This window comes from Quercus robur, chromosome 11 (assembly GCF_932294415.1).
Source record: "Quercus robur chromosome 11, dhQueRobu3.1, whole genome shotgun sequence".
NCBI lineage: Eukaryota > Viridiplantae > Streptophyta > Magnoliopsida > Fagales > Fagaceae > Quercus > Quercus robur.
In genome coordinates, this window is record NC_065544.1 from 17,835,866 (window position 1) to 17,976,624 (window position 140,759).

The 140,759-nt window shown below is 35.0% G+C and overlaps 6 protein-coding genes across 7 annotated transcripts; 2 read left to right on the forward strand and 4 right to left on the reverse strand.

Annotated features, from left to right (window-relative positions):
- Positions 1-2,886: 2,886 nt before the first annotated feature.
- On the reverse strand, positions 2,887-64,679 carry LOC126706286 (AAA-ATPase At2g18193-like). Its single transcript, XM_050405687.1, has 3 exons — positions 64,601-64,679; positions 63,244-64,209; positions 2,887-3,271 (listed from the first exon to the last, which is right to left on the reverse strand). The coding sequence occupies exons 2-3, from the start codon at positions 64,165-64,167 to the stop codon at positions 2,912-2,914; spliced, it is 1,284 nt and encodes a 427-aa protein (XP_050261644.1). The 5' UTR covers positions 64,168-64,209; positions 64,601-64,679; the 3' UTR covers positions 2,887-2,911.
- On the reverse strand, positions 35,212-38,583 carry LOC126706285 (AAA-ATPase At3g50940-like). Its single transcript, XM_050405686.1, has 3 exons — positions 38,298-38,583; positions 36,751-37,764; positions 35,212-36,191 (listed from the first exon to the last, which is right to left on the reverse strand). Exons 2-3 carry the CDS (start codon positions 37,720-37,722, stop codon positions 35,526-35,528), a joined length of 1,638 nt encoding a protein of 545 aa, XP_050261643.1. The 5' UTR covers positions 37,723-37,764; positions 38,298-38,583; the 3' UTR covers positions 35,212-35,525.
- A 27,584-nt stretch (positions 64,680-92,263) lies between the features above and the next one.
- Positions 92,264-93,607, reverse strand: LOC126704783 (uncharacterized). The gene is made up of 2 exons (XM_050403789.1): positions 92,891-93,607; positions 92,264-92,821 (listed from the first exon to the last, which is right to left on the reverse strand). Exons 1-2 carry the CDS (start codon positions 93,284-93,286, stop codon positions 92,264-92,266), a joined length of 954 nt encoding a protein of 317 aa, XP_050259746.1. The 5' UTR covers positions 93,287-93,607.
- Positions 93,608-98,712: 5,105 nt separating this feature from the next.
- LOC126705906 (AAA-ATPase At2g18193-like) lies at positions 98,713-101,751 on the forward strand. The gene is made up of 3 exons (XM_050405128.1): positions 98,713-98,832; positions 99,226-100,200; positions 101,178-101,751. The coding sequence occupies exons 2-3, from the start codon at positions 99,265-99,267 to the stop codon at positions 101,532-101,534; spliced, it is 1,293 nt and encodes a 430-aa protein (XP_050261085.1). The 5' UTR covers positions 98,713-98,832; positions 99,226-99,264; the 3' UTR covers positions 101,535-101,751.
- Positions 101,752-109,334: 7,583 nt separating this feature from the next.
- Positions 109,335-111,324, reverse strand: LOC126705905 (AAA-ATPase At2g18193-like). Its single transcript, XM_050405127.1, has 2 exons — positions 110,299-111,324; positions 109,335-109,815 (listed from the first exon to the last, which is right to left on the reverse strand). Exons 1-2 carry the CDS (start codon positions 111,259-111,261, stop codon positions 109,420-109,422), a joined length of 1,359 nt encoding a protein of 452 aa, XP_050261084.1. The 5' UTR covers positions 111,262-111,324; the 3' UTR covers positions 109,335-109,419.
- Positions 111,325-128,251: 16,927 nt separating this feature from the next.
- LOC126706026 (phosphoglycerate kinase, cytosolic-like) lies at positions 128,252-132,660 on the forward strand. 2 transcript variants are annotated; one of them, XM_050405289.1, is made up of 6 exons: positions 128,252-128,679; positions 129,744-129,821; positions 129,943-130,203; positions 130,657-130,974; positions 131,571-131,729; positions 132,287-132,660. In XM_050405289.1, the coding sequence occupies exons 1-6, from the start codon at positions 128,485-128,487 to the stop codon at positions 132,362-132,364; spliced, it is 1,089 nt and encodes a 362-aa protein (XP_050261246.1). In that variant the 5' UTR covers positions 128,252-128,484; the 3' UTR covers positions 132,365-132,660. The 2 variants fall into 2 exon arrangements, with proteins under 2 accessions (XP_050261246.1, XP_050261245.1); XM_050405288.1 differs by having other exon boundaries at positions 128,260-128,679; positions 132,300-132,660.
- Positions 132,661-140,759: the final 8,099 nt, after the last annotated feature.

Below are 140,759 nucleotides of genomic sequence, written 5' to 3' on the forward strand. Positions count from 1 at the left end.
AGCAACTTCTTCAAGAGAAAGAGATTAACTAGGGCAAGAACTTCGTCTCCGGTCACAATTTGCTTAAACATAGTTTGCTTAATGCTTATACAACTTGTGAACTATTTGACGACCCTTAAAACAATCATTTTATATGTCTAGGGTTAGGAGAAAAAAAAAAAAGCCCAAAAACATATTCACGGATTCCAAGAAAATCATATTTGAATTCTGAAATTCTTAAACCTCAACAGATAGGAGGTGTCAAGTAGGTGTCGAGCACACCAGTCTTTGAACAGCTTTCTTAAGCTCGATAGATGTAGCTGTCGAGCCAATTGTCGAGTTTTAATGAATTTGCACTATCAACTTGTTTTCTTAGACAGACTTGAAGGCTTCAACACTTGATCTTGAAACATGATTTCTTAAAGTATTTAAACACATCCTAAATCTACCCAAATACAAGTAAAGTGCGTTTTGTTAAAGAATAAGCCATTTATATAAAGTAGTGACATATGTTTCTAACAAGTGAAACACATATGTCCCAACATATTGAAAAGGGGAAATTCCATGGTTATTTTGAGAAAGAGAAGTTTATTTTGAAGAAGGAAATTTATTTCAAAAAGTTGAAAAGTTCAAAAGATTTTGAAAAGTAATTTTATTTTAAAAGGACAAAAAAGTTCCATAGATTTTTGTAAATGCTTTCTTATGAGATAAAGTCTTGGAAAAGGGTTTTTACGAGAAAAATCTCATGAATTTTTAGAAAAGTGCTTTTCATGGAAAAATTCTTGGGCTTTAATTTGAAAAATGTGTAAGGAAAATCTCATGATTTTTGGGAAAAAATTTGAAGGAAAATACCATGGATTTTTGGAAAATTGTTCAAAGAAAAATCTTGTTTTATTTTGTAAATTTATTTTCCACATGAAAAGTCCCCCATGGTTTTTTTGGGAAATGGTTTATCAAATACAAACATTTGGTATTTGGACTTTTAGAAAAGGTTTATTTTGAAAGTATGTATACTTCAATCACATTTATTTTTGGATAAAATAAGTCGCATATTTGAATTATATACAGCTAACATCTCTCTTTTTTTTTCTTTTTTTTTTTTTACAAATTATTTTATTATTAATTTGATCGAGTTTTTACATGAGAAATTTTTTATCCCGAATTTTTTAAAGTTGTTAGTTGGATTCTAATGATATTCTTCTAACAGATGTAAACAGAAGACTTGAATTGAATATACTTGAAACTTGAAGAGTTAATTGAATGGAAGTAAAAATAAATAAACTAATAAACTAATTTTGATCAAAGTTAGAATGTGCATTTTGTAATTTAGCCAATGTTTTTCAATGGAAAAGTTTCATGATGTTTTGAAATTGAAGTCCCATGGGTTTTTAGAAGGAAATAATGGGTTTCATGTCAAGGGCGGCGCTACACTATACTCAAGGGGTTCAAATGAACCCTAAATTCCCCAAAAAAAAAAATTTATATATATAAAATATATATTTTTTTGGTTTGTTTAATACTATAATTTTTTTCTTAAAAATATTTTTGCACACCCTGACTTAAATTTTGCGCACTCTTATTACAAGTATTTGCAACTCTAAGAATGAAGAATAAGTGTTTGTGAATTGTAAGTGTCACTATTTTTTATAAATTTATATTATTTGTGTGAGTGTATCTAATATTAATTGTGTGCAATACTTTTTGTTAATATGCTATTTGTGTGAATTATGATGTGTGTGGATGTTTGTGTGTATAATATAAATATAATATAAATTATTATAATTTAATAATTAGGAAATAGAGATAGTTTTTTACATGTTTGTGTATTGTTATCATGTTATAATAACTTTCTGTTATAAAGTTAGTAAAATTCAAGAAAAAAATTGAAAATCAGTGATTGTCCAAGAATTTGATTGGTTAAGTAGACACTAGTGTATAATTTTATATATGAATGAGTGTGGTCTTGTGCGTCAATAATTAATACAAAACCAATGAGTTTAGTTTAATCATTTAGTTTAAAATATTTTTATAAAAATAATAATAAATAGATAATAAAAACTACATAAAAATAAAAATGTTAGATAAACTTAACAAAATAAAATGATTATAGGCTCATAACTACCCACATTGGTAATAGATACTCATAATGAACTATCATATAACAATTCAAAATTTGAATATTTGTAGAAGAAAATTGTGAAACTTCATGCATTAATTTTTTTTTATTGATAATTCGATATATTCAAGTTCTTTTTTTATTAAAATTTTTTAATGACCTCCCCTAAACAAAATTCTTGGAGCCGCCATTGTTTCATGTGTCTTTTTAAAAGCAACTCACTCTTTGAGGGTATTTTCATAAAGCAAGTTTTGAAAGCTTGGATAACTTGAAACAAGTTGAAAATTATTTTGGAAATGCTTTCAAATCAAGCTTTGTTCTTTTGTATATAATGGAATTTTACACTATAACCTGAAAGTTAGCATGTAAAGTAAACCCATACGTACATGGTGAAAAATCACAAAGAAAATAAACTCATGCTAAGTAAATAATTAATGGTAGTGAATTAAAATTAAGTTCACATGTATCAGATATAATAAATCTCGACATCCAAACATACCCATCCAATATATCATGCACGTTCATCATACGCTCTTAAGCATATTCATCCAATTTTGAACATACATGCATGTATATATTCATCTCAAAGAGATTTTTATTTTTATTTTTTTATTTATTTTAAAAAACCAGACCCAAAGGTCAATTTATTAGTAAATGAAAAGAGACTACATAGAGTCACGGGTTACAAACTTACAATAGTAGCTAACAGAGAGCGATTAACAACATATATATAAAGAGAAGCAAAATAATTCATACATAGCTATACCCACCCAGACATGATATCCTCCACAAACCCATCACATGCTTATTGCATTCTCAAGTCTTTTTTTCCTCGAGAAATTCGACAATTCCTCTAAGACTAAGAGAAACATCAGGATCATCTTTCTTCAAAAGTTCCTCTGCAATTTCAGCTGGGATAACCTCTACATTCTTCAATAATCCTTCAATCTCTCTATAGAGTTGGTGGTCACCTTCGATATTAAGAAGATTAGAAGCCAACAGCTTGAACCCATCCATGGTGCAATATGACATGTGCATGTGCACGTCCATGTGGCCTGGGCGCAACAAAGCTGGATCAAGCTTGTCTTTATGATTGGTGGTGAACACAATAATTCGCTCATCTACACAGCTCGACCATAATCCATCTATGATGTTCAATAAACCCGAAAGTGTGAACTAAAAAAAAAAAAAAAAAAACATGAAAGTAAATATTGTTAGATGAAAGCATAAGAGTATGTCATTTGCATTAGCTAGTGTGATAGTGGTATTAGTTGTTGACATAGTTCATAACATATGTATTTAGTAAAAGTTGTACATACACAACTTTTCCATGGGATTTAAGAGAGATGATTAGTAGGTAACCTTATTCCCTTTTTTTTTTTTCAAAAATTCTAATTCTCAGATTCAAAACTAACACAGTACTATCCAATGGTAGGGAAATTTTCCAACAGAAATTAATTAGACTCATTGAGCTAAATATCTCATACAAATTATAGCCAAATCTAAAAAAAAAACAGCTCACATACTTGAGTCATTGAAAAATGAATAATATTTCATAAACTGATTCAGTGACACTTAAATCAACAAAGTAAAATGAGTGGCAATCAATTATATAGCAAGAGGAAAGTGTTATAATTGAAATTTCTTATAATCATTTGACTTGACTTTTATTTATTTTTTGTTTGTTGTATACTACAAATATGAGTAAGTGTTACTCATATTTGTGTTATACAACAAACAATAAATAAATAAAACTCAAGTCAAATGATTATAAGAAATTTCAATTATAACACTTTTTTCCTAAAAAAGAGTTATAATTGAAGCTTATTGTAAAAATTTATTGTCCATTTCAATAGGATAAACATACAATCTTCTCATTAAAAAAAATCCGATTTTCGACTCAATTTAGATCCGCACAACACACATTTATCAAATTAAATCCACGTAAGAATCACTTGAAAACTGTCTGAAAGTGTATAACAATCTAATTTCCACCATACTTGACTACTAGTAAACTACATATTGGAGTAATTGTTAATTCTCAATATATATATATATATATATATATATATATAGTGGAGTAATTGCAACTAGTTTTTATGTGAATAAAGAAAGGTAACCTTTGTGAAAGAAGTATTTAGAGATCTTTTCTTGCTCTCGATCTTCCAACTCTGCACCGCAATCTATATCCTCAATTACCAGTATTGAACGATTAGATGTTGAAAGCATTGCCTTTCTCAAGTCTGAATCCGAGTACCTTCCGCCGGAAAGATTCAAATCACAGATATCAAACTTGAGGAAACTAGCCATGGCAGCAATCAAGCTTGATTTACCGGTATCCGGAGGGCCGTAAACCTGTCCAAATCATCCTTGACCATCTTCTTCAGCTTTGGGTCCATTGCCAACTTCTCAAATGTAACTGGATGTTCTAGATTAATAGAGCCCCATTCACCACCAGGTATACCTAATACCTTCACGGCCACAATCACGGCTATAAAGCTTTATCGTACGCATCTTTTCTTTTTCTTCTTCTTGAATTTCCTCAAAACGAGTTATTACATAAGGTAAATAAGACTCTAGCACATCCTTTTCGTATATCTTATCAAAGACAAGCGTAAAAAAAATGAGGATGAGCAGCTTTCTCTTCTTTTACCGAATTTAACCTCCACTTGAGCTTAATGTTTTCAAAGTGATCAATAACCTCTTCACCCTCTACAATATCAATGGATAGTTTCTCTTGCCTGTTGGTTTTGCTTACTTTGATACATTTTGATTTTGATGAATAACTAATCTTGGTACGTAGGTAGATTGTGGCAGCTTCATAGATTTGATTGTTGCTGAGACCAGCATTCTGTTCAATGATGAGAGTGAATTGAGGCGTAAAGAAAAAATGTACAACGATGGAGAAGAGAGAGCGGACTGCAGGAGGTATGAATTTATTTCCTAGAATCACAAAAGCAGCTGAGAAATTTTTTATCAATGATGTAAGCATCGCTTTTAGAGAAACCATGGTTTGGGGTACCCTGCAAAAATGAAAATAATGTGGTCAATGACTCAGCTTTTATATGGCTTGAGGGCTGCAATATAGGAGCTTGGATACCAAGTATTTCTTGGTTTTGTTTTATGCAATCTGGTTAAAATTATAAAAGTTTTGAGTCACTTCACAAAGAGGACACCTGCCATAAATTTGGTGGGATAAATAATAAAAGTTTTGAGTCACTTCACAAAGAGGACACCTGCCATAAATTTGTTGGGATAAATAAATCTCCATAAAGAAAATTTAAAGCAAACAAAATTCACACAAAGCACCGTCAAAATCAATAACACATGAACACACAAAATTACAAGAAAAGCCATAGAGGGAAAAATCTTGAAACCAAATTAGACCAATCTGCCAAAATAAAATAAAGATTTCAATGACCATGTTTATGTCCAAAACTTGAATTCACAATAAATTTGAAAAATATAATAATACCTCTCTAGAAACCTAATGAAAGCAAGAACATAACAGGATCTCCTCTGTTGTGGTCTGAATAGTTCAAATCTTTGTATTAGTTGTGGTAGTTGCACTTAAATAACCATGCTAAAGAAAATCGCAACTTTTCTTGTTGTAAGTGTCTTGAATAAACAAAAAAAAAAAAAACCACTTTTTTTTTTCTCTCTAACCTGGAGAGTGTTCTTAATTCACTCTATCCAGGAGGATAAGAACTGAAAAGTGAAAGGTAATTGAGAAACTTTAAGTAGTTGAGTGAGATTCAAATGTAGCATTATCATGGCTTCTTTAAAAATACATTCATCACCAAAAACCACTTAATATATTTATATTATCTCTTCAACAACACACTTTACATCAAATTTTTATTTTACATTTAATCATATTAAAATAATTTATCTTTTTTAATTTATATAGACCAGCAACAGCAATCCAAAGATCCCATCGCTAGGGCTGTCCATCAACCCATTAAACTCGACCCACCTGTCCAACCTAATTCAACTAGAAGGCCCATGGGTGGATTCGAATGCCCAAACAGGTCGAGTGTGGGTCTGTTTGTATTAAAAGTATGGGTTTTCTATTTCGGGTTTGGGTTCCATATTTACTAACCCATAGAAACCAACCTAACCCGTAATAAATTTAAAGAAAGAAAAAGAATGGGTTTCACATTTAGTTTTAGATTCACGTTCCTCTCTCTCTCTCTCTCTCTCTCTCTCTCTCTCTCATCCTAATTCTAGCCCCCTTCTTACCATAGCCATTGTCTAAAACATCCTCAAGTTAAAGTCTACTTAGTTGGAACCTATTCTGGTCTTGATCTTCAAGTTTTAAGCTTATTAACCTTCTGGTTTTGTCTTAATTAGATTGATTAAGGGGAACGGTCAAATTAAAGCTCATAGGAGCTCTTGTGTTTGAGGTAATGGTCCAACCTTATCTCTCTCAAATTTTTTTTTTGTTTATTGTTTGTTTATCACCTTAATTACTGTTTTAATATCTTTTTTGTTAGTTTAGGTTTACAACTTTCGTATTAGAAACATGCTAGGTTGTGTTTAAATTGTTGTTTTGGTTATTGCTTTAAAAATGTGTTTTTGGGTGTGTATGTGTGCGCCTGCTTTGAGCATGCGTACGCATACTTCATGTATAAAAACATATACTCGTGCCCAGAAACCCAAATTTAGGGTTCTTACTGCTTTAACTGTTTTGCTTTGTGTTTAATCACATGTTTAGTTTATGTTAGCTTAGTTTTCACATGTTTAGGTCTAAAATAAGTAGAATAACATGTTTTATATGTCTGGATTGTTAGATTAATGATTAGGGTTTATGCTTTGTATGAACGATATGAACATGCATAAAATCATAAGATGCATTAATGCATAGGTACTATGATGCAGTGAGGTAAATAAGGTAGGTCATGCATAATTACATGAACATGAATTTAATTGAGATAATGAGTATGATATGATTGATGAACATGATGAATATGCTTGATTGATGCCATGATGCTATGCTTGAACAATTAAATATGTTTGATTGGATGCTTTGTTGATGCTACTACCTTATTAATAATGTTGTCATGTGATGCTTATCGCCCTTGGATATAAAGCATGAATTGTTAGATGAATGTTAGGATGTATGTCATGCTATGATTGAGATGCCATGTTGTGTGTTAGATGAATATTAGGATAGGCTTAGTGTGAGTGTATGAATAAAATAATCTATTAAAAGACCATTTGATGGGATTAGGATTTGGAATACAATGAGTTGAGGCTGACCTACGAGTCGAGTGAGGTTGGGTGCGTAACACCTTTACATCCCTATACCTAAACTCCGAACACGTGCTCTGGTAATATCAGTCATTCACATATGAGTACTATACACATGGTTCCTAGACCTAACCTAGTTGGTGACTTCATTTACTCCCTCCCCCTAGTCCACTCTAGACTGAGGTGTACTTTTTACAAGAAAACCACTTGTCACGGGCGCTTATACTCACAACAGCCCTACCCATCAACCCCAGCCACCATAACCAACAGAGATGGCATGATCCACACCGAGACCATGCCTACCCACATTGTCAAATTTATCAAACAACCAAATCACCACCACGTCATAGCAAAACCCACGCAACAACACCAAATCATTTAATCAAAATCAACCAACAAAACCCACTGTCACCACTTTAGAAAAGCTCAAACAAGGGTTTTATAGGTTTGGATGAACTAAGTTAAGGAGAGGGTTTGAGAGGGAGAAAAAGAATTAGAGAAAAGGGAGAAGTCTAATTCTGTCTAAAGAGGTTGAAAAGAATCCACCATTGCAATGGCGGTGATGAGTGATGGTGAAGCTCAAGTTTAGTCCTAGCTATGGAGGTTTGAGTCTAGAGAGAGAAAAGAGAGGTTTGACTTGAGACCATGACAAAATTTGTGTATTTTGTTGTGGCAGAATGTTAGTAAAAAAAAAAAAAAGTGATGTTGAGAGTACAGATAAAAACTAGTAAAAGCTGGTTCGCAACATGTGTGAAAAAAAATGTTACATTGTTTGTATATGTAACACTACTAGTATAAAATAATAAATGAAATGAATATATTTTAGCATTCTTTTTATCTTTAAATATTTTTATAGTAACATGTATTGTTTATTACAGGTAATTCTTACATGTTTCGGGAGCAATGTTCCCTTTCTCACATGAGGGGTGAGCTCCATGGTGTGAGAGAAGGAACATTGCTCCCAAGCACCCAAGTTTTTTCCATTTACTACATTGATATAGATGAGCTGCTGGTAGGTGTCTTTTAGTGTTTTGTTTGCTGCAAATTGCACAACGGGAATGCTAAGATACACAAAAATAGCAGAGTTTGAAAGAAAATACTACTCTTGTCCATATGCAACGTTCTTGGTTTTTCTATATATATATATAAATAAAAATAAACCGTTCTTGGTTTTTTTTTCTATGGCCTTTTGTCTCTATCATTTTTTTTTTCTTCTATTTCTTCAAGATTGTCCCCTATGCAACCTCATATGACTTTTGTCTCTTTTATTTTGGACAAATTTGTCACTATGCAATTTTTTTTTTCTTTCTTTCTTTTGCCCTTTGATGCAAATCACGTTATGAAGAACAAAGAGTTTTTATTGTTTTCCTTTTCCTATTTGAATTAGGATTTATTTACTCTAGTACTTTGAATTAAAATCCTTTTCCTAGTTGAATTGGGATTTTAATTGTTTTTCTTTTACTAGTTAAATTGTTTTTCCTTTCTCAAGTAGAAATAGGTTTATTATTTCTTTTCCTAAAAGGAGTAGGAGAAATTCTATTCCTATAAATACTCTTTATAGAGATGTTATTTATGTTATGTGTTTTTGAATAAAAGTTTGCTAGAGAGGTTTTCTCTATTATTTTGCCTATTAGCCTAGTGTTCTTGTAGAACTTAGGTATAGTGGAAGAGTTGTAGTATTTGTGTGTTATAGATTCTACTTCTACACGCCTACGCTGCATTAGTTGGTATCAGAGTACGGTTAGGTTCCTACCATGGCACGAGGATCACATGGGGGAAGGCACACTACTGTAGATGGTGAGTATGAATGCGATGAGATTGCACGCAATACACAACTAAAAGCACACTTTCAGCGGATGGAAGAGCAGTTTGAAGCGCTGCCTTAGCCATTGTTAACCAGCCTCGAAACTGTAGTCAAAACTCTACGTTTTGTGGAGGAAGATGAGGTAGACTATAATGTTGAGGATGAGATGGAAAATCCGTTTGCTGGACATAGAAGGAGGAGGGAGAAACCCTTGGTTTCATACAATTCAAATAAATGGGAATTTGGGTTCAAATTAGATATTCTAGAGTTCAAAGGTTATTTACAACCTGAAGAATTCCTAGATTGGGTTGCTGCGGTTGAAGAAATTTTGGAGTTTATGGAGGTGCCACAAGACAAAAGAGTTTCTTTGGTGGCGACCAAATTCAGAGGACGTGTTGCTGCATGGTGGCAACAATTAAAGCAAAGCCGTATTCACCAAGGTAAATCTAAAATCAATACTTGGGAAAAATTTTGAAACATATGCGTGCTGCATTCTTACCCCATAATTTTATGCGTACATTATATCAACAACTACACAATCTTAGGCAAGGTACACAATCTATAGATGAGTATACTCGAGAGTTTTATCAACTTGTAGCTAGAGTTGACCTTGCAGATTCGAAAGATCAATTAGTTTTGTAAGGTTGAATTTATTCAACCATCTAATTGGCTTTATTCCGTGCCAAATATGCTTGTAATTCAGCATTTAGTAACCCTGTATTTAGGTGGGTTTGTTGTAAGGGTAGTGAGTGAGATAGAGTGAAGTTTGCTCAAGAGTGTGCAAGAAAACAGAGACTCGCGGCTGGGACTCGCGGCTGCAAGCCGTCAGAAGCAGCACACGTGCCAAGCATGCTGGAAGATGAACAGTCATGCAAGCTGGAGCACTACAGGACAAAACAGGATAACTGGCCATACGGTTAACTCGCGACTGGATCTCGCGACTTAGTCAAGCCGTGAGGTCAAGCCGCGAGCCACCCCTGTTTTGTAAAACCTGACGTTTCACATTCCTCTCCCACTCCAGTATAAATACCCCTTTTACCCACGATTGAAAGAGAGCTTCCAGAGAGAATTTTGAGAGAGAAACCCTAAAGAAAAACAAGATTGTTTCACCCACAATCTATACCTTCGAGTCTCTTCAAATTCCTCTACTCTCTTCCTCTCCATTGTCAAATCCTTGAGAGGCATTATACCAAACCTGGTTCTCACCATCATCATCACTGTGAGACAGTTGTTTGGACTTCTGGGAAGCAGTTAGGAAGGAACCAATCTTCATTGGTTGATGCTACGGTCTAGTAGCGGAATCCGGGAAGCTAGAAAAGAAAAAGGTTCGGCGCAACCTCGTTGGAGCAAGAAGCTTGGAGGGCTTAGGTGCATTGGGTAGATTAGGCTTGGAGGGTCTATTGCTGTCCTTGTATCCCAACTACATTTTCTAGTGGATTATTGACCGCTTGGAGGGCGGCGGAGAGGTTTTACGCCGAGGGCTTCGGTTTCCTCTTCGATAACACATCGCGTGTTGTCTTTGTGTTTGCATCTTCCTTCCTCTCTATCTTTGCCTTTTTATTATCTGCTGTGGTTTTATTTTGTTATGGCTTAGATAGTTTTTAGCCAATTTCGTATTATAGCATGTGTTAAGTTTCCGCACACTAGTTGTTTGACATATTTCTTGTATTGGTTAAGTTGTAATTTGGGGGTCTAAACGTTCAAATGTGTTTTGTACACGTTTTTGAAATTTCAATTGGTATCAGAGCGGGTACACTGCTATTGGTTTCATTACCATTGTGTGATCCTTGACTCCCTTTTGAGATGGATAGGTCTCAATCCCTAAATGCACCTCTATATTTTGATGGTAGTAATTATGCTTTTTGGAAGGTTCGCATGAGAGCTTTTCTGTGTTCTATTGATGAATCCGTTTGGGATGCTGTTGAGATTGGTTGGACCAAACCTGAGGCAGCCAAATCCACATGGGATAAGGCAGCACTTGCTGCATCTAATGCTAACAGTAAAGCACTCAATGCTATTTTCTGTGGTGTGTCTCCAGATGAATTTCACAGGATTTCTCATATTACCGTTGCCAAAGAAGCATGGGAGATTTTGGAAACCGCCTATGAAGGCACGAAGAAAGTGAAAGACACCAAGTTGCAAATGCTGACCACTCGGTTTGAGGAGCTCAAAATGAGTGAGGATGAGTCTTTTGACTCTTTCTATGGGAAGCTAAATGAGGTGGTGGTCAGTAAGTTCAACTTGGGGGAGAAAACGGAGGACTCAAAGATTGTAAGGAAGATCCTTCGATCATTGCCGGAAAGTTTTCGTGCTAAAGTGACAGCAATTGAAGAGAGCAAGGACCTTGATGACATCAAAGTACAGGAGCTGGTTGGTTCTCTGCAAACTTATGAGATGTCGCTGCCCAAACAACGGAAGAGTAAATCTCTTGCTCTAAAGACCATTAATGAGAAGGTGGAAGATCAAGACTCATCGGGAGAAGATGTGGTTGACAAAGATGTTGCATACCTTGTCAAAAATTTCAAAAAGTTCTTGAAATTCAAAAATAATGGCAAATTTGATGATAAATGAAAATTCCAAAGTTCTGGAAGGGAGAAGAGGGAATTCAAAAGGAAAGATGGAAAAGAATCCCAACCCACACAAGGTGTCACTTGTTTCGAATGTAACGGGCATGGACACTTTAAGAAGGAATGTCCGAATTATCTGAAATCGAAAGGTAAAGTGTATGCCACGACCTTGAGTGACTCGGATTCGTCTGACTCAGAATCTAAAGAGAGCTGTGATGGAGAGGGGAACTATTCGGCTTTTATGACTATTGCTCATGTTGAGTCTTCAAATGAGTTGAATCTGCTTGTACGAGACCTTGGAGAACATAGTGATGATGAATCACTAGGAATTGTTGAAGAATCAGATGCTGAAGAAGATGAAAGCACAGCAAATCTTCAAGAGAATTGTAACTCACTCTTGGAGAAGTCGGGTCAGTACACAAGGGTGGCCAAGGCTGCTGTGAGAAAAATGAAGAAGGCTGAGGAGGACTACAAAAGTCTCCTAATTCGATATAGGGAGGCCAAATGTGAGATAGAAACACTGAATGGTGAGTTGTCCGAAACTTACACAAAAGTGAGATTTCTTGAGAATGAGGTTGTGCAAGCAAATGCTAAAATAGAGAGGGTCACCACCAAGAAGCTAGATGATGTTATATCATCTCAAAAGAGCTTTTCAGACAAATCCGGATTGGGATATACCGGAGGAAGTAGTTCATCTGGAAATGTCACTAAAGAAGTGAAGTTTGTAAAGGCTAAAGATCCAGTTGTAGCTGACCTTACTGGTGAGAAGCTCGAGGTGGAGGAGAAGAAGAATGTGGTGAACCAACGGATGCTGAATCCCCGTAATCAGTCTGTGGGCAGGTCTGAATCTCGTGCCAAGTCACGTCCACGACCAAAAAGAGGTCCTAGAGGAACTTGTGTGTGCCATTATTGCGGACTTCAAGGGCATACTCGACCAAATTGCCAAAAGCTGAGAGCAAAGAACAGTGCAACTCCTCAAAGGTCAGGAGGACCCAGAAATGATAGGAGAATTTGGGCAGGTGATCAATCTAGAGATCAAAATGGAGATCCCGGAATGATGAACGTGATGAAGATGATTGGTGCATTCACCAACTGCTTGGAAAGCTTCTCACGAAGGTTTGAAAACCCTAACTCTCGTACCCAATCCTATAAGGAAATCACCCCAAATGCAAGTGACGTGTGGGTGAAAAAGGGTACTCATGCATAAGCATTACAACATATCCATGCATTAATACTTCCTATGCTTTGTGACAATGTTTGTTTGGTTTGCTTGCTGTTTTTGATGTTGGTTGTTTGCTTGTCTACTTGTGAATATTTTTAATTTTGTTTTATCAATCTTTTTGTTTCTTGTGTCAAAAATCCAAAAATCACATAAAATATTAGAAAATCAAAAAGCTTGATTGACTTTGTTGAGTTTTGTCTCAAAACTTGTTTTGTCTTGTACCTTTGTGCTAATGGCTTTGTGCATTTTCGAGCATTGCTTGTTTTCATGCACTTATATCACTGTGGGAAAAATCTTGAAATCTATGTGATTGTTGTAAATAGATCTTCAAACTTGTCATGAATGATTCGTGAATGGTTATGTTGATCTTGAGACATGCATAGACTTGTGTCTATATATCTTCCCACTCTTTATTTTTGTTTTGCTAAAAAGAGCTCACCAAATGTAAATCTCCAAATGAAAAGAGATATTGAGCTGCAAAAGCCTGTCGCACATTCTAGTATTCGACTAGGAAAAAGGGTAAGCGACCTTATATTAAAATGAATGTTTATTCAAAAAGCCAAAGGCTTGTTCATTAAAGTGAAATGTCAAATATCACTCTCACAATGAGAGGTGATTGCCTCAAAAGATCAAAAAGATCAAATGTTATGATTAATAGTGGAGTAAAATGTAAAGCTCCAAGTCATGTTATCAAGTTTTGTGGGAGGTCATATATACATATTTCTATAATTGAGATAGGTCACATGATCTAGTGCTAATTGTGTATGCCTTGGTTGAATCGATCATTGAAGCTTCACATTAGACGAAGGACTATCTCATTGTTGATATCCACACACAACACACAAGTTTATGTTCAATAAATGCCATATTCATTTGTGTGATTGTACTTGATGAAATGTGTTTTCACATGCTCAATCTTTGTTAATTCAAGCACAAAAAGATTTTTGAGTGTTTTAGGTGTTTTTGGAAAGTATTTTGTTTGAAAAATCTGAAAATTTCAAAAATCCTGTTTTGCCCTGCTTTGGCGGCTCAGTCGCGGGTATGTCAAGTCGCGAGCCTCAGTCGCCTCTTCGCTGGTCATTTTTGGCGACTTGTTCGCGAGTGGAAGGTCTAGTCGCGAGGCTCACTTAGAGATTTTCGCGGCTCAGCTCGCGACTCACTCGCGGGTAAACCTTCCAGTCGCGAAAAACACTTAGAAAAATTTTCAAATTTTTGTTCTTGAGTGCTTTGGCGGCTTGAGCTGGCGACTGTGTGGCGACTTAATCAAGTCGCGAAAATCACGTGTTTGGCAGAAACAGGAGCAGTTTTTAAACCTCTTTTCAGTTTTCCCTCGATCTTTTGTGACTGTTCATCTTCTCTCTAAACTATCTTCCTTCCAAACACTTCGTGAATCCATTTTCAAACCTCATTGGTGCTTCATTTCTTATCCAAATCATCAAGAAAAGGTATGGGTTTTGCTTTCTCAATCTCGTTTTCCGTTTTCCTGCATATTTTTTGTTACCGTTTGGACTGATATTGTGTTCGAAATACTTCTCTCTTTGTGTAATGGGTATGGCGTGTCTTATTTGATATTGTTCTCACTTGTTTTCATGCTGAGCAGTCACAATGTGTTTTTCATTGTTCTGATATTTGCCTATTATTGAGTCTGAAAATCTTTTCTTAAATGGGTTTGGTGTCTATTTGACTTACTCATTACACTTGCTTAAGTATTGATGTTGGTGTTCGGTATTGGTTACTGAGTTTTTATGATAACATAATGTATGTCTCTCAACCATGTGCTCTAGTGTGGATGATTGGTTTCTTCATGTTGAAATATTTTCCCCTTGTTCATATCTCTAGTAGAGTGATTTATGTTATCTGCTCTAAATGTTCGAATGCTGTATCTGTTTGCATATCATGGTCATGTTAACCTGTCTCATTGACAGTTTTGTCAGTTATGTTGTCTATCTATGTCTTGGTGCACTATCACCATTTTGCTACACCTGTTATTTTGTGCTTCTTTGTATTGTTGGAAGTTTGTGTTTATATATTGAAATTTGTGTCTATTTATGTTGTAGTCATGCTTGAGAAGTTGAAATCATGATATAGAGTGTTCTACTTATTACCTAAAGAACACTAATTTATTAGGTTTTAATCTTCTAAACCTATATTTTTGTTTAACAGACACTCAAAATGCACATATGCATTTTCTTATATTGCTTATTTATTTATTTATTTTCTTGCATAAAATGGTGTTTAGTAAAAACCAAGTAAGCTAAGCATCTTAACTAGACACATAAAATGTAAGATAAGGATATTCATTTATTATTCTCAAAAGTTTTTAGTAAATAGATATTGCCTTTAAAAAATAGGATCTAAGAAATTATTATAGAAAATTTGATATTTCATATGTTTTTTTTTTTTGAAACAGAAGCATATCATTCATTTACTCAACAAAATTAGCATCTTGGTACAAAGCTTCTCTAGCTATTGGAGGAACATCTTCCATCCAATACATATCCTCAGTAATATTCCTAGCAAATTGGGCTAATACATGAGCAACCCGATTTCCCCCTCTTCTAAAACAATCAATCCTTACCCACAGCAAATTACGACTCATATGTTGAATATCCCCAACCACATTCCCTAACAAGGACTGATCAATCTTCAGCGTTGAAATAGCTGTCATGGCTGAGTTGTTATCTCCCTCAGTAACTAATTCTGAGAAACCCACATCCACTGCAAACTCAATCACTTTCCTACAGGCAAGTAGTTCAGCTTCCTCATTGCAAAACACTTCCGAACTCTTAGCTGTCATGGCTGCCATAACTTCTCCTTTCTCATTGCATATAATAGCACCAAAACCAGATTTGTTGAGGCCTGAAAACACTGCTACATCAAAGTTAAGCTTGAAGACCAACTGAGGATAGCTACTATAAATTTGTGTGTAATTAAAATTCTTATATGAATGAAATTTGCATTAAATGACATATTTTTTAGCATATAGTTTCGTAATTCATTAAGTAAAAACTATTTTAATTTTCGCAATGAAGGACTTAAGGATATTATAAAAAAATTCTACCCACATGTTGCTACCGTACATGGGTCTGCCACTGTGATTGAAAGTATGTGAGATTAAAAAAGAATTGGCATTTCTTAAACAGCTTTCGACTTTCGAGGCGCCGTATGATAAGAGAGACCGGGAAAGTGAGAGGAAAAAGCAAAGAAATTTCTTGTGGTTGAATCTTTTATTTTATTTTATTTAGGAACTTTATGTAGTTGAGTCAAATTCAAATGTGTGGCCCGGAGCAGAGCAAAAGACTGCGAAAAATATAATCTGACGACATGTTCGGAATGTATTTATTTTGTTGGAATTGAAAACGTTTTACTGGAATACAGTAAATAAATATAAAATTTAGCTGAAATAGTATAATGAGACCCATGAATAGTACCAAAAAGTTCAGCAGAGCCCATAAATATTAGCAAAATAAGCTGAATAGTAAAATATGGGACAAAATGGGCTTCTGCCCTTTTTGGGAAAATTAATTAGCCTTTTGCCCTTCTTCCCAAACTAAATAGGGAAATGCCCCTCTTTTGAAAATCGAGTTTCTCAAAATTGAGTTAAAAAAAAAAAAAATTTATGGAGCCCTATAGTGACGTTTTTAAGGACCTATGGTGACGTTTTAAGAACCTATAGTGACGTTTTATAACTTGATATCCATGAAATCGAGTTATAGGCAATAAAATTGCCTATAGCTCGATTTCATGAATATCGAGTTACAAAACACCACTATAGGTCCTTAAAAACGTCACTATAGGTCCTTGAAAACGTCACTATAGGACTTAACTCGATTTTGAGAAACTCGATTTTCAAAAGAGGGGCATTTCCCTATTTAGTTTGGGAAGAAGGGAAAAAGACTAATTAATTTTCCTGAAAAGGGCAAAAGCCCATTTTGTTCGTAAAATAAGCTGGCTTTTTAATTTGAAACCAAACACACACTACATGTGCAACAAAAGATACTTGACCAACAACTTTTGTCATGTCACAACTTGCTTATGTGACAAGTTGTAAGTGATAGAGTAAAAGTAGTGGATTTAAAACTTTATCACTCATGACATACCACGTAAGCATGTTTTGACAAAAATTGTAGCAAAAACTTATGGTCTTAACATCACTCCATGTGCAAGATGCTCGTGAATATAAACACAAATCCATTGTGGGTTGGACTTAGGGCATCCATTCACTCACAACAAAATTTGTAGGATGGCAAATATTACTTAGATCATTCTTATCAAGATTTTTAAAAATTTTAGCATTTAACATCTCAAAAGGTCACTTTATAGCATTTAACACCTCACTTTACAATACACCAAATGTTGCTCAAAAAAAAAAATATATCAAAGCTTCTTTTTTTTCCCACTTCATTAAATATTCTTTTTTATGTGTCTCTCTCCTCCTAAAGCAATCCAAACTCATATCTCATCTTTCTTCTCATCCCTCAACCCAGCAAACCCACAGCCACACCCACCATCAGCCACCACCACCTAAAACAAAAAAAAAATAAAAAAACCAGCCACCCTAACCCACTAGCCATAAAATCCACTCAACCACCACCAAAAAAAAAAAAAAACCCACCACCCACCACAACCCACTAGCTACAAAACTCACTCAACCACCACTATAGCCATAACAACTACCATAAACCCGATCAGAGAACCCACACCATAAATCCAATCAAAACCTAACAAAAACAACCGCCATAAACAAAAAAATCAACAACACAACAAACCCACATCGTAAGTCCAATCAAAACCCACATCCACTGCCACCAACCCCTGCAATCGGCCACCACCATTGGAGGGGAAAAAAAAAAAAAAAAAAAGGGGAACCACCAAAAACCCACAAATTGGAACTTCCGCCAACCACCAACCACGTTTACCACCACTAGCACCATCATGGAAGACACAACCCACTGCAAAAAACCCAAAACAACCACCATTAGCCCCCACCACCACCATTGTGGCAGCCACAACCCACGGCAAAAAAAACCCAAAACAAAACTACCACCACAACAACCACCATCTTCAATAACCCACCACAAAATCCATTAAAATAAACCAACACCACCAGCCAAAACAAACACCATCAAAATCACAAGTTACAGCCAAAAATAAATAAATAAATAAAACTTCAACACCACAATAGCACCACCACTACCACCGTAATTTTTCAGTTGTTGGTGTCGGTGAAAGAAGAAAAGAGAGAAGAAGTAAGACCGGCGAGAGAAAAAGAAAGAAGAGAATAGTGAGAGAGATTAGAGAAGGAATAAAAAATAAAAAAATAAATAAAAAATAAAAAAAATTGTTTACAATCTAGCTACAATGAGCTGTTATCAATAACAGCTCACTATAGTTGAATGCTAAAATATTTAGTATTTAGCATCTTTATTGTAGGTAAGTTTTTATGATTTGAGGTGTTAAAAATGCTAAAAAATAGCATTTAGCATTTTTAACCTCATTGATATCGGTAATTCTTCCACCTAAAAAAGAAATATATTAAAAGATTCTTAGGTTTTTTTTTTTTTCCTCAAAATAAAAATTAGGGTAAATTTCACTAATATACCCTAAGATTTGGGCTAATGCCAACTAGATCCAAAACATTCAAAATTGACCAATTTGGTCCCTAAAGAAAATTTAATCCCTAATACCATTAAGTCCTCTGTTAGTTTCTCTCTCTTCAGTGTGACTCTCTCCTACTCCATCTAGAAAGCAAGCAAAAAAATTCTTATCTTCTCATAACACAACCAAAGTTGACCAATGACAAAAGATTATAAGTTTCTGAGGAAAATCTCCGAGTCGAAGCTCGCGGCCACTGTAAATTCCCAAACCCCAAATGAAGTTTCATCCCTCTCTGTTACCCTTCTCCCTTCATTTGTCTTTATCCCTTTCTAAATTCAGATCTACCACCACCACAAACCATAAAACTCAGTCAAACCTAAATCCAAAAAACCTGTAATGTTAGGTTCTAAGGAATTAGGAATTACCGTATTAGAACTTTAATGTGTAATGTTGGCAAACCATAATCAAAACATTTAGTCTAGATTTAGGCTACTCAAAGTGTGTTTTGTGTAAAGTTGGAATCGAGTGTATTGCAGGATTTATTGTGTAAATCTGCAAAGCTCGATCGATCGAAAATTAGACTCAATCGATCAAAGCTCGTGCAAATTGTTTTTCTGCAGAATTTTCCAACTCAAACCTAAGCCCATATGAGGTGTAGGGTTTAATGTTTTGTTTTAAGTATAAAAGGAAAAACCCTAACCACGTTTTACTGTTGTTGTCTATGTTGTATATGTGAATCTCTTGTGAGATCTAGAGATGTTTGCCTTCATACATACTTTGGATTATCAAGATCAAGATTGATGTCGAGATCCTGGTGATCGTTTCAGTTGCTGCACAAAGAGCTTAAAGAGAAACACAAGTGGGAGTACTTGTGGTTGCTGTGAATCCAAGAAAGAAGTAGTCCGTGGACTCGGAGTTGTCACGTGGTCGTGGTAGTAAGTTTTCTACTCGAGGTAGCAATAGGATGTTGGTGGTCTAAGTCGCTATTGTAAAACTTCAATTCTTTCGTAGTGGATCTATTTTACCTTGAGGATAGCTAGGTTAAATCCTCCCCAAGTTTTTTTACCTGTTTGGTTTTCCTAAGTTATCATATCGTTGTGTTTTTTATTTTCTGCACTGTTTCAATAATATGATTTATCTGTGTTAACCTAGATCTGCATAATTTACCTAAGTTAATCACTTGGCTAAATAACTAGGTTAATCTATTTGCGTTTAAGGAGTCTAAAAAGGTACATATAGCATTCCACTATCGCATCAAAAACCCACTACTAGGTGTGTGCATAGGTTGGGTTGAAGGGTTTTTTCAACCCAACCCACCATGGTGGGTTCAAAAAAAATCCAACCCAACCCATCCCACAAGGATTGGGATGGACAAGTTATTTTTAACTACTATTATTAATAGTAAATTAAGAATTAGAACAACATCACCACAAATAATAACAAATTTATAACCAAATAATTATGAACATAACACCAAACCAATATAAACTATATGAGGATAGCTTAGGGTTTAGGACCTTTAGGTTTTATTTTGGAAGAGGGGTAAAAACATAAATAAAAAAATTGTATAATATATTTTAAATATATTTTTTAAAATTTAAATACATATTAAATTAGGTGAGTTGGGTCCAATTAGGTAGATTTGTGAATCTTATGACCCGAACCCAACCTGACTCACTGTAAAAATAATTTTCACAACCTAACCTGACCCATTGTAAAAACAAATTTCATGACTCAACCCAAACCACCAACCCCTAAAAATTGGTCTAACCCGACAAGTTGGGTTAAATCAGGTCAATCTGGTGGGCTGGCTACACAACCCTACCCACAACCACCCCACTACAAATCCACCCAATATCGAAACCCTCCATCACCGGACACAAAACCCAAACAAATAAAAACCTAACACAAATCGGAGCCCACCACCACCAAAAAACCCATAACAAACCGACACCTACTGCCAGAAACACACCACCACCACAATACAACCACCCAAACCATAACCCACAACCACCAAACCCATACACCATTGAGAAGAAGAAAGGCATGGATGAGAGAGAGAAATAGAGGGAGAAGAGGGGGGGAGAGTGGGTTAGGTTGGCAAGAGAGAGAGAGAGAGAGAGAGAGAGAGAGAGAGAGAGAATGAGCAACATAGGTTAACGGTGTTAGGGATTAAATTGTTTAAGAACCAAATTGATCAATTTTGAAATGTCTTAAACCTGATTCACATTTGCTTAAACCTCAAGATATTATTAATGGAATTTACCAAAAAAATTAATATTAAGAATCTTAACTAATATCATTTTGAAATATTCTAAAGGAGGCTAATTGGGTATATATATATATATATATATATATTAGCCATAAATAAACATGGTTGGCTTGGGCTAATCCTTTTATACTTTTAGACCTAGTATGTAATTTGGTTAGTGCAGTTTTTTTTTCTTTCTTTTATACACTCTTCAACATATTCATCAAATTTTAAACATATATGTAATATGTATATATTCATCACAAAGAGATTAAGTGATTAGCTACATACCCACCCAAACATGATATCCATTGCCCCATCACAAGCTTAATTCAAGAACAATATAAATTGCAAAATATATATATATATATATATATCAAGTAATTTTTTTAAAAAGGGGGTACCCATTTATAGATGCATGGATGTGTTCATTTAATTATGAAAATTAACATACTTACATACCAACATAAACTTGAAAATAATCATAGCCTAATTATGCATGTCTATAAATATACAAAATCACCCAAACATGATTAAATGGCAATCACACAAGCATGCTATTCATTATAGCGACTAGAAGCATAAAAACAATGAAATAAAAAGGGATTTAGAAATTAAAACTAAAGGGAAGCTTTGGAATTGATGAAGGATTATTTATTTGGAAATTTTCTGAATTGATTGGGAGAGAATTTAGGTGTTTTAAGGTGTTTTTGTTTCATATTTTCAAGTGAAAAGGGTGATGAATTTATAGAATAGGAATAACAAATTTTCTCTTACATACCATGAGCATCAGCGCCAAAGCACAAGGTATTTGTGAGCATGTGCTTTGGTCCTAATTTTGTTCATCTTATTTTGAGTTTTTGTCCTTTTTTTTTTTTCTTTTTAGTTTTGAGGTACAATTTATGCATACTTGGTTATGTTGGGCTTTGTAGAGTCTAGTTATGTTTGATCCGATTGACGACCCGACCTGACTCAAATAATGTTGCGTGGTTTTTAATGAGAAATTTTCTTAGGCTTAGTCCATGGAGCAGAGGCTAGGGCCGACAGGCCCAAACTGTAGCCCATTGTGAATCTTGTGCGCAGGATGTAGAAAACGTGTTTTGGTGATTAGGGTTTTGTTGTTGTAGTTTTTTAGAGAAAGAGAAAAACTGTACTACCGTACTTTGTATTTTTTCCTGATAATAGTGAAATCCCTGCAACTCCGTGGACGTAAGCAAATTGCCAAACCACGTAAATACTATCTTGTGCATGTGATTATTTTTTCTTTGGCGTGTGTCTTCTCTATTTTTGTTTTCTCACAGGTTGGGAATTTCAAGTTAATTCCCTACAATTGGTATCAAAGCCTAGGGTTAGGTTTGAATGGGGGCAATGGCAGAGGAAGTAGGAAAGGCATCTGGAATAGTAGCATAACATCTAAACGAATTTAACACTATCACAAATCAGTTGTCATCTGTAGAAATTGATTTTGATGATGAGATTTGTGCACTGATCGTTTTGGCTTCTTTGCCAAACAGTTGGGAGGCAATGAGGATGGCAGTAAGCAATTCTATAGGAAAGAAAAAGCTAAAGTACAATGACATACGGGATTTAATTCTGGCTGAGGAGATTCGCAGAAGAGATACAGGTGAAACCTCAGGATCTGATTCTGCCCTAAACCTTGAGATAAGAGGCAGAGGTAATGACAGAAATTCAAATCAGGGCAGATCAAAATCCAAAAATTCTAATCAGAACAGAAACAAATCTAGATCAGGCCAACAAGTACAATGATAGAACTATGGGAAAATAGGCCACTTTAGGAGGCAATGTAAAAGTCCTAAGAAGAAGAATGAAGATGATTCTGCTAATGTTGTAACAGAAGAGGTACAAGATGCATTACTCCTTGCAGTAGACAGTCCACTTGATAATTGGGTTTTGGGCTCAGGAGCTTCGTTTCATACCACTCCATACCGAGAAATCATACAGAACTATGCTGCAGGTGATTTTGGTAAGGTATATTTGGCTGATGGTATAGCCATGGATATTGTGGGTATGGGAGACGTCCGTATATTGTTGCCCAATGGGTCTGTTTGGTTACTAAAAAATGTTCGACATATTCCTGACCTGAGGAGGAATCTAATTTCTATTGGACAACTTGATGATGAAGGGCATGCAATATTATTTGTTGGTGGTACTTGAAAGGTTACAAAGGGAGCCAGAGTATTGGCTCGTGGAAAGAAGACTGGTACTCTATATATGACCTTAAGTCCAAAAGACACAATTACAGTTGTTGAAGCAAATACTGATACAAGCCTATGGCACCGCAGACTTGGTCACATGAGTGAGAAAGAGATGAAGATACTGCTGTGAAGAGGAAAACTACCAGAATTGAAGTCTATTGATTTTGACATGTGTGAAAGCTGCATCTTAGGAAAGCAGAAAAATGTGAGCTTCTTGAAAACTAGCAGGACACCGAAAGCTGAAAAATTGGAGTTAGTATACACTGATTTGTGGGGGCCTTCTCTGGTTGCATCCCTTGGAGGTTCAAGGTACTACATCACTTTCATTGATGACTCAAGTAGAAAGGTATGGGTTTATTTTTTGAAAAATAAATATGATATATTTGAAACTTTTAAGAGGTGGAAGACCATGGTTGAGACAGAAACAGGTTTGAATGTAAAATGTTTGAAGTCAGATAATGGAGGAGAGTACATAGATAGAGGGTTTAGTGAGTATTGTGCTGTACAAGGAATTAGGATGGAGAAGACCATTCTTGGGACACCACAACAAAATGGTGTGACTGAACGTATGAACAGAACTCTCAATTAGTGTGCTAGGAGTATGAGGTTGCATGCTGGACTACCAAAAACTTTCTAGGCTGATGCTGTTAGCACTACAGCTTACCTGATAAACCGAGGACCATCAGTTCCCATGGAGTTCAGACTTCCTGAGGAGGTTTGGAGCGATAAAGAGGTAAAATTTTCATATTTTAAAATTTTTGGTTGTGTTTCTTATGTTCATATTGATTCAGATACTCGTAGTAAACTTGATGCAAAGTCTAAAATATGTTTTTTCATTGGCTATGGTGATGAGAAATTTGGCTATAGGTTTTGGGATGAACAAAACAGGAAAATCATCAAAAGTATAAATGTGATATTTAATGAACAGGTTATGTACAAGGACAGGTCAACTGTAGTGTCAGATGTTACAGAGATAAATCAAAAGAAATCTAAGTTTGTCAACTTAGATGAATTGACTGAAAGTACTATCCAGAAAAGGAGTGAAGAAGATAAGGAGAATGTAGATTCACAGGTAGATCAGAGTACACTTGTAGCTAAAGTCCGTAGATCTTCCAAGACCATTAGACCTCCACAGCGTTATTTACCCACTCTAAATTATCTCTTGTTGACTAATGGTGGTGAGCTAGAGTGTTATGAAAAAGCCTTACAGGATGAAAATTCAAGCAAGTAGGAGTTAGCCATGAAGGATGAGATGAATTCCTTGTTAGGGAATCAGACATGGGAATTGACTAAATTACCAGTAAGAAAGAAGGTTTTGCACAACAAGTGGGTATATAGAATAAAGAATGAGCATGATGGCAGCAAGCGTTACAAGGCCAGATTAGTTGTCAAAAGGTACCAGCAAAAGAATGGCATTGACTACTCAGAGATATTTTCTCTAGTTGTGAAGATGTCAACCATTAGACTGGTACTGGGAATGGTGGTTGCAGAAAACTTACATCTTAAGCAGTTAGATGTGAAGACGACATTCCTTCATGGTGACTTGGAGGAAGATATTTACATGATTCAGCCAAAAAGGTTCATTGTTCAGGGACAAAAGAATCTAGTCTGCAAATTGAGAAAAAGCTTGTATGGCCTAAAACAAGCTCCAATACAATAGTACAAGAAATTTGACAGTTTTATGCATAGAATTGGGTTCAAGAGATGTGAAACTGATCACTGTTGCTATGTTAAGTTCTTTGACAATTCTTATATCATTTTACTATTGTATGTGGATGATATGCTCATTGCAGGGTTTAACATTGAGGAGATTAATGATCTAAAGAAGCAATTGTCAAAACAGTTTGCAATGAAGGATTTGGGAGCTGCAAAACAAATCCTTGGTATGAGAATCATTAGAGACAAGGCTAATGGTACATTGAAGCTTTCACGGTCAGAGTATGTGAAGAAAGATCTCAACAGGTTCAACATGAATGAAGCTAAACCAGTGAGCACACCCTTGGGTAGTCATTTCAAACTAAGCAAGGAACATTCATCAAAGATAGAAGAAGAAAGGGACTATATGAGCAAGGTGCCCTATGCCTCAGCTATTGGCAGCTTGATGTATGTTATGGTGTGTACAAGGCCAGACATTACACATGCAATGGGAGTTGTGAGCAGATTCATGAGTAGGCCTGGAAAGCAGCATTAGGAGGCAGTCAAGTGGATTCTGAGATATTCGAAGGGTTCATCAGATACATGTCTTTGCTTCACAGGTGCAAGTTTGAAATTGCAAGGTTATGTAGATGCTAATTTTGCTGGTGATATTGATAGTAAAAAGAGTATTACTGGGTTTGTATTTACTTTTAGTGGTATAGCTATATCATGGGCCTCAAATTTACAAAAGATTGTTACTTTGTCTATTACAGAAGCTGAGTATGTTGCAGCAACTAAAGCTGGAAAGAAGATGATTTGGCTACATGGCTTTTGAGATGAATTAGGTAAGAAGCAGGAGATGGACACTCTACACAGTGACAGTCAAAGTGTAATTTTTCTGGCTAAGAATTCAGCTTTTCATTCAAAGTCGAAGCATATACAGACAAAATACCACGTTATCCGTTACCTTGTTGAAGATAAGCTGGTAATACTTAAGAAGATTTGTGGATCTAAGAACCCGGTAGACATATTGACTAAGGGTGTCACTATTGAGAAGCTGAAGCTGTGTGTAGCTTTAGTTGGTCTTCTAGCTTGAGGATAGGAGGATGAGTGGCAGGGATGAGTGATTGTGTTTGGAGGATTGCGGTTGATGTTGATGATTGAACTAGTCTCCAAGTGGAAGATTTGTTGGGCTTTGTAGAGCCTAGTTATGTTTGATCCAATTGACGACCCAACCCGACCCGAATAATATTGCATGGTTTTTAATGGAAGATTTTCTTAGGCTTAGTCCATGGTGTCGGCCCAAGCTGTAGCCCATTGTGAATCCTGTGCGCAAGATGTAGAAAACGTGTTTTAGTGATCAGGGTTTTGTTGTTGTAGTTTTTCAAAGAGAGAGAAAAACTGTACTGCCGTACTTAGTATTTTTTTCCCTAATAATAATGAAATCTGCAACTCAGTGGACATAGGCAAATTGCCGAACCATGTAAATACTGTTTTATGCGTGTGATTATTTTTTTCTTTGGCATGTGTTTTCTCTATTTTTGTTTTCTCACAAGTTGGGAATTTCGGGATAATTCCCTACAGGTTAGAACTGTGTTCACGAACACTATTTTGCTTGTTCTTGATACCATTGGAAAGTTTGTGTAACATACTTTCTAAATGTACCAACTTTGGGTCATTTTGTGCTATAATAAAAAAAAATTAAAAAAAAAAGTTATTCAATTGAGAAATGGGGTGATTTAAATGGGAAGTTTTCAATGTTTATGTTTTGTCATCCTTGGTGCACATATTTTCAAGCAATCTGGTGAACATCCAACATAACTTTTTGTTGCAAAGCATAGAGAAACATGCCTAGTTTACTAAGTCCCAACATTTTAGATCACCTATGGGTAATCTATGACAAATTTGTGTGCAAAGTGGGCATCTCAATCTTATCTTGAGCCATTTTCTATGGGTTTTGCATGATTCTTTCCATTTATATACTTACATTTTGGCCTTTTGGATCTCTGTTTAACTCAAATAAAGTCTCATTCTAGAAAGCTTACAATGCCTATTTTCTAACTCCCTATGTCATTTTTTAGAAGCCCGAAAATGTAGTACCAAACTCGAGTCTTTGTTTGAAATTTTATGTATCTCTATGGATTCTCTTTGTTTGTGTGGAATTTTTGTGGTCCAAACCTATCAAATTGAAGCTTCTCATAAGATATTTCCAAAAACACCTCATTTGCATCAAACCGGTGCCAATATAAGCAACATAAAGAAATTAGGGAAGAGGAAGGAAAATTATTTGTTTCCTTTCAAAAGTGAGATAAAAATTATTAATTAATTAATTAAAAAACCTAATAAGACCTCACATTATTTATGTAATAATTTATTCACCTTCATAATTGTGTATAAGCAATCAAATAGTGTATACTTACATAATAATAATATAAATTTACATAAGTTATACTTGGTGTCTAGCTATCCAACTATTAAAAATCCTTTCATTCATAAGTGAAATTTTGATTAAAAAATAAATAAATGTGGCTTATTCTTTAAAAAAAAAATCAACAAATAAACAATATATAGCAAATCTTACATGAATTTATCACTCATAAATATTTTTATATTTCATATTGGCGCAAAATACATTTTATATATGTACAAAGTTTGGCTAACTACAAATTTGATTGTAGCCTTAAGCTTCTTCGCTAGTTTAGTTTCCAATGGTAGAGCATTGTGGCAAACAAGCTACCAATAAATAAGAATAACAAAAAGTATACGAAGTATATATATATATATTTTAAAGAACCACATACTAAGTAGAATCTTTCTATGGTTTTAAAAAGGGGACTGGACCAGCTAGTTTGACTGGTTCAACTGAGAACCAGGTACCAGTTCGATCCAATAAAAATGCCCAAAACCGGTCAAAAACCAGCCAAAACTGGTTAAAAATCGGGTTAAACTAGGAATGGAGGCAAATGGTTTTGCCTTCGGTCTGGTTTTTTAAACCATTGTATTTTCCACCTAATAAGCATGTTTATCAATGAGGTCAACAACTTTTTAAACACCCAACATATGTAAATTTAGACCTTTTTGCTTACCAAGATACCAAGCAGGGTGATCTCGTACTTTGCTGTCTCCTGTGCCAACTCTTTAAGCATAAGAGGAAGAGATTTATATTATGTAATTCTCTTCCATACCCAAACGTTACCAGGGTGAGCTCTACTAAATAAAAATTCATTTTAGAGAAAATATTTTGTGCTAATTTCTATTGTTTCAACTTGAGCCATCATGGTTTTATTCATCCATGCAATCTTTCTAAAACTAAAACTAAAACTATCTCTAGACATCGGTAAGCAAAGAACATCCCAATTAATTGTGTAACTTCTTTTTCTCCACCCAAAATTTTTGCTTTCTACGCCCAAAATCACGGCCCTTAATCAAACCCAACCCAAAATCATCATCTATAATAAAAGTATAAAACCCAAATTATAAAAGAAGAAGAGGAAAGAAAAAGATTCTCAAAAAACAAAAAAAAAAAAAAAAAAAAGGAGAAGAAAGAGAGGCGGAGATAGAGATAAGGACAAGAAGATGAAGAAAGGAGTGTATTCAAAAAATAAAGAAGTAAGTGTTAGGTGAGGGTAGGTGAGAAATATTAAAAAAAAGTGAGGAAAAATATTATTTTAATAATAATAAAAAATGTATATAATAAATAAACTGATGTGTATGTTTCTGTAAAGTGTTTGTGTAAAATAGAAAAAGTGAGTTTTTATACTAAAATAGATGAAAAATTTTAGACGGATTGATGCGTTTTCTCTAAGAGCATTAGCATGGAGCTAAAATTTTTAACTTTTAGCATCTCAAAATTCACTTTATCCATTTTAATACACCAATTTATAATACACTCAATATTAATTGTTCTATATTAGTTGTTATAAATAGTTCTGAGCTAATCTGCCATAGCTCAGTTGAAAAAAAAAAAAAGGCTACATCAATATAGCTCTTTCGTTGTGAGTTGGTGGTTAAAATCAGCAATTTGACTTTTTAGCACTATCAATGCTAATGCTCTTAAAAATCTATTTTGTTGCAGGCGGTTTTAACACACTGAAGCAAGAAATGACCTAAAGGAGGAATAACTAAAACACCAATTTTACTCATAATTAAAACCATCTTAGCGCTTCCCCCTCGATATTCCCTTCACCTCTATAGCCTCGATAAATACCATCCTTAGGGTTCTATGTAACACATACTTAAGAATACAATAAAGATATAGTCACTAGAGGTGTTGCTCATTCTCTCTTTCTTGATTTTGTTCCCTCTGCAATATTCTTATTATTTTGTATTATTTAATAGACATTATCCTTCAAGCCAACTTTATTGGAACAACATTGAGTTTGGTCTGTAAGAGTACGAATCTAGACAAAGATAGGGACTTGGAAAAAATGTTTGCTAATTGATCCCAACTGAGCCCAAGAAAAGAAGAAAAAAAAATGATTAGAGATTTTGGCAATCATATCTCAAACTAAAGTGAAAATCAATTTGAGCATGGAAACAGGAGAGGTATATTGGCCCTGTTAAGAATATAAAGTGTGAGAAAGACTGAATAGTCTGTATATTGATATGTATGAAACAATGTACAATAGAGAGCCTTATATAGGCTAGATATGTGTGCAGTACAAGTAAAAGGAGTAAACTACAAGTACAGTATACTGGGCTAAAGCCCAATGGGCTAAACTAGTCTAAGCTATACACTAACATCCCCCCTCAAACTCGAGGTGGCAAGGAGGAAGCCAACTGGAGTTTGGATATAAGATCTCGAAGGCGACCAGGCGAGTGAGTCTTGGTAAAGATATCAGCAGGTTGGTCAGTAGAGGAGATGGAGAATAACTGGAGATTTCCTTTCTTAAGATGCTGGCGAGTGATGTGGCAGTCGATCTCAATATGCTTAGTGCGTTCATGGAAGACATCATTATGAGCAATGTAGATAGCACTACGATTGTCACAATAAATAGGAGTGGCAGTGGGCTGTGGAGCATCCATGTCAGCCAAGAGCCAGCGAAGCCAAACAAGCTCACAAGTGGTGTCGGCAAGGGCACGATACTCAGCCTCAGTACTAGAACGGGAAACCACATCCTGCTTCTTGCTGCGCCACGAGACCAGAGAAGTACCTAACAGGAAACAGAAACCTGTGATAGAGCATCGATCAGTCGGATCACTTGCCCAGTCAGCATCTGAATAAGCATGAAGCTCGAGAGAAGATCGAGAGGAGTAATGCAGACCATGATAAAGTGTGCCTTTGACATATCGGAGAATCCGAAGAACAGCAGCATAGTGGACAGAACGAGGTGCATCCATGAACTTACTAACCATACCCACGGCATGTGAAATATCTGGACGAGTAACAGTGAGATAGATCAAACTGCCAACCAACTGACGATAGCGAGTAGCATCGGATATAGGTTCACCGTCCAAGGGTGTGAGCTTTGCATTGTATTCCAAAGGAGTGGAAACAGTCTTGTTATCAGTGACACCGGCTTTGGAGAGAAGATCAGAAGCATATTTAGCCTGGGAAAGATAGTATCCATCAGAGGATGAGGTAACCTCAAGCCCAAGAAAATAGCTGAGAGTGCCCAAATCTTTCATCTCAAAATGCTGACTAAGGAAGTTCTGAAGAGAGCGGATACCTGCAGAATCATCTCCAGTAATAATCATATCATCAACATAAAGAAGAATAAGAGTGATACCAGCAGAGGATCTTCGAACAAAGAGAGCAGTGTCATGAGGACTCGAAGTGAAACCCTGCTGAGCAACAACTGAGCTAAACTTTTCAAACCAAGCTCGAGGAGCCTACTTGAGGCCATAAAGAGCACGGCGAAGGCGGAAAACTTGATTGCCTGAGTGTGGATAGCCAGGGGGTGGTTGCATGTACACTTCTTCATGGAGGTCTCCATTAAGGAAAGCATTCTTCACATCCATTTGATAAAGAGGCCAATGGCGAACAGCAGCCACAGCAATGAGACATCTAACAGATGTAAGACGAGCAACAGGAGCAAATGTTTCCTCATAGTCAATACCATACTCCTGAGTAAAGCCTTTGGCAACTAGGCGAGCCTTGTATCGTTCAACAGATCCATCAGCCTTGGTCTTGATCTTGTAAACCCACCTACAACCTACTACAGACTGACCAGGAGGCAAATCAACCATATCCCACGTGTGATTCTTATGAAGGGCATCTAGTTCTTCATTCATAGCTTGCTGCCAAAGAGGGTCAGTATGAGCCTCACGATAGGTGTGAGGTTCATAGAGAGTGGCAAGAGCAAAAGAGCAATGATAATCAGTGAGATAAGGGGGAGGAATGCTTACCCGAGTGGAACGGTGAAGTTCAGGACCAATAGGAGACTCAGGAGAGGGTGGTGCCACAGGATCCAAGACAGGCGGGTCATATGCCGGAGACAGAACCGGAGATGAGTCGTCTGGAGAGGCAGTCGATGCTGAAGAATCCTCCACAAGTTCAGGATAGAGAGGGAGGAAAAGATCAGTAAAAATGGGAGACTTTGAGGAAGAAGATGTAGGAAACTGCTGAAGACTCGTGAAAGGACGATGTTCCCAAAACTCAACATGACGGGAGACACGAAGGCGATGAGAAATGGGATCATAGCAGCGAAACCCTTTTTGAGACACACCATAACCAAGGAAACAACAGAGACGAGTACGAGGTTGGAGCTTTGTTCGTTCATGAGGAGGAAGAGAGACAAAGCAAGCACAACCAAAAACCCGAAGAGAGGAGTAGTCAGGAGTTTGACCATAGAGAAGCTCAAATGGTGATTTGTTGTGTGTAGTTGGTGAAGGAATACGATTAATAGTGTGTACAGCAGTGAGTGCGGCCTCACCCCAAAATCACTCAGGAAGAGAGGCAGAAATGAGAAGGGTGCGGACAACATCAAGAATGTGACGATGTTTTCGTTCTGCACGACCATTTTGTTGAGAGGTGTAAGGACAAGACCGCTGAGGAAGAGTACCATGCCTGTCTAAAAAGGATAGGAAAGATTTATCATTATATTCTTGAGCATTATCCGATCGAAAGACTTTAACGGTGCGATTGAACTGTGTTTCAATCATTTTATGAAATGTTTGATAAATAGACACAAGTTCAGACCTATGGTGAAGCAGATAAATCCAAGTATACCGAGAAAAATCATCCACAAATATGACAAAATATTTAGATCCCCCCTCAGTGGGAACAGGTGCAGGACCCCAAATATCAGAATGTATAAGATCAAAAAGGAGCAGAAGAAAATGAGTCACTTTTATTAAATGGCAATTTTGTTTGTTTGCCAAAATGACAGGAAGTACAATCAAATTTTGAAAACTGAACTGAACCTAAATGACCTTGAGAAGCTAACAATTGAAGACGAGATAAGGATGGATGACCAAGACGAGCATGCCATAGATCAGGTGAGGAGGTGGCAGTGGTAGTAGCTGCAGAAACAACTTGTGAAGGAATCTTCAAGTCATGAACCTCAAACATGCGACCAACCTTACGGTCTGTCCCAAGCACTTGACCCGTCCGGGGATCCTGCACATCCACACCATGATTAGTAAATAGAAGATCTACGCCTAATTCGCAAAGTTGACCAACAGAAAGCAAATTGAGGGATAACTTAGGAATATGAAAAGTGTCACTAAGGGATAAACAAGGAGAAGAGATTGTTCCTTTATGACTAACAGGCATAGGAGTTCCATCAGCAGTGTAAATGGTGATTGGATGTTCTAAGGATGCCTTATCAGAAAATTGGGATTCATCAGGAGTCATATGGTTACAACATGCAGTATCAAAAAACCAAGGTTGTTTACCTGAGGTGATAGAAAGGGCAGTGGAAGTGCAGGATAAAACCTGTTGAACAACTGCCTCAATATCAGCCGTAGTAAGTGAGGAAGCCAAAGATGGACCTGTAGGAACCGATGGATCTGAAGGACATACAGCAGCTACCTGAGGAAGAGAAGCTTTATTCTGCTCTTGCACAAATTTCTGTAACTTACGACAAACAGAGATGTCATGGCCTTTGGCACGGCAAAACTTGCAGTGAGCACCTTTGGAAGACTGAGAGGTGGGACGCCCGGAGTTTATTCGCGGAGGAGCAGTGAATGCAACAATGAGAGGCTGTGGTGAGGGTGTAGCCAAGACATGATCAGATGATGTCATGTGATAAGTGGGCCGACAATTCTCCTCAGAAATGAGCTCCTTTACTGCAGCATCAAGAGAAGGAGTAGGAGACCGGCTAAGTAGAGAAGCCCTAGTAGGCTCAAAATCCTCACGTAAACCCATCATGAAGTGCATAAATCTACGGCGATCCCGATATTTGACAAAGAGCTCAATGTCCTTAGAACACACCAGTGGAGGATCTGCAGCAGAGAGTTGTTCCCACATAGTAGAAGTCTGAGAATAAAAATCAGAAATAGACTGACCTGTCTCTTGGCGCATTTGATAAAGCTTTGATTCAATGTGAAACTCCAAGCTTGAATCATTAGTGCAATTATAACGATCGGCCAAAAATTTCCAAGCAGCCTCAGCAGTTTCAAGACGAGGAAGAAGATTATGAATGGAGGGAATAGAGGTATTGATAAACCAAGATAAGATCTTACTCTGAATACTCTCTCATTCTTCTAGACGTTCTTCATAATCATCTGTTGTAACAGCAGTCTTGGAAGACTCTTCAGCAGCTGTGGCTTTGGATTTAGGGTTTGGTACTGGCTTAGGAATTGAACCAGTCACATATCTCCACAGTTTACGACCCTTGAGAAAGACGGTCATATTCTGAGACCATGCATGATAGCTAGTAGGACCATCCAACATGATGGTGATAGGACGTATGATATCTCGTTCACTTTGTTGAGCCATAATGAAGAAAATGACCAAAAAGTGATATTTAGATACCTCAAATGCAGAAACGGAGCCCAAAATCAGAATCTACGCGAAAAACTGAGCAAGACAGGTCCTGTTGAAAATTTTGACTTGGTCAACGGCCAAAGTCAACGGTCAAGTCAAAGTCAACGGTCAAGTCTGGTCTAGTCAACGGCTGACGTGTGCTGACGTGGCAGGGTGACGTCACACTAGGGCTGACGTGGCAGTTCGCGAAATGGAGCTGGCGCGTGTAAGCGCGTGTGGCGCGTGGAGGAAGTCTGGTCTGGTGCGTGGGGCGCGTGAGTACTAGTGGCGGCGCATGGCGGCGCGTGGAGCGCGTGCTCGTGAGGCAGAAACTTCAGGCGGCGCGTGGAGGCGCGTGTGAAGTGTTTTCTGGCCGTTCTTGGTTGGGTTTTGCTCGGGATTGTCTGTTCTGTCACTCAATGCCTTTGCTTTGACAGTTGGATGAGTAGAACAATGAGATTTGAGATTTGCTGGGACTGTGGGCGTGACGGCGGTGACTCGCTTCTGACAGTGGCTACTGGATGAAGGCGAGGGCAGCGGAAGAATGCCGGAGATGTCCACAGGAACCAGAAAGTCAGAGGATTGGCTCTGATACCATGTTAAGAATATAAAGTGTGAGAAAGACTGAATAGTCTGTATATTGATATGTATGAAACAATGTACAATAGAGAGCCTTATATAGGCTAGATATGTGTGCAGTACAAGTAAAAGGAGTAAACTACAAGTACAGTATACTGGGCTAAAGCCCAATGGGCTAAACTAGTCTAAGCTATACACTAACAGGCCCCAATGTTACCCTTCATCCATTGCCTTGTTTTCAGTAAACCAGAATGAACTTTACGCGTTTGTGTATGAATTTTACGCATACGTGTAAAATTCATATTGTGCTATCAATTTTTATTCCTTATTCCCAGAAAATCTAATCATACATATTCGCATTTGATTGTCTCCCTCCCCTTTTTCCCAATATGAGCTCTACTCTAGAGTGCGGTCCATATTGAATTTGAGTAACCCATTAGCATCAGTAGTTAAAAAGGTACACATTTCATTAGTGAAGTGCACTTCCAAAAAGTATAATCCAAATGGAACATGGAAAAAAACGTGGCATTTTGACGTGACATCCATTGATACTGTAAAGTCTACAGGCAAAATGAATTGGATTTCTAATCTTACTTTACATTTGAGTAATGCTAGTGTAAACATGAAAGCAATTAAGTTATTATTATATATTAAAAAAAAAAAGTAAAAAACCACCCATTTGTTTTTTTTTAAACTTCAGGATCATCAAACTAATAAAAGACAAAAGAAGGGAGAAGTGAAAGAGTGAGACTCATATCACTACATATTATGCGATCAGTTCCTATTCTCTCACAGTACTGTTATCAAATAAGTAACACGGATATACATCTTTGACTTGCATATTGTTTTTTTCAAAGAACAGAAAATAACCTCCAAAAACTTTTATATGCTTTCTCACCAAAGCATTAAATGATTAAATACTAATTAAATATGAACATTCAATGCTGGTAGGGCTGTAACTAAATGAGAGAGGGGAGGGCTGTTACACATAAAAAGAGTTAGTTAACATTACCAGCAATAAAAGTAAAGCGGTCAGAGGCAAATAGCAGCACGCATAAAAAGCGTAATGCAAAATATCCATTCAACAAACATGTAATTCTTTTCTAAATCACCAACATCTCACACACATGGTCACACAATTTGCACTAGTACATTATCAGATTCACAGCAGTGCACAACCGCACATTGATACTGTGTGGACCGAGAAGAGGGAACGGACCACCACAGATACGATACATATTATTTCACAAAGAGAACAAAAACTCAGAAATGAGGAGAGGAACAAATAAAGATCACCACCAGCAGGGAGAAAAACTTAAATGGGATTTGACAAGTGCTAGAATGGCATGGGAACATTACTAATTCCTTGAGAACACGAACCATCTCTTTTGAAACTACCCATCACTCCATGTCTCCATCAGTTCGTATGGATTTATATACTTTGCACCTGCAGACTTTGCATCCGCAGCCTTTGCATCCGCAGCCTTTGCATCCGCAAGTTTTTTTTGCTTGAAAAGTTTAACAAGTCCTTCAACATCAACATCAACATCAACATCAGTATGATCGCTCTTCAAAAGTTGCTCTGCCTCTTCAGCCTTTGCATTCTGAAGTTTTTCCTCCTTGAGAAATTTCACAAATCCTTCGACATCAACATCTGTATCATGATCACTCTTCAAAAGTTCCTTCAACTCGGCAGCCTTGGCTTTCTTAAGTATTTTTTGCTCGAGAAATTTGACAAGTCCTCCGAGAACAACATCAGTACCACCACTCTTTAAAAGTTCCTCTGCAATTTCAGCTGGGGTAACCTCTACATTGTTCAACAATCCTTCAATCTCTCCATAGAGTTGGTGGTCACCTTCGATATTAAGATAATTAGAAGCCAAAAGCTTGAACCCATCCATGGTGCAATATGACATGTGCACGTGCAGATCCATGCGGCCTGGGCGCAACAAAGCAGGATCAAGTCGGTCCTTATCATTGGTGGTGAACACAATAATTCGCTCATCTCCACAACTTGACCATAATCCATCTATCATGTTCAATAAACCCGATAGTGTGAACTGAAAAAATAACATGAAAGCAAATATTGTTAGATGAAATAATTAGATAATGTCATTTGCATCAGCGCGTGTGATAATGGTAATGGTTGTTGGCATAGTGCATAGCATACTCAATAAAAGTTATAATCAATACACAATACTCTAACTTCCAAGGGTTTAAGAGATATGATTGGTATGCAATTTTATTCCCATTTCTATTCTAATTTTCTGTTGAAATACACTAATTCGATTCTCAGTCTCAAAACCCAACAACACATGCATCCAATAGTGGGAAAAATCTTCTAGCAGGAAAAAAACTAATTAGACTCATTGAACTAAATATCTCATTAAAATTATAGCCAAGTCTAACAAAAAGAGGCTTACACACTTAGAATCATTATAACAATTTTTTCGTACAATTTTTTCGTATTGAAAAAATAGTTTATACTGAAACTCATTATACTAATTTATATATAGTTGACCATATATATATAGTTGACTAATTTATGATAGTTGACTATTGTATATATATATATTGGAGTAATTGCAACTAAATTTTATGAGAATAAAGAATGCTAACCGTGTCAATTTTCTTTCTCCTTTCATCATTGAACTTTATACCGCGATCTATATCCTCGATTACCAGTATTGAGCGATTAGTTGTTGAGAGCAATATACCTCTCAAGTCGTCATCTGAATAGCGTACGGAAAGGTTCAAATCATAGATATTAAAGTGGAGGTAATTAGCCATGGCAGCAATCAAGCTTGTTTTACCGGTACCCGGAGGGCCATAAAGCAAATACCCTCGCTTCCATGCCTTGCCAACTTTCTTATAATAGTCCTTCCTTCCAAGAAATATGTCCAAATCATCCTTGAGTATCTTCTTCTGCTCTGGGTTCATTGCCAACTTCTCAAACGTAGCTGGATGTTCAAGACTAACATAACGCCATTCTTTATCACCTTCATCATAATAGGCAGAACCATGAAAAGGGCCATAATTACCATGGACCCTATTACGGGTATAAAGCTTTGAACCCGTTTCTTCGTATTGATTTCTCTCATAATGATCTACTATATTTCTTAAATAAGAATCTAGCACTTCCTTTTCAGATCCCCTATCAAAGGAAAGATGTAATTTCTTTGAATTACTACCGCTTATTTCGTCTCTTTCAACACATAACATCCATTTGAGTCTAATTTTTCCAAAGTAATCAATAATCTGTAAATCCTTTACGATATCAAAGATTGATTCCTTTTGCCTAACTGTTTTGCTTACCTTGAAACGTTCTGGTTTTGTTGAATCACAAATCAGGGTACGTAGTTTGGCTGTGGCAGCTTCATAGATTCGGTTGCTACGGTGATCAACTCTCTCTTCAATGACGATAGTGACTTGAGGCGTAGAGATTCTAGCGAGCCACTTTTTAAAGGTTGAGACCAGGTAATTGCTGACTTCAACAGGTATGTGTTCTTTTACAAAGGGACTTAGTAGAATCACAACAGCAGTTGTGAAAAATGGTGCCAATGTTGTAAGCATCTCCCTGAAAGTAAACATGGATTGAGGGTATAATCGTCTACCAATCACCTTTTTCAAATCCTGTAAAATTGAGAACAATGTGGTCAATGATACAACTATTTTATGGCTTGAGCCATGAGGAAACCAAGTATTTCTTGGTTTTGTTTATGCAATCTGTTTAATATTGTGAAAGTTTTAAGTCACTTCATAAAAAGGACACCTGCCATAAATTTGTTGGGATAATTCCCCATCTATTTGTTAATAAAATTTAAATACAACCTGTAGCAAAAAAATAAAATAAAAAATCACATAAGTGGCAACCACCAAGAAAATTAGGGCCATTTGATGAGTAAGTTTAAACTCACATTTTCACATTTTAAATATCATTACACATATTTCTATATATTTTTTCACCTATACATATTTCAAAAAACACCGAACAACAATTTTCAAACTACTTTATCAAACACTTCCTTAATCACACAAGATCATGTACATACAGGAAAACCCTATAATATAAATGGAACAATTTACTATAATAAAATAGAGAATGCAATGCTCAAATTTATGTCCAAAACTTAAGTTCACAATAAATTTGAAAAATAAAATAATACCTTTTTAGAAACCCAGTGAAACCAAGATCACCACAAGATCTCCGCTATGAACAAAGCACAGTTTTTTTTTTTTTTCACTAGATCTTCGCACAGCTTAATTTCACTCTCTGCACATTTCTCTCCATTACATCCCTGCTTTTTATAGACCCAGCTGCGTAGCTATTCCTGAGCTTGTCTTACAAGGCTAAGGCAATTGATGAGAAGCATCGTATAGTTGAGTAAGATTCAGATGTGCGGCTGAGAGCAAAAGAGAGGTATACAATAATATCTAACCTGAATTACGAAGTTTCGTAAAAGATTGTTCCGGCTGCAAAGCAAAAGCCAAAAGCTCAGGTTTTTTTTTTTTTTTTTCCATGTAATGGCAATTTCATTGAAAGAACCAGGAAAGAACGAGCTCATTATTTGAACCTTTTTTTTTTTTTTGATTGGCTGGGACAGGAGAATATTCTTTGCTGAGTGACACTGAGAAGAGGGAGAAGATAAAGGCGTTTAAGCTTGTCTTTTCTCGGTGACATATAGGGAAAGTTTTCACTTCTTTTAACGGGCACTGCAAGGTATCATATAATTTTTGTCAGATTTTTGACAATTTTATAAGGGTATTGCACGGTGTGCAATTGAACAAATCTCAGCCATCCATTTAATCCAATGATTCCTTATTTTGACACCTCACCAGGACGCGCTAGCAATCCGTGTGCTCCCTCAACTTTTCATTTTAGCTTCACTTCTCAGTAAAACACTCTCTCCTTTCTCTCTCTCTCTCTGTGTCTCTCTCGCCTCCACCACTCTCTTGATCTAATGCCTTAGCGGAGAGTGCCACTGTTCGTGCTCTCCTTCTCTCTACCAATATTCCTTCTCCTTTTTGGGACGAAGTTGCTCTTCATGTTGTTCATGCCATTAATCACATTTCAAGTCCTGTTATTCAAAATCAAACTCCATATGAGCGCCTTTTTGGGTCATCTCCAGACTATCACCACCTTCACTCCTTCGGTTCTACTTGTTTCATTCTTCTTCAACCACATGAGCATAACAAACTTGAGCCTTAGTCAAGACTTTGTTGTTTTCTTGGCAATGGCGAAACTCAAAAGGGCTATCGGTGTTATGATCCAGTCTCTCATTGTCTTCGTATCTCTCACAATGTTGTCTTTTAAGAACATCGCTCCTCTGTTGAGCTCTCTCACTTCCATGCCTCCCTATCTTCCTCCTCTATCTTAGATCTTTTTCCAGATGAGGCACATATTCCTTCTTTAGTTGCTTCTAATCCTCCTGTAGCTGCTTCTGATTCTTCTATAGACTTCTCTGTCCAACCACCAGATATCCTCGATCCCTTTCCTAGTTTACCCTTTAATGAATAGGTGGAAGATGAATGGGTCAAAGATGAGCTACCCAACCTTGAGCTTGGGTCCCCTGCTCCTGCTTCACCTGAAGATCTTGTACAAGACATTCCATCTCATCACTCAACTCGAGTAAGATCTATTCCTACACATTTACTTGACTATTATGGTTACACTGTCCTTGCTACACTGCACGAGCCTCACACCTATCGTGAGACTTCCACTAACCATTTATGGCAGATTGCAATGAAAGAAGAACTTGATGCATTATTTAAAAACCATACTTGGGACTTGGTGACTCTCCCCTCGGGAAATCTGTGGTTGGTTGTAAATGGATCTACAAGATTAAGACTCACTCTGATGGGTCCATTGAGCGCTACAAAGCTTGTCTTGTTGCAAAAGGTTTTACACAGGAGTATGGGATTGATTATGAAGAGACATTTGCTCCGGTTGCTTGTATCTCATCTATTCGTGCCCTTTTAGCTATTGCTGCTACCAGCAAATGAGACATTTTTCAGATGGATGTCAAAAATGCATTCCTTAATGAGGATTTAAATGAAGAAGTTTATATGCAACTTTCTACTAGTCTCTCTGTTGAATCAACAAGGATTGTCACCTTTGACGTGCACTTTATGGCCTTAAACAAGCTCCACGAGTTTGGTTTGCCAAATTCAGCTCTACCATCTCTTACTTGGGTTACATGGCCAGTCATTATGATTCTGCCTTATTTCTTCGTCGCACTGACAAATGCATTATTTTACTTCTCCTGTAAGTGGATGATATGATCATAACTGGTGATGACCTTAGTGGCATTCAAGAACTCAAGGATTTTCTTAGTCAGCAGTTTGAGATGAAAGATCTTGGATATCTCAGATACTTCTTGGGTCTTGAAATCACTCATTCTACATATGGACTTTATATTACTCAAACCAAGTATGCCTCTGAACTCTTGTCTCGAGCTGGACTTCCTAATAGCAAGATTGTTAACACTCCAATTGAACTTAATGTGCATTTGACTCCCTTAGGAGGGAAACCATTGTCTAATCCCTCTCTTTACAAACGCTTGGTTGGTAGTCTAGTTTATCTCACTGTCACTCGTTCAAACATTTCCTATGCTATTCACCAGGTGAGCTAGTATTTGTCTGCTTCACGATCGACTCACTATGCTGCTATCCTGCACATTCTTCAATACCTAAAGGATACTCTCTTCCATGGTCTTTTCTATTTTGCTCAGTCTCCTTTTGTTCTCCATGCATTTTCTGATGCTGATTGGGCAAGAGATCCCATTAATCGCAGGTCCACCACTGGTTATTGCTTTCTTCTTGGTTTTTCTCTAATTTCTTGGCAACGCAAGAAATAAACTCATGTGGCCCGCTCTAGTACTGAAACAGAATGTCATGCCCTTGCTGATACCACATCTGAGTTCTTTTGGCTACGATGGCTTCTCAAAGACTTAGGTGTGTCCACATCCTCTGCTACTCCTCTGCTACTCCTCTTTATTGTGACAACCAGAGTGTCATTCATATTACTCACAATGATGTCTTCCATGAACGGACTAACCACATCGAGATCGATTGTCATTTTATCCATTGTCATCTTGTCTATGGTGCTTTTAAGCTCTTCTCAGTCTCTTCCAAATATCAACTTACAGATATCTTCACTAAGTCACATCCTAAGGGACGCCTTCATGATTTAATTGACAACCTCAAGTTGGTCTCATATCCACCTTGAGTTTGAGGGGGGGCTGTTAACGTGTATAGTGTTGTGGGCTTTAGACCCACCTAGATTACTTGTATAGCACATATGCTTGTACAATATTCTTACTTGTATTACACACATATGCCTCCTATATAAAAGCTCTCATGTACATTCTTTAACTATGAAATATAATACTACAGATTTCAGTATTTCTAACAACTATTTTTAGTTCTTTCGTTAATTTATACCAATATTTTATTAAAAAAACTCTATGGCACACCTTAGAGTGCCTGCTAACCTTTTCCTTCTTTTAAAATGAATAAATATTGATTTAAAGGTTTTTTTTTTTTTTTTTTTTTTTTTTTTTTTTAAAGCATGAAGTAAGTGGACGACTTTGACTCCATAGCACTTTCCGTCTTTCCCTTCACCTAGCTACTAGCTTTATTGCTTTTACATCACTTTTCTTGACATATTTGTGGTGTTAATAGAACACAAGAAAACAGGGGCGGCTTGATGTATTTGGGGACCTAAAGTGAAAATTGATTATCTTGTTTTAGATGCAAAATTACTACTAATTAACATAAACTACGTAGAATTTTTTCTTTTTTTAAAAAATTTTATAAACAAAAAAAAAATTGACAAAATTTGTCATACTTGTTGATATGGTAAATTGATAATAGTAAGTAAAAGAGTGGTGTTAGTAGTGGACTTAGACGAGAACTAGTAAAAGTTTGCTAACTAAACTCTTATTATTGTTCTTATTTTTTTTTTTTAGAAGTACAACATTCACAATATTGTTTTACAATAAATCCTAGGTTCTAAGTTGTTTTTTTTTCTCTATGAAAATATCACTATAATTATTTTTTTGCCATCAATAACAGGTTATAACAACCTGGTACTTAGCATAATTGTAAAAGTGTTATAAAAAATATTGTAGACGTTGCGTTTTTTTCTATTTTTTATTTGTTTTTCATCTGGTAAAAAAAATATTATTTTATTTATTGATTATAAATAACCCTATTGATTAAAATTTGGGGGCCTTTTTTTTTACTTTGGGCCTTAGGCGACCGCCTCTCTTGCTCCACTGTTCAGCCGGCACTGCAAGAAAACTAAACATGCTCTTTTTTTTCTTTTTTAGAAAATCAACATGTTCAGCCAACACAAGAAAGTTATTATTACTTTATATATATATATATATAGAGAGAGAGAGAGAGAGAGAGAGAGAGAGAGAGAGAGAGAGAGAGAGAGAGAGAAATAAATTTTGGACAAAAAACAAAAATAGTTATCTAACATATCCTAAGGTTTTTCACTTTTAAAATTTCAAAACTTGATTAAAATTATTTTTAGAAATATTCTACCGGAGGCTAAACATGGCTGTCTTGGGCTAAATTGTTTATACAATTATGCTTTTAGGCCCATTATGTGATTTGGTGGGTGCGTTTTCATTTATTTATTTTGTTTTTCTTTTTGGTTTTATATATACGATGCATAATTTAATAAAAAATTATATGTAAATTATATATAGTAAAAGCAAATTTAATACTTTGAGTGAGTAATTATATGCTAATAATATTTGTTTTTTCTTATGAAATACAAAAAATTAAAATAGAATAACTAATCATATGTGGATAACTAATAATCATTATAATAATTAATACATAGAGTGACTTAGTCGACAATTTTCATGTTTTATTGGTTCCTAAAACGTGCATGAATGAAAATATTATCATATTTGAGCTGGAATATTAAATGCATAAAATTGAATTTTATTTGACAAACGTGAGAAATGTTTATTAGAATTCTATCCTATAAATATTGCAATCAATAAAAGAAAAATTGTAATCATAAATGTAGTAACACTTTAATTATAACTAAAAAATGCTAAAGATATTATTAAATTTTACAAATTGACGTGGTATCACAAATTAACAAATTAACATGAAAAGAAATAAACTAAACAAATTTGATTACGTATTAAATGTTAACTAGAGTGTCAAATGAGTGGGTTTGGGGTAGGCATAATTGGGTTGGGTAAACAAAACTCATTTATCCATTTATTGCCCATTTAACTAATTATTTCTAACCCAAACCCAACCCAGTTATTATGGGTAAACCCCAACCCACCCAATAATCAAAATTACAAAAATTCCACTAAAACTTGAAAATGAACAAAGTACTTATAAAATCCTTTAAATTTACCAAAATAGCCCCTAAACCTAAAAAAGATCAAATATGCTAAAAAAATCTCTGAAAATTACCAAAATATCCCTGAAGCCTAAAAAATGATCAAAATATTCCTGAAGCCTAAAAAGTGACCAAAATATCCCCAAAACCTAAAAAAATGACCAAATATCCCTGAAACCTAAAAATTGATCAAAATACTTCTGAAACCTAAATATGACCAAAATACCCCCTAAACCTAAAAAAATGACAAAAATACCTCTGAAACCTAAAAATTAACCAAAATACCACCTAAATCTAAAAAATGACCGAAATATACGTAAAACTAAAAAAACCAAAATAACTTCAAAACCTAGAAATTGACTAAAATAACCCTGAAACTTAAAAATGACCAAAATACACCCTAAAACCTAAAAAATGACCAAAATACCCTTAAACCACCGAAAATACCCCTAAACCTTTTAAAATGACCAAAATAAACCCAAAACCTCAAAAATGACCACAAATAATCCAAAACCTCTAAAATTACCAAAATTAGCTTGAAACCTCTAAAACGACCAAAATAGTTCTAAACCTTTAAAATGACCAAAATATCCCCTCAAAATATCTAACTTGACCAAAATACCACTAATTGTATAAGATGAACAAAATACACCCAAAGCCTCTAAAATTACCAAAATAGGGGTTTGGGGAATTTTGGATGTTTTGAGTATATTTTCGTCAAATTAAAGGTTCTAAGAGTATTTCAGTCATTTTGTAGGTTTCTAGGGAATGTCACTAATTTTTTAGGTTATAGGAGTGTTTTGTTAATTTTTAGATTTTGGAGTTATTTCGGTAATTTTCAAGGTTTTCGAGGTCTTTTAGTCATTTTTTTTTTTAGTTTTGGGGATATTTCGGTCATTCTTTAGGTTTTGGAGGTATTTTAGTCATTTCTTAGGTTTTGGGGGGTTTTTTGGTCATTTTGTTTTATGTTTAGGGAGTATTTTGGTCATTTTTTAGTTTCAGGGGGGATTTTGGTCATTTTTTTAGGTTTAGGCAGTATTTTTATCGTCTTATAGGTTTAAGGGGCATTTTTTTCATTTTATAGGTTTTAGGATATTTTGGTTATTTTTTAGATTTCGGGGATCTTTTGGTCATTTTTTAGGTTTAAGGGTTATTTTGGTCATATTTAGGTTTCGGGGGTATTTCCATCATTTTTTAGGTTTTAGGGTATTTCGGTTAATTTTTAGGTTTCGAGGATATTTCAATCTTTTTTTGGCTTTTGGGGGTATTTTGGTCAATTTTTAGGTTTAGGGCATAATTTGGTGATTTTAGGTTTATGGAGTATTTTAGTCATTTTTTAAGTTTAGGGGGGTATTTTGGTAATTTTTAGGTTTAAGGGGTATTGGTGTGCTATCGCAGGCAACCAAAAATAAAACCTATACTCCTAAAAATATATGTAGTAGTGCGAGTAAGGATCGTTCCCACGAAAAGTATCTAGCCTAGTTTTATGCTACGTGAACAAGGAGGGGGAAGGGGGTTTGAGTATAATGAAAAAAATTTTAAGAAAAACAATTAAGGAACAATTCAAATTAAAATATCAAAATCAATCAAGAGAACAAACCTTGGTCCAAGTCAACATCCACCATCGAAATTTTACAACTGATCATCACTGCAAGTATATATCAATTCACACTTTCAATATTCACCGTTGGAACTATTTTCCTATCTCTCCTTAGTCGTAGTTAATTAGAAAACAAGTGATCTAATAAGTCCTAACTACTAAACAACCCAAGACAAACGCTAAAGGTTTAATCTAGTAGCAGCCTTAAGAACTAGAGAGATCGATGAAGCTAAACAACACAAACACAAGCGGTTGCATTTAATTTAGTGGAGCATTCTTCCTAAGATCTAATAATTTCTGACGCAGCAAATCATTAAATCTTGGTTGCTTCACAAGTTAGAGAGATCAAATAATTACGGATTTGATATCTAACCTAGCAGTAGATTGCAACGAATAACAAACTAGTAGGCCTCCTAGTAATTAAACAAGACAATCATGAAAATAAGTACAGAAGAACATCCGATATTCAAAGCATAAATTGAACAATAAAAACAAATTAGATCTCACAGTTTTATTGATTCCGAGGTTTCAGTTTCCTTTGACCAAGTATAAAAGTTTAGCCACGCAAGGCCATGATGAAAACTCAAAGGAAAAAAAATCAGAGAAGAGGGGAGAGAGAGGCGTGTGTGTGTAATTTTGATTTCTCCTCCCCTTTTTACACGTTAAGTCCCCCTTTCCCAAGCTTACAAAATCTCCTAAAAATATTCTCAATAATAATATCCAAATCTAACTAATTAAGGAAAAATATTAAAAATAAAACAAAGTCCTAATACAACTAGGAAAGTAGTGTTTTTCAGCTGGAAATTTCGTGCACCAGATCTGGAGGCTTCCAAAAATAAACCACATCAGATTTGTGTATTAGAATTCTAGGCAAAGGAACATTCCAGAACGTCAGCAGTGCAGGTGCAGCAACTTCAAGCCCAATTTCGACCTTGATGCAGCCCGTATCTCTCAAAAATCAAAACAGGAAAGTTGTAGAGCTTTGTCTTGGCGTTCCATAGCATCTTGAATCATCACAATCGGAGCTAGGATGAGAGAGTTATGCCCAGATTACGACGCGATATCAAAGCTGTCCAGAATCGCCCAATTAGCTACGTTTTGCACTTAATGCCTCCATTTGAATCCTAAATCAAAATATAAGAATAATGAGTACATTTAGGCACCAAAGAAATATAAAAGACTAAACATTAAGGGAGAAAAATATGACAATTTGCATTCTCATCAGGTATTTTGGTCATTTTTAGGTTTTGGGGGGTATTTAATTCTTTTTTCTTTTTTCTTTTTTTAAAGTTTAGGTGGTATTTCGGTCACTTTTTGGTTTAGGGGGTATTTTGGTAATTTTTAGGTTTCAGGGGTATTTTGGTCATTTTTTAGGTTTAGGGGGTATTTTGGTGATTTTAAAGTTTCAGGGGTATTTCTGTCATTTTTAGGTTTGAGGGTATTTTGGTCATTTTTTAGATTTCGAAGGTATTTTTGTCAATTTTTAGGTTTAAAAGTATTTTGGTTAATTTTTAAATTTTTAGGTATTTCGGTCATTTTTTTAATTTTCAGAGAGTATTTTTGTAATTTTTACGTTTAGGAGGGTATTCGGTCATTTTTATCCTCAAAAAATGAATAATAGGTCCTAAAACTGATACCTAAATCAACAAAGTAAAATGAGTGGCAATGAACTATATAGCTAGATAGAGAAATTGTCAAAAGTAAAGTGCTACTTATATTTGCACTATACTCCTAGTCAATTGATTTGGAGAAATTTCGACTATAACACTTTTTCTTATTAAAAAAAGAATATTATAATTGAAACTCATTGGAATCATTTACATTCTATTTCAATCTAATAAATATCCAATGTAAAACTTTTTTTTTTAAATTTTTTTTTACACATCTGCACGACACACACTTAATATTCAATTAAATTCACGTAAGAATCACACAAAAACTGTGTAAAGTGTATAATTAGCAGCCAATGTGCATGATTCTTATATGAATTTAAATGAATTAGTGTGTATTGTGAGAATATGTATGGAGCCAATAAATATATTGGAGTAATTGTAAACTAGTTTTTTTGAGAATAAAAATTAATGTTAACCGACTCATCACGTTGCTTTCGATCATTCAACTCTGCACCGCGATCTATATCCTCAATTACCAGTATTGAACGATTAGAAGTCGAAAGCAAAATTTTTCTCAACTGCAAATCTGACACCTTACCGGAAAGGTTCAAATCATAGATTTTAAACTTGAGATAATTAGTCATAGCAGCAATCAAGCTTGATTTACCCTCGCTTCCACGCCTTGCCAACTTTCTTATACAACTCCTTCCTTCTAATGAAACTGTCCAAATCATCCTTGACCATCTTCTTCAGCTCTGAGTCCATTGCCAACTTCTCAAATGTAGGTGGAAGTTCAAGATTAACAGAACCCCATTCTCGACCATCAAGACGGCCACTTTCACGGCTATAAAGCTTTACCATCTTTTCTTCTTTTTTATATAGCCACAGAACGTCTTATTATATCAGGTAAATAAGATTCTCGCACAACCTCTACGAATTATTTCTCAAAGGAAAGCTCAAAAAATTTCTGACGATTTTGTTTAATGATGTCTCCTTCTCCTTCTTCCATAAGCTTCCATTTGAGCTCAATGTGTCGAAAGCGATCAAGTACCTCTTCACCCTTTGCAATATCAAAGGTCGTTTTCTTTTGCCTAAAGGTTTTGCTTGCTTCGAGACATTTTGTCGAATCACTTCTATCGAGATCACATTTCTCTTTAATAATGAAAGTGAATCGACGCCTAAAGATGGCGAAGAGATAATCGCGGATTACAGGAGGTATGAGTTCTTTTACTACGGGACTAGTAGCATCACAAAAGCAGCTGAGAGCAATGTTGTCAATGATGGAAGCAACTTTTTGAGAGAAAACATGGTTTGAAGGTGTAGGTATCTAACAATCACCTTCCAAATCCTGTAAAAATGAGAACAATGTGGTTAATGAATATGATACAACCTTTTTATTGCTTGAGGGCCGCAATGTAGGGAGTTCGGACACCAAGTATTTCTTGGTTTTGTTAATTTGTTTATGCAATATGGTTACAATTATGAAATTTTTTAGTCACTTCACAAAAGGATATCGGTCATAAATTTGTTAGGATAAATCTCAATCTATGTGTGAATAAAATTTAAACATAACCTGAAGCAAAAAAAAAAAAACGCAAGCACCAAGCACCAATTAAGTTAATCACACAAGAATACATTACGTGGAAAACCTTATAATATAGAGGGACCAATCTACCATATTAAAATAGAGAATGTAATGCCCTAAATTTATGTTCAAAACTTTTCACAGTAAATATGAAAATATAATAATACCTCTCTAGAAAACTCAGTGAAACCAAAATCGCAACAAGATCTCCACTCTGAACAAGGCACTATTTGTTTGTTTGTTTGTTTTTTTTTTTTTTTTTTTTTCTTCACACAGCTTAGGTCTCATTTGGTAATATTGTTCTAGTAACGTTATTTAAATGTCGTAAAAATACGTATTGATGAAAAAATATTGTGAAAATACATATTGTGTTATTTAAACAACGAAAACTATTGTTTAAACAATATAACTAAACATGCCTTTAATTTCACTCTCTGCATGTTTCGCTTTATTACATTGACAACCCTTTTTATAGACCATCTACATGCGTCACTACTAGTCCTGACTCCCGAGCTTGTCTCGCAAGGCTAAGGCAATTGATAAGAAACTTCTCGTAGTTAAGTACGATTCAAATGTGGCGCTGGGAGCAAAAAAGAGGTATAAAATAATAAAAAATCTAACATGAATGACGCGGTTTCGTAACTCATCCTATTTAGTTTTACATAGTTAAGGAAATAAGACATAGCTCTTGATTATAGTTAGATTTTAGTCCAAACTTTCATTCATTGTTGGTGATTACTCCACCTCCTGTGTTGTTAAATGGTTCTTGAGCAACTATATGGTAATATATAGAGTGACTTCATTAACAATTTTCCTGTTTTATTTGTTCCTAAGTCCTAACCCGTGCGTGCATGAAAATAATTAACTGAATTTGAAGAAAATATCATTATATTTGATCTGGATAGTAAATGTATAAAATAGATTTCTATCTAATTAATTAACATGGCAATCATTGAACGAAAAATTATAATCATAATATTAGTTACACTTTTTAACTAAAAAATCTCAAAATATAATGAAGGAATGGAATAATATGAGCAATATTATAGGCCGGTTTGGTATAAGAGATTTTTAATAACGTTATTTATATTTTTAGAAATAATGTATGAGCGAAAAAATATATAAAAATGTATATAATATTATTATTAAAAACTGTTGTTTAAATAAAATAACAAAACCTGGTCATTAACCAAAAAAAAAAAAAAAACAAAACCTGGTCACCGAAAAAAGACACACTTAAAACACCATTACCAGTCTTCGTCTTCTCCCACTCAGTCTCTCACTCGGAAAAGAATAATTTCCTCTCCCAGCCAGTTAAAAAGGGACACGCTTAACACCAATTTTCAAAAGCAAAAGACTGTTCTGGCAGGCAGCAACTGAGCAAAGCAAAAGCTCATTGTTTGAGCTTCAAACAAAACTGGGTGCTCTGGATTACAATTTTTTTTTTTTTTCTTTTCCTCTGTAATGGCAGTTTCATTGAAAGAACTAGGAAAGAACATGCTCATTTTTTCCCATGTAATGAAGTTTCTCAGTTTTTTTTCTCTCGATTTTGTCAAAAGTTCAATTATGAGCTAGTCATTTCCACCGACAAAAGTCTTTTGCTTTTGGAAAATTGTTGTACAACAAACGCGCAGAAGGTAAAAAGGGAGAGAAAATGTTCTGTCCGGAGCTGGCAAAAAAGGGGTTATTTACGTCACCAATTAGGAGCTGCCACGTCATATATTCAATGAGGTCTCAATACACTCTATCATACAGGATTGTAGCTCAAATAAAACCAAAATCATCAAACACATTCTGCTCAAAAGCCCTTACTTGGAGAAACAGCACCCGCACCAATGCCTCCTTTTCTCTTACCAATGGAGCCCCTCCCTGCCACTGGAGCCGCCGCGGCATCGTTCTGAGCCGGCGCCCACGCACCCAAATACTGCGTGGACAACCAGGCGACGTTCCTGTTCAACGGTTGGACAACCAGTTCCTGGATCATCAACATTTTTCTAGATAGTCCTTAGTCTGAACGGATATGTGGACATCAACAATTATGTCTGGTTTATGATGTTACCTTGTCTCTGTTCTTGAATGATTTTTTTTTTTTAATTATTATTACTGATTCTGCTAGCCTGTTACTGCCATAAAATCTCTTTGTTTAACAATAAATAAATAAATAAATGATACATAGCATATTTACTTGATTGCTTCAATTAAATTTCACCAAGAGACTTCTAATATTAATGAGAATTTCTATTGATATAAAAGAAGATTTACAAAGAGACAATATAACTAACTGCACTTTTGAAAGAATTGAATCCACCAGCATTGTAGCTGCTAACAAAGCTTTCTAATGAGTTATGATGTCTTTTTTTTTTCCTTGTCCAAAGAAACTTAAAAATAAAAATCAGGTAGCACAACAATCAGCTCCCTTCAGTTAGCTGGTTGGCTCCAGGAGGTTGATAGCAGCCCCTATTTGAAATTCATTGAGAACTTTTCTCAAGCACTTGGCGTACATTCTTTTTAAACCCAAAACAGAGCCACCCATTGAAAGAGCAAACCACCGCCATTACAAACAACCAAAGAAATATCATACAAAATCACAAAAATGCAACAAGACTATCCCATATTTTGGTTCTCAATGCAACAAGACTATCAACATTGTTCTGCCATGCATCACAAACTACCCGTTGAATCCCAACCACCCAATAAGCAATCTATCCACTCGTGCCACCACCAGCACTACCAAAATCTAAGAACCAGATTCGGGTCAAGTAGTGCCCTGTATCTGCACCGCTGCCCACTTAAAAATGGTCGGAGAAGTCCATGCCCAAAACCCAACTCCGGATACTTGAAGACCACGAGGATTTTGAAATTTTAATGAGGTTATGAGTTTCTATAAAATCTGGGTTTTCAAGTTGAAAGGAGAACCATGATTTTGAGAAGGAATAGAGAAATCAATTTGAAAGTCTCTGATTGTGAAATATGGAGGGAAAAAGAACGAAAACCAACTCTGGCTCTGGGTTTTTGCTTTATATTTGGGTTTGTGGTTAAATTTTTTTTTTTTTTTTTTTTTTTTTATGCTCCGTTGGTAAGAGGAGAGGAGGCATTGGTGCTGGTGTTGTTTATCCAGGTAAGGGCTTTTGAACAGATCGTGTTGGATGATTTTGGTTTTATTTGAGCTACAATCTTGTGTGATAGAGTGCATTAAATTCTCATTGAATATATGACGTCACAGCTCTTGATTGATGGCGTAAATAACCCATTTTCTACCGGTCCGGACAGAACGTTTCTCAAAAAAAAAAAAAAAAAAAAAAAAAAAAAAGGAAAAGACTGAAAAAAAATAAAGAGAGTCAAACAGAGTTTTTTGACATTTCGGAACAGCTTTCCAGGCGCGACGACTCCGAACAATTTTGTTGACCACAATGTTCTTTTTGAGTGAGTAGAGGAAAATTTTCTTTTGCGAGTGAGTGTGAGAAGAGGGAAGTTTAAAGGAAATAACTGAGAAACTTTTAATCTTGTTTAAGTCATAGTAGTTGTTAACGTATAATACAAAATCGATGCTTAATGTATTGAGTACAAAAATTTTCATGTCGCGTATTAAAATTGTTCATAAATCGTCCAATAAATGGGTGTCCATCATATAAATCATACCTATTACATGATACATAGAGATATAGGTAAAAAATTATATTTTTTATTAAAATTTGTAGTTTTATTTTATTTACAAAGATGGTTTCAAGTGTTAATTAGGGTGGTCACATGACTACCCTAGGAAAAAAAAAAACTTGACTACCCTAAAAAATATAGAACACTTAAATAAAAATTTGAGGGATGCCCTTAGGGAAATTCTTAATAAATTACAATAGAAAAGTTTTGACACCACTTTAATAGAGAATATAAAAAGCTGTTAACAATATTTATTATTTTATCATTCTCTCAATAAAATGTTTCTAAAAATAACTCCTAAACCAATACCCTAAGGACATTAGTAAACATTTCTCAAAATAAAATTCAACCTCCAAAATTTTGGTCTGTTGAATGTTAAACCAAAAAATTTGCAAGAAATGCTATGTTCGCAACACTTTCGTAACAAATCCTAAGTATTAGGTTGTTACTTGTAGACAAAAAAATAATTTCAATGGTATATTCAAATTAGAACCAGTAAAAACTTACCACATAGGCTTTATTGTGAAAATGTTGTGGACATAGTACTTCTCAAAAATTGCTCAAGCAAACAAAACTTAGCCTAAAAGCCCACATCAAACATTTAATTGTGATTTTTAAAATTATGTATTTCAAATGGCATATTTTAAAATCTCTATTAAAAAAAAAAAAAACAAAAACAAAAACAAAATGCACCCATTTCATATAGTTAGTATGTTAGTGTTTACTTTAGTCTTTAACCGAATTTGTTGGATTTATATAATACATTTAAGAAAAAAAAATGATAAAACATTTTGTTTATATTGTTACTTATTTAGTCAATATGTTGGTACTTGAATGTGAGATTAATAGTTTAATGATTTCTTGATTGTATACATTAAAAAATATGTAACTAATAACACTGATAGTGAAGCTATCATTCGACAATTTCAAAATATGAAAATTTGTGAAAGAAAATTTTAAAACTTTATGTATTGGGCGCTTTTTTTTTTTTTTTTTTTTTTGGTGATGATAATAGATTCAAGTTTTATTTTGATTAATTTAAGTCTTTTAATGACCACCATGAAAAAAAATTCTTGGACTCGTTGTTTCTTGCTAATTCACACGAGATTCCATGTGCCCCATGCTACTCGGGTCAGAGTGTAAGCTAGTGATGCTTGAAACAAGTTGTTAGACTTGTATTTAACAAAAAAAAAATATTTTGCTAGTTAATGGAGTCCAATAAAATAACATGTCCATGATTTTTTTTTTCTTTTTCCCATCTTCTCTTTCTCTTACAGAAGTTGAACTACACACTTGACACTTTACTTTCATATTTACAAATTTATTTTCTATGCTATGAATAATGTATTAAATTAAGATATAATTTTTTTTTCTATTATTGTTATAAGTATAAGAAGTTAGAATGCCAAGAATAAATAATTATATATATATATATATATATTTATATATTTATAAAAGAGATAGAAAAGGTTATTGATGATGAAGAAAATATAAATGAAGAAATAATTTTGCAATATAAAGAACATGATAATAACATTGACTTAGATATAGTTAATTAGACAAGATAATAAAAACATATATATTATTTTGGTTTATATATTGTGAGTGCCTTTTGCATTAATAGGCCAGGGCCTATTCTACTATGTTCAAGCCCGTTGAGTTGTGGGTTAAGAAGTTGAGGCTGGCTTAATTCTTTAGTAGGATCATGTGTTAGGACATATGTGATTCAATGTTAGGAACATATGCCATTATTTTATGTAATTGGCTAATCTTTTGACAAAACGCACTTTACTTGCAATTGGGTATATCTAAGGCTGTGTTTGGTTGCCGTAAAACGTTTTCCGGAAAATACATATTTTCCGGAAATGTTAATTTCTGGAAAAGGAAAATATTTGTGTGTGTTTGGTTGCATTTCAAAAAATTTTCCGGAAAACATTTTCTAGTGTTTGGAAAAGAAGAAAGGAAAACACAAATCCAGGGGCAAAACCAAACCCAGAAAACCCAAATCCAGATCGCGCGATCCCGCCGGCGGATCGCGATCTCGCCGGCGCAATCTCGCGAAGGCGAGATCGCGATCAACGTCGCGATCTCGCGACGGCGCGATCTCGCGTTCGCGAGATCGCGATCGACGCTTTGCGAGATCGCGCCGTCGATCGCGATCTCGATCCGGTGCGATCTCGCGAAGGCGAGATCGCGATCAACGTCGCGATCTCACGACGGCGCGATCTCGCGTTCGCGATCGACGCTTCGCGAGATCGCGATCAACTGCGCGATCTCGCGAACGACGTTTGTGAGATCGCGCCGTCGATCGCGCCGTCGGACTGGTCTTAGGACTGGAGATCGCGCCGTTACTGGTCTTCTCCCTCGCGCACGCGCGCTCTCTCTCTCTCTCTCTCTTTTCCGGAAATCCTTTGAAGTGAAAATAGAGCCGGTAATTGATTTCCGTGGTCAAAGGCGTTTTTTTTCGGTCAACGGATTTCAATTTCCGGAAAATAGAATTTTCCGGACCAACCAAACACACTATTTTCCGGAAAATCATTTCCGGAATGCGTTTGAAGTCGATTCAAACGCACCCTAAGATGTGTTTAATACTTCAAGAAACAAGTTTTCAAGTTCAAGTGTTAAAGTCATGCAAGTCTATCCAAGAATCAAGTGAGAAAGTGCTGGATTTTAAAACTCGACAGCTAGCATCTATCGAGGTTTAAAAGCTGTTTTAGCCCGTGGCTCGACAGCTAGCTCGATAGATGGCTATCTATCCAGATTTATGAAACTCAATTTTTCAGAACTGTTTTTCATCCAACCCGTGGGTGTATGTTTGGGTTTTCTTTTCTCACAACCTTAAACATATATAAGGATTATTTTAAGGGCCGTCAAATGTTGCACAAGTGTGAAGCAAAGTTTTGTTCATGCAAATTGTGACTGGAGACAAAATTTTCCCTAATTCATCTTTCTCTTGAAGAAGCTACTGTGTTTGTACACCGTAGGGTTTTGTGATCAAGGAGCTTCTTGATCTTCATCGTGTGATGAACTAAAGAACTTTGCAGCTAACATCCTTCTCAAGTTAGTGATTAAGTCGCGTACTAGGATCCGCACATCTATTTGTTATTCACGTACTGGGAGCCGTGCATTGAAAATGTGAGATTGTCACTACAGAACAAGTCCAATTGGGTATTGGGGTAAGGGTTCAACTGTAGGTTGGTATAAGGTACTGTGATTTTTTTACTTGTAACCGCTTGTTGTGATAATAGTGAATTTTCGGGAATGGTAACCTTAAAATCACCCGGTGGGGTTTTTGCTGTGTTAGTTTTCCCCATTTGAAAACAAATCACCTGCTTTAAATTTAATTTTCGCTGCATTTAGTTTAATTAGTGATTTGTTTGTGTTGCACGCATATTGTATGTTAATCTAATTAATTAATCAACTTGGCTAATTAATTAGTTAATCTATCACAAGAGGTTAATACATTCTTAGCCTATCAAATGGTATCAAAGTAGGCACACTTTGATTAGGGTTAATCTTTGTGGTGTGATCCATTAACCCCTGTTTGTCATGGATAGAGGACAGTCTCTTATTATAGCTCCTTTATTTGATGACATTAACTATACATAGTGGAAAGTATGCATGAGAGCTTTCTTGCAGTCTTTAAATGAGAAAGTATAGCAAGCTATGAAAATAGGCTGGACTAAGCCTACGGAAGCGCTGGCCGACTAGGATGATGCTAAGATCAAAGCGGCAAACTTTTATAGTAGGGCATTGAATGCTCTATTCAGTGCAGTCACGAATGAGGAGTTCAAGAAGATATCCTCTACTGAAATTGTTAAGGAAGCATGGACCATTCTCCAGACAACCTATGAGGTAACCAAGGCTGTCAAGGATTCAAAGTTTCAGAGGCTCACTACAAGCTTTGAAGAGATCAAGATGGGGGAGGATGAGTCGTTCGATGAGTTATATGCCAAGCTCAAGGACATAGTGAACTCAGCTTTTAATCTTAGAGAAACCATTCCTGAACCCAAAATTGTGAAAAAGATGCTCAATCTTTACTCGAGAGATTTCATGCCAAGATCACTGCGATTGAGAAATTAAAGGATATTGACAAAATTCCTTTGATAGAGTTGGTTAGCAATCTGCAGACCTATGAGTTGGGTTTGACACGGATCAGGAAATCAAGCAAGAGCAAGAGCAGTGATATTGATGACTCTTCAGATGATAAAGTTTCTATAATAAAGTCCTATATTACAAGGCAATTCAAGAAGTTCATGAAGAATGCCAATGGGAAGGGCTTTGACAAGGATCGTAGACAATCTAGTTCTTCATAGTTCAAGAGCCAAGATAAAGGGAAGAAGGATGCTAGGGATGGTGGTTAGTACACTGTTCCCTCAAGACCAAAGTGCTTTGGGTATCAAGGTTTCGGTCACATGAAACAAGAGTGCCTTACTTATCTCAAGACCATCACAAAAAGCAAGGCATTTGCTGCTGCCTTGAGCGACATCGAGCTTGAGGATGACTCCGATAATGAGGATGATGGAATTCTAAATGCCTTCACTACCACCGTAAATCCTACTGAAGGGATTGTTGAAGATGTAGATGAGGAAGAGGACTTGGTGGAGTCTAAATTTGAGAAGATGGATGAACAAAATGACATCCACACAGCCTATGCAAAGTTATACATGGTCTCAGAAAAGTATGAGAAGTTGTATAGGTTGGCCACCAAGAAGCTTAGTGATGTGGAGCTTAAACAACAAGAAATCTTCACAAAGTTTGATGAAGCCAATCAAACTATGGGAGCACTAAGATTTAAGAATAATTTCTTGACTAAGAAGACCAAGAAGTTTGAGGCAGAACTATTCCAAGTCAAAACTCAGTTGGAAAGGACTTCAAGTGCAAAGCTCGACAAGATGCTCAGTCTTTAGAAATCTGTTTTCGATCGAACCAGTTTAGGGTATGATTTCTCCTCCTAATATTGCTACTTCTAGTACTACTGTTTTCGTTTCCCTTCCTAATAATGTTGAATCTGAGAACACTGATGTCAAAACTGTTTTAGCTAGTGAGAACATAGACAAGGGGTAAATCTATCTTAGGAGCACCCCCTAAGCAGGATAAGAAAGAAGTTAAAAACCCTAGGGCTAAGAAGGGAAACTCTCAAAAGCCTAAGTAGAAGAAGCAGCATCTCTGTCATCACTGTGGAGCAGCTGGACATACTCGACCTAATTGCTATAAGTGGTTAGCCACTTAACAGAGCAATAGCATGATCACGTTGGGAAAACAGAATTAGATTCCATCCTCCTTTGCTCCTCTTGGAGATCTTCTCAAAGTCTTCATGTTCCTTTCTAACTTGAATGGTTTTAATTCTTCCACCTTACCACCGGATCAAGGGTTTGCTAAATGGAAAGATTCTTCCAAGGTGTGGAAGGAAAAGGGCTCCAACTGATTCTATCACTTTTTCTTTCTCTCTGCTTCTTGTTTTTGTTTTTGCATTACTTGTGTGTTTTGCTTTCTTGTTTTGAGTAAGTCTAGTTTTATGCTTTATTTTGTTTAAACATGTTTTTGTTTGTTTATTTTTCAATTTTACTTTATTTTGTTTTTCATATAAATTTTTTTTTGAAAAATCAGAAAAATACAAAAACAATGTGTGTTTGTGTAAATTGGTACTTGTGTACCTTGGGTGGCCAATGAAACAAAGTTTTCTAAACTTTATATCTTTTGTAGCTTAGATGAGTATCTCTATACACAACTAAGCAAGTGAGTTTTGTAACTCGTGTTTGTGATGAGTAAGGTTAAGTGATCTCTTGTACTTAATACTCATATCACTCTTTTTGACAAGAAGGACTAGAAAATCCTAAGAGAAAGGCATAAATAACCATCTCACCACTGTTACCCGCTAATCATAAAATGACATTTGTATGCTTTGGCATAGCAAAAGTGGAATGTCAAATGCTTAACATAATTGGGTATTTCTTTTCTATCTCTTATATGCCCATGCATGATTTGCTTAAAAAAAAAAATATGTAATGAAAAATAAAAAGCAAAAAGAATCAAAATGCTTTATATATGATTGCAAGCGTGTTTTCTAAGAGATATGAGAGTTATAGGATGTACTTTGAAGGTGATAGTCCCCATCAAACAGTTATGATTGTGTGTGAGTTAAAGTGATTTTCTCATATCTCAAATCATCATAACATGTAGACACTTATGCAATCTTGCGATGTTTTACATACACAATATGCAATATTCTTTACTACTTTTGATACATGTGCATGTACAATGTGATTTGGCCATCACAAGAAATACATGTGTTAATATACGTGAATGTTCAAAAAGTGTATAAAACACCTATGGACGTTTAGACCTTTAAATTATAAATTAACAACACAAGCTTATAATCAAATAATATATGTGCGGAATATGAAAATAATCTAAATCAGAATTGGTAATACAATCTAAACCAAAATTAATCACAACCACAACAGTAATTAAAAGGCAAAAATTAAGGGAAGAGAGACTTAAACACAAAGACAACACAACGATGTGTTATCGAAGAGGAAACCGAAATCCTCGGTGAAAAACACCTTCGCCTCCTTCCAAGTGGCCAATAATCCACTAGAGAATAAAGTTGGGATACATGAATAGCAGAAAGACCCTCTAAGCCTAATCTATCCAGTGCACCTAAACCTTCCAAGCTTCTTGCTCTAATAGGGTTACGCCGAACTTTGTCTTCTCTAGCTTACTGGATCCCGCAATCGCCCATTATATCAACCAAAATGAATTGGTCCCTTCTAAATTACTTCCTAAGTACCAAAATACCTTCTCACAAATATGGGTATGGTGAGATAAGGATTTTGCTAATGTACCTCTCAAGAATGTATTAATGGAGAGGGTGAGAGTAGAGGAATTTGGAGAATCAAATGATGAAAATTGTGGATGAGTCAATCTTATTTTTCTCTAGGGTTTCTCTCTCAAAATTCTCTCTAGAAGCTCTCTACATTTCGTGGCTATAAGGGTATTTATAGTAGGGTGTGTATGGAATGCGAAGAGTCAATTATAACTGTTAGGTTCTAAATGTTTAGAACAATTGGCAAATCGTGAACACAAATTTGTCTAGATATAGATCTTAGAGTCTATAGGTATTATTAGACAATGCTCAAGGTGATTCAAGTCAAGATTCAAAAACATACAAGCTGCAAGAAGAAGATTTCATAATCTGTCTGGTTCGATCGATCGAAAGACAGGCTCGATCGATCGAAAGTCGTATCTACAGAATTTTAATTAAGCTCAAACAGCAGTTCAAGCCCATTTAGGATTAGGGTTTCTAATCTACTTCTCCCAGTATATAAAGGAAACCCTAAGCACGTTTTTATGAGGCTTTTCAGAGAGAAAAGAGTATGCTTCTTTTGTATTTAGGGTTTTGTTTCTAAAAAGCTCTCTTATGTCTTCTACCGGTACTATTCCTTGAAGAATCTCAAGATCCGGTATTGTAGAAGTTGCTGCCTTCTCTTGTCATCAAAGGTGTTGATGATCTAAACCTTCAAGGGTGGTCTTGGAGTCACAAACAGGAGTGTTTGTGTTGCTAAACCTTTGAGTGGGATCTCAAAGTTACAAACGTGGGTATTTGTGTTTTGCAAAGGCCAAAGAAAGAAGGAGTCCGTGGATTCGGAGCTTGCACGTAGTCGTGTCAGTAAGTTCTACTGGTGGGTAGCAATAAGAAGTCGAGCGTGGGGGCTTGTAAGTCTTATTGTATGAACTTCGATTCTTTCTAATGGATTTGCTTTTTACCTTGAGGATAGCTAGGTTAAATCCTCCCCAGGTTTTTTACCGGTTTGGTTTTCCTGGGTGATCATATCATTGTCTTATTTATTTTCCGCTGCTATGCATGAGATGATTATATGATTGTGTTAACCTAGATCTGAAACTTGGACTAAGTAACAACTTGGCTAATTAACTAGGTTAATCTAATTGTGTTTTAAGGGGTCTAAAAACCAACAGAGAGATATGGGAGAGTGGGCGTAGGTGGGGGTTTTAATGTTTTTTTAATATATATATATATATATATATAAAGAGAAATGATAAGTATGTATGTGTGTGTATATATATAAATGATATATTCACAAAATTTTCATAATATTTTTTATAACAAATTTTAAGTAGCAAGTTGTTACTGGTCGTTATTGTTAGAGCAAAAAAGTAATCTTAGTGTTAGGTTCAAATTTGAACCAATAACAACTAACCACCTATGATTTGTTGTGAAAATATTGTGAAAATGTTGTGAACATAACACTTCTCATACATTAATATATATATATATATATATATATATATATACCTAATAAAAAAAAAACTTGAATTTGTTTCAGCGAATATTCTATGGCATATTCCTACAATATGCTGTAGGCTTGAATCCATTCGGTGCTTTTTTTTTTTGGGTGGTGGGCTGTAGCGGCGTTTGACAAACGACACTATAAGTCTTTTTTCTCCTCTAACTCTTATTAAAAATAATTTAAAAAAAAAAAACCTAAAAAGAAAAAGAAAAAAAAAAAAAAAACTAAAATAAAAAGTGCTTGTAGTGGCATTTGACAAACGCCACTATAGGCCCTTAAAAACGCTATTATAGACCCATTTTTTTAAAACATCATTGTAGGACCCCGAACCAACTATAGGTATGTCTATAGCAGCGTTTTTGACAAACGCCACTATAAGCCCAATTTTTTGTAGTGCAGCCAAAGTCTTTTGCTTTTGGAAAATTGGCATACCAACATGCGGATTGAAATCCGGTGATCTAGTAATAGAAACGTGATTAATCATGGGATGTGATGGAGAAATTACAAAATAAAATATAAAAGTAAAATGATAGAAGTTGAAAGTTTTTATTTTATTTTATTTTATTTTTATTTAAGGGCTAAAGTTAAAAATGACTTTTGAAATTTTTAGTCTCAACTATTGATTTGTTATTACAGAAAATTTCACCAAGGGTGTGTGGTTGTAAGAGCAAGCTTATTATTTGAACTTTATTACTTATATATATATATTTCCAGCCAAAGTCTTTTGCTTTTGGAAAACTAGCATACAAACACACAGATTGAGATTTGGTGATCCAGCAATAGAAATGTGATTAATCGTTAGATGTGACGGAGAAATTACAAAATAAAATATAAAAGTAAAATGATAAAAGTTAAAAGTTATTTTTTTATTTTTTATTTGTTTAAGGGCTAAAGTTAAAAATGACTTCTAAAATTTTTAATCTCAACTATTGATTTGTTATTATAGAAAATTTCAAAACACGTTGAGAAAGAAAAAGAGAAGGTTGAGAGTCAGAAAAAAGAAAAATTAAAGTTTTAGTCTATGACTTGAATGTTATATACAAAACATTTGATTTTATGATTCCTCTATGTGTATTGATTTTAAATACTTTGAAGCAAATGATGAATAGACAAAATGTTGTAATTACTTCACACAAAAAAATTTCAATTTTTTCAAAAAGATTTACCAATCAAATTTTCTGTTTTTTTTTTTTTATATTTATTTTGGAAAATGTTTTTTTTTTCTTTTCTTCTAACCAAACGTGTTTTTCATTTTGAAAACACCAAAAAATTGTTTTTTTTTTTCTCTTGTTTTTTTCTCTTAAAAACAAGAAAACAAAACCAAATACCAAATATGACTTTAGTTTTTCAATAAATTTTCTAATGTATTTTCTCAGCAAAAAGGACAGGGAAAAAAAACAAAGGATAAAATTTGGGGTATCTTGTTAGCTTGATTTTGGAGTCCATGGGCCCAGTTAGTTTATGCTATAGCCTTAGACTAGGCACAATTTTTTAAAAATCATTTTGGAAATGTATTTTTTAATGGAGAGCAAGTTTTTGGAAATAGTATTTTCAAAAAGATATTTGATTCATTTCTCTTTCGTTTTATCAAAAACATATTTTGAATGGAGTTTTTAGATGAAAATTAAACATTTTATTTAACATTTTTCCATTTTTGGAAAAAGAGGATTTTTGGTTAACGAAAATAGTTCCTTTGGATTTATTTTCGAGGGAAACTAATTTTTAAAGATCCATTTTTGAAAGGGGAAGTTCCACGGTTATTTTGGGAAAGAGAAGTTTATTTTGAATAAGGAGATTTTTTTTTTCAAAGAGGTGAAAATTTCCTTTTAAAAAAAAGGAGGTGAAAAGTTCAAATGATAAAAAAGTTTCATGGATTATTGTAAATGCTTTTTTATGAGATAAATATTTCCATGCAAACAATGTTTAAGGGTAAAAATTCTATAAAATCTTGTAAAAAACTTTTTGAAAACTAATTTTGAAAAAAAGCTAGTTGAAAATTATTTTGAAAATACTTTTGAATCAAGCCTTGATATATGTGTGGTAATGGAATTTTAAACTGCAACTTGAGAAGTTCGCACGTAAACCGTATACCCAGAAATTGTGCAAAAATAAACTTATGCTATATAAGGAAATAATGGCAATGAAAAAAGTATGTTCAAATGAATTACATATAATTAATCTCAACATTCAAACATACCTATCCAATAATTCCAATATATCATGCATGTTCATCATACATTCTTAAGCATATTCACCCAATTTTTGAAAATACATGTATTTATTCGTAACAAAGAGAGAGATTGTACAACATGATAGAGAGTCTTTGTGATTGTACTACATAATACAGAAGTATAATATTTCATACATAGCCATACTTATTGCATATATTTCATCCATAAACCCATCACATGCTTATTGAATTCTCAAGTTCGTTTTTTTTTATTTTTTATTTTTTATGTTTTCCTCGAGTAGTTCAACAACTCCTCTAAGAGCAACTTCGGTATCTTCATTCTTTGAAAGTTCCTCAGCAATTTCAGCTGGGGTAACCTCTGCTTCCTCAAACAATGGTTCAATCTGTCCATAGAGTTGGTGGCCTTCATTGATTTTGATATCAAGATAAGTAGAAGCCAACAGCTTGAACCCATCAATGGTGCAATATGACATGGGCACGTGCATGTCCATGCGGCCTGGGCGCAACAAAGCAGGATCAAGGTTTTGAAGCCGGTCCTTATGATTGGTGGTGAACACGATAATTCGTTCATCTCCACTGCTGGACCATAATCCATCTATGACGTTCAACAAACCCGAAAGTGTGAAATGAAAAAAATAACATGATAGTAAATATCATTAGATGAAAGCATAAGATAATACCATTGGCAGCTGTTAAGTGTGATAGTACTGGTGAAGCAAATACCGTACTAAACTTTATTTGCAACTAGTTTAATTTTACGAGAATAAAGAATGCTAACCTCAGCTGAAGAAGCCTTCTTTTCTTCCCCTCTTTTCTCCAACCCAGCACAATCTATATCCTCAATTACCACAATTGAGCGATTAGTTGTTGAATGCAATGTTTTTCTCAAGTCTGAATCAGAATTTATACTTGAAATGTTCAAATCATAGATATCAAACTTGAGGTGATTAGCCATGGCAGCAATCAAGGTTGATTTACCAGTACCCGGAGGGCCGTAAATCAAATATCCTCGCTTCCATGCTCTGCCAACTTTCTTGTACCACTCCTTTCTTTTAACAAACCTGTTAAGATCATCAATGAGGCTCCTCTTCAGTTCTGTGTCCATTGCCAACTTCTCAAATGTAGCTGGATGTTCAGGAATAACAGAACTCCATTGATCACGACCATAAAGCCCACGGCTATAAAGCTTTACCGCCCTTTCTTCCTCTTGTATAGCCTCGGAACAAGATATTACATGAGGTAAATAAGACTTTAGCACAACCTCTTTGAATTTCTTTTCAAATGAAAGCTCAAAATATGTTTTACGGTCATCAACATCCTCGCTTTTTTCTTGACATAACTTCCATTTGAGCCAATTAATGTCTTTAAAGGAATCCATAACCACTTGACCCGTTACTATATCAACGGTTGGTCCCTGTTGCCTTGGAGTTTTTCTTACTTTGAGACATTTTAAGTCTGATGAACCAACAGCAATCTTGGAACGTAGGTAGGTTGCGGCAGTTTCATAGATTTGATTGCCACCACGTTCCTTTTCAATTAAGAGAGTGAATTGAGGCGTAAAGAAATATTTTCCATAGATGGAAACGAGATAATTTTTGTCTGCAGAAGGTATGAGTTCTTTTACTATGGGACTTAGTACAATCACAATAGCAGCTGTGAACAATGGTGTTAATGATGAAAGCAGCTCCTTGAAAGAAAACATGGTTTGAGGATATCGTTGTTTACCAATCAGCTCTTCCAAATCCTAAAAAATGAGAACAATGTGGTTAATGATACAACTTTTTTATGGCGTGAGGGCTACAATATAGGAGTTTGGACACTTTAAGTATTTGTTGGCTTTGTTTATGCAATGTGGTTAAAATTATGAAAGTTTTGAATCACTTCACAAAGCACACATCAGCCATACACTTATTCAGATAAATCACCGTCTGTGTTAATAAATTTAAATACAGCCAAAAAAAAAAAAAAAAAAAAAAATGTAAGCACCGAAAAAATTAATCACACACAAGAACACATTACATGAAAATCCATCTAATATAAAGGGACCAATCTACTACAATAAAATAGGAATGCAATGGCCAAGTATATGTCCAAGACTTCAAGTTCACAATTAAGTTTGAAAAATACAATCACACCTCTCTAGAAACTCAGTGAAACCAAGATTGCAACAAGATCTCCGCTCTGGACAAAGCACTATTTTTTATTTTATTTTTTTCCTTTTCTAGATCTTCACGCAGCTTAATTAATTTCACTGTCTGCACGTTTCTCTCTATTACATCCCTGTTTATAGGCCCAGCTACGTCACTATTCTTGAGCGTGTCTCACAAGGCTAAAGCAATTGGTGAGAAACTTCATGACACAAGTGCCGGTTCAATGGGTGAGCCAAATAGGCAACTACTAAGGCCCAATGAAAAAAAAAAACTCCTAAATTTTTACCAATAAAGATATTTCTATATGAATAAAAGTATTAATTAAGTTCTAAATATTTATCAATAAATAAAAAGTTGCTTTTAAAAAAAATATATAGTTAAAGAAAAATATTTTTATTGGATAGGTCAATTATTTAATATCTTACACATAAATATTAAAAGAAATCATTCATCTAACACTAGCAAATAAATTTATACTCAGACCAACTAGGATTCAGATCCTTTAGATTTCTTAGGGTACTCTACCAGTAGATTTTCTTAAATCCTAACCACTCTTTAATGATTTAATGGTTAAGATTCTGCCATATCAGTATTCTACTAACTATATTCTTAAAATAATAAAATACTGTTGCAAAAAAAACAATTAAGATTATTGTTAGTGAGATGCTGACATGACAAAATCTAGACCATTAAGTTATTAAAAAGAATGATTAAGATTTAAGGAAATCTATTTGATAGAATGCCCTAGGAAATCTAAAGGATTTGAATCCTACTAATTAGGCTCTTTTTTTTTTTTTTTTTTTTATATGACTCCTCAGAGTGTGAAAACTGGAAATTTAAAGGGGGTGTACGTGCTCCTTCCCATAGTATCCAACAACAGATCGAGAAACTTCATGTGGTTGAATCAAATGTGTAGCCGAGAGCAAAAGAGTTAAAAATATCTTACCTCACCATCCTAACGTCAACACAAATTATTGCTATGTTCATGATGGATTCTACAGCATATCTTCAGAATCATTGAAGTGTTTTTTGTTTTTTAACCATGAAGTCGACCCCATAGTCCATGGCAATTTCACTTCACCTACCTGGCTTCAATTGCGGTGCTAATCGAATCCGTTTTATTTGTCTTCTCATGCGGATGCAAAAGCATCTATAAATAATGTATTTACTAGTTTTGATTTTTTTTTTAAATGAATAAATATTTATTTAAGTTTTTTTTATTATTTAGCTATGAAGTAAGTTGACGACTTGACTCCATAGCTCGTTCCCTTCACCTAGCTACTAGCTTGAGTAGCTTCAATGTTTTTACTTCACTTTTCTTGACATATTTGTGGTGTTAATGGAACCACTTATTAGCCTCTACGCGTTTTTTTAATGTAGAAATTTAAGTTATTTATTCATTTTTCTATTAAAACAACTTAATTATCATTATTTTGAAAATAAATTAGAAAAGATATTTAATATATTGACTATCCTTATACAAGAGATATTAAATTAAAAGGAAATGATAACAGAAAAATTCTGTTTGACTAGAGCTTATTATTAAAGGGAAATAATAACAGAAATAGTATAAAATAATCAAATATCTAACCTGAACGACGCGGTTTCGTAGTTCATATATTCTATTTAGTTTTACATAATTAAGGAAATGACACATGATTTGTTTATAGTTAGATTTTAGTCCAAAACTTTCATTCATTGTTTGTGATTACTCCACCAACTGTGTTGTCAAATGGTTCTTTATCAAGTATAGTAACACGTAAATAGAGTGACTTCATTAACAATTTTCATTCTTTATTGGTTTCTAACCCATGCATGCATGAAAATAATTGAATTTGAAGAAAATATTATTATATTTGATCTAGAATAGTAAATGTATAATACAGATTTTTATCCAATAAACGTTGCAATCATTAAAATAAAAATTGTAATTATAAGAGTATCTTCGGCAGATTCTTCAAATTTTTGTATTATTAGGAGAATAAGCAGTGACTTTTACTTTTTATCTACCTATTTTTTCAAATACAGTTTCCAATAAATTCTCTATCTCATTTAAATATTATTTCTTCATTCATTTTTTATTATTTTTTTATCATCATTTATTCTTCCTATATTCATCCCAACAATTATATTTTTCAATGAAAAGTGTTACCTCCACAACATTTTTCGCATACTTTCACAACAAAATTTATGTGAAAAGTTGTTACTAATTCTAATTTGAACCTACTACTGAAATTATTTTCTTACTCACCAATATTAACTAATAATAATCTGTTACTTAAAATTTTGTTGTGAAAATATTGTGGTAACATTTCTCAATTAGGATGTTTTATTCTTTATATTATTTCTCATTTCTCTCATTTCATTTTATCCATACGTTTCATTCCTTTTTTTTTTCTTGTTTTTCTCCTCCACACACGTTGTCCTATCTCTATCCCCCCCCCCCCCCCACAACACCCCTCTTTTATTTTTTTTTCTCCCTCATTCAAGAACATTCCAATAGCTCTCATTCTCTCTTTTTTTCCTCCAACTCTCTTGCTCTTTTTTTTTTTACTTGATTCCAGAACATTCATCCCCAATGCAATCCAAATGCATCATCTTCGTCCCAAAGCAATTGGCCCGACCTGAAGCCGTCGCTCATCTTCGTCCCCAACACAGTCCAGCTGGGTCAGATGGCTCTGTATTTTTTTTTTTTTTTTTTACTTTTATTGTTATGATTTGATTAATTTTAAATTTTTGTTTTTGAGTTTGTATTATGATAATCTGATTATATTTAAGTTTAGAGATGTTTGAGAGAAAGATTGTTGTGTTTGTAACCGTTGTGTTTGTAGCTGTGATAGGGGAGAGAGAGAATTTTTTTTTTATTGAAATGTATGAATTTTTTAAACAGAAAAATTGATTTGGAGTTGCTACAGTGTTCTCTAGATTAAGAGAATTACTTTAGCAGCTTCAAAAAATTTTGGAAAAATCTTATGTTTAAAAATGCCGTTGGAGCATGAACACTTAGTTTTTTTCTCCAAAAGGTAGAGATAGGGCATTTATTAGAGATGCTCTAAATATTGTAATACCTTATAACTAAAAGATGCTCCAAATATTATAATAGAATAAAATGGAATGGAATAATGCGACGTTGGGTAATAATATAAGTCAGAAAATAAAAAGAAAACTTTCTCTCCCTCAGTCACCGAGAAAAGACACGTACGCTTAATGACCTTTATCAGTCTTCAGTCTTCACCCTCTAGTCTCTCACTCAGAACAGAATAATTTCCCCTCTCAGCCGGTCAAAAAAGGACACGCTACACCAATTTTCAAAATCAAAAGACTGTTCTGGCAGTTTCATTGAAAGAACTAGGAAAGAAGAAGCTCATTATTTGAACTTTATTACTTTTTTTGTTTTGCGCTTTTCTTTTTTTTTTTTTTTATTTTTTTTTTTTTTTTTTTTTTTTTTTTTTTTTTTTTTTTGTGTGGCTGAGATTGAACTTTATTACTTTTTTATATATAAAAAAGTATCCAAAGCAGTAAAGCCAAATTTTTAGTTTTTTAGGATAACAAAAAGTTACTTTATCTATTTTACTTTCTCGCATCTTACAGTAGTAATTTTATTTTAACTTTTAACACAATAAAATAATATAAACACTACAATAAAATAATATTTCATTCAATCACAGATACACAATCACAATCACCATCAAAGCCATAAAAATCACTGCACAGTCACAATCCCGTCATGCCCATCAAAACCGGTGAAGAAGAACAAAAAAAGAAAGCAGAAAAATGAAAAACCCAGACCGAAACCCATGCTTTAAAAAAAAAAAAAAAAAACCCAACCCAAAACACAAGCCGAAACGCCGAAAATAGAGAAGAGAGGCTGAGATGGGTCAGCATGGGTTGGCGGTTGAGCGTGGGTCGGCGGCGATCGGTCTATGGCGACTAGGCTTATATAGATAGGTGATGGGTCTATGGAGGAAGAAAGAAGAGATGGAGAGGCAGTGAGGAGAGGACACAGAGAGAGGAAAATGAAATGCAGAAGAAAGAATAAAAAATAAGAAAAGTAGTGTGAACGTAAATTTTTTTTTTTTTTTTTTTTTAATACCTTCCAACTACAGTGCATAGCCAAAAATAGATGTGCACCATAACTGTGGAGCAAAAATATATTACTTTGGCTCCATTATTGCAGGGAACATTTTGAGTTTTAGTGGTACTAAAAATAGCTATATAGCTATTTAGCACCACAATTGCTAGTGCTTTAAGAGCATTCAATTTGGCTGAGCACTATTATGCCCATGCAATGCACCACTTAAACAAGAATTTTATGTACTAATTAGAGGCAAATTTAATACATTGAATTCGTGATTATATGCAAATAACAATCAAATGATAAAAAATACAAAAAGATAGAATAGAATAACTAATCATATATGGGTAACAATAACCAGAATATATATACATATATAGTAAGCAATACATAGAGTAAATTCATTAACAATTTTCATGTTTTATTGGTTCCTAGGCTATGCATGCATGAAAATTAATGATACCGAAAATCGTCAGTAAGTTACACAGTTCTCACGTGTTTTAGACAAAGCCTGCACAACAAAGAAGAAGAAAACCTTATAAATAGTAACGGTGTGGTACCGGCCAAATACCCTCCGAATGTTAAGTTAGAGAATGTTCACAACTCTAAAGTGCCAGAACTGGGGTCAATTATGCATACCTTGTTTTCTGAGGGTTTTAGGTTTTTATCATAGTGTAGAACCGACCTTCGTTTCTTGACTAAGAAGATGTTTCCTTGTGGGGAAGATTCTCATAAATGTACATATTTTGTGGGATTCTTCCCATATAGGGATTCCGTTGACTAGGGTTAATCATAGGGTGCAAGACATTTTCATTTAAGGTTCCTTGGAGACCACTTAAGCCACGTAGATGCCACGTGGTCTTGATATCCGTCCCCCTTGTGTCCGTATAGCTAGAATCCGTCCACTATGGAGGATCCATCCGTTCTTGCATATTCTCCGTCCTGCATATTAATTCGTCGTCTTGTCCTTGTTTTGATCATCCATTATTTCAGCACCGTCACCTATGGAAGGCTTTTTGGACGAGTCCGTCTACCCTAGTATTTATCCTCTTCAAGAATAACTAAATTTGAAGAAAATATCGTTATATTGAGCTAGAATAGTAAATGGATAAAATAGAATTCTATCTAATAAACATTTCAATAATTAATTAAAAGAAAATTTGTAATCATAAATGTACTAACACACTTTATAACTAAAAATTGTTAAAGATACCATAAAATTTTTCAAATTGCCATGGTATTACAAACTAATGTGACAAGAAATAAACTTAATTAACATTATTAAAAAATTATAGATAATAGAAAAATATTACAAATTTGATTAATTATTATAACATATTAAAGTGTCACCAAATCACAAAACAATAATTTATTATGTTGATTAAATAACACACCATATTTTAGACACCTAAATTCATAAATATTTTATAGTAGTTTTAGAATTTCCATCACAGTTTCTAGGCAGGCTCAAAGAATTGAGATTTAAAAAATCACTATCTACTAGTAATTTCCTTGTTCTTACAATAAAAACTATCATACTTCACGATTGAGAATGACGTAAATGTAGACAGTAAAGCGCAAAACCAATCAATTTGGTCACTAAACAGTGAAAGATTTCTTATGAAGAAAACAAAACTTTGAATTCCAGCACACGGTTTTGTCAAAGACTCAAGAGCTCAATGAATGAGCTATGTCATTTCCTGTCACAGGACAAAATTACCTTATGCCCTTTTCACCCAAATTATATAGTCTTATGCCCCCCTTCCTAAACTAATTAGGGAAATATCCCTCTTTTGAAACTCACTTTCTCAAAATGGAGTTAAGCCCTATAGTGACGTTTTTAAGGACCTATAGTTACGTTTTTAAGGACCTACAATGGCGTTATGGATATCGAGTTACAAAATATCACTATAGGTCCTTAAAAACGTCACTATAGGGCTCCAAAAAATTTTTTTAACTCAATTTTAAGAAAATCGAGTAACAAAAGAGGGTCATTTCCTTAATTAGTTTGGAAATGGGGGTATAAAGCTATATAATTTGGGTGAAAATGGCATAAGACCATTTTGTCCCACAAAACTGTTTTGCTTTTTGAAAAACTGGGAAGTTTGAAAGAAAGAACAGAGAAACTTCAAATATGTAGGAGAGTGCAAAAGAGCCAAAAATATCAGACCTGATTACTTGTGCATCATTCTCAATCTCACAGTTTATATACAAATTATTGCTGTCTTCGTGGATAGGATTCTATAGCATTTTGTCAGAGAATCTTTGAAATAACCATGAAGTCGACTCCACAGCATGCTCCTTCACTTCCTAGGTTCATTCAATTCATCAATTGTGAGGTTAATGAAATCCTTTCTTTTTGTCTTCTAAGCGGATGTACCTGCATGTATAATAATGTATTTACTAGATTTTATTATTTAATTTAAAAATGAATAAATATGGATTTATGACTAAGAACATTTGTATTAGCTTGTCCAAAAATTTATTTTTATTTTAGATAAGAACTTTTTTTTTTTATTTTACATAACCATTATTTGTTATATTGTCTATTTTATTAATGTTAACGTGTATTATGTTATGGGCTTTAGGCCCAGCTAGTTTACTTGTTTAGCACACTTGTACTTGTACTACACTTTACTTGTACCGCACACATATGCCTCTTATATAAAGGCACTCATGTATATTCTTTAATCATGAAATACAATACAATCATTCAGTATTTCTAACATGGTATCAGAGCCATTGCTCTAACCTTCTTGTGTCTTGTAGTCCTGTCTTGGTTGGTATTTTCCGCTGCCTTGACTTCTTCGGTCAATAAACCTTTTCTGTGCCCTCAAAGGTGCCAAGGTTGAATCTTTACCGCTAGAAGCTCGATCATCGCCACCAAGATCACTGCCTCCGTCGGGTCTTCCACATCAGACCTTCGATTAAGACATAAGAAATATCAATGTGTAGATTTTCAACCGATCTACACAAAGCCGCTGGAATCATTATCATCTAACCTCCCACGTGCCGCTACGCGTCGGTCAAAGATTCGGCCGCTTTTCCACGCGAAATCAGTATTACTCCGATCATCTCACCGTCGCCGTCATCAAAATCATCTTGCTCCAATCTACATCACCGGCAAAGAATCGGCTTCACCAAACGCTCCACGCGCCTTCACGCGCCAACAGAAGTTTCGGCAAAGATTGAACCATGCGGTCACGCGCCTCACGCGCCACTGGTCACTTGCTAACATCATCACTGCCACGCCAGCATCTACGTCAACCACAGCTGACGTCATCATATTACGTCATCTTGCTAACGTCATCACTAGGAGTTGAACTTTGGCCATTGACTTTCCTCAGAGTTGACTTTTTTGCAGTCCAGGTGCTCCTTACCCAGTTTTTCGCGTAGATTTCATTTTTTCAGTCCATTTTTGCATATTTTCCTTTGAAATGAAGAATAAGGACAAGTCTTCTTCCTTTTGCAACAATCGTCGCCAACAATCCAACAAACGTTTTTGCAATTTTTGCAAATGTTTTGGCCATAATATTGGGACTTGCTATCAATGCAACAAATCAGCTGTTTCCATTTTTGCTGCTACAGTTGCTAACACTGAGAGTGTCCAACCTATGGCTCTCGTCTCTGCAAAGTCTCAGTCTTCTGGATCCACTTTCACCATTTCCAGAGATGACCTTATAAATATCATCGCCAATGTCATTCGTATGGTTGGTAATGCATCTTATTCCTCTTCTCTTTCAGTTTTATCTAGTATGTCTCATACCTCTTGGCTTATGGATTTTGCTTGTTGCAATCACATGACACCTCACTCGTTCTTATTTTCTGATCTTAAACCTACACTGCACCCTCTTAATATTCGCATAACAAATAGTTCTACAATGTCTAGTCATAATATAGGTTCCGTTGTGACCTCCAATTTCTCGGTTCCTGGAGTCTTTAATGTTCATGACCTTTCTTATAATTTATTTTCTGTTGGACAATTAGCTGAGTTAGGTTATCGCATTATCTTTGATTATTCTGAGTGTATTGTGCAGGATCCGAGGACGGGATGGGAGCTTGGGACCGATCCCAAAGTTAGGCGTATGTTTCCCGTGGACAACCTTCGTCTTCCACTTGTTGCTCCTGTTTCTGTTGCTGTAGCTGCTACAGTTCCTTCTATTCCTTCCCTTGCACTTTGGCATGCTCAACTTGGTCATGCATCTTCTTCTCGGGTACAACAATTGGCTTCTAGAAGTTTGTTAGGTTCAGTGTCTATAAAAAATTTTGTTTGTGTTTCATGTCAGTTAGGAAAACAACCAGCTTTGCCTTTCAATACTAGTGAATCAATATCCACTGATATCTTTGACCTTATTCATTCTAATGTTTGGGGGCCTTCCTCTGTCTCTAGTATTGGTGGATCTCGATATTTTGTTGTCTTTGTTGATGATTACTCTCGCTATAGCTGGATTTTTAATATGAAACATCGTTCTGAATTGTTGCAAGTATATTCTAATTTTGCAAAAATGGTTGAAACTCAATTTTCCAAACGTATCAAAATTTTTCGATCTGATAATGCTCTTGAGTACACTCAATATACTTTCCAAGCTGTTTTGCATTCCTATGGCACTGTTCATCAACTAACTTCTCTAGGTACTTCTTAACAAAATGGTAGAGCCGAACGAAAATTTCGTCATATTCTTGACACTGTTTATGCTCTCCTTCTCTCTACCAAAGTTCCTGCTCCTTTTTGGGGCGAAGCTGCTCTTCATGCTGTTCATACTATTAATCGTATTACAAGTTATGTCATCCAAAATCAAACTCCATATGAGCACCTTTTTGGGTCACCTCCAGACTATCACCACATTCGCTCCTTCGGTTCTGCTTGTTTCGTTCTTCTTCAGCCACATGAGTATAACAAACTTGAGCCTCGGTCAAGGTTTTGTTGTTTTCTTGGCTATGGCGAAACTCAAAAGGGGTATCGGTGTTATGATCCTGTCTCTCATTGTCTTCGTATCTCTCGCAATGTTATCTTTTAGGAACATCGCCTCTTTGTAGAGCTTTCTCACTTTCGTGCCTCCCTATCTTCCTCCTCTATCTTAGATCTCTTTCCAGATGAGGCATATATTCCTTCTGTAGCTGCTCCTGATTCTCCTATAGTTGCTCTTGATTCTCCTGTAGACTTCTTTGTCCAACCACCAGATATCACTAATTCCTTTCCTAGTTCACCCTTTAATGAACAGGTAGAAGATGAACAAGTCGAAAGTGAGTTACCCAACCCTAACCTTAAGCTTGGGTCCCCTGCTCCTACTCCGCCTGAAGATCTTACACAAGACATTCCACCTTGTCACTCAACTCGAGTAAGATCTATTCCTGCACATTTACTTGACTATCATTGTTACACTACCCTTGCTATACTACACGAGCCTCACCCTTTATGGCAAATTGTAATGAAAGAGGAACATAATGCATTATCTAAAAACCATACTTGGGATTTGGTGACACTCCCCCCCGGGAAATCTGTGGTTGGTTGTAAGTGGATCTACAAGATTAAGACTCGCTCTGATGGGTCCATTGAGCGCTACAAAACTCGTCTTGTTGCAAAAGGGTTTACACAGGAGTATGAGATTGATTATGAAGAGACCTTTCCTCCGGTTGCTCGTATCTCATCTGTTCGTGCCTTCTTAGATGTTGCTGCTGTCAGTAAATGGGACCTTTTTCAGATGGATGTCAAAAATGCATTCCTTAATGGGGATTTAAGTGAAGAAATTTATATGCAACCTCCTCCTAGTCTCTCTGTTGATTCAAACAAGGTGTGTCACCTTCGACGTGCACTTTATGGCCTTAAACAAGCTCCACGAGCTTGGTTTGCCAAATTTAGCTATACCATCTCTCGCTTAGGTTACATGGCCAATCATTATGATTCTGTCTTATTTCTTCGTTGCACTAACAAAGACACTATTTTACTTTTCTTGTATGTGGATGATATGATCATAACTAGTGATGACCTTAGTGGCATTCAAGAATTCAAGAATTTTCTCAGTCAGCAGTTTGAGATAAAAGATCTTGGACATCTCAGCTACTTTTTAGGTCTTGAAATCACTCATTCTACATATGGACTTTACATTACTCAAGCCAAGTATGCTTTTGAACTCTTGTCTCGTGTTGGACTCACTGATAGTAAGACTGTTAACACTCCAGTTAAGCTTAATGCACATCTGACTCCCTTAGGAGGGAAGCCATTGGCTAATCCCTCTCTTTACAGACACTTGGATGGCAGCCTAGTTTATCTCACTGTCACTCATCTAGACATTTTTTATGCTGTTCACCAGGTGAGCCAGCATTTGTCTGCTCTACGATCGACTCACTATGATACTGTTTTGCGCATTCTTTAATACTTAAAGGACACTCTATTCCATGGTCTTTTCTACTCTGCTCAGTCTCCTCTTATTCTCTATACATTTTCTGATGCTGATTGGGCAGGAGATCCCACTGATCGCAGGTCCATCACTGGTTATTGCATCCTTCTTGGTTCTTCTCTAATTTCTTGGCAAAGTAAGAAACAAACTCATGTGGCCCGTTACAATACTGAAGTAGAATATCGTGCCCTTATTGATACCACATCTGAGCTCCTTTGGCTACGATGGCTTCTCAAAGACTTAGGTGTGTCTACATCCTCTGCTACTCCTCTTTATTGTGACAACCAGAGTGTCATTCATATTGCTCACAATGATGTCTTCCATGAATGGACTAAACACATCGAGATCGATTGTCATTTTATCCGTTATCATCTTGTCCATAGTGCTCTCAAACTGATCTCAGTCTCCTCTAAAGATCAACTTGTAGATATCTTCACCAAGTCACATCCTAAGGGACGCCTTCGTACTTTAGTTGACAATCTCAAATTGGTCTCACATCTACCTTGAGTTTGAGGGGGGCTGTTAACGTGTATTATGTTATGGGCTTTAGGCCCAGCTAGTTTACTTGTATAGCACACTTGTACTTGTACTACACTTTACTTGTACCGCACACATATACCTCCTATATAAAGGCACTCATGTATATTCTTTGATCATAAAATACAATACAATCATTCAGTATTTCTAACAATTAAAATTTCTTGATATTTTAGCTGTTTATCTATCTTCACACATCATTAACACCATCCACTCTCTTTAGTGGTGACTCTAGGAATTTTTTTAAGATGATCATTAAGAAATTTTTATTAACAAAATTTAATAAAAAGATAATTTGAATATATTGAGTTGTCAACACCAAAAAAAAAAAAAAAATGCAAATATATTAAGTTTTACAACTTCATTCTACTAGTTTTCAAATTTCAAATCATTTCAAGATAATGCATTATCATTTGTCATTATATATTATCAATATGGGTAGATGTGACTATTTTATTTTGTTATGTTTATATAACATTTTTATTTTTATGCCGTTGTCACTATTTGTTTGTAATCAAATTTGTAATATTTCTATTATCTCTAATAAATTTCACTTGATAAATAAATTAAAGGTAATAAAAATTTTACAAAATTGATTACTTATTACATATTAATGGGCAGAGATTTTACAAAAATTGGGGAAGTTAAAGGAAAATAACAGAAAAACTTCATGTAGTTAAATCACATGATTCACTTTCAAATCAAATGAGTGGCGAGAGCAAAAGACTAAAACGAAAAAGTTTAGGGATGCAAAAAATTACGCAACTTCTTTGTCTCTTGATATCTAAAATTAAAAATTAAAAGTCCCATGGGTTTTTTAGAAAGAAATAACAGGTTTCATATATAATAATAATAAATAAATAAAAAATTCGTTCATTGAAAGTATTTTCACAAAAAAGAATAAAGAAAATTGAAAGCTTGTATAATTTGAAACTTTTTTTAATTTATTTTTTTCTATGTAATGTGAAATTATAATAAAACATTTCACCTCTTCAAAATTCCATGAATTTTTACTATGATAAGCCTATTTTTATCATCAAGAAACTATAAATAACAATTTACTATCATATGAATTGACAAATTTTCAATGAAAAGATGACCGAGAGTGTGAAAGCTGGGAAGTTTGATAAGAGCATCCCCATCAGCTCAGGTAAAGTCTTCTAAAATAGAAAAAGGTACAAGTTTTACACATTTTGAGCAAAAAACCACCCACATCAGTGGGTGTAAAGATGTGTATATATTTTCATGAGCTACAATAATTGTGTATATTTACACGGCTACTGTAACATGTGTATTTATTATTTTATTAGTTTCCGTTCGCACCAATTTTTCTCTCTTCTCCGTGCACAACGACCTCAGCTTCTCATCTTCTTTTCCTCAGATGCACACAAACACATCTACATAGACAAGTCAACACAGAAACACACCCACACACAAACAAACCCACACAGACAAATCAAATGTGTGGGCGAGAGCAAAAGAATAAAATCAGACCTTATTACTTGTGCATCACGATCAATCTCATATTCATTGATGTGAACATACAGCTCCGCCAAACAGAAAATGCCAACCTCACCATCCCAACATCATACAAAATAAATTATTGCTATCTTCTTGTTCTACAACATAGCGTCAGAATCTTTGAAATAACCCATTGGTGTTTGTTACTCAATAATACACACTCCTTGGCCTTTTAGTAATAATTAAAACACAGTTAATTTTTATGTGCACAAAAGTGTGTGTATTAGTGGCTGTTTGGAAATAGTTTATTTAGTTGAAATTAATTTTTTTTTACTGAAAATACTATAAATAAAGCTGAAAAGTAGCTGAAATAATACAGTAAGACCCATAAATAGTACCAAAGAGTACAATGAGACTCATAAATAGTAGCAAAAATATTACAAAATTTATTAAATAACTTTCACAAACTGGTATGACACTACAAACTAATGTGGCAAAAAATAAATTTAAAATAATAAATAAATGAATCATAATGGAAATATTACAAATTTTATTACATAAAACTTATTATCACAAAATCACCAAAAAATATTTTAAATATTAATTTATTATGTAGTTTAAATAGCACAAATCATATTTTAGACATTAATTTATTAACTTTTTAAAATAATTCTAGCAATTTTCCTCCCAGGTCTCGAGTGAGGCTCAAAGAATTGAGATTATTAAAAAAAAAAAAAAAATTATCTAATTTCCTTGTTCTTTTAATTGAACTGCCATTCAATAGGAAAAGAAAATTGAGACAAATAATAAAAAAATAAAAACCTTCTAGGCAGAGATTGACGAAAAAAGAGTAATTAGAGCTTTATTACTTATAAAACTTAAAAAAAAAAAATAAATAAATAAAATTGTATTCCAGTACTCAGTTGTGTCAAAAGCTCAATCAATGAGCTTGTAAATTCCTGCCATATAAGTCTTTAGCCTTTGGAAAATTGGTGCCAACGAAGACTGAAAAGGAATAGAGACTAGAGAGTCAATGAAAACCGACATTTCTTAACAGCTTTCGAGGGACAGAGATTGACTGACTGATCGAGAGAAAGGAATATTAAGTGAAAGGGAATAACAGAGAAATTTCATGTGACTCATCAGGCACTGTGCTTTCTTAACTCTCAGGGTGTCACATGGACAAACTTAACTAGTAGCTCAATATGAAAGGGAATAGAGTCAAAAAAAATTGAGGCGCTGCATAATGACAATTGGTGATCACATTTTTCCCATACAAAGTGAGAGAGATTGACTGACTTTATAAGAGAGGAAGATTTTCCATTTCTGAGTGAGAGACTGAAGCGTGAAATGAAAACTGAGAAGTGAAAGGCATAAAAACACGCGCGGACATGCATATATACTGAAGCAAATGCATTTTTACTATAGTAGCATCTAAAAATAAATGTTACTTTATATAATGGAGTGAGATTCAAATGTGAAGAAAGTTTACCAACAAACTAGTAAACTAGTAGGTAATGGCAAAACTTCAACCGTATATATATTTTTTGGATGTTAAATTTGACAAATCTACCATTAAATTACAATTTCTTATTATATTCTCCACGTTTTCAAATTTCAAGAAAATCAAAAATTAATAGTTATGTTATCAATCAAATGTTTAAATTAAGGAGCGGCTCTACAGCCAGCTTAGGGGTTCAAATGAACCCCCTGACCTATATATATATATATATATATATATATTGGTTCTGATCCCTAAAATAAAATTTTGAACACCCTAACCCTAAATTTTGTTTAATCCCAGTTGAAATAAACTTGAATATAATCATCTTAGTGCTATTTTCACAATATTATTTTCACAATGATTTTACAATAAAAGTTAATTAGTGGCAAGTTTTAATTGATTTTTATCTTGACCCACAAATGACATCACTTTTTTACATATCTTTAACAATTTGCAACTTAGATTTTGTTGTGATAGTGTTGTGTCAGTAGCTTTACTCTAAAAATTGCTGCTTTGTTTTTAAAAATAAATAAACATTCTCTCCAAACTCTGGCTTACTTTACGATTAGCCGTGGAATGAAATTGTTTTTCCCTGCATTTTTCTTCTTCATTAGCAAAAAATTACCACTTTTAGCACACAAAAATTACAACACTATTGACCCTTCTAGAAAAAACAAAAAAAAAAAAACAAAAAAAACAAAATCCTAGAGCCACTACTGTTTAAATTATTCTTTTTTCGGTGAGAAGAACTAAAGAAGTACTATTGAAGACTTGCGACAATTATTTTTTAAATCATTATTTTTTTTCTTTTTTTTCAGCAAAGTATTATTGAAGACTTGCAATGATTACATTTGGTACTAAATCAATTTTGTTCAACCTTTTCACCATGTGGTATCAGCTTTGTAGAAGTATCAATCACTCTTTTTTTAGCATAGAGAAGTATAATTGAAGACTTTCAACTTTGCAAAAATATCAATCATTTTTTTTAGCGGGAAGAAGTATTATTGAAGAATTGCAATAATTACATTTGATTATTATTGAAGACTTTTAAGGCTCATTTGGTAGAAGAGTTTGAGTAATGTTATTTGTATTTTTTTGAGATACGTGTAGGTGAAAAAGTGTATGAAAATACATGTAATTTTGTTTAAAAATTGAAAACATGTATTTAATATACTCTACCAAACGGGGCCTTAACATTGCAAAAGTATCAATTTGTTAGGTTCTAAATATTTAGGATTAAATGTTTAGGTTCTAATTTTATGTATATTGGCAAATACAGTACAAAAACATGTCTAGTATAAGGTATTTATGTCATAGAATAGTTTAGGCATTGCTCAAGTTGATTCAAGTCAAGATTCAAGAACAATCAAGCTGCAGAATGAAGAATTCAGAATCTGCCTTGCTCGACCAATTGAGATGCATTTTCTGTAGATTTTAAATAAAGCCTGAAAGCCTATGAAACACATAGGGTTTGAGTCTAACATTGCAAGGTTTTTCTTTTTTCTATGGAGTATTATTGAAGACTTGTAATAATTACGTTTGATACTGAATCAATTTTGTTCAACCTTTTTTCACTGTGTGGTACCAGCTTTGTAGAAGTATGTGGAGTATTATTGAAGACTTGCAATAATTATGTTTGATGTTGAATCAATTTTGTTCAACCTTTTATTTAAAGTACTAATCATTCTCAACATCACGCCACACAAGTCTGTTTTTAAAGTGGTTGTAGAGAGTAAAATTGTGGTCCCCCAACAATTACTCCCTCGCAATGACACTCCTGTGACTCGAACCCAAGACCTTGACTCTAATACCATTTTTCGGACCGTGAGCTGTGTCATTCCACCTCAAAACCAATTGGTGATGAGGAAGACACACTCAAATCTTTTATGGCATTCGACATCACGCCACACGGGCCTATTTTTAGAATAGTTGTAGGGTGTCAAATTTTGGTCCCCCTAACACCAGGTTTGCTCGGAAACCATTTGTAACAACCTGAGGAAAGTGTCAATCACATTGCACTTATACTCAAAAATGACTATTAAATTACAATTGGAGCTCCTCATAATCATTTGTAAACCCAAGATCCACCTAGTAAACACCCAATGTAAGACTCAACACACATCTGCACCACACATATTCAAACAATTCAAACCATACAATTTGGAGAATCACAGTATCAGTTCTAGGAAGCAAGCCTGAAAGCTTGAAAGAAGCTTGACGGCAAAATGAAAGCCTCTATGAGACCCTTGTCCTACTTATCAGTGTCCAAAAGTCCCTCCCTAGTATCAAAAAAGAAAATTTATACTTATAATATTTTTAAGAATTCGAATAAGAATAAGTGTTTGAAGTATTATTTAAAAATTTTAAGAATCAAGTAAATTTAAAGTTTTCAAAAATAGGTTTATATTCAAAGTCTTTATATACATACATACATATATATATATATATATATATAAAATTCTTTCTAGCCATTTATAAACATGGTTGGATTTTAGGTTCATTATTTGACAATAAAAGACTCTAGAGTCAACCGACTTCACAAGAAAAGGTTCAATTGATTTGCAATCACTCTTTTATTTATTGCGAAATTTGCCATGGATTGTTTCTTTGGTAAATAATCTTTCATGGATTTATAAAACAAATGAACCATGCGATAAAAGCAGTGACAAGATAATTAAGTATTAATGAATTTCATATTCTCAGTTATCGTACAAAATTTCTCCTAAAAAAAAAAAAAAAGTTATCGTACAAAATTCATCACTAAAAGTAAGTGTAAAAAACAAATTGGAGCACATATCCATAAATTTCATATTGTCAATTATATTGTAAACATGAAAGAAATTAAGTTATATATAATTAAGTATTAATGAATTTCACATTCTCAATTATTGTTCGTAATTCATCACTAAAAGGAAGTGTAAAAAAATATTGGAATACACAGTAAAGAATTTCATATTCTCAATTATATTGTAAACATGAATTTTTTTTTTTTTTTTTTTGGGTGCAAATAAACAAGAAAAAAATTGAGTTATTATATATAAACTAATTACAGGTAGAAGACACCAACTTAGGTGGACCCCTACTCATTTTTTTTATTATAAAAGAAATTGAGTAAAAGTTAAACTAAAAAACCATTAACTTCAGTTTCAACAAACATATGAATTATATTCCATAGAAAAAGGGGGGCCAACCAATAAAGTTAGCGAAAGATAGAAAACTTTTGCTTGAATTAATAAAGTCAAACGATTTATTCTCCCTTAAACTAGTAGACGTAGTTTCCTCAGAATCAAGTATGAGTTAAATATGTGATCATCAATAATCATTATATATATATATATATGAGATGGATTTAAATTACACCTGGTGTAACTCTTGTAAAATTATACATTTTTTACACTGTAGATTTCTAAAAGATCTAACGGTTAAAAAAACTACCATTAAATGTTATTGTTTTCCACTTTTGTCTCTCTCCTTATTTATTGTTTTTCACTCGATTAAAGGGCACTTCCCATTTTCAACAGCCCACTTTTCAAATGAGTCATTAAACTCTCTCCACCCAACCCACTTGATTTGGCCACGGTTTTTTTTTTTTTTTTTTTTTTGATAAAGATAACAAAGCTAGGCATGAGGAAAAATCCTTCCAAAAATGATAATACAATAATTCTACACAACTTTAACTTTAAATTTAAATCCTCACAATGCCGAATCACAAAGATGAGAAAAGACTTCATTAAAATTTAAGAGCAAAAACTAATTTCTAATTCTATATCCTATCACCATAGCGAGGCAACTTCCTAAAACATATATTGGTAGAACAATTGCACTCACCCATAGCCACAAGAATCTCTAGTAAAAAAACACTTCCAAATTAATAGCAATAAACCACACAACCACAGCTGCAACCACCCAGAAGAATGTACTCTCTTAGTTTCAATCAACTCTAGACTGACTAGCTCGGGAAGAAAGGATGATGCCAACAATGAGACTATAGAGAGCCAGTGCTTTGGCAAAAATAAGAATAAGAATCATCCCAAGAAAAAGCTTTGGCTTTTGTGCATTGGCTCTGAAGTAGATTAGTATGGTTTCTAGGTTGTTGAAAATGGCATGTTTAATCAAGTGAAAAATAATAAAACATTAAATAAGGAGAGAGAGAGAGAGAGAGAAAATTGCTAGTATTAATTAGGAATGAGGTGGAAAGTAATAGCATTTAATGATACTTTTTTAGCCATTAGATCTTTTAGAAATCTACAATGTAAAAAAGTTGTAACTTTACAAGGGTTATACCAGGTGTAACTTGAACCCATCTCTCTCTCTCTCTCTCTCTCTCTCTCTCTCTCTCTCTCTCTCTCTCATATAAATTTCATCTCATCTCCCTTTTCTATCTGACTATCTCGGTATTTCTGACTTTGAGAATACAAAGTGAGTGTTTTGAGTCTTGAGTGTCACTCTCTTTGTTATAAATTTATACTATATATGTTTGAGTCTATGTCTAATACTAATTGTATGTGTGTATATATATATATATATATATATATTTTGTGTTGTTATAATGTTGTGTGAATTTTTTTTGTGATATCTCACCCACTATAGGGCCCACCGAGATCAAATATCATCCTAGCCCAAAACCAAACAACAACACAAATCACAAATCTCTCTTTCTCTCTCTCTCTCTCTCTCATATAAATTTCATCTCATCTCCCTTTTCTATCTGACTATCTCGGTATTTCTGACTTTGAGAATACAAAGTGAGTGTTTTGAGTCTTGAGTGTCACTCTCCTTGTTATAAATTTATACTATATATGTTTGAGTCTATGTCTAATACTAATTGTATGTGTGTATATATATATATATATATATATATATTTTTTTTTTTTTTTTTTGTGTTGTTATAATGTTGTGTGAATTTTTTTTTGTGAGATCTCACCTACTATAGGGCCCACCTCTAAGTGGGATGGAGGGAGTATATTCCTAGAGTACCCAATAATTATCTTATATATTAATATGACGTTGGGATTGATGGAGGGGTCAGATTAGGTCAAATGTCTTTTACTCCTTTGCTCTTGGCCACACATTTGATTTGAATGTGATTCAACTACGTGTTAATATGTGTCTGTTTGAGAATAGTTTATTTAATTGTTTTGTTGAAATTTTTTTATTAAAAGTGTATTTAAAATATTTTTGTACTTTGAAAAAAGTGAAACAAAAAAATTAAGAACATTTGAGAAAAACAAAAGGAGATTTTAAAAAGTTATATATAAAAGTTAAAAGCTAAAAGCTAAAAGCTAAAAGCTAAGCTTATAAGCTCTAGTCAAACAAAAATTCTGTATTTATTTCCCTTTAATGTAATATCTCTTGTATAAGGACAATCAATATATTAAATATCTTTTATAATTTATATTCAAAATAATGATAATTAAGTTGTTTTAATAGAAAAATGAATAAATAACTTAAATTTCTACGTTAAAAAAACGCGTAGAGGCTAATGAGAGGTTCCATTAACACCACAAATATGTCAAGAAAAATGAAGTAAAAACATTGAAGCTATTAGCTAGGTGAAGGGAAAGTGCTAAGGAGTCAAGTCGTCGACTTACTTCATAGCTAAATAATAATAAAAACTTAAATAAATATTTATTCATTAAAAAAAAAATCAAAACTAGTAAATACAAATGCTCTTAGCAATGAATCAGCAATACTTATTCATTTAGGTGAAGTGAAAGTGCTATGGACTATGGAGTAGACTTCATGGTTGAAAAACAAAAAACACTTCAAAGATTCTGAAAATATGCTGTAGAATCCATCGTGAATATAGCAATAATTTGTGTTGACGTAGGGATGGTGAGGTCAGATATTTATCATATTTTTAACTCTTTTGCTCTTGGCCACACATTTGATTCAACCACATGAAGTTTCTCTGTGGTTGGATACTATGGGAGGGAGCACGTAAACCCCCATTAAATTTCCAGTTTTCACACTCTTTTGAGCTCTTGACTCTTGACAAAACTGAGTGCTGGAATACAAAGTGTTACTGTTTTGTGATTTAGTGACACGTTAACATGAAAATTGTCAATTAAGTCACTCTATGTATTAATTACTATAATGATTATTGGTTACTCATATATATATATATATATATATATTTTTTTTTTTTTTTTGAGAAAATTGGTTACTCATATATGATTAGTTATACTATTCTAATTTTTTGGATTTCATAAAAAAAATATTATTCGCATATAATCACTCACTCAATGTATTAAATTTGCCTTTATTATATATAATTTACATATAATTCTTGATTAAGTTGTACATACAGCCATGTTTAGCCTCCTGTAGAATATTTCTAAAAATATTTTTAATCAAGTTTTGAAATTTTAAAAGAGAAAAACCTTAGGACATGTTTCATAACCATTTTTGTTTTTTCTCCAATTTTTTTTTTTATGAATACATATTTAAAAAATAATAATTTTCTTGTGTTTTCAAAATCAAAAACATGTCGATTCTCAACAAAACAAAAAAAAAAAAAGAAAAAAAAAAAAGAATCAAGAGCATGTTTAGTTTTCTTGTGTTCTACATTAACACCACAAATATGTCAAGAAATGTGATGTAAAAGCATTGAAGCTAGTAGCTAGGTGAAGGGAAAGTGCTCTGGAGTCAAGTCGTCCACTCACTTCATGGATAAAAAAATAAAAAAAAATTAAATCAATATTTATTCATTTTAAAAAAAAAAATCAAAACTAGTAAATATTAGTATTATACATGCATGGACATTCGCAATTCCGCATGAGAAGACAAAAAGATACGGATTCCACTTGATGAGGATAAAAAGGAGAGAGCCTCATACTGACGGTGTTATGCTGTCTTCAATAAATAGACGGAGCAATAGCTGACGGTTGGATTTGATGGCCTCCAAGACTGACGGTTTTATCAAGTGACGCCCAAAAAGCTGAAGGAGATGCGTTGAGGCAGACGGTCGAGTCATGAAGTCGACTTGCTTCCCATGTGATAAGTCAAGAGTTGACTTGTTTCCCACGCAAGAGAATATTCAAAGGGACTCCTATAAGGAAAGGATCCCGGAAATTACGCCCAAAAGGACTCCTATAAGGAAAAGACTTCTACTCCAAGGAAAAGAGGGATGACCCTCGCTACTATAAAAACTTTAGCACTCTCGTTACCCGAGGTACGCATAATTTTACCCTCTCTAGCACTCTAGAGCAGTGAGAATAGTTCTAACTTGACCTTCGGAGGGTATTTGGCCGGTACCACACCGGTACACTCCGCTAGGTTATTCCTTTTCGTTGTGCAGGTGCCGTTTGCGATCGAGTGAGGAGCGTGTGACTCATTGGTGGTATTGTTTTCGGTATCATCAGTTGGCGCCGTCTGTGGGAAACGCTTTAGCACGTTCTCGCCTTCAAGACAAGAGAGTTACATGGTACTCACTCGCTCAATGGCGACCAACAACGACATTCAAGAAGAAGAAACTCCTACAACCGCGCTTGAAAGACAGGTGAGGACTCTCGCCGCCGCCGTGGAGCGCCTCACGAAGCAAAATCACGACCTAGAAGAGCAACTGAGACAGAAGGATGCAGCTCCCAACAACCAAGGAGCAGAGCAGGAAGGAACCAGCGCTGACAGGAGAAACCAGGAAGGACCCCAGGCCAGCAACGCCCCGAGCAAACCTGAACGACAGAACACGAGCATCCCCTCCCTCGCGGAAACCACTCCGCCCCTCGTTCTCGCGGAGATGCAAGCCATGAAGGAACAAATGGAGGTTATGATGAATGCTCTCAAGGGACGAGTATCGAGCGACCTTGACGACCTTGTCAACCGAACGGACTCGCCGTTCACCACTACCGTCAACGCCTACCCATTGCCAAGTAAGTTCCGCATGCCGCAGATAGACAGTTATGACGGGGTCAAGGATCCACTGGACCACCTGGAGACCTTCAAAACCCTAATGCACCTTCAAGGAGTAGCGGACGCCATCATGTGCAGGGCCTTCCCTACAACGCTAAAGGGCGCAGCAAGAATTTGGTTCAGTCGACTGGCCCCAAACTCCATCAGCACCTTCAAAGAACTCAGCGCTCAGTTTACCGCACACTTTATTGGAGGCCATCGGTACAAGAAGTCTACGGCTTGCTTGATGAGTATGAAGCAGCGAGAAGACGAAACTCTAAGAGCCTACATCTCCCGTTTTAATAAAGAGGCGCTCTCGATCGACGAAGCTGACGACAAGATACTTGTCGCGGCATTTACAAATGGGTTGAAGAAGGGCAAGTTTTTGTTTTCCATATACAAAAACGACCCAAAAACTATGTCAGAAGTGCTTTATCGTGCCACAAAATATATGAACGCTGAAGATGCACTCTTAGCTCGGGAAGAGAGGCCTAGAAAAAGAGAACGGCAGGAAGACGGTCGGCAGGACCAAAACCGAAAGAAGGCAAGAACCGCGGACCGAAGGGACGAAAGACGCCCTAAACCCCCGGGGGGAAGGTTCACAAGCTTCACTCCGCTGACAGCCCCGATAGATCAAGTCCTTATGCAGATCAAGGACGAGGAATCACTGACGTTCCCAGGAAAGCTGAAGAGTGACCCCAACAAACGTTCCCGAGATAAGTACTGCCGATTCCACCGCGACCACGGCCACGACACAGCAGATTGCTATGACCTCAAGCAGCAGATTGAAGCCCTTATTAGACAAGGAAAGCTGCAGAGATTCGTTAGCAAGGAGAGGGCGGATCCCCCCGCACAAGACCAGCACCCCCGACGGGACAATGAGCGACCAAGGCCCCCAATTGGGGATATAAGGATGATCGTAGGAGGGATGACCGCTGCCGGGTCATCCAAAAAGGCCCGTAAGACCTATCTCCGGATGATACAGAATGTTCAACTGACGGGAGCTGTGCCGAAGATAGCAAGAAGAGAAGGTCCCATAATCGGATTCTCAGAAGAAGACGCGCGACGCCTTCACCATCCACATGACGACGCACTCGTCGTCAGCTTGCGTGTAGGAGATTACAATATGCACCGGGTGCTCGTCGACAATGGCAGTTCAGCAGATATCTTATACTACACCGCGTTCCAGCAGATGAGGATCGACAGGGGGCGACTGATCCCAACAAATGCCCCGCTAGTCGGCTTCGGCGGGAGCCGAGTATTCCCATTAGGCGCGGTCACCTTATCCGTAATTGTGGGTAATTACCCCCAACAGATAGCCAGGGACGTGACATTCTTGGTTGTTGATTGCTCATCAGCTTACAACGCTATCCTCGGGCGACCCACGCTCAACTCATGGAAGGCAGTAACCTCCACCTACCACCTAATGATTAAGTTCCCAACTGACTACGGAGTAGGGGAGTTGCGCGGGAGTCAGATGGCCGCGCGCGAATGTTACATAGCCATGGTGGAAATGGAGGATCAGGTTCAAACTTTAAGTATAGAAGAGCACCGGACGGTAACGGAGCCGGTTGAGAAGCTAGAAGAAATACCCCTTGACAGTTCCGATCCTGGCCGAACGACCAAAATTGGAACACTCGCTAACCCCACGACCCGTCAAGAGCTCATAACATTCCTTAGGCAAAATCAAGACGTATTCGCATGGGGTCATGAAGATATGCCAGGAATAGATCCTTCAATCATGGTGCATAAGCTGAATGTGTCGCCCGCCTTTTCACCCGTCAGACAAAAGAAGAGGGTGTTTGCCCCGGAGCGAGACCTAGCCATAGCAGAGGAAGTCAGAAAGCTACGGGAAGCAAGCTTCATCAGGGAAGTGTACTATCCCGACTGGTTAGCAAATGTAGTAATGGTGAAGAAAGCGAGCGGGAAATGGCGGATGTGTGTGGACTTCACCGACCTTAACAGAGCTTGCCCCAAGGATAGCTACCCCCTACCCAGGGTCGATGTCCTAGTAGACTCCACGGCCCGACACCAGTTGCTGAGCTTCATGGACGCTTTCTCAGGATACAACCAAATCCGAATGCACGAAGCCGACCAGGAGAAAACGTCGTTCGTAACTAGCCAAGGCCTATTCTGTTACAAGGTCATGCCCTTCGGCCTCAAGAACGCAGGCGCAACGTACCAAAGGCTCATGAACAAAATGTTCGCACAACAGATTGGGAGGAATGTCCAGGTCTACGTGGACGACATGCTAGTTAAGAGCCGGAGGGAGGAAGATCATCTAGGAGATCTCAAAGAAACATTTGATACACTCCGCTCCTACAATATGAAGCTCAACCCAGGGAAGTGCGCCTTTGGAGTAACGGCAGGAAAATTCTTGGGATTCGTGGTGTCTCAAAGGGGAATCGAGGCGAACCCGGATAAGATCCGAGCCATTATGGAAATGACACCGCCAAGAAGTATAAAGGAGGTGCAGAGCCTAAATGGAAAAATAGCGGCACTTAACAGGTTCGTGTCAAGAGCAACGGACAAGTGTTTGCCATTCTTCCGGACATTGAAAAAATCCTTTGAATGGACCAACGAATGCCAGCAAGCGTTCGAAGAATTGAAGATTTACCTCTCCTCTCCACCGTTGTTGAGCCCGTCGCAGCCGGGAGAAGAGCTTTTTCTCTATCTGGCCGTCTCCCCCGCAGCTGTTAGCGCAGCCCTGATGAGAGAAGAAGAAAGAGTGCAAAAACCCGTATACTACGCAAGCCGAGCGCTTCGCGGTGCCGAGGAAAGATACCCGCCGATGGAAAAACTTGCCTTCGCATTAGTTACGGCAGCCCGAAAGCTCAAACCGTACTTCCAAGCTCATACGGTAAATGTCCTGACTGACAAACCTTTACGGCGAGCAATGAGCAGCCTCGAGGCCGCGGGCCGACTGGCATTATGGGCGATCGAGCTAAGCGAGTTTGACATTCAGTATCGTCCGCGGACCGCCATCAAGGGACAGGCTGTCGCCGACTTTATAGCTGAGTTCACCCATGACGAGGACCAGGGGGCAGCAGAGTCCCCTCAATAGAGCATACATACGGACGGATCATCCAACAGGCAAGCCGCAGGGGCCGGCATTGTGTTGCTATCACCTGAAGGAGACACCATTGAATGTATGGTCCGTCTAAACTTTCCCGCCACCAACAATGAATCAGAATATGAGGCTCTGATAGCAGGACTCGACCTTGCCAAAGCAGCAGGAGCCGCAAGGGTAGTCATCTACTGCGATTCACAGGTTATCACCAACCAGATAAATGGAGACTACGAGTGCAAGAGCGAAAAGATGAAGAAATACCTTGACGAAGTAAGGACAAGAGTGGGCGACCTAGAAGCCAAAATCATCCAGATTCCCAGAGAGGAAAACGAGCGAGCAGACCGTCTCGCGAAGGCCGCCTCAGCAGAACGAATGGTCGTCCCTGGTAATGTACTCTCCTTTGTACAGCTTTCCCCGCTAATAGATCTCAGCAATATGCAGGAAATATGCTCCGACAGCGGCTGGGCAGCGCCGTTGGTTTCATACCTAAAAAGCGGGGTCTTACCGGACGAAAAGGAAGCCGCAAGGAAGCTTAAAGTCCAGGCGGCAAGGTTCGTCCTGATAAAAGACGTCCTATACAAGAGAGGTTTCTCCCGACCGTATCTGAGATGCTTGGGTGCGGAAGAGGCGGACTACGTCATGAGAGAAGTACATGAAGGAATCTGCGGAAACCACTCAGGGTCCAGATCATTGGTACACAAGCTTGTACGAGCAGGGTATTATTGGCCCACTATGCAGAAGGACGCCGAAGCCTATGTCAGGGCCTGCGACAAATGCCAACGGTTCAGCAATATTATTAGACAACCAACCGAAGAGCTGACCCCAATGACAGCCCCATGGCCGTTCGCACAATGGGGATTAGACATTATGGGACCATTCCCTACAGCTATGCGGCAGCTGAAATTCCTGGTAGTAGGCATCGACTATTTCACGAAATGGGTGGAAGCTGAAGCTTTAGCCACGATTACGGAGAAAAACGTTCGGAGCTTCGTCTGGAGATGCATCGTATGCAGGTTTGGCATTCCTAGAGTCTTTGTCTCGGATAACGGAAGACAGTTCGACAACGACCATTTCCGGGATTTTTGCTCACAGTTGGGAATAAAGAACCACTACTCCTCCCCCGCCCACCCTCAAGCTAATGGACAAGTCGAAGTCACAAACCGATCCTTGCTCAAGATCATCAAGACTCGGCTCGAGGGGGCAAAGGGTATATGGCCCGAAGAATTGCCAAGTGTACTATGGGCATACAGAACGACGGCAAGAACACCAACAGGAGAAACACCGTTCCGCTTGACATACGGAAGCGAAGCAGTCATCCCGGCAGAAGTCGGACTCGCAAGCTATAGGGTACACAACCATGATGAGGACAAAAACGATGAAGCTATGCGACTACAGCTCGACCTAGTGGATGAGATTAGGGCAGCAGCAGAACAAAGGCTCGCTAGGTACCAGGATCGCATGGCCAAATACTACAACTCTCGGGTCCGACACAGAGACTTCCAAGTCGGAGACCTTGTTCTTAGGAAGGTCATGGGCGCCGCTAGGGACCCTACCCAAGGGAAACTCGGCCCTAATTGGGAAGGTCCTTACCGAATCTCGTCGTGGCAGAGAAAAGGGACTTACCACCTTGAAACATTGGAGGGACAGAAGCTACCACATCCATGGAACACCGAGCACCTACGGAAGTACTACCAATAGAAGCAGCAGCATGAAGACCAATTTCTTTTATTTTTCAGCAAATTATAGTTTAACTCCTCAGATTTATCGTTTACTTTAGTTTTTTCGCAACAATACTTTTTTTAGCCCAAGGGGCAGGGTTTGGTTTTAATTACTTTTATTTAAATGCATGGCAATAAGAGGAGTTTTATTCAGAAATCACTGAAGTATATCTTTCCTCCGACGGTCCACTAAGTTTACGACCCAAGAACGACTAAGTCCATAACTCACGGACCAAGAAAAAACCCAACGGACTAATGAAAGATGTTAAGGCATCAAGGCTAAAAAAGCCAGAAAAAACAATGGTCCGAGAAGGCTAAAGCTAAAAGCTGACGGTCCAGTAGAAATATGGATCAAGCCTTCAAAACCGACGGACCAACGGAGATGTCAAAAGGCATCGAGGCTAATTGCCATCAAAATAACGGACCGAAAAAGCTAAAGCTAAAAGCTAACGGTCCAAAAAATAGAGTTCTCATATGGATCGGGCCCTCAAAACTGACGGTCCAATGGATGAAAATTTATATGGTTGACGGTCAACTTACTGACGGTCTTACCAAAAAATGAGACTACGGACCAACAGAGATGTCAAAAGGCATCGAGGCTAATCGCCATCAAAATAACGGACCGAAAAAGCTAAAGCTAAAAGCTAACGGTCCAATGAATAGAGTTCTCATATGGATCGGGCCCTCAAAACTGACGGTCCAATGGATGAAAATTTATATGGTTGACGGTCAACTTGCTGACGGTCTTACCAAAAAATGAGACTACTTACAAATAAATTTCTCCAACCAACAAGCCTGTAAAGATGACGAGCTAACCAAAAAGGCTAAAATACAAAATAATAGACGATCACATTAAAATTAGTCAAACAATAAAAAGACAAGTGTATATGTGCAAAGTAACGGACAACAAGGGATAGATTGAATTACAAACGAAAAGCCCCAACAAACATACGGGCACTTAAAGACATTGTTCAAGAATTACAACTAATGAAGGATTAAGCGGCAGGAGCGTCCTTGGAGACCCCGTCAGCTTTATCCTTCACAATCTGATCTGAAGGCCCAGCAGGGGTAGCAACAGCAGGCTGGGCCAGAACAACCCCAGCGTCGTTAAGCAAGGAATCCAAGCTAAGGGGTTCGTCATCTCTGTCAGCGGCAGGAGTCATTGGAACGGAAGTGTCCATGGTGATTCCAGACAGATCCAGCTCCGGATAAGCTAACGACACTTGCTTCAAACAATCATCAAAACCTGCGCCATAGTAATCAGCACAAGAGTCGATGAAGGACTGAGTTGTCTTGAACTTTTCAACTGCGTCAGCCCCAGCCGTCACCACCTGCGCACGCAGAGACGAAACCTCCTCCTCAAGTCTCTTCTGCTCACCCTCTGCTTCTCCTAGCTTCTCCTTCACATCCTTCAGGTCTGTGTTTAAGAGACGGACGGCCTCCTTGTATTGCGCCTGCTGATCCATCAAGGTGGAGTTGTGCCTCCTCACCCGAGAGACGACGCCTTCTTTGGCCATGCAACGATCTTGGAGTGCTTTAACACGAACCAAGGCCTGAAGGAAATACAACCGTCAGCTATTAAGCAAGGAAAAATATCAGATTAATCAAAGTAGGAAACATACCCGTGCAATATCAAAGAAGGCTGACGCCCCCAGGTCATCCGTCCCAAGCTGAGCACAAGGATCCAGATCCGTCTGTTTGATAAGAGACTCCAGACTCTCGACAGCATGATCTTTGTGAGTCAGCAAGCAACGGGGCCCCTCAACGACAGGACCAGAAGAAGTCATCACTCCTTTCCCAGCACCGTGACTAAGCTTGGGAGGTGACTTCTGGGAGGGCGCGTCCGTAGGAGTGACGGCCACCTTCTTGGAAGGAGGATCATCCTTTCCGTCAGATTTCCTCTTGATTGAGCCCTTCAAAGAGGAATGAGGAGTTGACGCTCCATCCTTCCCCTTAGCTTTATCTTCTTCCTTCTTACGGGCGGCAGCGGCCCTCACCCTTTGCTTCGCAGCCTCCATCTCTGCAAAAAGAAAGCTAACGGATAAGTAATCTGACGGATGAATAGTAGCAGACGGATTAAATAACGCATTTACTTACGTTTTCTTGAAAATTCTTCCAACTTCCGTGCTTCGACCGTCGGCTCAGGACCACCACAATACAAATGTAGAGTGTCTAGGGTTATCAAGTCCCTACACCTACGTTGCTCAAGTGAGATGGTGAGTATCCGACGGATGAAATCCCTCTGTTCGTCAGACACCTCCGGACGAGTGATGGCTGAGACAAGGAAACAGTGTTAAAAAGAGACGGTGAAAATGAAAAGCGACGGTAAAAAGAAAGAGACGGGGGCAACCTGACTCCCTAATATAAGCCCAAGTGTTATCAAAATAACCCCCGGGCAACTTGTCCCATTCATCCGGGCGACACACCCAGTCCGTCCCTTTAACAAAGAAAAATCTATTTTTCCAATTCCTATTTGAATCCGGCATATCAAACACCAATCTTAAGTTCTTTTCACGAGGTGCGAAGTGATATGTCCTCTTGGCGGATACTTTGTGCTGGGGTCTGTAGCAGTAAAAGAACTCGTCTAGCGAAAGTTGACGGTTCCCCCCACTCAAGCGACCCCAAAGAACCTCAGCTCCGATAAAGATCCTCCAGGCATTCGGAGAGATCTGGCTGACGGACAATCCTAAGAAATCCGCCAGCTGACGGTGTAAAGCCGTCAGTGGGAGCCTAAGGCCAGCTGCGAACATGGCGTCATACATCCCCACATCAGCCGTCCTCCCTGTATAACACTTCTCATTCTTTTTAGGGAGACGGAGGGGAATGTGATCTGGGATCTGGAAACGGATACGCAACTCAGAAAAAACTCTGTTGCTCATCTTTGGGAGAAATTTATTGACGGCCCACTCCTCTGGAAGGATGAAGGGACGGTTACCTCCAGAACTCCCTGAAGCTCCCTCACTGGACTCTTCGTCATCCTCATCCTCATTACCGTCACTACTAACCTCGCTACCGTCACCCCTATCTTCGTCACTATCGATCTCTACGTCACCTTCCTCCCAGGTCCCGTCGTCAACAACTTCCTTGTCGACCCTCTCGACCTCAACCTCACTTAACACCTCTTCCCTGACTCCCTCAACACGGTCCTCTACGTCAATACTAAGGGATTGGGCGGACGTTTCTCTTCCTGACGACTCCAAAAAGCCGTCGGACTCTTGACCTGAGCCAAAGACTTCGTCGTAGCCCGCTCCATCGCGGACTGACGACTGATCACTCGACGCGTCACTTGACATCTGACTACCTACAAGTGACGGATACACCCTAAGTTCCTAGACTGACGTTCTCAATAAAAGAAAAATTCTTGGGCAAAAATAAAAATAAAAAGGAAGCAGAAAGGAAAAGGAACTTACAGGTGAAATAGATCTTGAATAAATAAAACAAAGTGTGACGGTATTGGTAAGAGCTGACGGAGCGAATCGTGAGTAAAAGCGACGGGTTCTCTCTTGAAAGATCTTCGAGGTTGAAATAGCGAAATAAGGCTGTGAGGCGTGATATTTATATAAGGGGAAAACGCACGAAACGCGAGGCGACGCCTGTGCCAGAAACGAGACCAACTATCGCGCGCCACGTGACCTTGCATTGAATAGCTCGCGACCCGAGGAATCATTCGTAATTCTTCTTTAGAAATAACTCCACATGCTGACGGTTCTAAACGTCAAGCATATAGAGTAGGGGGCAACTGATGAGGATAAAAAGGAGAGAGCCTCATACTGACGGTGTTATGCTGTCTTCAATAAATAGACGGAGCAATAGCTGACGGTTGGATTTGATGGCCTCCAAGACTGACGGTTTTATCAAGTGACGCCCAAAAAGCTGAAGGAGATGCGTTGAGGCAGACGGTCGAGTCATGAAGTCGACTTGCTTCCCATGTGATAAGTCAAGAGTTGACTTGTTTCCCACGCAAGAGAATATTCAAAGGGACTCCTATAAGGAAAGGATCCCGGAAATTACGCCCAAAAGGACTCCTATAAGGAAAAGACTTCTACTCCAAGGAAAAGAGGGATGACCCTCGCTACTATAAAAACTTTAGCACTCTCGTTACCCGAGGTACGCATAATTTTATCCTCTCTAGCACTCTAGAGCAGTGAGAATAGTTCTAACTTGACCTTCGGAGGGTATTTGGCCGGTACCACACCGGTACACTCCGCTAGGTTATTCCTTTTCGTTGTGCAGGTGCCGTTTGCGATCGAGTGAGGAGCGTGTGACTCATTGGTGGTATTGTTTTCGGTATCATCACCACTAACACCACAATTGATGAATTGGAGCTAGCTAGGTGAAGTGAAGGTGCATACTATGAAGTCAACTTAGAGGTCGTTTGGTATGTGGTGAAATTTTCAGTTTATTCGTAATTTTATTATTTTTACTATTATTCATAGATTTTGTTATACTTTTTGATACTATTTATAAGTCTCATTATATTATTTAACTTTTTTTAAACTTTTTTTTTTCTTTATTTTCAAAAAAAAAATCAATTTTAACTAAATAAAAAAAAATCAATTTTAACTAAATAAGTTGTTACCAAATAATCCTTCATGGTTAAAAAACAAAAAACATCATGGCTGAAGGCTACGGCATAATATACAAGTCTTTCGAAATGAAAAAACAAATGCTTTTTGGGTTATTTATTTCAAAGATTCTGACACTGAAAACGCTATATGAGTGGGGTTGGCTGGTGGAATCCGTGAAGGTAGCAATAGTTTGTATTTTAATATGACGTTGGGATGGTGAAGTGGGCATTTTGAATGTGACGAAGTTTCTCTGTTTTTTTTTATAATTCAATCTTAACAACATGGGGAGGGTGTCCTCAATCCGCATTATTCATAAAGAATGACGAAGTTTCTCTGTTGTTTCCCTTTAAACTTCCCAGTTTTCACGCTCTCAGTCGGGAAAAAAAAAACACGCTTAACACCAATTTTCAAAAGCAAACAGTTGCGGGTAATGATAAGTTGCCTCCAACAAGAGACAATGCTAAGTCAGCAAAATCAAACTCAAAGACTAACGCTACGTTTGGAAATGGGAGAAGGGAAGAGAAAAGAAGAGAAAAGTAGCAAAGGGACATCATTTCTTTTGTTTGGTTGTGCAATAGAAGAGAAGAGTGAATGAGGTGGGGTAATGATATTTCCATGAGGCCCATTATTTTGGTATCAGCCTAATTTGGGCAGAAATGGAAAGAAGAGAGAATTAATTACATGAGGTCCACCGCTTAACATTTTAAAGAAATTACAAATATTCTAATATGAATAAAGTTTAGCTACAAAATGTATTGTAGTTTTAGGTTATAACCTTAATATATTTTTATTGGAGATGAATTTGACAAATCCACAATTGGATTACATCTTCTTCTTATATCCTTCATACTTACAAAAAATTTAGAAAACTAAAGATCAATAACTACGTCATCAATAAATTGTTTAAATTGCAAATTTTTATAGTTTAAAATTATGCATAAAATATAAGTGTATAGATCATATAGTAAAAAATATCCAATTGACTCAAAATTTGATGTGTGTATTAAGAGCGTAAAGAATATGTAATTTAACGGTTAAATTTTCAAAATATATAGTAATGTTTATTTTATTAAGTAAGGTTGTAGCATAGCTAAACTTTGTTCTTCTAATATATGAATTTTCTTATCATTAATAAGGGCACAAAGATAAAAGCACGCATTTTTCTTTTCACTTCTCTTTGCAAACAAACAAGGCAAAGATAAAACTCTCACATTTTTTTTCTTTCCTTTCTTTCCTATATCCAAAGTCCAAACACATCAAAGGGAATTATTTTCTTTTCTTTTTCCTCTCTATTTCTCTTTCCTTCATCTTTTCCTTTCTTTTTCCTTTCCATAGCTACAACCAAACACCGTGTAAGATTATGTTTGGTTGAGTAGAAGGGGAGGGAAGAGAAGAGAAAGGAAAAAGGGGAAGGGAGAGGAAAAAGAGTGGGAAAAGCAATTAAAGTACTTCCTAACCACCCCTGACGAAAAAGCGCTTAGCAAATGGGGGGGAAGGAAAAAAGATGTAATGTATTTTACACTTATATCCTTTTAAATTATAAATTAATAAGGATATAAATGTCATTTCACAAAAAAAAAAAATCAAGGCCTATTTTAGGAGAGGAAAAATAATGGATTCCACAAAACCCTTTTCCCTTTCATTCTTCCTTCTTCTTGTTTTTCTTTCTAACCAAACAAAGGAACATCATTCCTTTCTCTCTCTCTCTCTTTTTTCTTTTTCTTTTTTTCTTTCTTGAAGCTAAATTCTAGAAGATAATGTTAATTAATGTTGATATATATATATATTGTATTATTGTTGTTTAAATTTAAATTTTTGTACAGTAATTAAAGAAACTAGTAAATTGCCCGTGCGATACATAGATTATTTTGTGATATTTTATGTAAGAAGATTTTAGAGAATGTTGCACATATATTATAAAGAAAAAGTAAACTAAATTAGAATAAAGAAACATATATATATACATTTTGAGATATTAAAAATTAGTTTAGTAGTTTCATTGCACTTTTGTAGCATTCTTAAGGATATTAATTTTTTTTTAAATCATGAAGTAAAAAAATAAAAAAATAAAAAAGTAACAAGACTATGAAAATCAACTAATTGTTGTTGTGTTCACAAATTGCATACCATGAAATGAAAACATGCCCAACTCTCTTACCTTCTTCCACTCATCAATAGTGCGATATTAAGACATGGTGTGGACAAGTGCGTATGCATGTGTCTTATAAATAATTTAAAACCATGGTAAAATATGACTTTACATTGCGCACCAATTATTTTTTCTACTTATATACCTAAAACAAAAATTATCCAACCAAATTACCTAAACTTACATCATATTTAAGCCCCTAATTTAAAATATATATATATATATATATTTATCCTTAGGGGTTTCGACAGCTTGATAGTAGTGGAAGGCTAGTATGACGAAGGTGGCGGTTAATAGTCCTTAATTTTTTTTTCTTTTGTTTTTAATACTAATATAGTGGCTCAAGCAATCAATAAGATAACAGTAAAAATAAGTTAAGGTGAACTTTTAAATAACAGTAACAAAAACTTAATAAAAAAAAAGTAAAAAAAATGCTAGATGGTAAGATCTCATGGACTCTCGCATGAATTCTCTGGTTTTATATTGATTTGTAATTTGAATTTACCGTGGAGTACATATACAACAGCCTTAACCATTCTTTTGGAATCTCACTCAATTACGTGGAAGTTTCTCATCAATTATTACTTCTCAGTTTCCACACTAGACTTAATTAAGTCAGTCAATCTCTCTCAGATAAGGTCATTGGAGTTTCAAAATTAAAAAAACTTAAGACTTGAAAGATACGCTCAAGAATAGTGAGACGCAGCTGGTTTATAAAAGGGGACCTAATAGAGAGAATCATTCGTAGAGTGCAGGCAGTGTTAAGGAAAAAAAAAAAAAAAATTAGTGCCTTGCTCAGAGCGGAGGTCTCTTGTTGTGTTCTTAGTTTCACAGAGTTTCTAGTGAGGTATTATTGTATTTTTCAAATTTATTGTGAACTTAATAAGTTTTGAACATATACTTGGGCATTGCATTCTCTATTTTATTATAGTATATAGATTGGTCCCTCTATGTTAGAGGGGTTTTCACGAAATGAGTTCTTGTGTGATTAATTTTTCTGGTGCTTGTATGCTTTTTTTTTTTTTTTTTTTTTTTTTTTGCTTAAGGTAATATTTAAATTTATTAACACATAGATAGTGATTTATCCCAACAAATTTATGGCAGATATCATCCTTGTGAAGTGACTCAAAACTTTCATAGACAAACCAAGAAATATATACATGGTGTCCAAACTTCTATATTGCAGCCCTCAAGGCGTAAAAAAATTGTATCCTTAACTACATCGTTTTCATTTTTACAGGATTTGGAAGAGGGGTGATTGACCCTCAATTTTCAAACCATGTTAACTTTCATGGAGATGCTTACATCTTTGATCACAGCTGCTGGTGTGATTGTACTTTGTCCCCTAGTAAAAGGACTCGTACCTTGCTCATTCCTCAATAATCTCTTCTCCATCTATGAAGAATATTTTTGCACGCCTAAAATCACTCTCTTCTTTCGCACGGATTGTGGTCTCAGTGACAATCAAATGTATGATGTTGCCTCAACCTACCTCCGTGCCAAGATTGTTGATTCATCAAAATGTCTCAATGTTGGCAAAACCGTTAGGCAAGAGAAGCCAACCTTTGATATAGTCCCGGGTGCAGAGGTTATTGATTCCTTTCGAGGCATTAAAGGGCTCAAATGGAAGTTACATGCAGAAAAAGGATTTGATGGCCGTGAATGTCGTAGATATTTTACGCTTTCCTTTGATAAGAAACTCAAAGAGGTTGTGCTAGAGTCTTATTTAGCTGAAGTAATATCTCGTTCTAAGGCTATACAAGAAGCAGAAAGGGTGTTAAAGCTTTATAGCCGTGATTTCGTCTATGGTACACCTGGTCGTGAATGGAGTTCTATTGTTCTTGAACACCCAACCACATTTGAGAAGTTGGCAATGGACCCAGAGCAGAAGAGGATGCTCAAGGATGATCTGGACAAGTTTATTAGTAGAAAGGAGTGGTATAAGAAAGTTGGCAAAGCATGGAAGCGAGGGTATTTGCTTTACGGGCCTCCGGGTACTGGTAAATCAAGCTTGATTGCTGCCATGGCTAATTACCTCAAGTTTGATGTCTATGATTTGGACCTTACAAGCATACGCTCAGATTCAGCGTTGAGAAGGATATTTCTTTCCACATCTAATCGTTCAATAATGGTAATTGAGGATATTGATTGTGCAAAGTTGGAAGATCGAGACAAAGAGGAAACGTCTGATCAGCTGATTCTGAAAAAGCCTAAGGTTAACATTCTTTATTCTCATAAAAACTAGTATGGTGGTAATTATATTATTATATATTTTAGACAGTTTCGTGTGATTCTTTGATAGATTTGATCTGCTAAAAATGTGTTGTGTTGTATGCTGAGGTCTGACATTAGATGTTTATTAAATTAAAATAGATTATAAGTGAAGCAAATATCCTCGCTTTCAATTATAAACTTATTTTTAATAGGAAAGAATGTTATAATTAAAATTTCTCCAAATCATTTGACTAGTTCTTTTATATTATAGTGCAAATATATAGATATAGTACTTTCCTTTTGACAATATCTCTATCTAGCTATATAATTGAATGCGGTTCATTTAATTTTGTCAATATAGCTATCAGTTTTAGGACCTATGATTCATATTTTTCAATGACTCAAGCGTGTGTGCCAGTTTTTGTTTGATGTGGATATAATTTTTATTTATGAGATAGTTAGCTTAATGGTGTTGGTTTGGAAATTTTTTATATAGTTTTTTTGCTCAAAACTTTTTTATAAAAGTTTGTTAAAATATACTTGTACCTTGAAAAAAATTTAAAAATATGAGAAAAAAATAATTTTTAAAAACTGTACATAAAAATTAAAACTTGAAACTTAAAAATGATGTCAAACTCTCCCGTCTAATTAGTTTCTACCATAGCAGAAGATTTTTCCTGCCTATACTACTGGGTTTGAGTTTAAGAATCAACAGTTTCCCCACACACACACACACAAAAAAAAAAAAAAAAAAAAATGAAGGAGAAGGGGGGAATAAGGTTGCATACCAAAATCATCTCTCCTAGAACCCATGGGAATTGGAGTTTTGTTTGTTGAGTACAACTTCCACTGAATTCGTATGTCATGATGCTATATGTCAACAACCATTACCAGTACTATATATCACACTACCTAATGCAAATGACATTATCTTATGATTTCATTATAACAATATTTAATATCATGTTATTTTTTTAGTTCACATTATCAGGTTTATTGAACTTCATTGATGGAGTATGGTCAAGCTGTGGAGAAGAGCGAATTATTGTGTTCACCACCAATCATAAGGAGAAGCTTGAGAAGCTTGATCCCGCTTTGTTGCGCCCAGGCCGCATGGACGTGCATGTGCACATGTCATATTTAACCATGGATGGGTTCAAGCAGTTGGTTTCTAACTATCTTGGTATCAATGGTGATCACCAACTCTTTGAAGTGATTGAGGCATTGCTGAAGAATAAACAAGTTACTCCAGCTGAAATTGCTGAGGAACTTTTGAAGAGTGAAGATCCCAATATTGCTCTTCGAGGAGTCGTGGAATTTCTCGAGCAAAAGTAACTAGAGAATGGAATCATCATTTGTTGGGTTTATGGATATCAATTATGTGTGGGTATGGCTATGTATGCATTCTTATGTATCTCTTTATCATGGGTGTAGTACTTCTTGTATTTTGTGCGACTCTCTATCATGTAATATAATCTCTGTTTGTGATGAATAAATGTATGTATGTTCGAAATTGGATGAATATGCTTAAGAATGTATTCAAACTTCAAAATTCAAACTAGTAATAATATTTTTTAAAATAAAATAAAATTTCTCACATGAAAAATTTATAAAATTAATAAAAACAATTTACAAAAAAAAAAAGAAAAAGAAAAAGAGAGAGAGAGAGGAGTCATATGTAATTAAAAAATGCCACTTATTTTTCAAAAAAAAAAATTTTTGAACCACAAACAAATATTTGATTGAAGCATGCATATTTCAAAATAGTTTCAAATTAAACCTATTCCAAAAATCCAAATGCCAAAATTTTAAGTTACCTTACAAATATTTATATGTTTCCCAAAAACTCATGGGCCTTTTCATTTATAGAAAACTTTTCAAAAATTCATGAGATATTTTTTTGAAAAATGTTCATAAAATCAGTGGTCTTTTCTTTGAATTTTTTTTCCCAAGAAAATCATGGCATATTTGTTCTTTGAAAACAAAATTACTTTGCAGTGCCTATGGATGTGCCTTTAGTTGGGAGTGAAAAAGTGGAGAAATGAAAAAAAAAAAATGAATTTATATAAATTTACTCATACACCCTTGTTAAAAAATGATGTTTAATTAAAAACAAAAAGTGACAAGCAACCAAAAAAAAAAAAAAAGCAATCATCCAATTTATTAAAAAATAAAAATCATGTCCCAAAAAATAAAATCATGTCTAGTTAAACAAACAAAAACAAAAACAAAACAACTATCACACCCATAGCCCAAAAATAAATAAATAAATAAAAAGGAGGCAACGTGCCCAGCACAAAAAACAAACAAGGGAAAAAAAAATAGGGACTAGGCATGGGCATTTTTGTCTATTAAGCACCTCTATTTTTTCTGTTCAGTTTTCTCTTTATTTTAGAGAGAAAACTTTTTGGTGAGTCCGGAGATAAAATACCTGAACTCCACCATTTATTTTCCTTCCTCTCCACCTAACCAAACACACTTAAAAAAAAAAAAAAAAATTTCTCCCCATTTTCTCTCAAATTTTTCATTCACCCTATATCACCTCAAAACAAACAAATTCCTAAAGCTTAGGGGCTGTTTGGATAATAAAATTTCATCACTTAATTTTCATAACTCAGCACTCATCACTCATCACTCAATTTTTTACACTCGTTTGGCATCATCACCTAATTTCCATCACTCAATATTTTTCACACTATTTGTGGGCCAATACCTGTCAGCCGGTGCAGCTTTTTGTTTTCTTTTTTTTTTTCTTTTTGTTTTCAATACCCAAACTAACCGAAGCTAAAAATAAAAAAATAAAATAAAATAAAATAAAAAACCAGAACTGAAGACCGAACCAGTGAAAAAAAAAAACCCAGAACAGACCGAACCAATGAAGGAAAAAAAAAAACCGAACAACCAACCCAAGAGAAGAAAGGAAAAAAAAAGTCAAAAGTGGTCAAAAGGTGCTGCTGGTACTGTTTGTAGGTCCTCTATGTGTGTTTAATTACAATATTGTCATTGAGTTATGAGTTATGGAAACTAAAAACAGTCAAAATGTGTTTTCAGTTTCCATAACTCATAACTCAAAAATCAGAGAATTGAGTGATGGAAACAGAGTTATGGAAACAAAGTTATCGTTTGCCAAATAACCTTTTTGCTATAAATCCTATCATTTTTGAATTATGAGTTATAAAAACTGAGAATTGAGTTACAGAATTTGCCAATCCAAACAGCTTATTAGTCACTTTTTTTCTTATAGAGTAAAGGCTTTAATACTTAAAAATAAAAAAATAAAAAGTATTCCAGCACTCAGTTTTGTCAAAAGCTCAATCAATGCTTGTCCTTTCCCGTCACAAAGGTCTTTTGCTTTTGGAAAATTGGTGTTAAGACTAGAGTGTCAAACACGCTGAAAGCCAAAAAAGAGATGGCTGAAAGTGAAAAGGAATAGAGTCGGTCAAGTTAAAACTTAAACTAATGGCATTTCCTTTTAACAACTTTCGAGGTGCGGCAGAATGAGAATCGGTGACCACGATGTTTCCATACAGAGAGAGAGAGATTGGGAATAGTTAATCTAATTTTTTGTTAAATTTTTTTTTATTAGAAGTGTATTAAAATATATTTATATTTTGAAAATAAAAAAATAAAAAAAGGTAAAATTTTAAAAAACTATACATAAGGACTAAAATCAAAATACTGAAACTGATGTCAAATAGCCTTTTAAATGTCAAAACCTAGAAGCGAGAGGTAACAGAGCAACTATACCAGGAATCATAAGCAAAAGATTAATATATATATTGATAAGAGAAAAAATATATAAATTGACTAAGTGCGTGGCACACTCTTTAATATGAACACAAAAGGCATAGGAGAACATATGTCACTTATAGGTCTGTCCAACAAAGCCGAAGACCTGACCCACCCGGCCAAATCGACCAGACCTGAACCGTTCATCATCCGACCTGACTACTTGGTGGTCGGCGGCGGGTTCCTACCATCCCAAACCGATTTTCGCGGGTTGAGTGGCGGATATTCCCTCTCACAGCCCGATCCACCCAACCCGACCATGATGTATAATCTTTAGTGCTCAGGATTCTCAGTTCTCTCATTCCTTCTCAGTCTTAAGGCTCCCTCTTGTTGGGTATATTTCAACAATTTACTGATGTGATAAAGTAAAAGGAACAAAACACGTATCAAAAATTGAACAATAACACAAAATAGATATAATAGGCAAAAGTAATAAACAAATACTGAATATAAATAATAAGAAATCTGAAAACAATTGAAGACTCACAGACCAAATGCTTGAAAGGATGAACAATGAGATCAAGTCTTGTGTTTTACACAATCTTCTTAAAGCAGATTTCGCCCCTCACACTTTCTCTATGGTGCTTTGAGACTCGTGGATGTCTGCCTCCCAAGATAAAATGGTCAAACAACACGAAGATGAAGCACTAAAGGTTGTGCTCTACGAACTACTCAATGCCTCTTTCTCTCTCTTTGACACAAATGAATGAACGAAAATCTCACTGTGAGTGTTTTCTCAGAAAAAAGTTCTTTTTCATGAATGAGGGACCATGAAACTATACGTGACTTCAAACTGAAACACTGTTTCTGAGATTACTATTGCGCACAGACTCTGACTCAATAATAAAAAATAAAATAAAATATTATTATTAATTGGATAAATGGGCCTAGTCCACACATGCCTAAAGCCCAACCCAATATCCAACCCAAAACTCATATTTTCTATTATTTCCAATGTGGGACTCAAGGATTTTCACTACTTATAATAACATCTTCAAGTGAATATAGAACACATCAATTTGTTATTCACTCCATGCTACTATTTCTCCAATATGTGTCGATCCACACTGATATCTCAATATCGCCGAGCTTTCAACCTCCATCATTGCCGATCTGCGCCGAGCTCTCAACCTCCATCATAATCGATTTGTGCTAATCTCTCAACCTCCATCATTACCGATCTGCGATTCTCTTCCATTCACCATCGTCGATCTGCAATCTCTACCATTCACCATCTCTAATCTGCGAGTCAAGGTTGTAGTTTTCAGTTATTTTCTCTTTATTTCTTTGTTTCAGTCTCATGCAAGTCCAGTTTCTATTTGTGTTCTTTGGATTTATGGGTTACTGGTGTTTGGGTTTATAGATCTGTTCTTCAGTGTAGATTTGTTTTCTAAGATTTGTGAAATTTGTGGTCTTTGATCTTTGTCTTTCGATCAAAATTAGATCCGACCACTGTGCACCCGAGCCTGATTCGACTCGACCCATAATTTTTCATGGTCGGCAGCGGGCCGCCGCCCTGCCACCCAACCAGATCTAGTCGGTTCCGAGTTGAGCACAAATCCGAACTGAACTGACCTGTGGACACCCCTAGTCACTTATGATGTCATTGATAAGGGTAATTATTCCGGCTGAAAGAGAAATATATTAAAAAATGCAAAAAGTTTTACTACAAATGCATTTGAAGTCATATTGTGAATATCATTCTGTTTTGGCACGAACAATTGTAAAATCTAGTACAAGTATATAAACTGGAAACATAATCCCCTTTTTCCGCCCCAAATCAAATTTCAGCCCATTCTATTGTGTTTTAGATGATCGGGTTGTTTCGGTCAATTTCGGCCAAAAAACATAAGATTTGGCCAGTATGAGTTAAGGTTATGGATTCGAATATACAGAGAGAAAGAGAGTGTTAAATTATTGATTCTTGATACCATTGGAAAGCTTGTGTAACATAAGTTCTAAGGGACCAACTTTGGGTCATTTTGTGCTATGATAAAAAAAAAATTAGCTTATTTATTATTGTTTATTTCACAAGCTCACCAATTTTATGGATACATCAACTACCATTGATCAACCACTTAATTATTTTGAATTCATCACTTTTCTCCAGGCTAGCTTCGGATCAAATAAAGTCTCCTATGTCACTTTAGTCACTACAATAGTTGATTCTTTCTCGTTGAAGGATTTGAATGACCATCTTTAATTTTAGCTTATGAATTTTGTCTCCAGCAAAATCAAAATTTTGATAGTGTTTGATAGTGTTTCCCATCAAAAAAAAAAAAAAAATTCTTTGATGGTGAAATTGGAGTTTGACCAACACATAATTGATTCCTATGCATCCAAAGCAATGAGAGGATCATATCAAAGTGATAAAAACTCGTGGACTTTCTTATACCATTTTATCATTCATGGTTGCTCTTATATTGATATCTTTTTAACATATATGAAAAATAAATGCTTAACAATATATGATGATGCATAAAAAACATTAGTGAGTTGATCAGCACCAATATGGGTATCTAAAGAACAAGAGAAAGAAGAACCAACAAGGAGTATCGGTGGAACCCTCTGAAGGTTAAGTCAGTGATAGAATGAGAATCTCTGAGAACTCTAAAGTATGAGAACTAGGAAATTTCACGTACCTTGGGGGAGAGGAGGTCTAATGCTTATATAGTGGTGTAGAGTTAATTAAGATCCCTTGGAACGCAGAATCTTTCCTTGTGGAGAAGATTTTGGAGTTAAGGCTTTGAGATTCTAGGACTTTCCTTCCTAAATCGAGAAGATACGAACGTGAAATAGGGTTTTTAGACGGGGTGTGCAAGTTATTTACATGGAGGGGTTTATGAATGGAGAACACATAAAGGTTCATAGGGCCCAACATATTCAACCGTGGGGCTTATACAAATCCATCCATCGGTTTAGGCATCATCCCCCTATTGCTCTATACTTCAAACCTATTTGTCGACTTTTATGCACCTACCACCCGTCAAGATCAATTGCCAAGTACTCGATGGATCTCTATGAAGCTGACGAATTCCTATAGAGGTGGGGTAGGATGTCTGTCCCGACGAACCATTAGGTGAGGTGTTTTCATCCTAACGGGTCAAATATTTTAAGAAAAACATTTATGCCAAAAATATCCTTATCAAAATATAAAAGGCGAAAAACCCATTTTCGTCCCTACATTTTCACGCGATTCCCACTTTGGTCCCTAAGTTTTTTTTTTACCGCTTTTAGTCCCTATTTAGAAAAACGCCTTCTGTTTTAGTCCTTTCCGTCAATGCCATTAGGGCAAAATCCTAGGTGGCAGACGGAAAACCCTATTAGCTGACGTGGCACCGATGTGGCGTTGATGTGGCGATTAAGTGGCATTTTTATATGCCACATCAGCATTTTAAAATAAAATAAAATTTTAGTTATTATTTAATTATTTAAATAATAACTAATAATTAACATAAAATTTTTTTTTTCTTTTCATTATTTTGTTGGAAGATCATCTTTGTGTTCTTCGTTTTCTTACCGTTCATATTCTTCATGTTTTTAGTAAATTAATTCCTAGTTCTTGTCTTTTCTTTTCTTTGCCTTTCCAGTACGTTCTTTGTAACCAAACAAATCGAAATTCAGAACTTAGATCAAACAATAATCAACATACACCAACCAAAATCCAGAAATCAACATACACCCACCAAAATTGAAAACCCAGAAATCAACATACACCCACCAAAATTGAAAACCTAGAAATCAACATACACCAACAATCAAACCCAGAAACAAATCTGCACATTCAAAAATTTTAACCCAACATACACCCATTAAAATCAAAAGACCTGCATCCTCTTTGTTCACAAAATCAACACCAATCTCCAAGTTGGAAACCCACCAATCCATCGAAACACAAAATCAAATCCAACTTGAAAACCCACCGATCTCCACCATCCTCCAAATCCCACCATTCTCTCAAACCCAGCCTTTGAATCATAACCCACAAATTCGCCACAGATCAGTGTACCAATCCGCCAAAAACCCACAAACCCAGATCAACAAATCTCACAAACCCACGAACCCACAAATCCGCCACAGATCAGTGCACCACTCTGCCACAAATCCACAAACCCAGATCAGCAAAACTCACAAACCCACAACAACCCAGGCCAAGAAAATCAACCCACAACAACCCAGGCAAAAGAACTCGAGAGGATCTTGTTTCTCCAACCTGAGCCTCAGATCGGCTTTGGCTTGGCTAATCTCTTCCAATTCGTCCCACGCCACTTTGCACTCGTCTGATCTCCTATCCTCGCCGCACACCTCCTTTGCTTCTATCACCTTCTTCTCTATCATCTCCGCCAGCTGCTGCTCTTTCCTCTGCGTCCCTATGAATTTCGGCGCCACCGCCATCACCTTCACCGTCAATCGATCTCTACAATGGAAGCGTGAACAACAGTTTTAACTTTTAAAAAAAGTGTCTCTCTCTCCGTGATCTCTCTCTCGTTTTCTTCGTGCTTTTTCTATTTTCTATTTGTTTGTTTGTTTCGTAGAATTTGTTGTGTCTCTCTGATCTCTAACCAGGGTTACTGTTTTGTTTGGTGAGCTTATTAAAGTGATTAGTGGGTTTGTGGCTGTGGGTTGATTTTCTTGGCCTGGGTTGTTGTGGGTTTTATTTTGGTAGTTGTGGGTTGGCTTTGAGATCGAAATTTCTGGCTTTGGTTAGTTTTTTTTTTTTTTTTTTTTTTAAATAATTTCTGGGTTTGTGTTCTTGGATCTGGGTTTGTGTTCTTGTTGTTCTTGTTCAAGGCACACTTAGATCTCAATTCATAAGATTTTTAGTTTTTAATTCTGTTTTTAATTTTTTTTTTTTTAGTTAAAATTAATAAATTAATTTTTTTAATTTAGATGCTGATGTGGCATTAAAAAATATTTTTTATTATTAACTTAGGCCACGTGGACATTAGTTTATTATTATTTAATTTTGCCGTTTACCACGTCTGCAATATCCGTTTCTGATGTAACGGCAGGGACTAAAATGGAAGCGTTTTTCAGGAGAGGGACTAAAAGCGATAAAAAAAAACTTAGGAACTAAAACGGAAATTGGCTGAAAATATAAGGACCAAAATGTGTTTTTCGCCTATATAAAAATTTTAAAAAAAAAAAAAAAAAAAGTCCTAATTGGATGCGTGGAATGTCTTGTCACAAAACCTTCCTACATCTGGCCACTTATTATTATCAAGAAATTTTTTTAAAAAAGTTCTACGTAAGCATTGCCAATGCTAATAAGGGATTAAGGTTATTAAAGCTGAAAAACAAATTAGGAAGCGATTTTTTAAATAATATGAAGTGCCAATGCTCTCCTTTGTAAAATTCTCTAGTACTTTTTGAACTATATATTTCAGGAACTCTTAATGGTACAATGCTTTCCTTGTCCAAGTTTAAAAAATCATTTAACTCTTTTGGGTTTTTGCACTTCGCTCTTTGCATCTTCTAGTCTTTTTTGCTCAAGAAATTTGACAAGGCCTTCAAGAGCAACATCGTTACCATCACTCTTCAAAAGTTCCTCTGCAATTTCAGCTGGCGTAACCTCTGCATTCTCCAACAATCCTTCAATCTCTTTAAAGAGTCGGTGGTCACCATTGATACCAAGATAATTAGAAGCTAACACCTTGAACCCATCCATGGTGCAATATGACATGTGCAAGTGCATGTCCATACGGCCTGGGCGCAACAAAGCAGGATCAAGCCGGTCCTTATGATTGGTGGTGAACACAATAATTCGCTCATCTCCACAACTTGACCATAATCCATCTATGAAGTTCAATAAACCCGATAGTGTGAACTGAAAAATTAACATGATAGGAAATAATGTTATATAAAATCATAAGACAAAAGTCATTTAATTTGAATCATAGTGGTACTGCTAATGGTTGTTGACAATGTTCATAGCACATGTATCTAGTTAAAGATGTATTCAATGGATAAAACTCCAATTTTCATGGAGCCTAAGAGAAATTATTGGTAGGCAACCTTATCATTATTTCGAGAAATTTCAAAAATGTTATAATTAAAACTTATCATAATCACTCATAGTCCATTTCAATCTAATAAATATATGATATTAGATTCAACACACATTCTCACAACACATACTTATCAAATCCAATCCACATAAGAATCACACGAAGTCTATTTGAAGTGTATAATAATCTAATTACCATACTAATTATTATTATTATTATTATTGTTGTTGTTGTTGTTGTTGTTGTTGTTATATTGTTTAGAGTAATTGAAACTAGTTTTTATGATAATAAAGAATGCTAACCTTAGAGGAAGAATTCTTAGAGTTATCCTCTTCCTCTCGATCTTCCAACTCTGCACTGCAATCTATATCCTCAATTACCAGTATAGAACGATTAGATGTGGAAAGCAATATCCTTCTCAACTCTGAATCTGAGTATATGTTTGAAAGGTTCAAATCATAGATATTAAACTTGAGGTAATTAGCCATGGCAGCAATCAAGCTTGATTTACCAGTACCCGGAGGGCCATAAAGCAAATACCCTCGCTTCCATGCCTTGCCAACCTTCTTATACAACTCCTTCCTTCTGACAAACCTGTCCAAATCATCCTTGATCATCTTCTTCACCTCTGGGTCCATTGCCAACTTCTCAAACGTAGCTGGATGTTCAAGATTAATAGAACCCCATTCACTATAACCTTCATCATCACAACCACGACAATCACGGCTATAAAGCCTTACCTCCTTTTCTTCTTCTTTTATAGTCTCAGAACTAGTTATTACATAAGGTAAATAAGAGTCTAGCACAACATTTTTGAATTCCTTATCAAAGGAAAGCTCAATAAATTTCTGACGATCATGACGATTATCTCCTTTTTCTGAAAACTTCCATTTGAGCTTAATGTTTTCAAAGCAATCAGTAATCTCCTCACCCGTTACAACATCAATGGTTGATTTCTTTTGCCTAATGGTTTTGCTTACTTTGAGACGTTCTGTTGAGTCGCTAATCTTGGTACGTAGGTAAATTGTGGCAGCTTCATAGATTTGATTGGTACCGATACCACAGTTCTCTTCGATGATGAGAGTGAGTTGAGCAGATTGAGGAGTAAAGAAGTAATGTCGAAAGATGGAGAAGAGATAAGAGCGGAATTCAGGAGGTACGAGTTCATTTACCATGGATCTTACTAGCATCACAAAAGCACTAATGGAGGCATAGGCTGAGAACAATGTTGTCAATGATATAGGCATCTCTTTTAGAGAAAACATGGTTTGAAGGTAAGGTTGTTTACCGATCACCTCTTCCAAATCTTGTAAAAGTGGGAGTTTTGTATGTTAGATCACTTAGACAAAACCCATAAATATGTTGGGATAAATCCAATCCTATTTATATGTAAATTAAATTAAATATAACAAAAAAGGTGTGTTTGCCTTGCACGTCCTCGTCCACGCATCTGGCATTTTCAGCTTTTTTTTTTTTTTTTAACCAACGCCTATTGCACTATTCATGGGACATGAACAATGCAATCAGGCATATGAACAGTACTTTAAAGCATGAACAGTAATTTTTTATTTATTTTTATTGTTTTCAATTTTCAACAAAATAAGCGGTATCCAAACGCACACAAACACCAAAAAAATCAACCACACCCTAGAAAAATCACAAGGCAAATCCAACCAGTCAATCATAATAAAATAGAAATTACAATACTTTATAATAAATTAGGAAAATACAATAATACCTCTATAAGAATAACAAAATCTCCGCTCTGAATACTTCTTCAATGCTATGTCACTCTGTGGTCGTAGCACCCGAAAAACCCTATAGAGAAAACCTTCAATTTTTCTCTCGTATATGGTTTGAATGAAAGAATTCTCACAAAGTGGCACTTCTCTATATTCAACACGCACACCCCTTTATAAAGATAAAGAAGACCATGCCAACTTGCGCATCACGCTCATTAAGAAGTTATGACACCCACATTCCTTAAACACTAAGGGTATGTTTGGTACACTGAATGTAGATTACATGAGGAATGGTAATCTTTATTACTAAGAATAGAAGACATTGTAATGGAATAACTATTACTATTCATAAGTTTGGTTGTTACATATGGAAAGCTTGTAAAAGATGATGTATAAGGAAACTTTATATTTTTAGAAATATATTAATTTTAAAACCTATTATATGCACTAAGGAATAGTTATTACATTCATTTTAAAGAGGAATGATTATTCTTCAATTTAAAGAATAATTATTCCAATGTAATAACTAATCCATGTAATAAAGATGCAATCAAATGACCGAATTGATATTATACATGAATAACTATTCCATTACAGGAGTTATTACAGCATACCAAACGTACCCTAAGATTTTTCTCTCAGCCATAAATACACATGGTTCGATTTTAGGTTTGTTATTTCACAATAGAAGTATTCTATTTCCCATATAAAAAAAATTAAAATAAAATAAAAGACTCTAAATCCAACCGACTCACAAGAAAAGTTTAATTGACATGCACCCACTCTTTTATTATTTATTGCAAAATTTGCCATGGATTGTTATTTGGAAAATAATCTATCATGGATTTAAAATAAATGAACGTTGATATTAAAGCAGTGACAAGAGTGACAAAATAATTAAGTATAAATTAATGAATTTCATATTATCAATTATATTGTAAACATGAAAGAAATTAAAGTATTATATATAAAAATGGAAAAAATTAACAGAATTATTATCCTAAGAGCAGTTTTGTTAGTAAAATATTTTAGTAAAGTTTTATGAAAAAAAAAATTAATGCTTTGACAGATTTTTATATTTACTATAAAAATATAAAAATTTCAGATTTTTAGTATATATCAATTCAAAACTATTATCTGTAAACTTAGGAACTAAGTAATATTAAGAATTAAGATTAACTTCTTGTTTTCCAAAAAAAAAAAAAAAAAAGATTAAATTATTCACATGACCTGTTAGGGATATATGGAAACTTATAATATTCTGCATACAGCTTATTCATACCATATAAAAAGAATTTGCTTAATATCTTGTCAAAAACAAAAGAAAAGAATTTGCATAATATAATATAATATAAGAGTAAATTAATTACCAAAAAACAAATTAAGAAAAACATTCAAGTTTGACATTGAGAACATGCCGTTATTGGATATTCTTGACTAACAAGGTACCATATACCTGGCCACGAAGTAATCCATCATGTAAGCTCTGTTTGTTTCACTGGAAAACCTTTTGTAAAGATAGTTTTTCACATTTTCCAGTGTTTGGTAGCACAAAAAAAAAAAACTGGTCAATGGAAAACTATCTTTAGTCAATGGAAAATCTTAATAAAAATAAGGCTTATTTTCTATATGTTGTTTTCCAAATATTTTTTTTGGAAAACAATCTCTCTCTCATGGTAAGCTCTCTCACTTTTTCTCTCTTCCCTTTACTTTTTCTGTCCTCACACCTTCACTGTAATTAATCCTGGTATCTCCTCTTCCATAGATCTCTCTCTCTCTCTCTCTTCCCTTTTATAACACAGTTCTCTGATTATTTTTTTCCCCCTCACTAATTTGTCAATAGCTCCGGCTTGCAAAGGAGAACAGATTTGCAGTGGTATTTATTTCATTCCTCTCTACCAAAATCCCAATTCTTTGCTTTGAATTTCAAGCTTAATTTTCTTTTTTCTCTAAGAAATTTTCGGTTTGATGGATTCCAGACAGAAGTTACTTCTTTTTTGCACATAAAAGTGCAAAAGAAAAATAATAATAAAAAATAAGAAGAAGAAAGAATGAATGAAGTAAAATACGAAAATTTTAAACATGGTGCCTATATAGCTCTAAATTGGTTTTACATAGGACGATCTTTACGGTAAATTAATAATATTTTTATATAATGAATGATAATTGTTTAGGAAAATTGCATTTGTTGGCAGATACATTATATAGATACTATGCAGTGATGATATATTATGCAGATACATTATGTAAATACATAATTTAGAGTAATATTGAAGATTTGTAGTTGACCATAGTAGACAATTAAAAGTTATTGTTATTTGTACTTATTAAAGATATATTTCCCTATCAATTATATATATATAGACAAATGGTTGATATATATATATATATATATATATGTATGTACGTACGTTATTATCCATATATATGAGCAGGATGAGTGGTAGAGATCATGAAAATTTCATACTAAAATTTTGACAATAGATACAATCAAAATTTTAGTATGAAAACCAAATTCATTCTTGGTTTTTTTTTTAATTTATTTATATTGATTACATTAGTTTTTTTTTTTTTTTAAATAATTACAACATGCTGCTAATCCTGCAATTCGAACCTTTTCCCCCTAGACCTCCAAGCACTTTGTGCATGAAAAGGTGCCAAATCAGCTGTAAGGCCTTTGGCATTGATTACATTAGTTGGTTTACATAATACACATGTTTTAAATTATATAATAAATAAATAAATAATTGTGTACCAGACACTAGAAAACATTCTCAAGCTCATTTTCAAGGTCGTTACCAAATACCGGAAAATGAGACAGTTTTCTAGAAAATGTTCTTTGGAAAATGAACTATTTTTTAGAAAGCGTTAATGCTAAAACAAACAGAGCGGTAACATATGGGGATTCTCAACCCCAAAAAAAAAAAAAGAAGTCAGAAATATATGAAAAAATCGGATCAAAATGGTTCTAGGAAACTCTACCAAATAAAGTTCTTTAAATAATTAAATCTGACCCTTCTTAAACAAGGTTCATAAGCCATTTTGTATTTGCATTAGCAATACAAATTTAGGATCACCATTTTGGACCTCTTAAAGACTCAAGGCCTCAAGGGTCATACACCTTTTTTTTTTCTTTTCTTTTTTTTTCTTTTCTCTCTCTACCGTGTGAAAAGAAGACAAATGAGAAATGCAATGGTCATCACTCATCACTAAACCAATGATATCTTAACATAGACAATATAACTCAAAGCTACTTCTTTTATTGTAACTATTCCTCAAACTTAAAACTTTTTTTCCTTGATTAAAAATTGTTTAAAAAAGAATCTTTGTAATTTTTTTTATATGAATAGAATATTTGTAATTCTGAAAATTCTCCTCCACACATACTATATAAAGGCTTCAACAATATTGCAAATTTCATATACATCCCAAAGCAAACCCTTTACCAATATATTGAACAATGTTTATCACAAAAATCCCTTCCTCTTTTTACTTGCTAACCTTTATTTTCCTTCTGCAAAGTGCTTTTGGATTGGCCTATAAATGTTTAGGCGTGCAAAATTCCACAATCAGTGACCTTTATGGTACAAATTTGAATGAGCTTTTCAGTTATCTTTCCTATGAAGTCCCTGCCAATGGTTTTGCACTCGGCACAAAGGGTCATGATGCAGACAAAGTTTATGGGCTTACCATTTGCAATGTTGATATCGAAGAGAAAGATTGCCAAAGTTGTATTGCCAATGCAACAAACGAAATTCGGTCACTTTGCCCAAACTCTAACGGTGCAATAAAATGGAGCCATAATTGCACATTGAAGTACCATAATGTGGATTTCTTTGGCCATATTGACCATGAGACATGGTTCTTCACAAAGGACCCGCAAAACTTGACTAATTACCAATCGATTCGCCAAAAGAAAAGTGAGTGGTTGACCTAACTCGCTGGCCAAGCTTCTATAAACCCACCAATGGTTTTATTCGGAGAATTGGATATTGGTGAGAATAACAAACTCAACGGGTCAGTTCAATGCAGTAGAGACCTTTCAAGCTTTAGACTGTATGAACTATGAAGTGCCTCAGTGATTCAATTGGGTTTGTTCCAAAATGTTGTGACTCGAGTAAAGCAGTGCGGTTGTTTAGTGGGACTTGTGAACTTAGATTTGAGGCTTACTATAACAAAGCTTAAAGTTGGAAGTTGGAGTATCCTGGGATAACAATAATAAGATGTAATGTGTATTTGGAATATACTACAACTATAATATATAAGATGGTGGGTGATAAACTTTAGTACTTTCAGATATGGTTGGTGATAAACTTTTTTCCTATATTGCATGTGTTTCAAGTTTTATCTGAACTAGTGCGCAATTGAATAAGATTTGCTGTAGTTCCTTTAGTTTTATTTTTCACGAATCATTAACCAGTGCAATGTATGAAAAAATTCAATAAAATGCTTGTTTGGCCTTTATTTTCACTAATCATTAACCAATATGAAAAAAAAAAAAAAAAAAAAAATCAACGAAATATTCATTTGGCCTTGTGATTTTTTAAGGTAAATGCTTGTTATTCTTCTATTCTCTTGTTTGGGAGTTTTAAAGGAGAGAACATTCGTTCCTCTATATTCCCTCAAAAGAGTCAAACTCTCAAATTTTCATTCCTCCAAAATTTTGAGGAATGGAATTAGATTTAATGAATTTTTTACTAAAACTTCCAAAATACACTTATATATTCAACACTTTTATTTTAAAATAAAAGTCTAATAATAATATTGTTATAAAATGATTTTATTTATTTTCCTCTATATTACTCTCAAACAAGGTTACCTACATTTCATTCATTTTCATTCCTTTATTTTAAAACATTCAAACAAGATTACTTAATTTCATTACATTCTCTTAAAAGTTACTATGGCTTTTGAGTGAAGTTGTGGTGTGTCTTTGTGTTAGAATCACTTTCCTTCTTCTTTGTATTTTTATGTGTGTGTTTGTTTCTAAAAAAAAAAAGGGTAATTGTCTCACATTGCTTAAAAGAGTGTGTTGTACGTAGTATAATTTGTCTCACCCTACCTTAAGAGTTATCATGACTTTTAAGTGGAGTTGTAATGCGTCTTTGTGCTAGAACCTCTTTCACTCTTCCTTGTGTGTGTAAGTTTGTTTTAAAAAAAAAAAAAAAATTACATTCTTTTATTTTCCATTCATTTCCCTTAATTAAATACGATTCATTCTATTCCATTCCATTTCTTTTTATTCCTTTATAATCATTACAGTTATTCCTTTATGAATTTCCGATTTTAAAGGAAGTGTGAGTGCCATGTGTTCTCCCAAATACCACTTTTTTTTAAGACTACCACGTAGATTACCTAAAGCATGTATGATTGAAAGTATAATTCTTGGTCTTTCTATGTGGAAAATGAAAAATAAAATTCATTGTCGGCCAATTAATATATTTCTTGATTAGTATGGATATTGTTGGTTGTGAACATTTTAATGTGTTTCTCTTTTTTCTCAAAAAAAAAAAAAAAGTGTTTCTCTCTATGAAATTAATAGTGCCTTCATTAATAATAATAATAATAATAATAACAATAACCTTAACAATATAATCAAATTATTTTTGGTGATTTATTCCAAAGAGAAGTAATTTTAGACCAATATTATCCAAATAGGCAAACACTTAACTGTGCTTTCAAAAATAAAAACCATATTTTTCACTTTTTTATCAAACGCTACTTATTTGTGATTTTAAAAATTAAGTTTTCAAAATGTACATTCTAAAATTACTGTTTTTTTTAATTGCACATTTTAAAATAACTAATCCAATCAGACTGAAAATACAATACGCTCTAGGTTGGTATCAATTAATTCAAATAATAAAGTCTCTTGTTATTATAAATTTTAAAATTTTTACTACTTTCCTATGTCACACTCTTGGGGATGTTAAACTTCATTGATGGTCTATGTGGGGATGACAGTATCTTTGTATTCACTACCTACAACAAGGATCAACTTGACCCTGCGTTGTTAAGTCCTGGTCACATGGACATGCACATTCGTTTGGCCTATTGAACCATTAAGGGGTTCAAGCTCTTGGTTTCCAATTATCTTGACATTCATCACCCACTCCTGGAGAGAGTGAAGTGAAGGCCTAATAGAGAATGTAAAGGTCAGTCCTGTAGAAGTGGCTGAAGAACTCATGAAAAGTGATGATACTGACGCTCTTGGTAAACTCTTAAGGGCATCTTTATTATAAAAGTAAAGTACAAGTCCTGTGTTACAATAAACCCAACATTGATATGTATAGTAGGTTGAATCCGAGACTAACTATACACTTAACTACAATTAATAAACTTGTAATACAAGTAGGAGACTTAACCTTTGCACAAAGTACGATTAAACTTGGGTCTATAGGGCTAATATATCTCTAATAATATGAAATTTGCCGATAAATTTTAGTTCACAAATGACTTTTCTTTTCTTTTCTTTTCTTTTTTTCTTTTTTTTTTGTAAAAGTATGGTGTACGGTAGGATCATGTATTCTAGACTTACCCAAGGAGCATATAATTTACATATTAAAAAAGAAATTTGGTTATAGTACAATTACAGTACTTACTTTTGAAATTATAGTTGCCTTGGACCTTAATTATAAATTTTAAAAAAACACGGTGTAGTTGAAATCGTTTCTGAGTATAAATCTTAAAGAAAAATATAATTAAATATTGAATCCCATAATTTGAGGTTGGTTGTAAATTAAACTCTTTACATTTGACTCTCCAATTTTAAAAATATTTCAAATTTAAACCATAAACTAGTGACAATGTCAATGTTCCTTTTTTTGTCAAGACTTATTAGAATATTGTCATTAACACACCCCAAAAGACATTGTTTAGGAAAGATGCCATCGCTTTTTAGGCGGTTTATTTAAATTAAAAAAAAAAAAAAAAATGACAGCCTACAACAAAAATGACATTGACTATTGTTAGAGACGAAGGTATAAATTGCATGTTTTGAAAATCAAGGACTAATTTAAACTATCTCAAACTTAAAGAGTATATAAAATTATAAGGCTAAAGTGCAAAGCATATCCCTAAAGTTTGGGAGTCACTGAATTTTGCCTCCTAATGTTTCAAAATTTTGATCTGAATCTCTAATGCTATGGGACATTTTGATTGGTAATCCCACCATGAATTTTTTTGCTAATGTTTCTGTTAAGTAGCTTAAACTTTTGACGTGTTATTTGATCTAATTATTTTATGCCGAATAAATAACCTACGGTTGTATCTCTAATTATTTTATTATTTTATGTCGAATAAATAACCTAAAAAACTTTAAATAATTAAAATTAAATTCTATAAATTCAAAATTATATAAACTAAAATATAAAAAAAATAAAACAATTCGATTTTTTGTCCTTAACATTTTTTAGCTATCCAAAAAAAATAAAAATAGAAATCTCAACATAAAATCCAACCCAATTCCATCTCAATTAATCCTCAAACAAAAATAATCAAAATAATTAAAGAACAAAAATAAAACAAAAATCACAACTACACCATAAACCATAGAAGTTGAATATGTTCTTTGCCGGGCTTCTTTGGAATTTTACCTTATGTTTGGATGTTGGGGGAAGGAGGGGAGTAGAGTAGAGGGAGGAATAGTAATTTAATTACCTTATTTGGATGTTTTTTAAGAAATGAGGGAGAGGGATTTGGAGGGATTTGAACTACTTCCAACCCCTCATTTTTAATTCCCCCAAATTGGAGAGATTTGGAGGGAGAGTGGAGCATAAAAATGCTTGACCAAATGAATTATCAAATTTACCCTTACCATATTAATAAAATTACAAATGAAAAGACTAATTATTTCCCTCCCTGTTAATTTTAAAAACATTCAAACAAGGTGGAACATAACTACTCCCCTCTACTCTCCTCTCCTCTCCACTACTCTCCTTCCCTCTACTATCCTCTCTCTTAAAACTTCCAAACATAGCATTAATCTCTACAGCTGGATAATAAAGTGGATGGGATGGCAACATCCCATTAAAACAAAAGGAGATCTACTGCTAATTTAGTATTGGATGTAAGTCAAAAATTTATTCTAAATAGCTTTCTAAGCTAATAGTCAACTATTATGTTGTATGTTAATGATGAACAACTAAGCTAAATGCATGTTAAGGACGCATTAAGATTCAAATCAAGTAAATTAGAAGGGCTTCGTTGTTATTGCACTTTATACGTTTTATAAAATGCTTCTCTCTAAGAAGTTTAGTTCTAAGACAATTTGATTACTGGAAATGCTAGAATAAAAGGTTTGGGGTTTTTGAATAACATCACTTTAAAGCCATAATAAAGATACAACTTGATTTTTGAATTTTGTATTGAATTTTTATCAAACATTGATTTAGAGCAAAAGCTTGCATCTCCCTATTATTTTTCATTCAATTTTGGGAATTTGAGCCATAATAAAGATACAACTTGATTTTTGAATTTTTATCAACCATTGATTTAGAGCAAAAGCTTGTATCTCCCTATTATTTTTCATTTAATTTTGGGAATTTGAGAGGCACTGAAATGTGAGTTTTATTCAGTTGATTTACCTAATTAGTAAAAGCTTTCAATCATGAAATTGATTTTTTTTTTTTTTTTTTAAAGTATGTTATTTCTTACCTTTTTTTATTTCATGCTATATTGAGATAGGAGTTTGGGAAGAGTGAAGAGCATTGAAGAGAAGGATGTTGTCCAAGTTAGTCCCCCAAAAAGACCAATTAGATCATATTTAATTTATTAGTAAGATTCAAACGATTCATTATATATCCACTTATATTATTTTCCTTATTGGTTTATTTAAAATAATCTAATTTATTAAATTTGGATTTGCAATAAAAAGCAAATAAAATCTATGAAAGCTATAGGCATTGTCAATAAGATAAGCGTAGCTATAAGTTGAATAATACTTATATTTTTAAGGTAATTGTTATTATTTAATTGGCATATTCCTGAACATATTACTTGAGTATGAATATCTAACATTACAAGTTAAGAATAAGATTAAAGAAAAGTTGAGAAATCTTGACGAAGACTCTAAATTAGAGTTCAAGAATGAGCATGTGAGAATTCTAAAAATTATGCCAATTTGACAAGTAACATTCATTGGAAATCACATAAAGTATTTACCTATGAAACTTTTAACATGCATTACTATATAGTAAATTTCGTTATGAAACCACTTTTGTTCATCATATAATGCTAGTTTCAATAGATACTTAGTGTACCCCTAATTGTGTTCGTATAATGGTTAACAATTTAAATGAAAGACAAAAATTTGTCATTCAAGAGTTGGGTTTAGATATTTTTTGGATTTAATGTTTATAAAATTGGATAGATATTTATGCAAATGGTTAATTGATAATTTTGACCTAAATTTGTGCAAATTGGATCTTTGTGGTAAGATGTTACCGATATCCATTGGAGATGTAGAATATATTCTAAGAACAAAACCAAAGGGGGTTGATGTAACTACTATTGCAAGTCCAAAAGAGATAAATCATATAAGCCAAAACATGGGCTAAATGTGGAAATGGATCTACCGATTAACCTTTTAGAGGGTAAGTTGTAGGAGATGGAAACATCAGGAAATGAATTTGTGGGTTATTTTTTGTTATTTGTATTAGGTACTTTATTATGTCCCACAACAAAACCTTATGTCAAATGGTCTTGGTCTTTTATATCAATACTCCATAATATTGAAAAGATTAAAAACTTGAATTGAGCAAAGTTTGTGTTGGATTTTCTCAATCAAGGTGTGTGTAAATATAAAGACAAGAATCGTGTTAGCATTAATGGTTGCGTGCTGTTCTTAATGGTAATTTGTAACAAATAATTACATTCAAGAATATAATGTTGTTTATTAAATTTCTATGACTCTTTTGATTAAATTTCAATGACCATTTTATACATATTGCAGTTGTTTTATTTTGAGCATGTTAACCTTGAAATGAATGTTGAACATGTGTCCAAATGACTTTGGCCACATTTTATTACTAGGGGAAAATAAGAAGTTAAGCAAATACATGGCCAAAGTCGTTTGGACACGTGTTCAACATTCATTTTAATGTTAACATGCTCAAAATAAAACAAATGGAATATGTATAAAAGGATCATAAAATTTTAATAAACAAAATCATATTATTAAATGTAACTATTTACTACAAATTACCATTAAGAACAGCATGCAACCATTAACGCCAACATGATTCTTGTTTTTATATTTGTGCCCACCTTGAATGAGAAAATCCAACGCGAACTTCACCCAATTCAAGTTTCTAATCCCTTCAATATTACGGAGAATTGAAATAAAGACCATTTGACATATGATTTTGTTGTAGGACATAATAAAGTACCCAATAAAAATAGCAAAAAACAACCCACAAATCCATTTCCTAGTGTTTCCATCTCCTTCAACTTACCCTCTAAGAGGTTAATCAATATACTCCCTTCCACATTTGGTCCATGTTGTTGGCATATATGATTTATCTCTTCCGTGCTCACAATAATAGATACATCAACTCTCTTTAAATTTAATCCTAGAAATATTATACATCTCCAATGAATATCGGTCACATTGAACCAGAAATATCTAATGCATACAAATTTACATCAAAATTATCAATTGACCTTTGCATAAATCTCTATCTAATTTTATAAAACTTAAATCCAAAAAACTACCAAACCCCAACTCTAAATGACATATTTTTGTATTTCATTTAAATTGCTAACCATTATACAAACACGATTAGGAGCACACTAAGTATCTGTGAAACTAGCCTTATATAATGAACAAAAAAGGTTTCATAATAAAATTTAATACGTAGTAATGCATGTTAAAAGTTTCATTGCTAAATACTTACTTTACATGATTTGCAATGAATGTTATGTGTCAAATTGCCATAATTTTTAGAATTCTCACATGCTTCCTTCTTAAACTCTAATTTAGAGTCTTAATCAAGATTCCTTTACTTTTCTTTAATCTCATTCTTAACATGTAATGTTAGATATTCATACTTAAGTAAGATGTCCATGAATATGTCAACAAAACAATAACAATAACCTAAAAAATTTAAGTATTATTCAACTTACAGCTATGCTTATCTTATTGACAGTACCTTGAACTTTTATAGATTCTATTTGCTTTTTACTGCAAATCCAAATTTAATATATCAAATTATTTTAAATATAACAACAAGAAAAATAATATAAGTGGATATATAATGAATCACTAGAATTTTAATAATAAATGAAATATGATCCAATTAGTTTTTTCAGGGGACTAACTTGGACAACATCCTACTCTTCAATGTTCTTCACTCTACCCATACTCTTAACTCGATATAGCATGAAATAAAAACAACGTAAACAACAATATACGTTAAAAAAAAATTTCAATTTCACGGTTGAAAGGTTCTACTATTCAAATAAATTAGTGTCTTTCAAATTGCCAAAAATTAGATGAAAAATAATAGGGAGATGCAAGTTTTTGCTCTAAATCAATGGTCGATAAAAATTCAAAAGCCAAGTTGTATCTTTATTATTGTTTTAAAGTTACGTTATACAAAAAGTCCAAACCTTTTATTGTTGCATTTACAATAATGAAATTGTCTTGCAACTAAACTTCTCAAAGAAGCATTTTATAAAACATATTAAGTGCAATAATAAAGAAGTCATTCTAATTTACTTGATCTTAATCTTAATACATGCACCTTATTCTACTAAGTCATCCAAATAGACATTTAGCTTTGTTGATCAATATTAACATATAACAGAGTAGTCAACTATTAGTTTAGAGAGCTATTTAGAATAAGGGTCCGGTTTGCATCCAATACTAAATTAACAATAGATCTCCTTTTATTTTAATGGGATATTGTCATACCATCCACTTTATTATCCAACTATAAAGATTAAACATAACTCCACGTCATTTATTCTTTTTCTTTTCTTTTTGGTTTTTGATGATGTGCTCATTTTTTCTTTAACTTTATTATCCATCTGTTAACTTTATAAAAAACATTAATAATAATAACAAAATAACATTGTCAACAATGTACTTGCTAACAAAACATTTTTATTATGAGTTACAATGTCTTCTTTTAGTCTCCAAAGAAACTCAACAAGTAAAAAAATTAGGAATTAGGTTATAGGAAAATAATGCTATTACTAATGCTTGACTGCACTCAAAGGAAAGTAACCGAAACAAACCCAACCCAGAAGAAGTCATAGGCACTACCAAATACATCCCCAAACAAATTTTTAACAAGTTTTGGCCCCAAGTGGAAGGGCAGGGGAGATTCAAACTAATAAATAGTCACCAAATATATCCACAAAGTGAAATTTCCATTGACGTAAAAGAAGATTTACAAAGACATACATGCAACTAATTGTATCAAATTGCAATTGTTAGCAAAACATTCTTATTATGAGTCACAATCAGGGGCGGAGCCACATAGTGGCTTAGGGGGGCCGTGGCCCCTGCAAATTTTTTTTTTTTCCCATTAGACTACGAAGAAAAAATAATTAGGCCCCCCCAACATTACACAGCCGGCCCCCCACCCATTTCTCACAAATTCTCCCAGCCCTCAATCAAAAATTAGTAACACCATCAAATTTAAAAAAAATAAATAAATAAAAAATAAAAATAAAAAAACCCAAAAAAAATTTGAACTAAAATCTGAAAAAAAAAATATATATATATATATATATATATAACAAAACCAAGCCCAGTAGCCCACAGCAAGCGAAGCCCACAGCGAGCCCATTACAGGTAGCTCGCTCACGGCAAGCCCACGGATTCTCAATAAAAAATATATATATATATACAGAGAATGAGAAATCGAACCCATCACGTCGCTGGCGCCTGCAAAAATCCCATCACGTCGCGTCGTCGCTGGCAAAGATCAAACCCCATTACCCAATACAAAAGCAAACCAAAATCAGAACTCAGCAAACCAAACACACTAACACAGAGGACAAAGCACAGCGGTGTTTATCAAAAAAAAAAAAAAAAAAATCCCCAATACACAAACCAAAACCAAACCCAGTAACCCACGGACAGTCACGTCGCCGTCGTCATCGCAACGGTCACCCCTCATCGCAGATCGACATCGACATCGTAGACGGAAGATCGGTCATCGGCATTCGGCTCATCGCTCTGCCGTCTGTGCATTTGCCTCTGCGCCGGTGAGCCGTGAGCAGTGCTCGTCAGCCTCGTTGCTTCCTCCGCCTCCGGCAGTCCGGCCTCCCTCAAGGTTTTTCTCTCTAACTCTCTCTCCCTTTATCTCACTGAATGAGTATGACTGAATAAACTTATAAGTTATAAAGAATGGAATGAACTTATAAATGAAAGTATGAAACTCAGCATCTTCTTTTTTTTTTTTTTTTTTTTTATGTGGAACTGTGAGTGTGTGAGAATCTGATTGGCTGACTTTAACTTCTTCTTTTTTTTCCTGTTTTTGTCTTTTTAAATTTGGCTGTCCTGTGCTCCTTGCATCTTACACGCTCACACGCCTGCACTTATAACAATATATATATATATATATATATATTTTTTTTTTTTTTTTTTTTTTGGGTCCTGTTGTACAACCACAACCATGTTTGTGTTGTGTGTTGTGTGTTGTGTGTTGTGCGTTTGTGTGTTGTAAGTGTTTTTGTTTTTGGTGGGTCAGTGGGTGTGTTTGTGTGTTGGGTTGGGCTTGTTGGTGGGTGTGTTTGTGTGTTGTGTGTTCACATATTATCCAAGTTTCAATTTTGGAAGTTTCAATTTTGGAATTGAAACTTGGAAAAAAACAATTTAAAAAATTTTTGAAAATCATATAATATAAATAATATCGGTTTTTTTTTTGTTTTTTTTTTTTAAAGGACTTCACCATCCAACTTTTATTGATTAATATTATTTTAGCTGCGGTCCATTAGCTAATGGATACAATAGATAGTTAATTAGTTACAGTATCACTATTATACTATAATTAGTTAATTGTATAATTAATGACAAATAAATTAAAGCAATATAGTTTATTGTTATGCTAAACAACATTAATTAAAGCTATATAATTAAATTAACTAATACATTATAAAAGACAAATTAATTAAATTTTTTTTTTTTGTTTGAGGGGTTATTATTAATTAAAGTTGTATTAAAAATGGGTTGACTGTTTAAATTATAGTGGAAATTTTGTTTTTTTCTTGAGTATGAATAACATTCATATAATTAAGTAAAAATTTCTAATTAAAATTTTATTTTTTTAAATTTTTTTCAGGTTAATTTTTGAGTCATATTCTTAAAGCTAAAAGAATTATGAGCAAACGAAAAACAATTGATGCATTCTTTAAGAAACATTGTAACCGCACATTGTAATTTTCTTTTATAATAATGAAATTCCTGCAACTCTGTGGACGTAGGCAAATTATCGAACCACGTAAATACTGTCTTGTGCGTGTGATTGTTTTTCTTTTGGCGTTTTCTTTTCTCTATTTTTTTGTTTCTCACATGTTTGGAATTTCGGTTGAATTCCCAACATGTTCAAGTATATGATGATATATGAAAGTTGATAATTTTGTATCCAATAGACTTAAGAATTATATTTAGTATATTTCTGTTACAACCCGGCCCCCCCAAGTGTTCATTCCTGGCTACGCCCCTGGTCACAATGTCCTACTTTATTCTCCAAATAAACTCAACAAGGAAAAAAAAAAAAAAGGAATCTTGTAGCAGTAAACAACTCCCTTGGTTTAGGCGGTTGGTCTTGTTCCATTATTGTTGCAATTTTGTGATTATGTATGACTACCTTGGTTGTTTTAATGAGTTGGCATGCTGTTTGCTAGGACAACTCTATCATGGGTTTAAAAAGAAGGCATGCCAAGTACGTGAGGAAAGTTCTCATTGAATTTCAAATAAGAGCTTCTCTGTTTGGACCATGTTTTGGTTCTTAGTTGTTGTTACATCATAGCATAGTTTGATATTCAGAAACCTCATTATGGACATTCTTCTAGTGTTTTTTTTTTTTTTTTTTTTTTGCGTGAATATTCATAAGTAAATTTGAACCAAACAAGGGCTAGTGAATATTCAATCCCACATCTTCAATGAAACTCAAAATCTTAACAGACTCTTATAATCCAAATCAACTTTCAAAACAAAGTTAACAAACAACACCTATATCAATTAATAACATTGGCGGATCAGTACCAATGAATAAAAGTTAAGAAAATTCACTGTATCTCATGCGCTAATAGTATAAAATAAAAAAATAAAAATAAAAACACCTTAATAATCCATTCATTGATACTAAATCAATTTAGTCGAGGAAAAAGAGAAAGAGAAGGGACCTTTTTGACGGACTGAACGCTCTAGGCTAACACAGTCGCCGGGGCAGTGAGCGGCTGATATTGAAAAGTACTCTGTTTTTTCCTCTTTTGTTGGTTCTTATGATTGGTTTTGGAAGAGAGGAAGTATATAAAAAGAGAAGAAGCGTAGAGAGACAGAAGCGTGGAGAGAGTAGACGACTATAAAGCGTAGAGAAAAAAAAAGTAGGGTAGAAACCATATGATTTTTTTTTTTTTTTTTTTTATAGGTTTTATAATACATGACCTGCTTTACAAGTAACTAGGCTCATCGTATGCACTTGGTGCGTGAGAGTAGATTTTTTTTAGTGGTCCTTTTTTGTAGAAAAAAAAAATTTATTTTATATGTATATAATTTTTATTTTAAAAATCTAATTTATAAGTGAATAAATCAATTTGAAAAATAATAGGAGAGTGGTCCTATTTTTTAGGCAATATTTTAGTGACAGTTAGAGTTGCATTTTATTGTCCTTTAGTTTTGTCTATACTTAAACATTTAGGTATAGGAGCATTTTTGAACTAAAAAAATGAAGAATTCAAATAGAGAAAACTCCTTAAATAATAGTATAGACTAACCTCATCACACGCACGAGAAGATTTTTTTTTTTTTTTTTTTTCAGTGGTCCTATTTTTTAGAATAAAAAATAAAACTGAGTTTTTTTATTTTATATATATATATAATTTTTATTTTGAAAATCTAATTTATAAGTGAATAAATCAATTTGAAAATTAATAAGAAAGTGATCATATTTTTTAGGCAATATATTAGTGGGAGTTAGAATTGCATTTTTATCGAATTGTCCTTTAATTTTGTCTCTACTTAAATATAAGGGTGTAGAGCTATTTTTGAACAAAAAAATAAGAAATCTAAACCGGAGAAACCCTCAAATAATAATATAGATATAAATAATAGTATAAATTAGCTCAAATTAAATTAATGGTCAAGATCAAAACAACACTAAACTAATGGTTTCGATTTGATTTAAGTAGTACCGTACCATAAAATAAAAAATAAAAAATGGTACGGTAGGAAGACCTAGAAAGAATGGGAATATTTTGATTCCCACCAGAACGAGAACATCGTAAGTTAGTTGGTAATGTTTGACAGAACAACAGCCAAACAAAAGAGAATATGCGAGAATCAAACCAACGTGTTATGACTGATGCTTCACTAAACCGTCATTAAACACCTAAACCCTTCAACCACCCTTCCACCGTTTCTTGTTCTACAACTACTGCACCAAAATATATATAAAACCCGTGTGTGAAGCATTGTGATTTTCACTTCACTTTCACATAGAGCCTTTTGGGTTTTGTGTGTTTCATTCAAAGTTTTAAACTTGCTAGTGTTTTTATTCATTGTGACAAACAATGGCAACCAAGAGGAGTGTTGGAGAGTTGAAAGAGAGTGATCTGAAAGGGAAGAGAGTGTTTGTGAGAGTAGACCTGAATGTGCCTTTGGATGATAATCTCAACATAACTGATGATACAAGGGTCAGGGCTGCAATCCCCACTATCAAGTACTTGATGGGTCATGGTGCCAAAGTCATTCTCTCTACTCACCTGGTAACTAATCCTAATGACTGACCCTTTTATTCTTGTTTCATTGTCTAATAGAAAGTTGATATCTCTTAAAATTGCTGATTGTTGTTTTGTCTTATTATGGAATTCTTGGGGTTTTATTGATTGGCGCCCACTGCTACTGTTTTTTTTCGGTCTATGATTGTTTGAAATTTTCGTTATTGTGTTTTTCTGTTATTGCTGATATATTATAATACTATATGGAATCTGAAATTCTTCCTTAAAGAGGGTGACAATCTGTAGCATAATGTAAATTTTTGACAGTAAGTGGTTGGCCGTACAAGAATATGCCACTAAAAGCAATACAGTTATAGCACAAATGATCTGATTATAATTCAATTTTTTTTTTTTTTCTGAATCTAGATATGTATGACCTTGTCATTCTGAATTTGTTCTCCAGTCTGTCTAATTGGATAACTAGAATTGAATACGCCTACTAGTCCAGATCAAGAGAATGAAAGATAAAGAAATAGAATTGATGGAAGAGGAAGGAGAAGAATTTTGTAAAACTAGGGCCAAGCAAGCCACCCAATCTTAAGTACTTTTAAAATAAATAAATAAAAAATAAAATCATTTCTGATTTAAGGCTTATATGAGTATGTAGTTCCTGAATTTGATGGATAGTTTAAGTATATCTTTTTTGAAAGTTGCCAAAGTGTGAAAAACAGGGTAAAACTGATAATATAGAAGAATGTATCATAGGGCTAGATGATAAGAAAAGAGTAATGGACCTATGGTATGGGTACTTTCTCCTTGCATTTAATACTTAATAGTATTGAAGTCTAGGGACCAATACTTTGAGGTTAATAATTATTAGACTTCAAAACCATTCTATTCTCAGTACAAATCCATTTTGAAAATTTGGATCTGAAAATAGTTTTTTGGCTCTAACAATATATTTTTCCATTGAATACTTTTCACTGCATATGTGCTTATTTACATTCTTAGTTGGACATTTGTGGTTGTGGATCACTTGCTTGCAATATTCATGCATGAATACCTTCTGTTTTTCATGGCAAGTTTCTTAATACTCTTTCGGTTGTTTCCAGGGACGCCCAAAGGGTGTCACACCTAAGTACAGTTTGAAGCCTCTTGTTCCCAGGCTATCTGAGCTCCTTGAAGTCAAGGTGTGCTTTCATCTGCAATCAAATATGACTTATTTATGGTTTTTTTAATATTACTATTCATTACCACTTATTAAAAAACATATATTACTATCCATTACCTGAAGGGACATCTTGTTGTTAGGTTGAGATTGCTAATGATTGTATTGGTGAGGAAGTTGAGAAACTGGTGGCAGCAATCCCAGAAGGCGGTGTTTTGCTCCTTGAAAATGTGAGGTTCCACAAGGAAGAAGAGAAGAATGACCCCGAGTTTGCAAAGAAGCTAGCTTCTCTTGCAGACCTCTATGTCAACGACGCCTTTGGCACAGCTCACAGAGCCCATGCTTCTACTGAGGGTGTTACCAAGTTTCTGAAGCCTTCTGTTGCTGGTTTTCTTTTGCAGAAGGTATGACTGTCTGCAATTTATGATGCTTTAAATAGGTTTTTTTTTTTAAGTAAACTTTTTCTAACGGTGGCTATATCTGCATGCATATTATCCCTTCTAAATCAGACCTCCGTATAGCATACAATCCAAATTCATCTATTTACATCATCCAAGCTCAATATTGTGATCTTACAGAATGTAATAGGTTTTGTCCAGTTCGATATCCTTTTAACCAATTACCAATGAAAAGCATAATTTAATCAATGAAAAGCATACTTTAAAATCTCTCCTTCACTCTCCTGTTGGGGTCAATACTCAAAAAAAAATAAAAAATAAAATGGTTGTGTATGTGATGTAGTCCACTAAGACAAAAACAAATTTAGTGGCAAATTTTCCAGTCATGTACCCTGGTCATCTATGCTACTTACATCTGTTTAATGGTTGAAATCATGTTTTTCTCTCTTCTTACCATAGGAACTTGACTACTTAGTTGGAGTCATCTCAAATCCAAAGACACCGTTTGCTGCCATCGTAGGTGGCGCAAAGGTGTCATCTAAAATTGGGGTGATTGAGTCTCTGTTGGAAAAGGTTGATATTCTATTGCTGGGTGGAGGAATGATCTTCACATTCTACAAGGCCCAAGGGCACTCAGTTGGATCATCCCTTGTAGAGGAAGACAAGCTTGATCTTGCAACATCCCTTCTTGAAAAGGCCAAGTCCAAAGGGGTTGCTCTGTTGCTACCTACAGATGTGGTAATTGCTGACAATTTTGCCGCAGATGCTAATAGCAAGGTTTGTTTTCCTTAGTTCTTACCCTTCAATTATTGATTTATGAAATCAAAATCTTCATTAAAATCTTTGTGAAAAATGCATCCCGCTTAATTTGACAGTGAAAGTGGATTAACTATATGATTTATAGATCATATGCAGTACACATAAACCACGGTGTTTATTATATGTTTCTTCTCCTTTAAAATTAAAACCTCTCTTTTTGATTTATTGCTGCCTTATTATAGTATGCTTGATTTCTAATTGACTTGTAATGCAACAACTAATATACCCATTTCTCATTCATAGTGAGATTAGTCACACTCAAATTTCGTTTTCTTAGTTTTTTTGTTCAGTGTCATTTATTTTTATATCTTGATTGAAGGGACCCTTTTTGCAAAAAATAAAAAGCCACAAATTTGAATGGTTTACTGAAGACCCTATATTCAAGTTTCTCTGGTTATCTGTCTATATTTAGAGTCAAATACATTCATTCTTGTGGCATTGAGGTCATTAATTATGACTAACAGATTTCAGTTTGATGAAAAAGAGATTCTGAGTATATCAATTGATATTTACATGAATTATGTGCTAGCTGGTTTAACATATACTCTGTTCAGGTTGTGCCAGCATCAGGTATCCCAGATGGCTGGATGGGCTTAGATATCGGACCTGATTCCATCAAGACATTTAATGAATCACTGGATACTACTAAAACTGTCATTTGGAATGGACCTATGGGTGTGTTTGAGTTTGAGAAGTTTGCTGTAGGAACAGAGGTATATCATGGCAACTTGGACATGACTTTTGAGATTCTTATGTTATTATTATTGTTATGTGTATTCTCATGTTATTGTTTTCACAGTACATATATGAGAAATTTTCAATTTAAGGATTTAAAAATAAAAAATTAGGAAAAAAAAATAAAGTTAAGCTTGACTATTTCAACTTGGATACAGAATCTCTTACCTTGACTATTCTCCAGTTTATGTAGAGCCATATACTATTTAGTGCATTCATTACCACAGTTTGAGAGCTGCTTTTAAACTATATACATGAAAAAGGGGATTGTAGGATAATTTTACAGACTTTAGAACTTTTAAGCCTTATTTCATGTACTTAGGGTCATTCGGCAAACCTCGTCTTCCCAGGACAATATTTTATGACAAAAATATCTCAGGAGATACTGCTACTGCATAATTAAATGTCATATTTAGTTTGAGAGAGAGAGAGAGAGAGAGAGGGATGGAAAAAAGCTTGCCACTATTGCTATTTTTATTTTTATTTTGTTTAAATCCAAATGTTTTGTACTGGCAATGAAAATTGACAATAGCAGTTTCTCATCGCAGGCAATAGCAAAGAAGTTGGCAGACCTCAGTGGAAAGGGTGTGATAACGATTATAGGTGGTGGTGACTCTGTTGCAGCTGTGGAGAAAGTGGGGCTTGCAGACAAGATGAGCCATATCTCAACAGGAGGTGGTGCTAGCTTAGAGCTGCTTGAGGGCCGGTCTCTTCCTGGAGTTCTTGCTCTAGATGATGCCACCAGTGCTGCACTTTGAGGCCATTTTTGTCCATTTTTTCTTATTGCTTCTATCTACAATGTAACTTGCACTTATTTCTATGATGTTTTCTGGATCATTTATCATCTCTAAGCTACTACGGTATCAGGACTACATATGAGGTTTATAAATAATCAAATTTTGTTTTAAATGATGCTATTAATACTTTTAGGCAAGAATGGTGGTGTGGCGTGGTGCCTTCAATCAAACTTTGTATGTTCAACAATCTAGTTACCACTTTGTTTCCCCCATGGAAAACAATTTTCTAGGAGACCAAATCTAATGATTTGATGAGTGTGTTGCAATATTAACAATGCTCAAGAAAGTTGTTATGAAACATTTGCGAGAGCCATAGAAGCCTGGGCAGGTAACTGCAAGTTTAAATCCTAGAGGCTTGAGAGTGAGAGTTACCTTATAATGCACTCCCTCAAACACAAGGCAACATTCATATATCTTAAAATGGAAACATTAAGTAGTTTCCTCTCAGGACCTTAATTTGGCTAACTGATAATAGGTAATGGCTTTTTCTCTGTCTGGATCATGTTTAGCACTTTTATTTTTACCAATTAGTACATAGCTAGCCAAAACGAGAGTTGTTAGGCTGATGGCCAATGCTAATCCATAATCAAATTTCAGTACTCTTCTCTATATCAGTTATCAATTTTCCAAACTTCCAATGAAATCAGGCAAATCTATTTATAAAGGTGAGTTTTTCACATGTTTTTTAATGATCTATGTCCATATTAGCACATATAAACAAGTTTCCAAATGTCTGTACTCTTTTACAAAATATGAGACCATGGAAAGGATTAAGATACGTGTTTTGCATCACCCCATAAATGTCTAACAGTCCCCAACACCATTCCTATTGTTGAGATCAAATGAAACAAGCTCAGGTTTGCTCTTTGGGAAGGGAACTAAGAGACGGGATAGGATGGGACTAATCCATGGCATTTTCCGAAGGAAAAATCTTGTTACAGACTCTCTATTGCATATTCTATACACACTCCTTTTGAAATCGTGTTTTGAAAATATGATTTTTCAGTCCATGTGGCAGTGTGTAAGTGTGCAATAGCAAGTGTATGATAATCATTAGCCCTTTCCAAATATCTATTTCTAATCCTTTTTGGAGAGATAATACCATGGAGAGACTCCAATCAAGATCTTAATATAAGATATAAGGACACCATTTTACCCAAAAGTTTAACCCTAAAGTTTTAGGCCTAGCTATATTATACAGTATTAAATACTCGACCCTTTACTTTTTCTTGATGTGGGATTTCTACTCACAACTGTATACCCTACACAATAACTAGTGTTGTTAACTTCGTATCACCCCTCTCATAATTAGGAATGCTGTTTATTTTTTAATGTCAACAGAGCGAACGTTCCTCCTGCAGCATGAGGAGTTGAGTTTGGAGAAACGTTCTGGTGACTAGCTCGACAGCTCAAGCCGGTATATTTCCTTCAACAAGAGAGAGGAAGATACTATTGTTAAGCTATAATACCTTTGGAAGAATGCAGCCAAAATCATTGAATTCCTATTAAAGGTTATGCAATACTGTTATATATCTAACTTTTTCCACGACTGTAATCGTTCTTGTAGTCCTGTGTTTTGGTAAAAGATATTTAGTATGGTGTAAAAGAAGTGTCAAAGCATAATTTTGTGCCATACTACATATAGAAGCAATTTTGGTAGTTATAGGGTACGTGCATTAGTTTAGGAACAACTAAGAGCCTAATTACTACCAAAAACCCCACCTAAGAATGTCACCTCCAAGCCTTGATCTTCAGCTAAATACTTAGTCTTTGACTCATGAACACAACATTACAGTTGTTGCTTCGCTTGCTAGTGAGGCGGGTTGGATGATGGCTTTGAGTTTCTTCTGCTAGGCAATTGGGTTTGCCAAGTTTATCCATTTTATGCGGCTTTATATGGTGTGTGCAGTGGCTTTGATTGGTAATGGAAATATAAAGAGAGTCCACCAAATGATGCAGTGTATGGTGAGGATTTTTACTGAGATTGGGAGGTTTAGTTGATACGGTTATCAAGATGAGAAATCGGGGGTTGGCGCCATTATGTAATACACAGGTGTATTAGAAGGTGTAACAGTAATACACTAGGTGCACTGAATAATTTCATGTTTTCAACCCTCAAACCAAATTCTGAGATGTGCATGGATAAAATTTCCTTAGCAGTATTTTCGTTATGAATCTTTCTTAAGTCTTCATTCCACGCACCGGTATCCCTATGAGTAACATAGATCACAGTAGGCAGTAGCTTCATGTTGCAAGTGGTTGACTGCAAACATTCCTAACCTGAAACCAGACAGGTTTTAAAAGGGGAATCTGTATTGCTGTGCCCACTCTCCATTTACCTTGACCAGTCGGAAGGTGTCCTGCTTGCAGGATATCCTTCCACACCCAAGAATTAGAAGGTTGTTGTTTACAAAACTTCATCTCCTCACCTTGCATTAACTTACAAGACAGCACATTGGCACACACAGGTAAGAACTAAGACCACTACATTACAAGGTTGTAGCATCTGAGTTAGACTACCATTGATCAAAATTTAATGAGGCACAGTTCCATGAAAATGTTATTTGGCCTGCCACTAAAATCCATGCATACCAAAACAGCTTGCAAAAAAGGGCAACTCGCCCTATTCATAGGCATTACTCATATCTATTCTTATGGCACCAAATCTCCATTAACTCAGTGATTATCATTTTATAAGGAGCAAAAAGGAAAAATATATACATACATGATTCCTTTCAATAGCCCAAACGGTTAGGGAAAAAAAGAGCTAAACCCTCGACAATGTGTTATTCAGCCTGCTACAAAAACCCATGACCATGAGTACCAAAACAGCTTGCACAATCCCATCATAAAAAACTAGTCGCGAATCACGTGCAATGCACGGGAAATCATACTTTTGCTTTGAATTTATTAAATTTTATTAGAATGAAAAAAGTATATTTACTAAACTATCTACTTGATTATCAATTATTTTGATTATAAATTATTAAGCAACAAAATTTGAGTAAAAGATCAACATCAATGCCTAGGAAATGAGTTTACTTTTTTAATAGGTTATACCTAGGAATCATAGCCCTCATCGATCTCAAGAACTAATAACAACATGAAACAAAAAAACCAAATTATAGAAATTTACAAATATATTCACCAAATGTTCATTTTGTAATCTATGACTACTAAGCGTGCGTTTGCCTAACGGGTTTTTGCATTTTAAATCCTAGGTCTCACAGCAATAAGTTTTCAACTAGCTTAAAAAATGCGTGTTTGCCTATCCTGGGTCTCATGACAATAAGTTTGCCTAACGTGCGTTTTGCGTTTTGCCTATCAGCTAGCTTAAAAAATTATTTTGCTACAGTATTTTAAGCAATAAATTTTCAGTTTTCAACAAAATAAGCAGTATCCAAACATACCCTTAGGTTGCGTTTGGATAGCTTTTTTTTGCCAACTTATTTTACTATTCAGCTTATTTTTGTTACTATTCATAGACCCCACTGTACTTTTTGGTACTATTCATAGGTCTCACTGTACTATTTTAGCTAACTTTTACTTTTATCTACAGTATTTTCAACAAAAAATTTTCAATTTTAACAAAATAAGCAAATTCCAAATAGACCCTTAAAATAGGGAAAACCCTCATTACTCCCTATATGAATAGATCAAAACATATAAAAGAAAATAATTGAAGTAATTTCAAATTTCTCTCAGACATTTTATCAAACACCTTTAATGGTAATGAAGAGGCTAAACTCTCTTCATGTCTAAAAGATTCTAGAAGTCCCAATTATTAGGGTCCGTTTAGTAAGAGAATTCTAGTAACGTTATTGTTGTTTTATAGAAATATGTGTGGGTAAAAAAGTGTGTAGAAATACGTGTAATATTGTTTAAATACTGAAACTATTATTTAAACAACAATAACAAACACGCCTTATATTTTATGTTCAGGAAAATATAAAATTCAAACGACAAATTGTAGACATGAAGTTGTAAACTAAATAATTGAACTCTTTTGATTGGAGTACTTAGACTTTGAATATAGTTAAATATTTATTAATTAGAGTTCATATAATTTGTTTAAAATACTTAAAATTATATGTGCATATATTTTAACTACTATACCTATCTATTAGTACTTAAATTTCAGCATTTATAATAATAATAAACGTGGTGATATAAAAAATAATAAATAAATAAATAAAAAGGATTTGGATGGTAACAATAAAAAAACTAATAATAATAATTGTAGGGGGCGGTTTTGGGGCTCAGGCCCAACAGGCGGGTGGTTCTGGCCCAAAAGTCCCTCAACAATGAATTTGTAGAGAGTAGGTTACAGAACTAGGTCTTTGACAGAGGAAACGTAGTTATGAACAAGCCATGCAACCAGTTGGACGTAAGGATATTCCTCCAAGCTTTTGGAATAACAGTCCCTGGGGCTGTATCTTCTGCTTCTTGTCTCTAACTCCTTTCTCTTTTTCTATCTTTTTCTTCTTCCCGCTTGCGATCCCCTGGCCATGGGGATTTCCTTCTCTTATATAGCATCCTTCCTAAGATCACGACCCTACACTTGTCAACCATCTGGCCCTCTACTTGAGTGCCTGTCCCATAGGTCATCCTCCCTCTTTTCTGTGAGTTACACTGGCCAAGATAATTCTGCGTTCCTGTCCTTTCCACATTAATGCGGCTGGAAAAGTAGTTCCTTGGCATTTAATGCGGCAGTTGTGGTTGCCCCCCTTCCTGAACGTCATGCACTATTCCTTCGTATTGGATGACTTTTCGCCATGTATGAAGTGTGAATCGGACACCCACTTGGCGAGTCCGAGGAGGTACTCCTCCTCGGACGCCCCTAAGCAGGCCCGGCCCAACATGGTTGGGATGGGATATCCTATGCCCATGCCTTTTCTTCTTGTCGTGGTTGGGCTTGGTACATGTACTATGGCCCAACATCGACTGACGGATTTTACCCCCACAATAATAATAATAAAAATAAACACATTATTTTTACTAATAAATGAAAGCAAGTATAATTGAAGTTTAAAATTTCAAAAAGTTGTTTCAAGTTTCAAAACACTACAGCAAATTCACATGAGATGTCAAGTGGCTCATAAACCAAGAGCTCATAACTACCACATAATATAAAAGAAAAATAAAGGATGGTAGTATGACTCAAAACATGAGAAGAAGGAGACGAAATAGAAAGGTAGGGCAGATTGAGAAAACTTGAGTAGTATAGGGAGATGATCGGCAACGTGAGATGACAACAGGAAAAAAGTGATAACAACGGCAATGACATGAGTTTTGCCACTAAATTCTTTTTTTCTTTTCTTTTTTTTTCTTTTTCACTTTCAAAAATTTATGTCATGTACGGCATGCTATTGACCTCCTTAGCTGTGGTTGGTGAGTAAGGAGCCAACAAAGTTGATGTGGCATTCTCTCGAGAGATTAATAAAGATTCAAAAGTTTCAGTTATATAGTATTTATTATAGATCTGTTCTGAGGAAGAAGATGTCTATTGGTTTGTGGGTATGGTGGGTTTTGATTAAGGAATCTGTAGGTATGGTGGATATGGTATCTTCAGATGCTTTGCTGTTGGTTTGCTGTGGATCTAATCGTTGGGGGAGCTGGTAGAGGAGGAGCATAGAGGAGTGTTGGGTTGGGGGAGCTAGTAGAAGGAGAGAAGGCAGGGCATGCATTTTGGAGAAAGAGAAGCCAGAGCATTAGGTTCGAGTTTTAGAAAAGCTTTATCGCGTTTTTTTTTTTTAATATTATGCTGATGTGGAAAATTGTGGGAGTTTCAGAGGCTTCGGTTTTATATAAATATATAGATTAATTAATTATTAAAAAAAAAAAGGCTTGTACAAAGGCTAATTCACCCTATTCATGGGCATTATTCATATCTATCTTTTGACTGCCAAATCCAAAGTGACTATTATTACCATTTATAATGTGAAAAGGAAAAATAATAACGATTCCTTTCAAATACCCAAACACTTGAAAAAAAAAAAATAAATAAATAAAAACTAAGCCCTTCACGCCCTAACCACTTTTCCTTTACTCCGTTGATTTATTTTACATTTGATCAATAATTACCTTTGTATAATGACCAACAATAATAATAAATTCCCTTCAATAACAAGAGACCCTTGAAAATTTTTAAACCCTTTACCACACCTTATTTTACTCCACAAGAAAGAAAATTTCACTACCAAAACATTTTTTAAAGAAAAGCAAACCCATTAAAACACCAAAACCACTCCCTATTTACACTTCAAAATTTGACAGATTACAACACCGTGTCTAGCAGCAAGTCAAAGACTCAAAAATAGGCAAACTTTTGGTCTTTTATATATCCCAAATCTAATAAGAGAATGCCAGGAAAGGAAAAAGTCCAATATTAGAAGATAATTAATATATTCATTGCTTTGTTTATTCACTATATATGAAGATGGATCGTGATCTTAATTCCTGAATTTTATTGCTCACTATTCATTTCAAGCCGAGTCCAAATCTTCTGTCTCGTCAATTATGCTCCACTTCATACTCCACCAATAAAACTTGGACAACTAGCCTTTCTCATTAAATGAGATAACTCTGACTTTAACACTCACGTTACTGTTAGTAACGTTAAAATCCCTTTCTTTTTTTTCTTTTTTTTTCCTTCCGGTCACTCATTTAAGAATTTCAACAAACATGTAGAATACAAAATCCCTCAACCCCAAATCCCCAATTATTTACTGACTACAACCTTTACATCATCCAAAAACGTTTTTCTTTCCACATGTTTCATAATGGAACAAAAATCAAACACCATTATCACCATAGACAAGTCACTTTGTAGAAACCAATAGAAGCAGATGAACACTGGAAGATGAAGTGAGGATGTGTCTGTAACTAGGGTGAAGTGAGGATGAAGATGAACACTTGAGATGTCAACCAAATATAGAAAAAAAAAAAAAAAAAAAACCTTGAAGGTTGCTTGTTGCAGCAGGAGTCTCTCAAAAGTTGAATCAGTCCAAATCTTCTGTCTCATCAATTGTGCTCCACTTCATACTCCACCAATAAAACTTGGACAACTAGCCTTTCTCATTAAATGAAATAACTCTGACTTTAACACTCACGTTACTGAAACAATGGAAGCTCTTACGTCACTTTATTGCGAAAAACTATTTAAGTGTTGTTTTTACTAAGAACAAAAATTAATAAATAAATAATTTTCAAAATATCAATTAAATAATTACATCACATAAATTAGAATTTACCATAAAATTAGATAATAGTGGAGAGATGTTACCTTGATAATGCATTAAAGTAATCTCATAACAAGAAGCAATTTATCGTCAATTCATGTAGTATGTTTTTAGATGGCAGAGTTGAGACATGGACTATGTCACTATCTTGAAAAAATACATGCCGTTTACAAGATTTCTAGTGTAGTAGACTAACAACATTATGCATGCCACCCCCGGAATACAACAACCCAACTACCTTGCTAATTGTCCTTACAAATCTACACAACTTGTAGGATCTAAAACTCACTCTCAATATAGTACTTTCTTACCCAAAAATGTAGAATAGAGAAGCATTTTTTTTTTTTTTTTAAGTGAGAAGAAGAGAAAGTGTGTGCACGCGCGTTTGTTTCAAGAATTATCATTTTCTATCGTCTTATTTCTTTCTATCTATATAATTGTTGAACATGCAATTTGTCTCTAGCCAAAGAATTCATACCAATTAAATTGTTATAATGATATTTTGAAATGTGTGTGTGTGCGCATTTGTTTCAAAATTTATCTCACTTTTGAAACAGATGCTAATAGCATTCAAAAATTGGTTGTGTGTGTGTGTGTGTGTGTGTGTGTGTGTGTGTGTGTGTGTGTTTGTTTCCTTAAGCAATGCGTTTCCCTTAAGCAGTAGCATTTAAAATTTGTCTCACTTAAGCAATGTGTCTATTTGGCATCAGCTTATAAGTTTAGCTTTTATCTTTAACTAGCCACAGACCCACACGATGCGTGGGAATATAAATATTATGTAATGAGAAGTAATATATAAAAAGTAACCATTATTTCAAGTATCGTCTATTTTAAAATTTTTTAAAAAAAAATTCTACAAGTATTTCTTTTTATCTCTACAAATATATCATTTTTTTATGTTTGATTAATATTTTTTTTAAGGTGAACCATATTCTTCTAACTTCTATTGGAGTGTATTATATTTGCTTAA

Bases quoted from the DNA above. Each gene is read 5' to 3' on its own strand.
- LOC126706285 (XM_050405686.1), bottom strand. From the start codon at position 37,722: ATGTTTACTTTCAGGGAGATGCTTACAACATTGGCACCATTTTTCACA. The intron at 36,192-36,750 runs GTTAGCATTCTT...TTATTTTTTCAG, and splicing joins GGAGAAAGAAAATTGACACG to TTCACACTATCGGGTTTATT.
- LOC126706286 (XM_050405687.1), bottom strand. From the start codon at position 64,167: ATGTTTTCTTTCAAGGAGCTGCTTTCATCATTAACACCATTGTTCACA. The intron at 3,272-63,243 runs GTTAGCATTCTT...TTTTTTTTTTAG, and splicing joins AGAAGGCTTCTTCAGCTGAG to TTCACACTTTCGGGTTTATT.
- LOC126704783 (XM_050403789.1), bottom strand. From the start codon at position 93,286: ATGGAGGCTGCGAAGCAAAGGGTGAGGGCCGCTGCCGCCCGTAAGAAG. The intron at 92,822-92,890 runs GTATGTTTCCTA...TATTTCCTTCAG, and splicing joins CCTTCTTTGATATTGCACGG to GCCTTGGTTCGTGTTAAAGC.
- LOC126705906 (XM_050405128.1), top strand. From the start codon at position 99,265: ATGTTAACTTTCATGGAGATGCTTACATCTTTGATCACAGCTGCTGGT. The intron at 100,201-101,177 runs GTTAACATTCTT...TTATTTTTTTAG, and splicing joins TGATTCTGAAAAAGCCTAAG to TTCACATTATCAGGTTTATT.
- LOC126705905 (XM_050405127.1), bottom strand. From the start codon at position 111,261: ATGTTTTCTCTAAAAGAGATGCCTATATCATTGACAACATTGTTCTCA. The intron at 109,816-110,298 runs GTTAGCATTCTT...TTAATTTTTCAG, and splicing joins CTAAGAATTCTTCCTCTAAG to TTCACACTATCGGGTTTATT.
- LOC126706026 (XM_050405288.1), top strand. From the start codon at position 128,485: ATGGCAACCAAGAGGAGTGTTGGAGAGTTGAAAGAGAGTGATCTGAAA. The intron at 128,680-129,743 runs GTAACTAATCCT...GGTTGTTTCCAG, and splicing joins TCATTCTCTCTACTCACCTG to GGACGCCCAAAGGGTGTCAC. The intron at 130,975-131,570 runs GTTTGTTTTCCT...TACTCTGTTCAG, and splicing joins CCGCAGATGCTAATAGCAAG to GTTGTGCCAGCATCAGGTAT.